The sequence below is a fragment of the Peromyscus californicus genome, unplaced genomic scaffold (genome assembly GCF_007827085.1).
Source record: "Peromyscus californicus insignis strain IS unplaced genomic scaffold, ASM782708v3 Scaffold_7__1_contigs__length_154581171, whole genome shotgun sequence".
In the NCBI taxonomy this organism is placed as follows: Eukaryota; Metazoa; Chordata; class Mammalia; order Rodentia; family Cricetidae; genus Peromyscus; species Peromyscus californicus.
The window spans coordinates 139,697,317-139,819,212 of NW_026294595.1; the positions used below are offsets into that span (position 1 = coordinate 139,697,317).

The window sequence follows — 121,896 nt, forward strand, 5'->3', positions numbered from 1 at the left end:
TTCCATGACCGCGATGCCAGAGAGCTGAAGCCAGGCAGGCAGCAGGTGGGTGCTTTGTAACTAGTCACTACCTTCTCTCCCTGCCACTGACATCTAGGGGTTTAGTTAAACCTGTTGTTAAAGACCTATTCATAGCCCCAAACTATATTCCCACTTGGGATAATGAGCCCCTAAAGTTGGCTCCCCATGGTGTGAGAGGAAGGCTTCCTTTTCTTTGCTCTGAATCTTTCAGCATTGTTGGCAGGTGGGGTTGTGCGGAAAAGGCCTTAGGATCAGAACACTTGGATTGAGGAAACAGGCTGAAGTTGAAGAGTTTTTGCATATGGTGGCAATTCCTGAAGGCGGCAGGTGACACACGCAAACATTTCACCTGATGGTAAGAAGATAGGCAAGAGGCAAGACCTGAATTTTTGTCTCTTTACTCTGTCTCCTCCATATGTATCCTCAATGTTTGGTGAAGTTTGTAGGCTCGGGAGACGCTAGACTTCTGTTTACATGAATGAACAAATAATTACTACTAAGAATATGTAACACACACATATTTAAGACACGGTCTCACTATGTAGCCCTGGCTTGCCTACAACTTTGTGTAGAACAGGCTAGCCTGGAACTGAGATCTCTGTAGTGGACTTACTATGTATAAATAAGTGGTCTCTATAGGTTCCCTTGGTGCCCTCTACTTGCCTCTGTCTGTCATAGTTTGTGTCATACTGTGACATTGCCAGTGACCCCGGTGTCTCCAGCAGACTGAGCTAGACCTGGGTCTGATTTGTTTCTCTGTTCAAAAACTTTTCTTCCTTTTTTTTTTTTTTTTTTTTTTTTTGAGACAGGGTCCATGTAGCAAAGACTGGCCCTTCACTTCTTATATAACCAAGGATGGCCTGTGCCTCCTGAGTTCTGGGATTTCGAGCCTGTGCCTTAACACCCGGCTTTATGAGCCAGAGATTGATTGGACCAGGGCTTCATGTGCACTAGGCCAGCGCTCTGAGCGACATCCTCAACCCAGAAACTGATTGTTGTATGAATCAGCTCCCAGTAAGATGACTTGGCACAAAGAACTCCAATAAAGTCACACCAAACCAAGGGCTGAAATAGCCCAGCAACTACATTTACACACAGCCTGACCTGGGACAGCCCTCACTCCCTGGGAGCCTGTGTGTCCTCGTCTCTGCCTGGGAACAGCACACACAACCCTGTGGAGTGGAAGGCAGGATGGCAGCTAAGAGCTGGCCACAGGCTCCGGGTCAGAGCCAGGCTCCACACTGCGGGTATGTGTGTGTGTGTGTGTGTGTGTGTGTGTGTGTGTGTGTGTGTGTGTGTGTGTCTCCTGACTGTCTCCTCTGCCCCTCACCTCCAACCGTGGGATGACAATGTGTCACATGGTATCTGTAAAGGTTAAATAATGCAACATATGGGGCCAGCATTCACTCAGTGAACACACTGAGTGGCGTTCTATAGCTGAACGGGGAAGTCTAGAGCATGTCTTTGCAGTAGCTGTATTACAAAGCACAGACACTAGCATGATGTACCCAACCCATTTTCACTGAGTCACCAACAAAGACTAAGTTAGTGACATGATGGCACTATTGCCTAGATGCCCAGGGCTTTGGGACCAGCCCCTCTGCCCCAGACTCCACAGAGGATAGGTTGTGTGTCCTACAACATCAGCCTAGTCAGGCAGCGTGACACAGTTCAGGAGACCACCTCGGAAGTGAAGGTGGGACTTCTAGACCTGTGGTGATGTGCACAGTGGGGTTTGGAGTGCACACTGCTGTAGAATGTTATTTTAACTATGTAAAGGTGTGTTACATTCATTTCTGCTGCCTTTGTTCATGATGTAAAAATGTGTTTCACCTTGCCTGCCTAAGGCACCTGATTGGTCTAATAAAAAGCTGAATAGCCAATAGCTAGGCAGGAGAGGGACAGGCGGGGCTGGCAGGCAGAGAGAATAAATAGGAGGAGGAATCTAGAGAAGGGGAAGAAGAGAATGAGGGGAAAAGAGAGGGACGCGCTTGGGGTTAGAGGGCATGCAGCCGCCAGGCAGATACTGGAGGAAGCAGGAAAGTAAGATATACAGAAAGGAAGGAAGGAACGAAGGGAGGGAGGGAGGGGGAGAGGGAGGGATGGAGGGAGGAAGGAAGGAAGGAAGGAAGGGAGGGAGGGAGAGAGGGAGGGAGGGAGAGAGGGAGGGAGGGATGAAGGAAGGAAGGAAGAGAGGGAGGGAGGGAGGGAGGGAGGAAGGAAGGAAGGAAGGAAGGAAGGAAGGAAGGAAGGAAAAGAAAGGTAAAAAGCCCAGAGGCAAAATGTAAAGAGAAACAGATTAAAATAAGAGCTAAGCTAAGGCCAAGCGTTCATAACTAATAAGAAGTCTCCATGTCATGATTTGGGAGCTGGTTGGTGGCCCAAAAGAAAAAGCTTGCTACAGCCCGCTGTGTGCCAGATGCTGAATATGCCATACTGCTTTTCATCCTTGAAGGAGCCTCTAAGGTACAGAGCATTGCCTGTTTTAAAAATGGAAGGAAGAGTTCTGGGAAGGGGTAAACCCACCCAAGGCTGTGCAGAAGTAAAGAGGCACATGTGGATTTGCACTCTGGACCCATACCTCCAACTCCTGGGTCCTCCTGTACCTGCTACCTCCAGAGGCCAGCTATGATGTAACATCAACTCGACACAATCTTGAATCACCCAGGGGACAAGCCACCTTGTATGGAACTATCTGACTAATAGCCTCTGGGCATGCCTGTGAGTGATTATCCTGGTTAGGTGGACCACACCATTCCCCAGGCAGCAGTTTTGAACTTCATACAAAGGAGGAAGCTGGCTGAACAAAAGCATCCATTGAGTTCTTCTTCTGGACTGTGGATGCAACGTGACCAGTTGCTCCAAGCTTCTGCCGGCTTCCCCGCTCCCTCCCTCTCCCCTGCTATGATTGACTGTATCTCAAACTGTGAGCCATAATAAAACTCTTAAGTTGCTTTTCTTGGAGTATTTTATCACGGCAACAGAAAAGCGAGTATGCCAGGGGGTGGAAGATAAGGCCAAGCTTGGGCTGAGCGGCAGCTTGGCATGGGGCTTTTGACAGCTTTGCTAAGGCTGGCTTGGGAACAAGTGGCATTACCTTGGAGCCTAGGAAATGATCACAAAGACGAGATAGGGCCAGGAGCTGCAGCAAGCCATCCAGAAAGTGCTGAGCCCCGACTCCAGCATCCTCGGGATCTGCCTCCAACAAAAAGCTCCCTCCTTGCTTGTTCCGTGACCTTGAGCGGGTGGGTCAACCGTCTCAGTTCTGTGTCCTCACTTGTCACACTCGGGGTCATCACTCCTCCTGGGTTGTCATGGTATCACACGAGACAATGTGGGGAGGCAGAAGTGGGTCAAGTCCAGGCCAGACTCCAGTGCTAATTAGTTCTATGACCTCAGACATGTCTCCTCACCGAGCCTTTGTTTCAGATATTGGGGCCAGTGCCTGTCTCACGAGCACTCTGAGGACACAGTGTCAAGATGTGGTTGACCCGGGTCAGGGCAGGTGCCTTGATTTGCCTAGTCTCCCTGTGCTGGTCTCCTGTAAAGTGGGGGTTAATATAAGTCCATTTGCACGGAGCTGTGACATTAGATAATATAATCAAGAGAAAAAATGTTGACTAGGGGCCGGAGAGGTGGCTGCTCTTCCAAAGGACCTGGGTTTGATTTCTAGCACCCACCTGGCCACTTTGTACCATCTCTAGCTCCAGTTCCAGGGGAGCCGATACCTTCTTCTGGCCTTAGTGGGCCCCAGGTGTACCCACATGGTGCACAGACATACATACAGGCAAAACTATTCATACATATAGGATTTCTTTAAGTTAAATAAATAAAAAAGAATGTAGTCTGTAGCCTGTAGCCCTCTTTGGCTGAGCACTCATTAGCTCCAGGTCTGGCATCTCACAGGAACTAATGCTGGCTGCACGCTGGGTACCACTTTCAACAGTTTACACTTTGACTCTCATCCTCAAAGCAGACCTCTGAGCTGGGTGATAGACTGTCTTTATTTTGTTCTCAAAATTGAGTCACCCAGAGGTCCAGCGCTTTGCCAGAGGTCATAGAGTGATTAGTGGACAGTCTGAGTCGAGCAGACTCCTAGCCACCCTAATAAGGGATCCAGAAATGGGAACCATTAGAATATCTGTGTTACGTTTTTGGAACCAGGAGAGAAGGCAATTATTCATGTCTCAGCGGAGTAGGGCTTAAATGAGCCCAAGAGGCAGTTCTCAGGGAGGGGTGCCAGGTCTCTCTGCTCATTTCCTGTGCCTTACAGCAGGGGGAGCCCGCTGACTCCGCCTGGGTCAGGTCCGCAGGGTGTAGGCTACCTCCAGCCTACAGTCATGTGGGCCTGTGGACGTACCAGCTGAAGAGTGGGTAGTCAGTGCCAAGCCCGGTGATACAGGCTTGGATCTGAGTCGCAAGGCACCTGCAAAGGTTTCTTGTGTCCCAGGGCAAAAGATTGGGCCGAGGATGCATGGTTAGGAACAGAAACAGAGACGTTTATTAAGAAAGGGAAAACTAGCCGGGCGGTGGTGGCGCACGCCTTTAATCCCAGCACTCGGGAGGCAGAGCCAGGCGGATCTCTGTGAGTTCGAGGCCAGCCTGGACTACCAAGTGAGTTCCAGGAAAGGCGCAAAGCTACACGGAGAAACCCTGTCTCGAAAAACAAAAAAAAAAAAAAAAAAAGAAAGGGAAAACTAACCAGGAGGTGGTGGCAGACACCTTTGATCTCGGCACTTGGGAGGCAGAGGCAGGAGGATCTCTGTGAGTTCAAGGCCAGCCTGGTCTACAAAGTGAATTCCAGGACAGCCAGACCCTGTCTCAAACAGACAAACAAATAAAAAAAAAAAAAAAAAAACCTGCTGGCAGATACATGTTCAAAGGCACTCCGGAGAATGGGAGCGGGTAAGCTAGTGAGCTGAAGTCTCATGTGCTCAGATATGCTGGGCTGAGTCTGTTCGTGGTGTGGAGCTCAGCCTGGGGAGGGCTTCCACTCTTCCTCTGTCAAATGGCTTCTTCAATGAGTTAATTTTTTAAAAAAATCATTACATTTTTGCTGGGCATGGTAGCACATGCCTTTAATCCCAGCACTCAGGAAGCTGTGGCGGTCACAGGGAAATTTCTGCTTCTCTCCTCCCACCAAGGATTAAACTCAGGTCACCATGCTTCCTGTCAGGGTCTCTATCAGTTGGGCCATCTCATTGGCCCTTTGTTAATCTTGATGTTTTTCTTCAGTCTCTACTCCCCACCACACAGAGAGGTACCCCGTGTTCCCCCTAGGACAGTGGTTCTTAACTTGCCTAATGCTGTGACCTTCTAATACAGTTGCTCATGTTGTGGTGATCCCCCAACCATAAAATTATTTTTGTTGCTACTTCACAGCTGTAATTTTGCTACTGTTATGAATTGTAGTGTAAATATCTGCGTTTTCTGATGGTCTTAGACGACCCCTGTGAAGGGGTCATATGACCCCCAAAGCGGTGGCAACCACAGGTTGAGAACGGCTGTCCTGTCAGGTTGCCTGAGAATGACTTTCTAGGCCTTCCCTGTGGTCATCAGAATCTTTTGAGTATGGACCAGTGTTTTGGAATAATCTTTTTGTACTCTGTGAAGATGTGTTACTCTGATTGGTTTAATAAAAAGCTAAGTGGCCAATAGCTAGGCAGGATTTTGGGGCAGAGAGACCACTGGGGAAAAGGAGGTGGAGATGCCAGAGACGCGGAGCAAACAGAATGGGCACTACAGAGATGAGGTAATAAAGCCACAAGGCAGAAAGTAAAGTAATAGAAATGAGTCAAAAAAATTTTTTTTTAAATTTTTGAGACAGGGTTTCTCTGTGTAACAGTCTTAGCTGTCCTGGAACTCGCTCTGTAGACCAGGCTGACCTTGAACTCACAGAGATTCACCTGCCTCTGCCTCCCAAATGGTGGGATTAAAGGCGTGTGCCACCACTGCCAGGTGAAATGTGTTAATTTAAGTTATAGGAGCTAGTTAGAAACAATGGCTGAGCTTTCATAACTAATAATAAGTCTCTATGGCATTATTGGGGAGCCAGCCAACAGACCTGATGGAAAATCCGCCTACAGACCAGGAATCTGAAACTTCAAAAATTTTAATGAAATACTGCAAGGGAATGAAAAAAGATATTAATACAGTGCTCAAAACAGTAATGTTAAAAATAATGCAATATCGAGCTTGGAACAACAAGTTGCCAAATACACTGACTTGATGTTACTATTGCTGTGGAGGAAAGGGTTTATTTCACTCACAGTTCCATATAACAGTTTATCAAGCCGGGCAGTGGTGGTGCATGCCTTAATCCCAGCACTTAATCCCAGGGAGGCAGAGGCAGGCAGATCTCTGTGAGTTTGAGGCCAGCCTGAGCTACAGAGCAAGTTCCAGGATAGGCTCCAAAGCTACACAGAGAAAGCCTGTCTCAAAACAAAACAAAACAAAACAAACAACAACAACAACAACAAAAAACCCCAAAACAAAAAATCAGAAGCAGTGAGGACAGGAACCTGGAGGCAGGAGCTGATGTAGAGGCCATAGAGGGTGTTGCTTACTGGCTTGCTCCCCATGGTTTGCTCTGCCTGCTTTCTTACAGAACCCAGGGCCACCAGCCCAGGGATGGCACCACCCACAATGGACTGGGCTCTCTCACTCCAAACACGAATTAAGAAAATGCTCTAGAGGCTTGCCTACTGCCCAATCTTATAGAGGCATTTTCTTTTTAAGACTTTTTTTAAAATTTATTTATTATGTATGCAGTGTTCTGTCTGCATGTGTGCCTGCAAGCCAGAAGAGGGCGCCAGATCTTATTACAGATGGTCGTGAGCCACCATGTGGCTACTGGGAATTGAACTCAGGACCTTTGGAAGAGCAGCCAGTGCTCTTAACCTCTGAGCCATCTCTCCAGTCCTGGAGTCATTTTCTTAATTGAGGCTCCCTCCTCTCTGATGACTCTAGCTTGTGTCAAGTTGACATAAAACTGGACAGCACGTGCACAGAATTTAAGAGAGGAAGAGGAGAAGAAAAAATTGTAACTAGAACACCTGGCCTCTGAAGTGTATGAAGTGTAGGGTTTCAGCTCCGTGTTCTGCAGCCTGCTCTGCTCCAACAGTAGCCACTGGTCACTCCTCCACACTCAAAGTGCATGGACCCTGGAAAGTGTCCTCTATGATGGTAGATGCCAACCTGAGACTGTTACGGCTGGGCCTTCTGGGGTTCCAAGTGCCCCGAGGGCGACATCCAGGAGCCTGAGACTCCAGCTGTGAACACTTCTTAGCCACCTGGACTTCTTGGCCATGGAGAGGGCAGAGATACCAGAGAGCTGGGGGGAGATCCCACTAAAGGTTGAGGTTCAAGGTTAAACCCGACGGAATCTAAGCTCCACTGTTTACACATGGCTAACATGTCCTGAACAGTATGCTGTTTGCTGCTGCATAGAGAAGCACGTCAATTCAAACACGCACATTTGAGAACGTTGGACGGGGTGAGGGAGCAACAGTCATCTTTCGTTTGTGTCCTCCAGACACAAATGTGTTACGGGTCTTTCTTTGGACGGCCAGCTCCCAAATAATGACACTTCTTATTAAGTATGAAAGCTTGGCCTTAGCTTCGGTTTGTTCCTAAATGGCTCTTAAAACTTAAATTAACCCGATTATATTAATCTACATTCTGCCACGTGGCTTGTTACTTCTCCTCCATACTGTAAGTTCAACTTCTTTGAGTCTCGCTGGTGAATCCCCACCTCTCAGATGCTTCCCCCAAGTTCCTCTCTCTCCCCAGAAGTCCCACCTATCCTCTCCTGCCTAGTTATTAGCCATTCAGCTCTTTATTAAACTGATCAGAAGGTCTCTTGGGCAGATGAGGAAGGACAGACATATCTTCAGAGTGTGATCAAATATCCTGAAACACTAAAAGATCTCTGGGGCTTTCTGGCTTCTAATCTAGAAAAGAAAACTCAAGATCCAGGTAAGTTTAGGGGAAACTGCCTCAAAGGAACGGGCAGAGAGTACCAGAGGAGGGTGGGCACCCAGTTCCCTCTGCACAGGAGTACATACCCAAGAGAAACACACCTAAAACAAAACAAATACCATAAAAGAAAAGCTCAAAGCCAGGCGGTGGTGGCGCACGCCTTTGATTCTGCCAACTGGGAGGCAGAGGCAGGTGGATCTCTGTGAGTTTGAGGCCAGCCTGGTCTACACAGTGAGTTCCAAGACAGCCAGGACTACACAGAGAAACCCTGTCTGGAAACTACACTCCCCACCCCCACCCCCCCCCAATAATAATAATAATAATAATAATAATAATAATAATAATAATAATACCTCATATTTATCAAGCAGTAGTCCTCTTCTTCCAGAACATTCTGTTTTGGTGGGGCAGGGGCTGTTGGTAGGGATCAGATCAGATGCAGGCACTAGACACTTTATGACCAAGCTACACTCAGCTCTTGTTTCTGTTGGTTGTTGTTGTTGTTTTGGGTTTGGGTTTTTTGGCTGGTTGGTTGTTTGGTTGGTTTTTGAGACAGGGTTTTACATGTAGCCCAGGCTGGCCTCTAACTCTTGATTCTATTGCCTCGACCTTCCAAGTGCAGGGTTACAGGTATGCAGCCCTAGACCACGGGCTGATGTTTTGTTTTGGGCTGTTCGTTGTTAGATAGTCGAATGTATTACTTTCTTTTAGTGGTTTTGAGGTTTTAGGTTGTACATTTGAGTGCTCAACCCATCCACAATGGTTAAAGAGCAAAGGATTTAAAAAAATTTTAATGGTGAAAGCATGGTTTTGAGACAGGGCCTTTTTCTGTAGCCCAGGCTCTTCCTGAAATCACAACAATCCTCTTTCCTCACTCTCCTGAGGGCTGGGAATGCTGGGAAATGCTGACACGAGCCATCAAACCTGGTTAGTCAATGCAATCTTAAAAATGGAAAGCCAGTATTCTAGGTCAGTGCCTCCAGAACATGAGTCCCCAGGGGCCAGGGGCTGCCACTGGCCCCCACTCACAGCCCCCCCCAACAAAGCAGGGAGACCATGAGGACGCAGTAAGTGGGGCTTAAGAGCAGTTCCTACCTCGAGATTAGAAAAGAAAAACAACTTATTCTTTTCTTTCTAGAGAGGATTTTCTCCCAAAATAATGCTTCTCATTGACGTAACTGGAACAAGGTAGATGTAGCTTCATTTCTTCCAAGTGACTGACCAGTTGCTTTACCGCCATAATCTGTAGTGCCTTCCCCCTTCAGCTTATCCCAGACTCCCAGGTGGAGTCAGCCCGTTTCTAGACTTGCCATCCTGTCCTGGGAACTCTGCCTGGAAGGTTGTATCTTTCACTGCTCTGCCTGGAGCTGCAGTCCCAAGATGGTGCCTCTCTGTGATGATACACTATTGTTGGCCCTTAGCAGTGAATGGGGAAAAGTAACAATGTTAAATTTCCTTTCCGGGACACACCTTCATTCTGCACTTAGGGACTTACTACACACTCTCTATGAAAAAAATTTAAATGCATTAGTGTTATGTGGTTGTTTGGATTAGAATGGCCCCCACAGGCTCATAGATCTTCGTTACCAGGGAGTGGCACTATTTGAAAGGATTGGGAGGTGTGGCCTTGTTGGAGGAAGTGTGATACTGGGAGTGGGATTTGAGGTTTGAGAAGCCCACGCCATGCCCAGGGGCTCTCTTCCCTCATTCTTTCTGCTGCCTGTGGGTCTGGATGTAAAACTCTCAGCTTCCGGGCGGTGGTGGCGCACGCCTTTAATCCCAGCACTCGGGAGGCAGAGACAGGCGGATCTCTGTGAGTTCGAGGCCAGTCTGGGCTACCAAGTGAGTTCCAGGAGAGGCGCAAAGCTACACAGAGAAACCCTGTCTCCAAAAACAAAAAAAAAAAAAAAAAAAAAAAAACAAAAACAACAACAATAAAACTCTCAGCTCCTTCTCCAGCACCATGGCCACCTGCATGCCGCCATGCCCCTCACCATGATGACAAGCTTCTGAAACTTAAGCAGGCCCAAGTAATGCTTTCTAAGAGCTGCCAGGGTTGTGGTGTCTCTTCACAGCACTAGAACACTGATGAAGACATGTTACTAGCACATGATCACTCTGGTTATTTGTAATGGTTTTTTGTTTTTGTTTGTTTGTTTGTTTAAGGATCATATATAGAGAAATGTGCACAAACCCTCTCTCTGTTGGTCCTGTGGTCAGTGAGCACTCACTAATTGAACACACCTGTGGTAACTTCCTGGCACTGCCTTAGTGAAGCACCATGAACTCAATGGCTTAAAGGGACAGACACTGGGGTTGGCAAGATGACTGCAGGTAAAGGCACTTACATAAACACCGTCAGGCCTTGGACTTAAGGTTCAGCCTAACCCAGAATAATCTCATCTTGAAGGATCTCTTTTGCCAAATAAAGTCACAGTCACAAATCCTAGTGGGCACCCCCCTGAACACAGAGGTGGGAATTGGGCAGGATAATGAGATCAATGATAGTCTATCAGCCCACAACCTCCCTCAGGTAACAAACATCCCACAGCAAGAAACAGGACCTACTGTTGGGGTGCTAACTCAGTAGCAGGGCACTTGATCAGCCATGCGTGAGGTTCTAGGTTCAATCTCCAGTAGTGGCAGAATAACAACAGCAACAGCAACAACAGACATCATACAGTCTCGGAAGACTTCCTCACATCCTGTGGGGCACACAGTGGAGTCGCCGTTTTCTTTTCTTTATTTTTTTAATTTCACTGGAGTCACCATTTTCATGACTTGATTTCCTTCCAAGTTTTTGTCTTGAAAACAACTCAGCACTTCAGAGAAGTAGCAGAAATAGCACAGTGGGCACTCACGACCTTCATGGGCACTCACGACCTTCACGGGCACTCACGACCTTCACGGCCACACAGCTGTGAACATACAGCCCTCGTGGTGCCCCCCCCTCTGTTTATATCTCTACACATCACACTTTTGTTGTTGTTATTCTTGATTTTGAGACAAGGCCTCACGATGGAGCCTTGGCTGTCCTGGAACTCACTCTGTAGACCAGGTTGGCCTTGAACTCACAGAAATCCGACTCCCTCTGCCTCCCTAGTGATGGGGTTAAAAGTGTGCACAAGCCAGGTAGTGGTGGTGGAGCATGTCTTTAATTTCAGCACTGGGAGGCAGAGGCAGGCAGATCTCTGTGAGTTAGAGGCCAGTCTGGTCTAGAGAGTGAGTTCCAGGGCGGCAAGGGCTACACAGAGAAACCCTGTCTCTAAAAACCAAAAACTAATAAAAGGTGTGTGTCACTACACCCAGCTCATACTTTTTCTTTTTTTCACACAGAGAGTTAGAGGCAGACATACCCACATTTTACTCGTAAATTCTCAACCCTAAGTTTCCAAACAGCAAGGACAGACCACTACAGAGTCACTGGATGACACGAAGTCTGTACTGACATCCCCTGATGGTTCCTTCCCCTCAGTTTCTTCAGTGGGAAGAACTTTTCTCAACCCCCACCTCTGGTTTTGTTTTATTTTGTTTTTTCTTTGAGACAGGGTTTCACTATGTATCCTTGGCCGTTCCAGAACTTGTTCTGTAGACCAGGCTGGACTCGAACTCAGAGATCCACCTGCCTCTGCCTCCAGTGCTGGGATTGAAGGAGTGCACCACAGCCTCCTGGCTTCACTCTCTCTTTTTCATTCAGTTCAGAGCCCAACACCCCCTCCCCTCCCCACAATGGTACAGTAGACTAACCACTGTTAGGCTGAGTCCACATTGATGAATGCAATCTGATATGCCCACAGGTCAACCTGATCTAGACCGTTTTATTCTAGAGCGTGTCAAGCTGACAATGTCAAATAACTATCACCAGGAATATGCCGCCCACTGTCTGTCCATTTCTCCCGGGCTTTTAGAAATACAGTATACTATTGATCCTGGATCCAACATCTGGGTGCTGCTGTGTGTACAGCTCAGCTGTACTGTCCAGATGCAAATATTCAGCCAGCTGTGATGTCTCTGGAGCATCACTAGCTGTGGGTGACTTCTGAACACTTGAAACGTGTCTGGTCACACTAAAGTGACTTCTAATTTTACTTCATTTCAATTTAAACTGAAATGACCCATGGATCTCATGGTCTCTGAGTCAGCACCCGCCCCACCCCAGCCATCTTGCTCATTCTGAAGGCCCAGCTGGAAGCACTGGCAGGGACAGGAACTGTGTCCTGATTCCCTGGGCTTCTTCCTAGAGGGGTGCTGCTTTGCTGCTTTGTACTGGGAGAAGGGGAGGGGAAGGGAGGGAACCCACAGAAGTGACTCCCCTACCTCTTCTGTATACCATCCCTCGTCACTTCTTCCTGGGTGCGCACACGTTTACTGAGCATCTGGCTGTGGCACTACCGTGATAAACAAAACGGATGTGGTCTCTGCCGTGGCTCTGACAGAGGGCCTTGTAAATGTCTGTGACTGTGTGTGTCGTACATCTGTTTATCATCCTCTGAGGTCAGGGCCTGGCTCTCTGCCTGATAGTCAGAAAGAGCTTGGTAAAGGTATTCTGAGGCCTGGCCTGTGGCCTGTGGTTGTCATCCCAGCTACTCAGCAGAGTGAGGCAGGAAGATTGCAAGTTCAAGGCCCATGTGTGTAACATAAGGAGTTCAAGGCCAACCAGGTAACTCAGAGAGAGCCTATCTCAAAAATAAAATTTGAAAAAGGGATCTGAGAAAGCCTGGTGTATTGGCAAATACCTGGAATTCTAGGACTTAGAAGATGGAGGTAGGAGGATCAGGAATCTGAGGTTATTCTCAGCTGTATAGTGAGTTGGAGGCCAGGTCATAACACCCCACCTCAACACACACACACTAAAGGGATGTGTGTGGACCAGCCTGTGCTACATGAGATGCCCCTCACACACACTAAAGGGGTGTGTGGACCAGCCTGTGCTACATGAGACCCCCCATACACACACTAAAGTGTGTGTGTGTGTGTGTGTGTGTGTGTGTGTGTGTGTGTGTGTGTGTGACAATACAGTTCATTGGCAGAAGCTTTGTCTAGTATGCCTGAGGCCCTGAGCTCAAACCTGACTAAGTATGATCAAAAATCAGGAAGTTTCCAGAATGAAAAGTGGAGGGGAGTGTATTGAGCCTTCTCAGACCACCGGCCTGCAAATCATGATATGCTATTGACTTATTACTAGCTACGAATGCTCGGCCTTAGCTTAGGCTTGTCCTACTAAGCGCTTTAAAAAAATAATTTATTTAAATTTATTTTATGTACATTGGTGTGGAGGTGTCAGATCCCCTGGAACTGAAGCTACAGACAGTTGTGAGCCGCCATGTGGGTGCTGGGAACTGAACCTGGGTCCTCTGGAAGAGCAGCCAACGCTCTTAACCGCTCTCCAGTCCCACTAAGCGCTTTTAACTTAAATTAACCTGTTTCTCTTCATCTACGTTTTGCCTTGGGGCCTTTTACCTTTCTTTCATTCTCTATGTCCTATTCTGTGTCTGTCTGTCTGGTGGTGCCTGGCCCCAGGCACCTCCCTCTCTCTGGCCCTCTTCTCGTTCTCTCCTCCTACTTATTCTCTCTGCCCGCCAACCCTGCCTGTCCCTCCTCTGCCTAGCTACTGGCTGTTCAGCTCTTTATTAGACCAATCAGGTGCCTTAGGCAGGCAAAGTGAAACAGCAACACATCTTTACATAGTTAAACAAATGCAGCACAAACACATGTAACTCACGTTTACATAGTTAAAGTAATATTCCACAACAGAGGAGGGAGAGTTTGGGATTGCCTTTCAGGTCCAAGACAGAGGAGACAGGAGAGCAGAGGGGCTGCTGGGGTCTCACTACGGGAGGACTGGGTCCACTTGAGACAGCCCAGCCTAGGTGCTGCCCAGGCTTGCAGGTTCTTGGCCATGCTGTTCTTCCTCAGAGCCTCGTCTTTCCCAGTAATAAGCCAGGGAGGTTGAGCTCTCTCAGTGTCAGGGCCCCGGGAGGGCACAGGAGGTGGGTGGACAGCCCTCTTCCCCATCTGATTTATACACAGCACAGGGGCTCCTGCAGATCCAGCTTCATGGGGGAGGGGGAGGCACTCCTTAAGTCCCAGGGTCAAGCTGACAAGGACAGCCTGATTGGGTTGTGACCACAGGACTTCACTGGCGCTCCTCGAAGCCACCTGGAGCCACACCTGCCTGATACCCTGGCAGAGGTATCAGTACCCTGGAGGAAAGAGGCTCACCTCTTAGAGAACCTGACCCTTAGGACAAGAAGAACGCCACACCTCTCACCCCAGGATGTGTACACTGCCCTGCCCTGCCCTGCTCATGGGTGACTCAGGCTGAAACTGGACCAGGTATTCAATTTGCCCTGAGACACTTGCCCTGTCAGAACCTGGGCTGCCAGTGTCTGGGGTGTGGCCAACTGCCTTTCATTTGCCCTGCAGGGAAGGCTATGACAATGATATGCTGTATATCAGGTGTGGGTGTTCTCACAGGTCTGTGGAATCGAGACAGAGGCACTTCAAGGATGATTCGAGCCTTTCCCAGTTGCAGGGGGGATCCATCTCTAGGGACTGCTCCACTGTAGCTTAGCAAAGGGCCCTTTTATTGTTCTCCAATTTACATCTTTTAGCAAGTTCATCTTCGTACCCCAACACCTCTCATCTAAGCTTCCCAAAGGGACATGCCAAATGCAAATTCTCTGCTGAAGAGTACCTGTGGAGTTCCAGGTTCTTCTTCAAGCAAATTTGCATAGGCTTTGCGCCTTCAGAAGACTTTCAGACAAGATTCACATAGGGGATACTGAGAAACAAAAGGTAGTAATCACAAAAGGCAGATTAAGGCTGTGGTGCTAACAGTCTGGATTCCAACCAGCTGCAGGTTTGCAGCAATTCTCCCAACAATGAGAGGTGGACTCAGATTGGAGACTGCCAAGGTTGTCCATCCCTGCTCCCCCTTTCCCATACAGCAAACTCCTATTCAATCCTCAAAACCTGCTGAAGGCATCGCTCCTGTGGAAGACTTCCCTAACCTCTGACTTCTCACAGAGTCCACCATTTCCTCTTCTAATGGGCACTTGGGTTTGAATCTTACCCTGCCATTATTAGCTGTTACCAAACTTTTCTGTGCCTCTGTTTCTACATCTGGGAAATGGGGGAAATAGCAGCACCCAGGTCACTGGGTAGCTATGAGGATTAAATGAGTTCTTAAATAAAAATTTTAGGATAGTGCCTGGCCTATCTCATGACCTAAAGAGAGAGGGTGCTGTTAAGACAGCTTGGCGGGCAAACGTACCTGCTGCAAAGCTTAACCTGATCAACCTGGAGCCACACAGTGGAGGGGAGCTAGCTGAACTCTGAGGGCTGTCTTCCGGCCTCCATGCTCGTAGAGTGGCATGCATGTACTGTGTCACACACCACACACCTATGCACCAACACACCCACATACTCACGTACCCACACATGCACACTCTAAACAGATACATATAATAAAACTAGACTGCTCTCTATTAGTATTATGTTTGTTTAAGAACTATCCGTAAATGCCACAGACACAGCAAAGGCAGCAAACAGCCTCTATCCTGTTGGAGAGAGAGAGAGAGAGAGAGAGAGAGAGAGAGAGAGAGAGAGAGAGAGAGAGAGAGAGAAACAGGAAATTCATTCTAAATTATGAAAAAAAAATGCCACAATAAGGGAAGTGGTGGGTTGAGGGGAGTCATGGGAGCAGGGAAGAGGTCCCCTTCCCAGGTTGGGGTGGTCAGCGGGATTTTCCTGGAAGAACGCTGACTCGGCCGAAATCTAAGACATGAATAAAACAGCTGGACAGAGTGGGAGGGTGAGGGAGGCGTGGGAAGGCACATAGCAAGGAGTAGAGTGCCAGCACCCAGCTGCTGGGGGCCTCAGTGTGTTCCGGGGTGGGGGGAGTAGAGTGCTGGTGGGTGGGTGCCCTTGGCTTGTAGTCTGGTGTATCAGTCCATCATCTTGCTTCGTCTCCCTTCCTGGTTTTCAAGCTCCTCTAGAGCAAAGCTCACAGCCCCTTCCATTCTCTACACCAGCACCCTGCCTGGCACTGGGTGGAGGCTCAGTGAGCGTTGCCGATGGGTGGCCACCTCAGTCAATCTTTTGTGTATGTATGTGTTGATGCCTGTAATGAGCTCTTAAGAGCCATGGGAAGTCAAGTTCATTAGTTTGTTCAGTGTTGGGTTTTGTTTGTTTTGTTTTCTTTCTTTCTTTCTTTTTTTTTTTTTTTTTTTGAGACAGGGTTTCTCTGTGTAGCCCTGGCTGTCCTGGACCTCACTCTGTAGACCAGGCTGGCCTTGAACTCACAGAGATCTGCCTACCTCTGCCTCCCAAGTGCTGAGATTAAAGGTGTGCGCCACCATGGCCTGGCCTTGGTGTTGTTTTTTTGCAGTGTATCTCAATTCCTGGAATTAGTGATTCCCTTCAGGAACTTGAACCCCAGGCCTCACACATGTTAGCCAAGCACTCTAACACTGAGCTACAACCCCAGTCCCTTGCAGCATCCCGGCTTCCACAACCTACCCATCACCTAGGGGGCTTGCGCAGGTGAAGCAGACTGGTTGAGGAGCTCCAGAAGTTAGCTTGGCTTCTACATTTCTGACAGACTCCTAAGCAACAGTGTTACTGTGGGTCCATAAACTGTACTTGGAGCAGAAAGGCCAATCTAGTGACAGCATTATCTTTTCCCCCTCGGCCCCTAACTGCCATCATGATTGCAAAAGCAGGCCAGATTCTGCCATGCCTTGGATGGCAGGCTAAGGAGTCCAGAGTTAATCTGGAGGCACTGGGGAGCTCTCAGGGTATGGCTAGGAATTACTGACCAAGGCTGTGGACCTGGGAATAAGGGTGCTGAGTGCTCAAGGGCTAAACCTCTGCATATTCAGAGAAGGAAGGGATGAAGGTCAGGGAGCAGCTGGGAGAACAGAGGAGGGAGAGTGCCATGGGTTAGCCCAAGTCCCCTCCAAATTTATATGTGAGGTACTTAACCCCCAGCACCTTCAAATGGATTGCATTTGGAGATAGGGTCTTTAAAGAGGTAATTAAGTTGAAATGAGGTCACTAGGCCAGTCACTAATCCACTGTGACGGATGTCCCCAAGAAGAGGAAATTAGGGCACAGACACAGGGGAAGAGCATGTAAAGACTCAGAACGGAAGCCACCAACCGAGGTCAGCACCTTGATCTTGGACATCCAGGGTTGGGAAAAATGACCTTTCTGCTGTTTAAGCCTCTCAGGCTGGCGGGTTTTGTTGCAGCAAGCCCAATGAATGTGTACATTCATAGTGGCTGGTTTAAGAGGACTGTTCAGGTTGTTGATTATTTGAGGAACAAGGACAGGGAGAAGATCTGCGGGATAAGACACAGGAGGTGTGAGAAGACCCACAATGAGAAAGTGCTGTGAATACAAGGCAGGAGGGAGCTGGAGGGATCAGGTCACATTGGAAAGGCCACTGAAATGTCAGGAGATGCTCTAGGGGGCAGGAGGAAGTGAGGCCTGTTGTACCTAAAGCCTGGCACTTGGGTTGAGCAGAAGGAAGAGAATGGTCCTTGTCTCAGCCGGGACCCTTGCTTGCACTCATCAAATCTGGTTCCAGTTATCTCCAGCCAAACAAGAATTCTTGTTAGTGAAATCCATGAGAGTGTTTAAGGGGTATCAGGGATTTATTAAGATATGAAACGGGCCGGGCAGTGGTGGTGCACGCCTTTAATCCCAGCACTCGGGAGGCAGAGGCAGGCAGATCTCTGTGAGTTTGAGGCCATCCTGGGCTACCGAGTGAGTTCCAGGAAAGGCGCAAAGCTACACAGAGAAAGTCTGTCTTGAAAAACCAAAAAAAAAAAAAAAAGATATGAAGCGGGGAAATACATTCACAAATACAGGACATGGTAAATCCAGTTGCAGAGTCCTTGGAAAGCTGGGGACTGATCACATGCTGCTTCACACCACCTGGCCTAGTCTTCACCACTCAAGAGACAGCCTGCCCCCCCTTTCTCTTCCCTTTTAAGAGGTCATGTAGGCAGACAAGAAACACCACCTCTCTGGGGCCGGGTAGCCCAAGGTCATTGGTGGAGGGAATACCCACTACACAAGAATGCAGTGGAAAGGTTTCCAGGGGCTCCTAGAAGTGATACGAAGGCTTGAGGGCCAGACCTGGCAAGTGAGCTGAGACCTGGGTAGACTGGTCATCACAGAGAGTGATTGGAACATGCGGCTAGACGACCCGGGAGGACTCTGCATGTGAGTCAATACAGTGGGGTTCCCGGATGGAGAGCGCTGGGGGAAAGCATCCTAAGGTGCTAGTCAAGTCACATGTCTGCGTCCCAGAAACACTTGGGAGGTGTCCAGTGGGATGCTTCCTCTCCGCCCTTGGAGGATCAAAGATGGCTAAAGGCTCTAGGATTCTCTTTCCGTGAAGAAATGGGCTATATGCTTCCTGTTCTTTGTGACTGCGCTAGTCAAGGACTAGAGTGCAGGTGGCATTGTGCCAGCTCCAGGCCCAGACTTTAAGAGGACCGGAAGCTTCTGTCTAGGACTGGGAGCCCACCTAAAGCCTGTGGAGAAGGCCCTCCCTCAAATACTAGGAACAGGAGCTGGTGGGTCCAAATGAGCCCAGCCTTCAGGTTGGCCCTGTCAAGAGCCAAGGGGCTTAAAATGAGCCCAGGATTTTGGTTTTGAGAGGACTAGTGAGACCAACTGAAAAGGGTTTATGTTGGCTGTGGTGGCAGGCACCTTTAATCCCAACGCTCGGGAACCAGAGGCAGGCAGATCACTTATGAATTCAAGGCCAGCCTGGTCTACATAGAGAGTTCCAGGCTAGCCAGCAGCAGCTCCTCCCCTGAAGTTGCCAGTGGCCCAAGACTCCGCTAAAAGGGTACCCAGCTTGTGGCGGACATGTCATCATCTGTCCCCCTATCCTCCCACCCCTCCCCACTGGGTATTTAAGCGCCCTACCTGACATCGGCCACGTGATTTTTCTTCCGCCACCTTCTCCCACCTTGATCTCTGGGGGCTGGAGGGTTGCCGGGGAGTTGCTTTGCCCAAATAATCCTGGTCTTTTACTTTTTACATTTGGCTTGATCTGGCTTACTGAGTCAGTGGACAAACATATTATTGGGCTACAGAAAACCTATTAATACCTTTAATCCCAACACTCAGGAGGCAGAAGCAGGCAGATCTCTGTGAGTTTGAGGCCAGCATGATCTACAGAATGCATTCCAGGACAGCCGAGGCTACCCAGAGAAACCCTGTCTTGAAAAACAAAAACAAAATAATAATATAATGATAAAAATAAATAAAATAAAAATTAAAGAATAAAGAAAGGTTAAGAGAGAGAGAGAGAGAGAGAGAGAGAGAGAGAGAGAGAGAGATTGCAGTGTTTAAAGTTCCCCAACAGGGCCACCCAGGGAACAATAAGAGTACCACTATCTAGCCAAAGCTGGCTTAACATTCTTGGCAATCCTCCTGCCTCAGCTTCCTGATTGCTGGGATTACAGGATTGAGATACCACAGTGGTTGTGGAGTCTGTATTGGGTGGGGTTTGGGGGTGTGTGGTGGAGGAGACAGTGTTGAGGCTTGAACCCAGGGCCTTGTGCATGCTAGGCAAGCACTCTAATCACTGAGCTACACTGCAGCCCAGGACTGACTAGAGAGGTCTGGTTTCCAGGAGTTAGCCTGTTGCCCAGTGTCTGGGCCTCAGCAAATGCTGAACTGCAGCAGTGAGAAGAATGGGTAGGCGGTTGAAGGGGTGTGCACTGTCTGGATTTACAGGTTTAAGGGGTGTGCATTGTCTGGATTTACAGGGTGCTTGCAGGCAAATTGTTCTCTCTGGGACCCAGCTAATCCTGGGAGGGGTAGTCCCACTATAGGCCTAGAAGGCCCAGATGTGGAGGCCTCATAAAATAGAGAAAATAAAAGGCATGATTAACATGTCCAGGAATGTAAACAAAACCTCACTGAGCTTCCCAGTCTGTTATCAGCCACCAGCTGGGGCGAAGGAGCGTGTCACTGAGCAAGCGAGCGAGCGAAAGGAGCAGGCCCTGGGCCTTCTGTCTAGACTCCTCAGCCTCAAACTAGTGAGATACAGTCAAAATAAAACGTGTTGTTTTCAGAGATATGAAACACACCTGTTTCTGTGTGTTTGGTTTTTGAGCAGGGGAGTCTCACTGTGCTACTCCAGCTGGTTTTGAAATCCTAGGGTCAGCCCATCCTTCCGGCTTCAGCTTCTCCACTGCTGGGACTTCCAGCCAAGTGCCCTCGCTCCAATCATTAGCTTTGAGGGCACTTTTCACACGACCATTAGCAGTTCCTTCCCAACCCCACAAAAGCCTGGTGAAGATATGATCCCGTGGACTTTCTTGGAGGAGGCAGGGTCTCATGTAGCCCAGGCTGGCCTTGAATTCTATGTGTAGCCAAGGATGACCTTGAATTCCTGATCCTCCTGCCTCCATTTCCCAAGTGCCGGATAATAGATGTGTGTCACCACGCCCAGCTCACCATTTATGTATGTATGTATGTATGTATGTATGTATTTAGTGTGTGTGTGTGTGTGTGTGTGTGTGTGTGTGTGTGTGTGGTATACATGGGGAGCTCACCACAACACACGGATGTGGAGGTCAGAATCAATGGGCAAGAAGTCAGTTCTCTGTCGGGAGGAGTGGAGGGGGTGGGGGTGGGGCGGGAGTGGCACATGCCTTTAATCCCAGCATTTGGAAAGAGGCTCTTCGCTGAGTTCCAGGACAGCCGGGGCTCCACAGAGAGACTCTGGGGGATGGATGTGGCTGAACTCAGATCATCAGGCTTGGAGCCAAGAGGCTTTTACTGGCAGACCCATCTAGTCAGCACCCCCCGACCCCATTTTTTTTCTGAAACTCAAATTTGAGGAGAGAAAGTTGTAATTAACTCAAGGTCACACAGTTCAAGTCCAGGTCTGCCAGATCTCACCCCTGTGCCCGCGCGGTTACCGAACGGGCCTCCACCTGTTGCCCAGGACTAGAGCTGGGAGAGCCTGGGCGGCCTCCAAGCCGGGACACTCACTCAGGCCCTTCAAACGGGCCAAGCCCCCACCGCTCCATGTTACTAGTGCTCCGGGGTGTTTTCCCACTAGAGGAATTCCGCGTGGTTCACCCTCACGAGCGGGATGGCCCCAGGCCCCTCTCACGGTCACAAGCCTTCCCGCACCATCCTACCGCTTCTTTCCGCCCCCGCAGCCCCTTCAGGTGCATCAGAGTCGCAGCGCCGCGTGAAGTTCAGGTTCGAACAGGTCTCAGCAGGCTTTGTGAATATATTAGTTTTATTTTTCCTGTACCACGCTACAGAGGGGGGGGGGGGGGGATGGGCGGCGCTGGAGCTCAGGATGCAAATGTATGCAGATATTTAAATGAGTGTGTCTCGGGATTCGGGAGCAGGAGCCGCTGAGAGCCGGCCCGGCCTGCCGCAGCCCCCGGGCTCTGCGGCACCGCGGTGGGGAGGGCGGCTTGGGCTCTTTGAGTCTGGGCTTTGAAGCAATGTCCCCGCAGCACAGGGGAGGAAGCTCTGCGGAAATTGGTTCTGGATACTTCCTGGCGGTGTTCTCAATTGCTTCAGCTATGTTGGGGGTGCGCGGGGGGGAGGGCGGGGAGTCTCTGAACCTCTCTGGGTTTCCTCAGCCTGGGGGCGGCGGCTGTTCCTGTTGTCATTTCTACATCCAGGGAGCTTGCTAATACCCATTTCCGGACCCCACTGATGACTGAATCAGAATCTTTTTTTTTTTTTTTTTTTTTTTTTTTTTTTTTTTTTGTATTTTTTAAAGTCCCCAGCCTAGGACAGAGTGCGGTGGTGGCCCACGCCTTTAATTCCAGCAAAATCAGGAGCTAAGGCAGGCAGGTGTGTCTCTCTGTGAGTCTGAGCGAGGCCAGCCTGGTCTACACTGGGAGCTCCAGACCAGCTGGGACTGCATAATGATCTTAAAAAAAAATGTCCCCAGCCTTGATAAATACTGATGCAAACCTGGAGCTGTTAATCTAGAATCTCTTGCAGGTGGGGGAAGGGAAGATGGGTTCTCAGCCGTGACTGTTAGAGTCACTGGAGCGTCACACTCAGGTTGTGCCCCAGACCAGCTAAGTCAGAGGGTTCGATGAAACATGGACACCACTCACCAAAAAGAAAGTCCCAGGTGGCTGTGTGTGGAGGGGTGGTACCTTATGGCAGAGCACTAGTCTGTCGGGTGTGTGGTCATGTGTTCTGTCCCCAGCAACGACTCAAAAAGAGACAAAAATACCAGGAAGACCGGTGTGCAGGCCGCTCTGCTGAACAGGTTTTCCCATGAGAGCTCTACCCGTGTTCTTCGTCTGTTCAGCTCAGGACCCATGCCTAGTGTGCCGGCCGTCAGGGGTCTCCTGGAGTGAAGACTGGTCCACACCGGCACAGTGCCAGCGCTATTAGCATACTGACAGATTGCTGTGTGTGACTGTGAACTTCTCTGGTGCCTTGTACCCGAGCACTGCACCCAAACTCCTGGACCCTCAAGAACCAGTTCTGAGTGGCCAGGGCTCCTGAAACACTGTCTCCTCCAACTATAACATAGCAAGGAGAACATCAGCTTTATGGTCAAAAAAGCCTAGATTGGCAGCCAATGTTAGTACTAGTTATGTAACTGGGCAATTGACTTTAATTCTCTGACCTCAGTTTCCCCATTCACTTCCCACTCACTGTAGGGGTGAAACTGTATTACAGCAGAGTTTTCGGGCACCGGAATCACTTGGCAAGCTTGTCAAGTCTAACATGTAGGAGTGGGGCAGACAGAGATGGGCTCACTGGTAGAAAGCTTGCCTAGACAGTACAAGGCCGTGGGTTTGAATCCCAGCACCACAAACATGAATGGATGAATGGCAAAGATTTCTGGCCTCCATTCGGACTGCTGCGGTAGGGACAGGTGAGGGTGTGCTTTTCTAAATGTCCCTCGGAGCAGCTGCTGCCGGGCACTGGGGACCCCCGAACAGGGAGAGAGCTCAACCTGGGCTTGGAACAGGAGCAGAATCCTCCCGCTGTGTGCGTCCCTCCCTCCTGAATCATTCCCCAGGGTCTCTTCCGCTGTCATTCATCAGCAGGAGCTAAGCCTCCCTGGATGTCTAGCCTTGGGTTTGGGGGGATTGCACTCCCTCAAACTGTCACCACTGCCAACAGCCGGGGCTAGGCTATGCTGGGACCACAGGTGCCACCCAGAGTCAAACAGCAACACTGAACCATGGAATGACCACAGAAGGAAGTCCAACTGAGGGGGGACTTTTTGCACACTGGCCATTTTAAGGGTTGCTTTTTTTCCCCTCTCAAATATCAAAAGCAACTTTTAAAACGTGTATTTTGAGACTGCACCTGCTTGGCTGAGACCCCAAGCATATTCTTAACTGTCAGCAGGCAATCTAATGCAGAAGGAATGGGTCTCTCCTCCCCCCTCCTCCCTCAGGCCCCAGACTTGACACTCAGCATCATCCCTTCCTGGGAACTAGACCCCCAGGCCTTAAGTCCTTGGGACTGTTCTGTGCCCCTTCCAGCTACCTGACTCTCCTTCCTTTTTGTTCCCTTCCCCTCCCCTCAGTTTTTGTTTTTTATGGAACCCAGCCACATATACCCACTGTTGGTTCCTAGACTTAACCCTCTCCAGCCTGGCTTCTGAGCACCCACCCCCAACCCAGATGGTTCCCCCCACCGACTTCCTTCTTGCCTGAACCAATGACCTGATCTTAGCATGGGATTTAGAGTCAGAAGGCTGAGGCAGGAGCCCTGTCACGCTGGGGGACAATGAGCAATTTAAACACTTCTCTGAGCCAGTGACACATGCCTGTAATCCCCCGAGCTCCGGAGGCAGAAGCAAGCGAACCAGAAGTTCAAGGCCACCTTGGGTTGTATAGCAAGTCCCTGTCTCAAAAAAACAAAACAAAACAAAAAAAAACCCAAAGAGCCGGGGATGTGGCTCCTCAGTAGATTGCTTTTCTGGCACGGATCAAGCCCCAGAGCTCTGGGTTCCATCGTTAGCGCTGCATAAATCCGGGTGTGTGGTGCACATCTGTAATCCCAGCATTCGGGAGCTCGAGGGAGGAGGATCAGAAATTCAAGGTGATTCTCAGTAATATAGTGAGTTTGAGGCCAGCTTGATTGCATGGGACTTTGTGCCAAAAAAGCAAGACAAAACCAAAAAAGCACTTCTCTAGGCTTTGAGTCTGTCACCTTGAAAACAGTTCACAATCTCTGCTTCCAGTGAGTGTCAAGGGTTCTGAAAGATCCAAATAGGACCTCACAAGGATCTACCTTACTGTGCAGATGTGGTGTACTGAGGCCTGTGATGGTGCTGGGAAAACTGTCTGGTGGCCACGTGCACAGATTTAGAATGACTTCAGACCGAGGCAGACTCTGGGGAGAAGTTCGGGGTACTGGTCAGGGCTGGCCCGAGTCCATCGCTGGGTGTGTGGACTTGAGTAAACTCCAGTTTTCTCATCTCTAAAATGGAGTTATGAATGAATGCTTATTTGTAGCAATGAAATGAGCGCGCTGGAGTGAAGGAATCATCACATCCCCCCCCCCCGCCCCCTTCTTCCATGCCTGTCATGTGTCAGTCACTGTGTGAAAAACTTGCAGCACGAATGCAAATCTCACAGAAGCCTCTCTATAACTCTTTGAAGTAGACCCTTGAGAAGCAGGCCCTTGAAGGGCCTTCAGCAAGTGCAGCACAGACCCCACAGCTGAGTTACACCCCAGTCTTGCCCCATTTTGCAGATGAAGAACTGGAGTTCAGACAGACAAAGTGACCTGCCTGAGGTCCCGCAGCCAAGAGGTCTCATTCTAAAGCTCTGACTTCTCTCTGCAAGATGCTAAGCACTGGCAAGGGGGAAGCGTGGCTTTTAGCATCAGGAGAGAATCCAGGAGTCAGCCTGGGGAATTGCCCCCAGCCTGGGGCTAGGGCCGGGAAGGATGCTTGTGGGAAGCTGAGGTCTAGTGATGCACTTCATGGGGACACCTGTTTCATCCCAGACAGGGAGTTTGTCTCCCTCACATCCTGCTGGAGCCTCTGAGGCCTACCTTTCCCTATCCTCTCCAGCAAATTTGGGAGAAGCAGGCTTGGAATTCCCCCATGCTAGACCGAGGGTGCCATTCCTCATCTCTGAGGTTGGCCCTGTCTGGGCTGTGTCACCTAGCCAGTGACTCAGGACTCCAGGTCTATCCCCATCCCCATCCTACTGTAAGGGGTTCAGAGTCCAAACAATGATTCCAGGTCAGGAGTTCAGAGGTTCAGGGGGTCAGGGTTGTGCCTGCTAGGGGGGCACTTCCTGCTCTCTGCTTCCTTTCTTGGGTCCTTAGATAAATTTTGATGTAGTGTTGGGGGAGCTGAGGAAGTGGGGAAGGGGATGTGGTAACCAGAACCACTTCCTGCTATGGCTGTGTTGAAAACCAAGCTTCCCCCAAGTTTCCTTTGATGGGGGTTGGTGAGCAGGGTGTGTGTGTGTGTGTGTGTGTGTGTGTGTGTGTGTGTGTGTGTGTGTTAGTAAAGGAGGAAGTTGGGGGTGGGGGGAGGAGGAGAGCTCTTGCTTGGGTGGACTCCAAGCCCTGGAGTTCCCAGTGGGTGCTCTCTTCTCCGTTGGTAAGAACTACCACAAACCCTGACGGCCAGCATCGCTGAGCAGTGGTAACCATCACTTACACAGTGTGACAGGCACCAGGACAACAGGCCCACACGGGAAGCACTGTTACCAGCGCCATTTAACAGATGAGGAAAATGGGGGCTTGTGTCAGTAGCTGGAGTCACACAATGAGCTGCAGCTTGAATTTAGGTAGTCCGATCCCAGAGTGAGCACTCCTATTGCCCAGAACACTCCCTCCGCCGTTTTCCCCATCCGCATGGTGAAGGGCATTGGAGTAGATAGGTACACCTCCATTTTTGGTGTTTGTATTTCTGTTAACTCTTTTTGTTTTGTTTTGTTTTTCAAAATAATTTTCTAACTAGTCACAGCAGTGTAAACCTTCAATCCCAGCACTCTGGAGGCAGAGGCAAGCAGGACCGTGAGTTTGAGGTTAGCCTGGGCTACATAGTGAGCTTCAGGCCAGCTAGAGCTCCCTGGTAAAACCCTGCCTCAAACCACAACAACACACACACACACACACACACACACACACACACACACACACACACACACACACACACACGCGCACGCACACACACACACACACACACACACACACACACACGCACGCAAATCATTATTACATTTTCTCTGTGTATGTCTATATGGGTGTGTATGTGCCGCAGTTTGAATGCAGAGGTCAGAGGACAACTTGTAGGAGCTGATTCTCTTCCACTATGGGAGTCCCTGGGATGAACTCAGGTCCTCATGTTTGGCGACAAGTGCCTTTAGGTAAAGGCCATTTCACGGAGCCATTTATTTCACTGGTAACTGACTATTTATTAATCCCTTTTCTACTGGACTGTCAGTCCAACAAGCAAGGGACAGAAGGGTAACTACTAGCCCGCCTTCTTTTCTCCTTTTCTTCCTCCTTTTCCTCTTTTGTTTCTTAGCTATGGTCTCATGTAGCCCAGGCTGGGTTAGAACTTGCTATGTATCAGGATTGGCTTTGAACTCTGATCCGCTTGCTTTCACTATCTAAGTGTTAGGGGTCAGCTAAATTGAGCAGGCATTCAAGATTTGAGGATCAAACTGGGCATAGTGGCACACATCCTTAATCCCAGCACTTGGGAGGCAGAGGCAGGTGGACTGCTGAGTTCATGCCTGGTTTACAGAGCGAGTTCCAGGATACTCAGGGCTAAACAGAGAAACCCTGTTTTGAAAAAACAAAAAGCAAAAAACTACCACAACACACACCAGATGTTCTTCCCTCCTTCCTTACCCAGGGAACTGGTATACCCATGTCATAACCCCCCCCCCACACACACACACAGAAATCATCAGGAGTCCAAGTTCATATGCAAAAGCAAAGAGCCTTTATTGCAAGCTCGAGCTTGGGCTTCCCATCCGTTCTGACACAGTGGTTGGATTAGGAGAGCCCTGAGCATGGTTTTTAAGGAGTAAAGGATGGAGGTATAAGGGAATTCCATATTCAGATGGGGGTTGAACTCCTGATTGGGCAGGAGTGAGGTAACAGAAGTTTTGTCAAACAGGGATTGGTACTGGCATTGCTACAAGGAAATTGGCAACCATATACAAGTGATGTAAGCTATTTTTAATGTTCTGGAGCATCTAGTACTTGTTTGTCTCAATTCTGATTGGTCTCCTGCAGGGTACAGTTTTTGGCTTTTCCTGGTTATGGTAATGGTGAGGCCTAGTCCCAGTCCCAGTACTGTTAGTCTGCAGCCTGCCATGGCTGCACTGATGTTAAGTTAGGCCTCTTCAGGAACATTTGACAACACTGCTGGTTGTCCCAACTGGCAGATGTGGTGCTACTGGCATCTAGTAGGAAGAGAGGCTGAGGACACCTCTAGACACACTGCAGTGGCCAGGGGAAGTACCCAAACAAGTCTCCAGCTTGGGGCTGGAGAGAGGGCTCAATGGTTAAGAGCAAGGGCTGTTCTTTCAGAGGTCCTGAGTTCAATTCCCAGCACCCACATGGTGGCTCACAACCATCTGTAATGAGATCTGGCACCCTCTTCTGGCCTGCAGGCATACATGTAGACAGAATACTGTATACATAATAAATAAATCTTTTTTTTTTTTTAAGCTTGCTAGGTGTGGTGGCACACACCTTTAATCTCATCACTCAGGAGGCAGAGGCAGGAGGAACTCTGTGAGTTTGAGGCCAGGCTGGTCCATATTAGCAAGTTCTAGGCTAGGCAGGGCTACATGGTGGGACCCTATCTCAAAAACAACAAGGACGCCAAGCTTGAGCAACAAGACAAACATACACATGACGTATGCATAAATGTGACATCCAACACAGACAGGACATATATGCATAGACATGACATCCAACACAGGCATGGTGTAATCTATAGACATGTCATCCACACATACAACATCCTGAGCCTTGGTCCTCATCATAGGAAGGTGGCAGGGGATCAGAGGAGCAGGGTGCAGGCTTTAAGACCTACCCATTTTGTTCATCTGTACCCTGATCTGCTCAGTCCCCTGCACAGGTAGAAGGCCCCAGAGTCAGGCTGTCCAAGGCCTGTGAGACCACCAGCAATTCCCCTGACAAAAGCCAGGGTTGCTCACCAAATCAGCCTCATAAGTTAGGTATGATGTGCACACCTGTAATACGACACTTGGGAGTAGGAGGCAGGAAATGGGAGCTCGACACAAACCTGAGCTACATGGTAGGATCTTGTCTCCACAAACCAAGGATGATCCGGGGAAATGACTCACTTCCAGGGTAACAGCATCTGTTGCAGAAGCATGAGGACCTGAGTTCGGATCCCCAGCATCCACGTAAAAAGCTGGGCATGGCCACCCACACCTCTCAGCACTAGGGGAACAGAGACTCAGAGACAGGAGTGTCACTAGGGCTTGATGGCTGCCAGCTTATCTGAAAAACATTGAGTTCCAGGTGTAGGGGGACTGTGTCTCGAAGGAGTAAGAGGGAAAGATGACAGAGGAGGAGGATGCCCAATGTCTCCTCCGGTCTTGGCAGGCATGGATGTGTGTCCCTGCACACACATGTATATATATACACATACCCCCCAAGACAAATAAACACAATCAAGGGCTAGGAACAGCTGAGCTGCAGAGTGCTTGCCTAGCATGTGTAAGACCCTAGTTGAGAGAGCATGTGCATACACACACACACACACACACACACACACACACACACACACACACAGACACACTCACACACAGACACAGAGAGACATAGAGAAAGAGACAGAGAGAGAAGGAGGAAGAGGAAATGAGAGGTTTGTAGATAGCATATCACAGTGTTCAACACAACAAATCACCAAAAGTGAATTATCACTGTGGCTTGGAGATGAAATGGCTTGCCCAAGGTGACAGAGTTGGGAAATGGTGAAGTTGGGAAACGGTGGACCCAGGACTGCAATCCAGGACTGAAGAGCATCAATTAGATGCACATAAGAGAAGCCGGGAAGCACACCGAGTCTCCCTTCTCCATCTCACAGGTTCGTCCATTGGGGAAGTGTATAAAGGTCTGGGCACATAGGGGGCTCCGTCAAAACACTCGCTGAAGGCAAATAAAGGCCTGCTTCACCACGATGGCAGGCTGGCTGGCTGGAAGGCGGGAGGCTGTTGGCTATTGGTGAGACTGCGCAGTTTTCATGGATGGAAGAGAGGAAGAGTCCGTGAAGAATTCATAGTCAGGGAAAGGAAGATGTGTGCTCCAGGTCACCCAGAGACTCAGAGCCAAGACCCCAGTCTCCTGGTTCCAATCCCAAACCCAGCCTCCAGATAGTTAAAGGGAATCTGTACCATCAATTGAGGTCTCATGGACACTGTGCTAAAATCACTTTTTGTGTTTCATACGTCTCATTTTATCCTCACATAGGGACAAAGGATTGAGGGACAAAGGGTCCGTTTTTTGATTCTTTAGACAGCAGAGGAAGGATGCTTGCCTGAGGCTCATGGGAAGGGTGAAACTTCTGCTTGTTCCCACATGCCCCTGAGGTTCATCTTTCCTTCCCCAAGGAGTCAGCCTACTGAAGCGAGGGGGCTGCCTGGTGGAATTCCCCAAATCCTGCCTTCAAGAGCCTGCTCCCAGCTGGCAGGAGAGGAAGCTGAGTCAAGGGCACTACCAGGGAGGGGGATGTGCAAATAGAACCTACAGTGTGTGGAGGGGCTCCAGGCTGAGCTCGGGCCAGGGAGGGGGTGTCTCAGAAGCCCAAAAAAGGGGGATCTCAGGCAGTTTTCCAGTCCTCTACTGGACTGACCACTTAGGGCCTTCAGACCTAGGGCTGGGTGAGCCCCCCATCCTGGACACCCTCCTTCCCTTTCCCACAAGTTCTGCAGTTTGCAAAACTCAACCGCTCCCCTGAGAGCTGTGGTTTCCTGTGGGTCTGGGGTCCTGCCTGACTCGGCAATGTGGACTGTGGGTAGGGCAGAAAGGAGGGGGTGGTGTAAGCCCTTTCTTTGGGCTGCCCACACACACACACACACACACACACACACACACACACACACACACACACACACACACACACACACTGAGTCAGCACCTGCCTGGAGGGGAGGGGCGGGACTACTGATTCAGTTTTACTGCCTCTTTAAAATCTCGGAAGAAAGGGCAGCATCAGCCAGACACTGCCATCCTCACCATGAGTCCCTGGCAGCCCCTGATCCTGGCACTCCTGGCTCTAGGCTGCAGCTCTGCTGCCCCTTACCAGCGCCAGCCTACTTTTGTGGTCTTCCCCAGAGACCTGAGGACCAACAACCTCACCGACACACAGCTGGCACAGGTAGACAAATGCCTCAGTGGAAAGTTGGGAAGGGCTGGCCTGGAAAATGTCCTGTGTTCCTGAGGAAGCATGGGGTTCGAATATGCTCTCTGGATTTGCGTGGAAATGGGCATGTCTGGAGAAACAGAGATGCCAGGGTTATGGAACTAGGGGTAGTGTGGAGGCTCTGGGCAGTGGTGAAAATAACCAACAGATTGGAGTTTGCTAGGGCAGTGGGATGGGGGTGGCTTTGGAGGGTTGTGGATTAGGCACAGGATGGACGTGAACCCTAGGGGAGCTGTGGGGTAGGCACGGTTCAGATCATCTTAGAAGGAACTGTGTTATCCACAGGACAGGGAAATTCTAGCTGTGTGAGAAGCCCTGGTGTCCTGGTTTTAGAGTCCCTAAGCATATGGTCCAGAGGGCGAGGAAAGGGTGCCAGAACTCCGCTATGTCTCTGCCCCTCCATCCACAGGAATACCTGTACCGCTATGGCTACAGCCGGGCAGCCGAGATGCAGGGAGACAAGCTGAGCCTGCGGCCTGCTTTGTTGCTGCTTCAGAAGCAGCTGTCCCTGCCCCAGACTGGTGAACTGGACAGCAAGACACTAGAGGCCATTCGTGCACCACGCTGTGGTGTCCCAGACTTGGGCAAATTCCAAACTTTCGAGGGTGACCTCAAGTGGCACCACCATAACATCACATACTGGTGAGATGCTGGGCTAGAAGCAGGTGGCTGGGGCAGGGTTGGAGGCCAGGCTGCACCTGCGCTTGACTGACAAGGTATCTTAGCAATACAAGTTCTGAAAGCCTGGAGCAGGGGGTGTGTAGCTGCTGCTCCGCCCCCTCTCATTGTGATCCCGGCACGTCCCCCACCCCCCTACGGACTCGGGCCTTTCACCTACAGGATTCAAAACTACTCGGAAGACTTGCCGCGAGACGTGATCGATGACGCCTTCGCGCGCGCCTTCGCCGTGTGGAGCGCGGTGACACCGCTCACGTTCACCCGCGTGTACGGCCTCGAGGCAGACATTGTCATTCAGTTTGGTGTCGCGGGTGAGAACCCTGGGGCTGGGCCGTGGGAGGGAGGACCACAGACAGAACCGAAGGGACAGCGGATCAGCTTTTCCGCCTGCCCCACAATCCCTAGTCGCCGCACGCACGAATTTGGTGCCCTGCGGGATTGGAGCCGCAGCCGCCTCCTTGCAATGCCTGGGGCGCTTGTTGGGGAGGGGGGGGGACACACACAGCCTTCAGTCTCCCGCCACTAAAGAGAGCAGAGTCTACGCAACTGTCCTTGGTTGACGGCCTTCCTCCCCGTCGGCCTCTGCAGAGCACGGAGACGGGTATCCCTTTGACGGCAAGGACGGTCTTCTGGCACACGCCTTTCCCCCTGGCCCGGGCATTCAGGGAGATGCCCACTTCGACGACGAAGAGTTGTGGTCGCTGGGCAAGGGCGTCGGTGAGATCTTGAGCCTTCCTGTATCCCGCCCCACCCCCCACTCTCTTTTCTTAGAGTGGGCCAGCCGTCCTGACTCTAGTCTCCTTACCGCAGTGGTTCCCACCTACTTTGGAAACGCAGATGGTGCCCCGTGTCACTTTCCCTTCACCTTCGAGGGACGCTCCTACTTGACCTGCACCACAGATGGCCGCACCGATGGCGCGCCTTGGTGTAGCACAACAGCCGACTATGACACCGACCGCAAGTTCGGTTTCTGCCCCAGTGAGAGTGAGTATGCACCGCGGGGTGGGGGGGAGGGGAGCCACCTTTAAGGCCCAGAATCTTAGTTTCCAATCCCCTTGCCACTAGTGGTGTGGCCAGGTGTCCCCCCCCCCACTCCCCGCTTCTCGGTCCAGTCTCCTCTGTGAAATGAGAGGAGGTCTTGGCCCTGGTGGTCGTCGGGGCCACCCTTGGAGGTAACAACGCGGGTCTCCTCAGGACTCTACACGGAACACGGCAATGGGGACGGCAAACCCTGCGTGTTTCCATTCATCTTTGAGGGCCGCTCCTACTCTGCCTGCACCACTGAAGGTCGCTCGGATGGTTACCGCTGGTGCGCCACCACAGCCAGCTACGACCAGGATAAGCTGTATGGCTTCTGCCCTACCCGAGGTACCTCTGCCCCGCCTACCAAGTGCAGCCCGGCTCTGCCCTCCAGTGTTGTTCTCCAAAAGGTGGCTTTTCCACCCATTCATCTCCTCTCTCCATTTACCACCCACCGTCTCCCTCCACATCTCCTCTCTGTGACTGCCAATTTGCCTTTTTTGTTTGGCCTTGGGCCTCTGCCTTGGTCTCCTGTGTTGGGCTCTGCCCATTCGTATTTCCAGGCTTCAGCGTGCTCCGTAGCGCCCCCTAGGCTTCAAAAAAAATTGGCCATCGGGAGTCTTTAGTGCCCTTAGTGTGGCCCGTCCCTGGCACCATATTACATCCACCCACCTGGCTCACTTTCGACCCTTGGTCTCTCCAGCCGACGCGACTGTGGTTGGGGGCAACTCGGCAGGCGAGCTGTGCGTCTTCCCCTTCGTCTTCCTGGGCAAGGAGTACTCCACCTGTACCAGCGAGGGCCGCAGCGACGGGCGCCTCTGGTGCGCTACCACCTCGAGCTTCGACACTGACAAGAAGTGGGGTTTCTGCCCAGACCAAGGTGGGCGGCGTTCCGAGGCTCCTAGCGTGGGTTCCGAGTCACCTCCGGGCAGTCGTGGGGGTGGAGCAGCCAGGGCTGCGGCCTTGGCCTGCTGTTTACACCTTAGGCTCCTCCTCCTTTCCAGGGTACAGCCTGTTCCTGGTGGCAGCGCATGAGTTCGGCCATGCGCTGGGCTTAGATCATTCTACAGTGCCAGAAGCGCTCATGTACCCCATGTACCGCTTCCTTGAGGGCTCCCCTCTGCATGAAGACGACGTGAAAGGCATCCAGCATCTGTATGGTGAGGCTGGGGGACAGAGATGGAGGAGCAGAGGGGAGGGTGAGGTTCAGCTGCAGGACCAGAGAAGAGGGGCGGGAAGGGATGGAACCTCAATATCGGTCTAGGACAGGGCCTGAGTGTCCAGTGGGTGCTTGGAGATGGCACTCTAGACCCGGGTTCAAAAGCCAGCCCAGGGCTGGGTGTGCCGCCTAGTGGTTAGAGTAGGTACTGAGTGCTGCAGAGCAGGCATGAGGCCCTGGGTTTGATCCTGAGCAGGATCAAACTGAGCTCTGTGAAGACACGGACTGGGTTGTCAGAACAGAACCACGGGAAGAGTCTCCCTCCCTCCCTCAAGTCAGGAGGGGCAAGAGTCTTTTGAGTGGCCACCGCGTCAAACAGTGCTGTGAGCATTATAAACTCGAAAGATTAGCTCTTCAATAGCCCCTATTTTTTTTTTTTTTTTAAAGATTTATTTATTATGTATACAGTGTTCTGTCTGCACGTATCCCTGCAGGCCAGAAGAGGGCACCAGATCTCATTACAGATGGTTGTGAGCCACCATGTGGTTGCTGGGAATTGAACTCAGGACCTTTGGAAGAACAAGCATTGCTCTTAACCTCTGAGCCATCTCTCCAGCCCCCTATTTTTTTTTTAAGATAGAGTCTCACTACATAAACCTGGCTATATAAAGTGGGTGTGTGATAATAGTATGCCTCTCATAAAGTGGGTGTGTGATAATAGTATGCCTCTCATAAGGCTTTGATAGGGTAACTGAAGTAGAATGATGCCTGGCCTTAGCAAGGGCCATTTGATTGTTTGTTTTGTGTTGTTTTGGTCATCATTTACTCTAAAAAATGAGAATACTTGCTGGGTGTGATGCTGCAAGCCTGTAATCCCAGCACTCAGGAGGTTGAGACAGGAGGGTTACCATGAGTTTGAGGCTAACCTGAGATACATAGTAAGCTCCAGGCCAACCTGGGCTACTCAAGGCACTGACCCAAAGGAACTTCCAAAGATTAACTTATTTGTCTTTGTGTGGGTGTTTTGCCTGCACATACGGTCTGTGTACCGTGTGTGCACAATACTAGCGGAGACCAGAGAGGGCTTTGGATCCCTTGGAACGGAAGTTACAGATTCTTAGCTACAATGTGGGTGCTGGGGAAGGATCCCAGGTCCTCCAGAAGAACAACCAGTGGTCTTAGCCACTCAGCCGTCTCTTCAGCCCCGAAAGGACCTTTAAAGGCATAGCAGGACAAGTGTGCTTGCACACACCTTTAATCCCAGCACTTTGGAGGCAGAGGCAGGCTGTTTTCTGTGTGTTGGAAGCCAGCCAGGTTTATGTAGTGAGACTCTATCTTAAAAAAAAATAGGGGCTATTGAAGAGCTAATCTTTCGAGTTTATAATGCTCACAGCACTGTTTGACGCGGTGGCCACTCAAAAGACTCTTGCCCCTCCTGACTTGGGGGAGGGAGGGAGATTCTGCCCGTGGTTCTGTTCTGACAACCCAGTCCGTGTCTTCACAGAGCTCAGTATGGACACTTAGGCTTGGTGTGTGGGAAGAGGCCTGCTTGTGGCCTCCAGCGTCAAGGGAAGACGGAGATATCAGTGCCGGGCTCAGGAGTAGGCTGGGGCTGCAGAGAAATGCTGACTCGCGTGTCTTACCCAGTGTCTTGTTTTAGGTCCTGGCCCTAAGCCTGACCCAAGGCCGCCAGCCACCACCACAGCTGAACCACAGCCGACAGCTCCCCCCACTCTGTGCCCCACAGTACCTCCTACTGCCTACCCTACACAGAGTCCCACGGTCGGCCCTACCGGCCCCCCTGCAGCTGGCCCTACAGGCCCCCCTACAGCTGGCCCTACAGACCCCCCTACTACTGGCCCTTCTGAGGCCGCGACAGTGTCTTTGAGCCCGGTAGACAATCCTTGCACTGTGGATATTTTCGACGCTATTGCTGAGATCCAGGGCTCTTTGTATTTCTTCAAGGACGGGTGAGCAGGAAGGGTGTGTGGGTGAGAGGGGGCTTGGAGAGGAACCTGCCTGCATCTCCCTCCCACCTTCCTCCCCAGGCCAAGGCTGAGGGCCCTGCTGTCTCCTTTCTTTCAGTCGGTACTGGAAGTTCCTGAATCGCAGAGGAAGTCCACTGCAGGGCCCCTTTCTTATTGCCCGCACGTGGCCAGCTCTGCCTGCGAAGCTGGACTCAGCCTTTGAGGATCCGCTGTCCAAGAAGATTTTCTTCTTTTCTGGTTAGTTTGTGCATCTCTAGCCCGCCTATTCCTCAGTACCCGTCAGCTCAGGACACAGAGACCCAGTGTAACCCCTGAAACTGCCATGCAAAGGGGGTGGGGTTCCCCTCCCAGCAGATGTGATTTGACATTTATGGGAAGGAGGCTACTGAATTTCGGTTGTTCTGACCCTTGAGTGGCATCTGGGACTAGGCCTCTCTGGCTTCTCCCTCCTGGCATTCAAAGAGATTGTGCTCCACCTTTGTGTCCCTTCTCTTCTGCAGGGCGCCAAGTGTGGGTGTACACAGGCGAGTCGGTGCTGGGCCCCAGGCGTCTGGATAAGCTGGGTCTAGGCTCAGGGGTAACCCAGGTCACCGGACTCCTCCCGCGTCGCGGCGGGAAGGCTCTGCTGTTCAGCAGGGAGCGTGTGTGGAGGTGAGAGCAACCGCAGCCGCCGGTAGGGGGAGCCCTGGCGCCACTCACCCGCAGCCCGTGGGGGCGGGAGGGGCTCAGAGCTTGTCTGATTTCCTGCAGGTTCGACTTGAAGACGCAGAGGGTGGATCCCCAGAGTGTCACTCGCCTGGATAAGATGTTCCCTGGGGTGCCCTGGAACTCACACGACATCTTCCAGTACCAAGGTGAGGTTTGCTGGTGCTGGCTGGGGAGGGTCCCTGCATGAGATGCCTCCCACACTGAGCTCCGTCCCTTAGCGACTGGCCAGTTTCTCAGTCCTTGAAGACTGAGGGAAACGCCCCGAGTTCACACAGTCAGATCTAGGTTCCAGACTGCTTGCATATCTTTCTCTTTCGGGAACTCCAGCACAGAACACAGTTCTCGGGAAGGCTCATTCCTTTATTACTTTATTACTAAAGGAATAATAATCAGTAACCAGGGGCCTATAATGTGCAGGGGTGCCACTGGGGATACACCGAGAGGCAAGAAAGTCTAGCTGTCTTTGGGCAAGTCACTGCCTCTCTTGGGGCCTCAGTTTCCCCATCTGTAAAATAGAGATATTATCTAGAGTTGCATTATCTACTCTTCAATTCTCATACTCCATTAGTTGGCAGTTTTAGACTGAGGCTAAAGCCCAAATCTATCATTTTCAGCCATCTCCTTTATACCCCCCCCCAACCATACTGATTATCCAATAACCTTTAATATATTCTGTAAGAGTGAGGAGGGATTAGGAGTGGAGGGCAGTGGTCCTGAGGGTGAGCTCAAACCAGTGCCAAGGTAGAAGAAACTAACATGGCCTGACGCTGCCCTGTCTGTACTTCCCAGTTCTCATCTCCTCCCCACAGTCTTGGACGTTCTCTGGGCTCCACCTAGGCTGCTGCTCGTCAGGGTCCTTCCTAGCTTAAGGCCTTTGGGCCGCTTGTTCCCCTCTTTGGAAGGCTCCCCACCCACACTGTCACCATGCTGCCCCCTCTCATCCTTCAGTACTCAGGTCACCATTTCAGAGTCTCCGCCTGACCCTCATTATGTATTCACTTCTTTTGATTTCTTGCTGTATCTTGAGATCATGTCTTTATTTTCCACTGTACTCCTCAGGCCTCTCACAGTACTTGGCACATAGCTGGTACTCAGTAAATATTTGTTGAATGAATAATGAATGAATGAAAGAATGAATGAATGAGTTTGTCCAGTGAATGGTTGTTGGATGAGTTGAACTGAGCATTAAAATACTACCCATTCATTAATCTGCTGATTCATTCATAACCTGTATGTGGAACACCTACTATGCACCGGGCATGCCACTACTTTGAGTATCAAGGTCTGTGCCCTCCAGCATCTCACGGGGAGGTAGAAGAACTGAAAGTGTCATGTAAAAAACACAGAAAGATACAGGAAGGCCAGGAGGGGTGTGTCTTAGTTAGGGTTCTATTGCTGTGAAGAGACACTATAGCCATGGCAACTCTTATAAAGGAAAACATTTAATTGGGGCTGGCTTACAGTTCAGAGGTTGTTTAGTCCATTATCATCATGGTGGGAAGCATGGCAGCACACAGGCAGACATGGTGCTGGAGAGGTAGCTGAGAGTCCTACATCTGGATCCACAGACAGCAGGAAGAGAGGGACACACGCTGGACCTGGCTTGAGCATCTGAAACCTCAAAGCCCACCCCCAGTGACACACTTCCTCCAACAAGGCCACCCCTACTACTAGTGCCACTCCCTGTGAGCATATGGGGGCCATTTTCATTCGAACCGCCACAGGGTGGTTGTAAAAATCTTGTTCTGTGTCTGTAAGGGAGTACAGGCCTCAGCTTTTCTGTGTCTCCTTGTTCCCCACAGACAAAGCCTACTTCTGCCACGACCAGTTCTTCTGGCGCGTGAGTTTCCGAGAGGAGGTGAACCAAGTGGACCAGGTGGGCTATGTGACCTACGACCTCCTGCATTGCCCCGAGAACTAGGGCTCCTCCTCCTCCTCCTCCTCGGCAGTGCAGTGCGCGAGAGACCACCCAGAGGGAAAGCAGCCAGTTTGCGGGATACAGACTGGTGATCTCCTCTAGAGAATGGGAAGGAGTGGAGGGGGGCTGGGCCCTCTCTTCACACCTTCCTTACGTGTTGGACTGTTTCTAATAAACATTGATTTCCTACCCTTGACCGGCTACTTTAATGAATGGGCTTCTCCTTAGCTGTGTGTGTGTCCATGCGTGTGTGTGTGTGTGGAGGTCAGAAGAGAACTTCTTAGAGTCGGTTCTGTCCTGCTTTTCTGTGGGATCTGGGGGTTGAACTCGGCTTCCCAGGCTTTCGTGGCACGGACCTCATCTGCTGAACTGCCTCGCTGACTCTAGCCACTTTTATTTATTATGTATGTGGTCACGTTCACAAGCATGTATTTAACTGATAGAATGCTTACTCTGTGTCAGGCAGTGCTCCAAGCTCGGCATAAATATTAAGGTATTCAGTTACCCCTCCTGGAAGGTATTATGTAACTATTTCTCGTTTACAGCTGAGGACACCACCAAGCTATTCATTCATCCATCAAACATTTATTGAGAGCATCCCTAGGGAGCCAGGTTCTGTACTGGGTGCTGGGCACAGAGGAATTCACTGGATATTGGTCCTTCCTTCAAGGATTGCTCAGTGACTCTCAGTGTCCTGGAAACCTGCTTGAACCAGACCCCAGACTCCACTCTTGAGCATCCAGCTCACTCACAGGGGAAACCCTGTGACTGGCAGTAACAGCATCATCGAACTTGAAGAGTGCAAAGCCTGTGTGCTAGAGAGGTGTGTGGGAGGGTCCTGGGTATTGTGGCTGAGAAAATGTCCTTCAGCCCAGATGACCCCTCAGCTGGAACTGACCCAGGAAGGATGGCCGAGTGTCTTCCTGGGGAAGTGGGACAGTTTTTTGTTAAATTAATTAATTACTTTCTTTTAATCTATGAGTGTATGTGTGTGTGTGTTCGTATGCATACATGTGTGCTGATGCCTCAGGAGGCCAGAGGAGGGCGTTGGATCCCCTAGAACTAAAAGGCAGTAGAGAGCTGCCCCAGGCCAGTGCCAGGAGGTGAACTCTGGTCCTTTGGGAGAGCAGCAAGTGCACTTAACTCTGATCCATCTCTCCAGCCAACCATCCTGCCAAGCCATCAACCTGAAAATGGAACAGCACACACAAGGATGGTGGTCACAGAGTTCAAATAGAGAGAAACTAGCAATGAGGCTGCGAGTCCCCCAAGGGGAGCCCAAGGGTGCGTGTGTGCTGTCAGTGAAAGGCCGGAAAGAGGGGGAAGGTTGGTCAGATGCAATCGTGTTCTGGGGAGTTTAAGGGAGAGGTCAGAGAACTGCCCCAAGCCACCCCTCTGGGAGTGCTCCTCTCCCAGCAGGTCTGTTTCTAGCCTAGGAATGAGCCACTCCCTTCTGAACACAAGCATTCCTTAACACGCCTTGTTCAAAACCTATCTCCACCCCGTCTCCCCTGGGTTACTATCCTGATTCTCCCCCTCCCCCAGGCCCACTCACAGTAAAACTTACCCATGGGTGGGTCCTACTCACATCTCCACTTCCTTGTTCCACTGCCCTCAACAACTATTCACCACAGGCTCCTCCCTCACAGTGCTACTGAGTCACCTGTGACCTCCCACGTCAGCACAGGGCACACTGCCTATCCTCCATCCACAGATGTGATGTGACAGTCCGTCTTCTCTCTCTCCAGAAGCATTTTTCTCACATTTAGTGTCAGGAATACCTCCCCTCCCGGCTCTTCTCTTCCCTCTCTGTAACCTCTCATGGTAGCATGCTCCAAGGCTCAGTTCTCAGATTCTCCACTATGGACACTTACTCCCTCTGATCTCACCAGCCGTCCAACTTTGAAGAGTACATCTGTCCAAACTGACATCCCCAGCTGAACCTCTCCCCTGAGACCTAGACTCAGGCTCGACTGCCCGTTCTTCGTGACCTAACAGGCTTTCCACCTAAACAGACCCGACTTCTCCTCCTCCAGGTGCCTCCACCTTTGTGTGATTGTGGATGGACACCTTCACACGCAGAGAACAACGTTCACTCCACTGTGGCTATGCAGCAAGCATTTTTACCACTGAGCCATCCCTTGGCCTCCCCAACTATTTAAACAGTTCTGTAAGGTGTGTCGTGTTGTACCCTTTGAGTCTCTTGAATCCTTTTGGTCGATGTCTGCGAGATTTGTCCATATTTTGTAAATAGTAGATGGTCTAATTTTAGCACTATGTCCAATTCCATTGTGTAAATGCCTGACAGTGATCTGTTTTGCTATTGGTAGACATTTGGGTAGATTCAGGTCTGGGATCATTGTGAATAATACTGCTATGACCATTTTTGGAAGAATCTTGGTGGGAGAATAGTTGGAAAGATAGCTCAGAGGTCAAAGCACTCGGTTGTCTTGCAGAGGACCCAAGTTCAATTCCCAATGCCAACATCTGGTGCCTCACAACTGCCTGTGACTCCAGTTCCAGGGGATCCAACATCCTCTTCTGGCTTCCATGGGCACTGTACACACACGCACGTGCATACTCACACACACACACACACACCACACATACACACACACACACACACACACACACACCATACACGCACACACACACACACATACACACTACATACACACACACACACACACACACACTCATAAATAAAAAATAAAAGGAAAACAAAAGTCTTTGGGAGCACATGGGTAGCCATTTTTTTCTGCTCACAAACTGGAGTAAAACTTCTGGGCCGAAGGGCATGTCTATGCCCAGCCTTAAGAGATGTGAGCAAACAGCGTTTCAGACTGTTTCTACTCCCCCACAGTGCGGTTGCTCTCTGATTCCATTGTTACATCCCATGTAGTTCCGCTGACTACACTTCCACAACGTATCTGATGTCTGTGCCTTCTCTAGACTGCCCACCACCAGCTCTTCATGAGGCTCCTGGTATCCACTCCTGACTTCTGCCCAAGTGTGTGTGTGTGTGTGTGTGTGTGTGTGTGTGTGTGTGTGTACATGCACATACATGTGTGTGGGTACAGGCAGAGGCCAGAGGTCAACTCTGGGTGTCAACTCAGGCACTCTTCATCTTGATTTAGAAACATATTACATGTATTTACTTTGTGTTATGTGTGTGTCTGCGGGCACCCACGTGCTAACAGCGCTTGTGTGAAAGTCAGATGAGCATTTACAGGAGTGGGTTCTTTCCCTAATCTACGTGCGTCGGGGATCAAACTCATGTAGTCCGACTTGCTGGCAAGCGCCTTTACCTGACGAGCTGTCTTGCTACCCTCAGTCCCATCTTGTTTTTTGAGACAGGGTCTCTCTCTCTCTGAGGCCTGGCTGGGCTGGCTGCCACTCAGCCCCAGGGACCCTCATGTTTCTGCCTCATCAGCCAGGTGATTACAGGCACTGTACTCCCCATGTACACTTAACTGACTGAGTAATCTTCCCATGCCTTTAGTCTGGCTGTCAGAGCCACTGATCTTGTTTAAATATACATTAGATCACACTATCCTGCTGCACCAAAACTTCCAGCAGCTTCCCTTTTGGATTAGAAAAGAATTCAGGCTCCTCCTCAAAAATTTTGTCTTCGGTTTCTATTGCTGTGATAGAACACTCTGACCAAAGTAAAGTAGGTTTTCGTTTTTTGAATTTCAGCCTACATGTCCATTACAATCCATCACTACGGAAAGTCAGGGCAGGAACCTGGAGGCAGGAGCTGAAGCAGAAGCCATGAGGAACACTGCTTACTGGCTCGCTCCCCGTGGCTTGCTCAGCCTGCTTTCTTACAGCACCCAGGACCACCAGCCCAGGGTGGCACCGCTCACAGCAACCTTTAGTCAAGGGAACGTGCCACGGGCTTGTCTACAGACCAGTCTGGTGGAGACATTTTCTCAGTCGAGGTCCCTCTTCTAAGATGACTAGCTTGTGCCAAGTTGATATAAAACTAGCCAGCACAGACTTGCTGCTTGCCCTCTTTCTCACCTCCTGTCAGTCATTCACTTTGATGCAGACAGAGTGTCTATCTTGCTCTTTCTTGAACAGTCCAGGCCCCTTCTTGCCCCAGGGCCTTTTCACTTGCTACTCAAGAAAGCCTAGTATTAAACCCAGGGCCCTGTGGGTGCTAGGCAGCATCCGCCCACTGAATCAGATCTCTAGACCTATGGCTTGCTGCTGCTTCTTTCTGCCGGAGAATTCTTCCCTGAGATCTCTGCATTGCTGGTTCTGCTTATCAGTGAGGTCTCACTCAGGTCTGATGCTTTCTGGGATTCGCCCTCAGATCACCCCGTTAGTTCTCCCCAACAATGGCCCCAATTTTCCTTCTTAAGGTATGGCACAGTCTCAGGTGATGATATCTCCCTATTTGCTCACACACTTTCTCTGATGTCCTCCTTAGAACGTAAGCCTTCAGGAAGTCAAGTAGACAGTTGATGGTCACTGCTCTATGGGCAGAGGTCCCATCGCCTAAAACAGGATCACCATCAACTTGTGCTGAGTGAACGAACCCCAGGTGTTCAGGAGACCCCAGCAGAGGTGGAGAAACCCTCCGTGAGAGATGACTCACCTCTGGGTGGGCTCCTCGGGTGCTTTTGGTGAAACTGAGAGCCCAGGGTCTTAAGAAGTGGCCAGACTGGGGAGGCTGGGCACAGCGGGCACTAGGACCCGGCGCGGCGCGCGGCGGGCGGGGAAGCTCTTGGCGCTTCAGCAGCCTGGCTGCGGCCACTTGTGCGATCCCGTCGCCCCGCGCGCCATGAGCCGCAGGTTCACGGTCACCTCGCTGCCCCCCGCGGCGCCAGCTGTCGCCGCCGACCCTGAGTCTCGCCGGCATTCGGTCGCCGACCCCCGCCGGCTCCCAAGGGAAGACGTCAAAGGTAGAGGCCGCAGGGGGGCGGGGCTGCCGGGGGGCGGGGCGAGAGGGCGGGGCCACTGCGGGGTGGGGCGGGGCCTGGGCTGGGCGAGGGGTGCTGCAGGGAGCGGGGAGGAGTGCGGACCAAGGACTTGGGGCGCCCCAGCGGGAAAGGCGAGGGGGCGGGGCCGGACCCTGGTGGGCGGGGCCACAGGGGAGCAAGTTGGGCCAGGAAGAGAGCTGGGGGTAGGGGCGAGAGGAAAAGGGGAGACCTGGAGGCCGAGGGGTTGGGTCTGGGTCTGAACGGGAGTAGGCCCAAGCACTGAGGAGGTGGGGGACATTGAGAAGAGGGAGTAGGAGGGAGAGAGAGAGCGGGGACTATGAGGTTGGGGGGCGGTCCAGAGCTGCGGGGAAGCGGGCCTATGTCGATTTGGGGGGCCAGCCAGAATGGGTTTTGCCCGGAGGATGAGAGTGGGGCCAGGTTGGGTGGGTGGGGTCGCTGAGGCAAGAGCCACGTCAGCGGGTCCTTGATGCTCAGCGGATTCTCCAGTCTTCTGCCTCTTTGTAGAGTCAGGAACGCCTGGGTATCCCCTAAAGGAGACCGCAGACAGGGAAGTTTGAGTCCTGGACAGCTAGGTCCAGGAAGGCTGCCAAAGGACCCAGTCTCGATGCCCCGGGACTCAGCTCTCTCTGAGGGAGAGCTCCTGAAGGGTTTGGAGGAGCTAGCTCAGCGGGAGTTGGGGGGCCCAGTGCAGTGATCTTGTAATGGAAGTCACGCGCAGCTACAGTGGAGAGGGCGGAAGGATGCTTCTGGCCTTCCGAAACGAAGTGACATCCTGGTTGCAGACAGAATCTCCTCTGCAAGGGATGCTTGCATGGTTCTCCCTCTCCCTAACACTGCGCCCCTCGTGTTTGGACGGAGAGGGGCGACTGGGCTTGGAGTGGCCCCAGGGCCGAGTGGAGAGAGCCTTCCCTGGACGCTAGGGGTCGCTCGTGAGCCGCGGGTGAGCTGGCCTTGCCTGGAGCTAACACAAGCGTGGTTCTTAGGGGGATCTTTCAGGAGGCTCCTCAAGGTATGGACAACTCCAGTCTGGACTTCCGCAGGTTCCATTCAGGTGACCCAGCCGCCTCGTGGATGTGGACACTCGGGTTTCTTCTCACTCTCCCTCTTTGCTGTAACTCCTCTCGTTTCTCACTTAAAAAATGGCTTATCAAGCCTCTCAGAACCAACAAACGCAGCCACGCTGAGTCTCGTCACCCTTTTCTCTTCTCATCAAATCCAATTGTTCCAGTTGGCCACTGACCTCCCAAACCGATCCTGAATCCTGTAGCATCTCTCCTCCGCCTGTCACCATCCCTCTGATTCCTGCAACGTCGCTGGCGTAGCCAGGAGCACATGCTCCTCTCTGGTCTCCCCACCGCCAGCCCCGTCTAACCGTCCCACTCCTGAGATGCCCACCACTGTAGGATATAGGCCAAACCCTTTCATCTGTCATCCCCCTTCTTTCCTCATTTGCATCTGGTTATGCTTCTTCCTTTCACCCCCCTCCACCCTCCACGAGCTAGGAAGACTCCCACTCTTTCTGTAAGCTTTAGCTCACTTCACCTCTTCTGAAACCCTTTTCACTTTCCCTTGCTCCCAGGAAGACGTCGTCACTCCTCTTCAGCCTGCCCACTGGAGCACATCCCCAGTGGATGCGGGTTGAAGCGTCAAAGACAGAGATCGTGTCTCTTTATCTTTGTGTTCTGAGTTCTAGACCCAGAGCCTGGCAGTGAGGGATCGGTGCTCATCAGATGAGGGTGTGTGGCCCTAGTCTCCTCCTTTTCCTCCCTCTTTACTCCTCCTGTTCTTCAGACCTTGGCCTGGGAATAAGATGTCGGGGACTCGTGTCCCAAGGTGATTGCTCAGTCTTTCCATTCACTCTCCCTAACACCAGCACCATTGAAGTAAAACGTAGACTCAGAATTTGACTGTCCAAATGTCCGTGGCAAATGAATGTGAGTATGGGCTGTTGTGTGCTTGTGGTTGAGGCTGTGTGTGCACATCTTGATGACCTGTCAGGTACTCAGTGAGTTAGTGCTTATGTGTGTCACTACACTGCCAGTGTGTGTGATGGACGTGTTGGTGTATATATTTCTGTTTTTGTCTTTGGGGTGGGCACTCGTATCCATGAATTCACTCACAGTTCCCTTTTGTCATGATTTGGGTGACTCTTTACCTCTCAAGCCCTCAGATGACCTCAAGTACCTCCTCCTTGAAGGTCACTGAGCGGGGAATTAGAGGAGTGCTCCCAGGGGGAACGTAACATCTGGTGTCTTTCCCACAGCTGCTCTTGTGTCAGTCTGCAGACAAGAGTCAGTCAGTGAGCCCCTCAGAGATGCTCTCCCCACCTCTTGTTCCCAGGCCCGAAGGGAGAGTGACAGCTTGTGTGAGGTGGGAGAGGCTGTGGGGAGACTTTGACAAGCCACATACGTGTGGGCATCGTGCTTTACTGTGGCCCAGGCTGTAGGGTTTGCCCTTGATGGGTTGCCTGCTCTATGATCTACGGGGATGGAAAGGGCAAGCGGGAAACTGAGCCTCGAATGTACCATTAACCCTGGACTGCAGCACACATGCCTCAGTTGCCTCTTATGGTCCAGAGGAAGGAAGGTTGATGGTATCTCCCTGAATAGAAGTAGACATATTCTTAAATCTCTGAGCCGAGCCCACATCCTTTCACCCACATCCCATGCCTCAGCTTTTCAGGGGGAGGCTGGACAGTGGAAAGGTACCCTGGGGTTGGCCAGGCTCACAGAAATTGAGGCTTGCCTTCATGGAGGGATAATAAGATAACTTTTGCTAGGGGATGAAGCAAGACCATAAGATGGGCTAAACAGTCTCTGGCCCAAACTCAGTGGTATCACCTTGAACACACTACTTTCCTTCCCTAGGCCTCAGTTTACCGAACTGTAGTATAAAGTAGGAAGGGTCCTTCCTGCCATAAAAAACTAAAGATGAGCTTGTGGCAATAGTCTCACCTGTAATTCCAGGAGGCTGAGGCAGTCTAGTCTGGACCATGAAGAAAGATCCTTCTTCCAAAACAAAACAAAATACTTCAAACAGCAAAAAATAAGACAAGAGTTTTTTGATGATCTATAAGGGTGGGGTCTCCCCCAGACTCAGATCTCATGTTTCAGTCTCTCTCTCTGTAAATTGGGAAGAATGATGCTGGTGTGTGTGTGTGTGTGTGTGTGTGTGTATGTGTGTGTGAGTGTGTGTATGTGTGTGTGTGTATGTGCATGTGTGTATGTGTGTGTGTGTATATGTGTGTATGTGTGTGTATGGTGTATGTGTATGTGTGTATGTTTGTGTGTGTATGGTGTATTGTATGTGTGTGTGTATGTGTGTGTGTGTGTGTCCATGTGTGCATGAGCTGTCCATTGGTTTCTCCACCTTCAATCAAGACTCAGAACCTTACTGCCCACCTCAGCCCAAGGTGAGCCCTAGGAATCTCCATGACAACAAACTGGTTATGAACAGGGCTGCAGTTGCCATGGTGACAGCTCTCTCTCTCTCTCTCTCTCTCTCTCTCTCTCTCTCCCTCTCCCTCCCTCCCTCCCCCTCCTTCCCTCTCCCTTTCTCACCCCCCTCTCTCCCCTCCCCTCTTCTCAATGAACCAGAGCTATCTACAGGCCCCAGCTTTCCCGGCGGGGTGAGGCTAGGGTTGAGTTACATGAGAAGAGGTCCAGATTGGGAAATAGGGAAGACAGGCTGAGTCTGCAGGGGAATAGGGGGCTGTTGGGGTGCTGTTGCCTTGGTGACGGGGCTGCAGCCTGTTAATTAAGCCCCCAGTTGCCATGGAGACAGTGGTGGTTGACGTGCTCTGCAGCGAGCCCTGTATGTGTGGGGTGTGCTATGCCCTGGACTCATCAACTCAAAGCTAGGATTGGGGTCTGGAGGATAGGGCATGCAGGTGGCAGGAGAGGGGAGGAGAGTCCTCGGGGTCTTAGCTCCATGACAGCAGGTGGGTAGGTCATGGGGGTGATACTGTGGTAATCAGGATGGGTAGGGGCTGAGCCAAATGGGGGAAATACTGTGGGAAAAAGGTACAGTTGGGTCTTCCAGCTTCTGCTGGGCAGCCCCTATCCTGGTTTAGTGGAGAAGGCCTACCTAGAGTTTGAGATGCTGGATTCTAGTCTCCACTTGTAAATTCAGCCCACGAGGAAAATGCCTCCCATTCCATTTCCATTTCTAGACTCCAATTTCATCATAAGTGGTAAGTGGAAAAATAATTTATAAAGTCCTTTCTTGCACCTCAGTCCTCACGTGGTGGGAGGCAGCTTCACTGAGCTTCTCTCTGAGAAACACAAGGTTGGGGGGTATGAATTTTAGAGACTCTGAGTTCAGAAATAGGACCCTGCTCACTGTCTCTTAAGCAGCTCTGACAGGGGCTTTTCTCTACTGTCTCATCTTCCCAGGGCTCTGGGGAGGGTATGCTGAGTGGGCATTCTGGTTCCTGGGCTTCAGAGCTGAAGGCCACCTTTTATTGGCCAAGACAAGGCTGACCATGTAGGAGGTGCTTGCAAAGAGTTTTCTGAAAACCTCACCAGGAAGTTGAGGAAGAGGGCCCAGCCTTCTGGAGCAGGTATCAGTTGAAGGGCTTGGGGTCTCCCTTTGGGACTCCACCCTTGCTTGGTCTGAACTTCCCAGGAAGAATGTTTTTTCCCCTCCCTCACTTTGCAGTGCCTTGTCTGGTTTGACGCTCATATGTAAACTAGGCTAGCCTCAAACTTGTCATGAGAACCCTGCCTCTGTCTCCTGATTGGTGTGCACCACTACCACCAGCCAGGCCACTTCCCCCCACCCCAAGATACTTTGTGGCATTGGGGACTGAACTCGGGGCCTTATGCATGCTAGGCAAGGTCTCTGGAGCAGAGCAATATCCCAAGACCTCCTCAGGAAGAGCTCCATGGCCTTAATCTAAGACCCACAGAAGACAGGGAGGAATCATTCTTCCACTACGTGGATGCAGATGCTGAAGTCCGGGAATAATATCCTATTCTGCAGCAGAGGATAGGACAGATCAGTATTTCCCACATCCCAGGTGGCTCTCCAGGTTAGCTCTAGTGAGGATTGAGAGTGGGGCAGTCGGAAAGAGCAGTTACCCTGGCCTTCACCTGTTTTCTGTGGTGATCTACATGTCCCTATAGACAGGTTACTCCCTCGATGATCAGAGCTACAATGGCTCTAGGCCATGGATGAAGAAATATGCCCCTAGGGGGACATCCCAGACTGGAGATCACTGGAAAACACCTCTGACAAACACACTTCATGTTTTACCCTTTTACACATCTCTACAGAGTAATATAGTATAGACTGTAGTGTGCTGGTGTGTGTGTGTGTGTGTGTGTGTGTGTGTGTGTGTGTGTGTGTGTGTGTGTGTAACTGACTCTGGGACAGCCAAGGGTACCAAATACTCACACCTTCTTAAAAATATTATATTGTTATTGTATATGTGTGCAAAATGTGTGGGCAGAGAGCAACTTGCAAGGGTCAGTTCTCTACTTCAACCATTTGGGTTCCAAGCATTGAACTTAGGTTGTCAGACTCGGTTTTACGTACCCTTTATCACTGAGCTATCACACCAACTCCCAAATGCTCACAACTTGTCTGAATAGTTAACTCTCCACCCTAACGTATTATCTGGGTGTCTACAAAACCAAGCTGTGGAAGCACCATATTGGTGAGTCCCTCAGAAACATCTGAGTCCACTGTGGAAGACTCCACGGTTGACCTAGTCTGAAACCATTGACAAATGCCACAGAGCCAGCATGGCAGTCAGCTCTATCCAAGGTCCTGAAAATGCCTGCGTTGTAAGGTATCTGCAGATACTGGAGGCTTCCTGCTTCAGCCAAGAGGCCTCTCTAGCCCTGCATCTTTGAAACCTGGGCATAAAAGGGGGTTGGGGGGACACACTCATGCCAGACTCAACCCCTGTTAATTTTTCTTTTCTTTCTTTCCTTCTTTTTTTTTTTGAGCAGAAAATCAGAGACAGCTGAGCAGTGTAGATATGATTGTATTCTTGTCTCTTTCATTGGAGGCAAGATCAATTTGAAAAGAGGTTCTATTGAAGAGTGACCTAAGTTGTAGTAAATGGAAATGGGTTCTAGACTGAATTCTGCCATTCATTGGCTTTGTGTTCATGGGCAGTCATTTTCTGTCTTGGGTGCTTAGTTTTTTCATCTATGAAATGAAAACTGTGCATTAGATAAGATGAACAGTTCTTCTGCCCTGGGATTTTGAGGACTCGAGTCAGGAGCCAGGGTGACTGTGAAGCTATTTACTTCACACTGATAGTTTTAGACCTCCCAAGTTCAAAGGGTCCAAACCTCAGATGTTACTTTCTGCAGGGTCTCCATGATTGGCTCAAGCCTGGACTCTAGGGTTGCTGAGGGGTCCCAGGGTAATCAAGCTTCTGGGGGCAGGGCTGGATGGGAGGAGGAGAACAGGAGAGCATGTCAGATCTGGAAAGCCTCAGAAAGCAATCCTGGATTAGGGGATTAGACACTCCCGCCCCAGGAGAAAATCTGGTCCCTAACCGGCAGGCGGCCTCATTCTCCCCTTCCCCCACTCCATTCCTGGCCAGCCTGGGGCCAGCATACCCTCCCTAGAGGCTGCACCATCTCGGGTGGAAAGGTGGTGTTCCAGGACCTCACTGCTGTCTGCTCTTCACTGCGGTTCATCCATAGATCATTCCACGTCAGAAAGCCCCTGTCTGTGGTGTGAACTCCAGGGACTTGTCTTGGGGTAGGATGCTGAGACTCCAACCAGCCTGAGCACCACGAGAGAGTTCTCTACAACTCCTCTAGTGGCAGCCACTGGTTTAAAAACAGGATGGGCCAGACAGACCCATTGACCTGAGGCCCCTGGGGCAGCATAGTGCCTCACTGATAGGGGCCTAGGCTCCATCTTCTTCAGCTCCAACATCTAGGACAGAGATCTGGGAACGGGTCTGGTTTTCCTTCCAGGTCTTGCATCACCAGTTTTGTAGACAGGTTCCCTGGGGCCCTTATATTTCACAGCGCCCGCCCCTGCCGCCTCAGTTCCCCACATCTTCCCTCCAGGGGTCACCTCGGACCCCCAGTCAGGCAGTCGCTGCGGGGCCGCCTCCCCGCGGCCGCGACCTAGTTCCCTGCCGTTATTTTTAGGGCGCGGGATGGCACCTGCCCACGTGCCGGGCCCCGCCTGCGCCGGAGAGTGGGGGGGGGGATTGCTTCTGCTCTAGGAAGCTAGGGCCGCGTCCCCCGCAGCACCCCCTCCATCCTACCCGTGCAAGCCCCCAGTTTTCCTGCGAGGGGGCCATTGGAGCTCTCTGTCCTCCCCTCATCCCCTCTTCTCCCTCCCTCCGACTCCCCCCCCAAAAAAACCCGCCAGTGGCTCACGCCTCCTGCATACGGGATGAGGTGAGCAGCGCCGCTGCTGAGAGGGGGCGCGCGCGGGTGTGAGCGTGTGTCCGTGTGCGAGTGTGTGTGCGCCGGGCGGGCGGGCGGGCACTGCAGCTTCTTCCTCCGTGGAGCGGAGAGCGAGCGAGAGAGCTCGAGCAAGCGATCGGCAAAGGCGGGCAGAGGGGCGCGGGTGAAGCGGCGCAGCCATCCCGGGGCCGGCGCCGCGCAGCCACCATGCTCAACAACCTGACGGACTGCGAGGACGGCGATGGGGGAGCCAACCCGGGTAAGCAGTGGTCCGGGGGCGGCGGGGGAGGGGGCGGCGAGGAGGAGGGCAGCTTCGGGGTGAGAGGCGGAGCGGGGGCCGCCTCCTATAGAGAAGAGCCAGGGACTGACCCAGGCTGCGGATGCGGGAGGCCGCTGGGAGGCTTGCTCCATTGGAATGCGCTAGGCGCTGTCCGAGGTTCTGGAATGCGCCGCGCTCCGAGGCAGATTGGGGACCCCGGGTTGGGATGATCCGCGGCCTGGGGCCAGACTTGGATTAGTTAAACATGAGAGACGTTGGAAGGGGATGGAATAGCTGGAACAGGGCTGACGTGCCGTTCGACGGGCAGGAGGGAGGCTCCTTTCCCCGAGAGGGGACCCGGGCGTCCTGGCGCAGAGCAGGGACCAGTGGCTTCTGGGGGCGCAGTCTGCTGCAGTCCCTCGCTCTGAGCTTCCAGCTGGAAGGTGGGGGGAGTGATGGCTCTAATGTTTGGAGGCATATGATAGCTTCCGTCTGGGCTGCGGTGACCCCTTAAGGGGTACTTGGTGCAACCAGGACCCCCTCCCCCAAGGAAGAAGTCCTTATCTCAACCTGAAGCTGCCTCCTCTGTGGATTTTCAGGTCTACTTTGCTGAATTTCCTCTCCCTCTCAGTTCTCAATGGGTTCCTATTCAGGACAGGAAGCAAGATCCCGTCTTCACCCTTTTCCCCTTCTCTTGGTACCCTGGGGCAGCAGTATGGTTTTTAGGGCGGGGCGGGGGGAAGTCTTTATAGTTAGCTCTCTTAGCTATCCTGGTGAGGCCTCAGAAACGGGGTCCCGGTGGCTGTATCCCCAGCGCCGTGGCGACACTGCGGACTCGCTGCGGTGGGTGCAGAGACTTGCCAGGAGCTGAGGGGCTCTGGAGCAAATCCTTGTGCTGTTCCGGTTCTCCGTCATCCTTCACTGCCGTTTTTCTGCTCCGAGGTCTCGAGGCCAGCCACCCCCTCGGGCTCCCAGGCCCCTCGCCGCCCCCAAGCGGTCTCAGCCATCCATCACTGCTGTCAGCCGCCCCCAGCCCCCACCCTTTAGCGGCGCTGCGTCCCCTGCGCACTAGCGCATCTCCAGTGCCTGCTGTCTGCACTCAGAGCTTTCAAACGCTCCTCTAGGCATTGCTTGACCCTCTGGGCTGAGACTCCCACAGACCTCCCCAGGAGATGGCCCAAGGCCCCAAGAGCTGAAAGCATGATCTCGCAGACACTAGCAGGTTTGACTCCGAGGTCCTTGATTTTGGATCACAGTCAGGGCCAAGTGGAGGCGTGGGAAGGCTGGGGGCATCAGCATCCCTGGTCCTTTGTCCGAGACACCCCCTTCCCATTCTCCCACGAGGCCGAGTCCTATACAGGGGACAGAACTACTGCTGGCCAGCTCATTCATCTCTCCAGTGACCCTGAGGTCACCTCATCAGGCACTGCTTCCTTGGCTGCAGGGGGAGGGGGTTGTAAAAGTCTAGTCTGCGGCAGCTCTAGGCATCGTGAAGCAGTGCTCGCGGAGCAAAGGAAAGGGATGTTACTTCCTCCCAGGATCCTCCTTAGATGCCTCCACTATGAGACATCCCTGCTCCCAGAATGGGTTCTGTCGATTCCTCAGCACCTGCTTCTTCCACCGACCTTCACTGGACCTCTGTGTTTCTTTGGGGTCGCCAAAGGCCTAGTAAAGAGGCATATGTGTGCTGGAAGCAGAATTTTAACTAATAGTTCTTTCCAGTTCTCAGGACTCCCTGTTAATAGCAGGCCCATCTGGAGACTTTCTTTCTATATATAGAGTCCAGCGCTTGGAATTAAGAGTGGCCAGAACCTGGGTCAAGCAGTCTGCATCCCAGAATGGGAAGGTCTCCCCTGGACTCTTGGTGAAGGTGGTAGGAGGCACTAAAGACTTCCTGGGTTCGAGCAAAGAAGGACCAAGAGCCCCTGACTCTGAGTGTAGATTTCCTGGAACTAGATGGAAGGATCTGGGTGTGTTGACCTCAGGGAGAGTATGAAGACTCCTCTGGGCCAAAGAAGATCCCAAGGATATTGTCCCTGGCATCCAGATCTCCTTTCCCTTTGGGGTCTGACGCCCCCTTTCCTTCCCCAAGCTGCCCTGGGGATTCCCTCCAGGTCCAGTCTCTGGCCCCGGGGGAGGCTCCTTTGCCTGCGCCTGTTTCCTCAGGGCGAGATCTGGCCTCCGCAGCTTAATTGAAAGCCGATTCAGGCTGAGAGCTCCCAGGGGGCGGGGACGGGGGGCGGGGGCGGGGGCGGGGAGGGCTCAGCCTGGGTCTGGTCTGCCTCTTGCGTGCCTCTAGGCGCTCCCCCATCACCTAAACTCCTGACTCTAGGGAATCAGGACGAGTTTCCCCTCTGCTGTCCTGCTCCCTTGAGAATACAGACGCTCACTCCCCATCCCCCTTAACTAGTGAGCCCAGCGTTCCAGGCAGGGGACAAAATCAGCCCTTGGCTGATGAGGCTGGGAGCCTGGCGTCTGGCCCAGGCAGCGGATGGAAAGGCGGGACCCAGGACAAGCCGACCAAGCTGCCCCCTGCCCTGTGCTCCTTGCCTGGCCGGGATCCGGCCTGTAGTCTGTAGTCTGGCTCTGCGCTGTGCGCGGCGTTACATAAGCGGGTGCGGGCGCGTGGCCGGCTCCGCGCGCTGTGCTGTAGGTCCGCGCTGTCGCCATGGAGACCGGTGCCCGGCCTCCTAGTTCCGGGGTCTCTGGCCAGGATGTCCCCCTTCCAGCTGGTTAAGCGCCACTCACTGGGGCAAAGAAGGAAGGCTTGAGAGGGGGTGCGAAAGACAGAGGGGAGGGGCTCCTCTGATGGTGTGGTTCGGGACCTAAAAGAAGGTGCTTCTAAGAAAAAAACCCCCAGCTGTACAGACTGAGAAGCCCTTAAATCTTGCAGCTAAGGGAAGGACGTGGGATAAAGAGCCCAGGCTGGATGGGTACCAGGTGTGCTAAGAACGGTAGTTGCAATCGTAGCAGTAGGTACACTACCTCGAGTCGTCTTCTTCCAAGCCACTGTTCATGGTGGCCACCATGGTGTGTGTTATTTCACTTGACCCCCTAGCCATCCTATGAGTTAGGCCAAATTAGCATCCCTTTGCAACAGGAGAGTGACTTGCCCAGGCTGGCGACAGAGCTGGGGAAGCTGGTACCCAAGCTTAGCTTTCCCCAGCTCAGCCCTTCCCTGAAACACTAGAGATTTTTCTCTTACACCCCATTAGCTTCTCTAGTCCTGACTCTCCTGTGGCAAGAGCAGAAGGCGTCTGGTCAACATTTTAAAAGGAGACAAGATCCACCTTACTCTCATCTCTCCTGGTTTCTGGTCCCAAACAGATCTTTTCAGATTCTGGGGTCTTGCAGAGTTTTCCTCCAAATACTGTTTCCTGAACATCTATTACGTGCTGGCTCTCATAGGGAGGATGGGCCTGTTATTCCCAGAAACTCACCCCAGTGAGAGGAGAGAATGGCTGGTGGTCTGGTTAGGCAACCAGGCCTTTCTGCCTCGGTGGGCAAGGTGGAGGTGGGTATTTTTTGGGGATAGCAGGTGCTATCCCCACTCCCCAACTTTCAGACAAGTTGGGATACATCATGCTCTTGAGAGGGGTCCCTGGCTGGGTAACTGAAGAAGGGTTCCAAGAGGCAGGGAGAAGGATGCAGATGTTAGATGGATGAGGACACCAAGAGAGGACAGCTTGGAGATTCAGGGTCCACAGAGCCTCAGCTTTATTTGGAACTTGGACAACGGTGATTCTCCCAAGCGTCCATGGAGGTGTCTGCTGCTGGGGCTTCAGCCCTGGTGCTGAAGGAGGTTGACGGCTGGAACTGCCGAATTATGGTCATGGAAACCATACATCTTTTGGGGAAGGACCCTTCGCACCAACAGAGTCTCCTTGGCATTGCGTGATGACCCTTGGCCCCTCTGGTGTGCAGCTTCTTTCATGGGCATTGCTCCCTCCTTGTGCCCAGGCAGCTTCTGGATCCTCTGGTGGATCACCCTCAGCGAAATCCAGCCTCTTCCCCACCCCAAATTCCTCTCTTCCACACTTCCAGTTCATGAAGATATAGCATCATTCCACCCATTGACCCATGCTAGAAACGCCAGGCATTATCCTGGATTCTTCCCTCCCCCTCCCCAGACATCTGGCACAGCAATGCCTCCATAATGCCCGATGCTTGAGCCTTTCCATTGCCCCATATTGCTGTGACCTAAGTCATTGTCAGCCCTCGCCTGATTGTGGAAATGCTCTACTGCTGCATTTCTCACCTGAAGCCAGAAGGCTTGCTGCAATACTCAAGTCAGGTCATGACACTCTTGGGCCTGGAATTCAATGACTGCCCATTGTCCTCTGGATGGGGTCCAAGTGCTTCAGGATGGCCTGCCACTTCTTTAAGGCTCACACTACCTCGAGTCGTCTTCTCCCAAGCCACTGCTCATTCCTAAGCCCCCATGTGGCCCTTCCTAAGACCCTACCTAGATCACGCTTTGTTCAGCAGTAACTTGTTCTGTTGGCTGCCACATCTGGGACATCAAGCACACTGTTCTGGGTTCTCTCTGCCTGGAACACCCTCCTGTCACCCCCCCAGTCTAGCCCTTACTCATCCTTCAGTTCTCAGCTGACGCGTCACTTCCTCTGGAAAGCCTTCTGTGACCTCTCAGGCTGGGCTGCGTGCCCTCCTGCATCCCTCATGTTTCTTTCACAGACTTTAGCAGTCCTGTCTACAGCTTCCCTCTTGGCTTTGGTTTGGGTCCCTAAGGGCAGGGACAGTGTCTTAGGCTGTTTGATTCCTCCTCTGGCCCCTCTGTCAGCACATGGTAGGAGGACAGCCAAGGGAGAATATAGGGTGTCAGAAGGGTATCCTTGGGAGTCCAGAGTTCTCTGCTGTCCTCCCTAGGGGGAAAAAATCACACACCACCCACATACTAAGATGGGCTCATTTATATCCAAGGAAAGAACTCTGGAGATTCATGGTTGATGAACTAGGACCCTCCCTCAAGAGCAAAGAAGGACACATATGTTCATCAGGCACTCAGAACAGCCCGCGGTAAATTGGGTTCTTTAATCCATGCTGCCAACTAAAATCATGCAAGAAGACAGCGCCAGCCCAATTTCTCCAGCATGTGACCCAAGGCTCCGGGCGTTGAAGTGGCCACATAGCTCTATGCAGGATGGATAGGGGACAAGTGATCAGTGTCACACCCGACTCCTCTTCTTCTCAGGTGATGGCAACCCCAAGGAAAGCAGTCCCTTCATCAACAGCACCGACACAGAGAAGGGAAAAGAGTACGATGGCAAGAACATGGCCCTGTTTGAGGTGGGCTGCTTAGGCTACAGTTAGTCACGCTGGCTCATCAGTGCTCCCTCCCTCCCTCGGGAAGAGTAGACGCCTCTCCATTCCTCCCTCAGGTCCACCATCTTCCCCAGCCTCCCCTGTCCCTCCTTGGCCTTTCCTGGCTTTACCTCGTGGTTCCCTGTCCTCCTCTCCTATCTCACCGCTTCCTTCTCCTGTCCCCCTGCTTCCTCCTCCTCTGTTCCCATTGCATCCCAAACTCAGTGGCTTGACCTTTGTCCCCATCTCCTACATCCAGCTCACTCCAATTGCTGCCCCGAACTTCCGGCTCCCTAACATGGACCCCTTTCCTCCATAGGAGGAGATGGACACCAGTCCCATGGTGTCCTCCCTGCTCAGTGGGCTGGCCAACTACACCAACCTGCCCCAGGGAAGCAGAGAACATGAAGAGGCAGAGAACAATGAGGGGGGGAAAAAGAAGCCGGTGCAGGTGGGGCATGGCGGGGGGAGAAGGGGGGAGAGGGAGTGTGGGAGAGGAAAATGGACCTTATGGAGGAGTGAAGAAAGGAGGGCAGTGGCTATGTGGGGGAGGGGAAGGAATGGGAGATGAAGGATGGAGATGGAGGATGCATGAGGGAGGCAAAGGGAAGGGACCTGGAGGAGGCGTGGGCTAGGCTGTTGGTAATGAGTAGGGCATGTAGAGACTGATGCTGGCCTCTCCGGCAGGCCCCACGCATGGGCACCTTCATGGGCGTGTACCTCCCGTGCCTGCAGAACATCTTTGGCGTCATCCTCTTCCTGCGGCTCACTTGGGTGGTGGGCATCGCAGGAATCATGGAGTCCTTCTGTATGGTCTTCATCTGCTGCTCCTGTGTGAGTGACCCCTCCTCTGCTCAGTGAAGACAGCTGGGGTTTGGTTGAGGCCTAGGGGAGGAAGCGTGAGACCTGAGCTTTTTATAGGGATCTCTACCTATGATCTTTGAGGGTAAATTAGGTCTGACCAGTCCTTCCTGAATCTCATAGGCTTCTCTCTGATGACTGTCAACCAGGCTTCACCTGGATCTATGTGTGTATGTTCGTGCACTTACACAAGTACTGCAGATTCATTGATGAAAATGATAAATGCAGAGAAGAAAACAAAATTCAGCATAATTGCACGAGAGTTAACGTTTTTGGAAGGTCCCTCCTCACACAAAATGAGATTATGTCTCACAGATAACTTTGCAACTAGATTCTTGCCATCCACATTAAAAAAAAAATCCAATATCTATTGACCACCAAACTCATGTTCTTGTGTCTTCACACACAACCTTGAGACCACTCTGCACGTGAGGATGCCAGTGCTGAAGCCATGCCTCCCATTTTACATATGCAAATACTGAGGCTGGAAAAGTGAATTGTCTTTAGTTATAAGTTACCTCGGGGCCAAACGGGGGTGACCGGAGTTCTCTGGCATGGTAGCCCCTCCTATTTTCATGGTGAATAAGAGGTTATTTTTTGAGAAGGACTTGGCATGAGTAGAAGTTGGAACAGACCCAGAGAGAAGCTTCAGGAGAGGAGAGCCTGTGGGTTTGGCTGGTAGCTGTGGGGTATATTGGCTTGGCCGTCAGCCAGACCACTGCAGCCCCCAGCGGCCACCATTCTGATGATCTCTTTCCTACAGACGATGCTCACAGCCATTTCCATGAGCGCGATTGCAACCAATGGTGTGGTGCCTGGTATGTGCCTGGGGCCTTTGCAGAGTGAGGGAGGGCCAGGGGCCTGATGATTGACAGGAGAAACAGAGGGTCAGGCTTTGTGGGCCATCAGGACCCACAACCCAAGACAGTATTGCAAACCAAGAGTTGGGCTATGATTGTTCATGGGTTAGGTAGGGGCGAGCCTGCTGGGTTTAGGGAAGGAGGCAGATGTTGGTGTTGAACAGGGCAATGGTCACCTTCTCCCCGCCTGAGACCCTCTTCTCTACCATCCTATTTTCTGAGCCATGACCTCCTTACAGGGGTAATTAGCAACATGGTAATAATTACTGCTGCAAGCTCCATGCAGAGTGGTTGGCTAGATCTCCTTTCTGGGGCTGCAGCCCGAGGTCTAGAGAAACCTTCTTCTGCCCTCTGTCCCTAAGCTCTGCTCCCCACAGAGCTTCACAGGGCCCTATGACCCTCTCGCTGATACTAGATTTTTTTCTGCAGCTGGTGGATCCTACTACATGATTTCCAGGTCCCTGGGCCCAGAGTTTGGGGGTGCCGTGGGCCTCTGCTTCTACCTGGGCACTACCTTTGCTGGGGCTATGTACATCCTGGGAACCATCGAGATCCTGCTGGTGAGAGGGGGAGAGGAGGAGGTGTGGGGTCTCAGGCTGTCAGCCACGTAACCAGTATTCCCTGAACACCTGCTATAGGTCAGGCCACTGCTTAAGGCCAAAGAGAAGTCGGATGTGGTCTGTCTCGAAAGAGTTCCCAGTCTGGCTGGGGAGACAAGATACAATAATTATGTAACACAAACAGCTGTGGTTTATCAGGTACCCACTGAGTTCTCAGCATAGCTCCAAGTGCTTTACAGTCATTATCTGGAATCCTTAGAGGTTTAAGTATTATGATGGCATTTTACAAATGAGAAGTTCCCAAAGGCAGATAGATCACTAGCTCAAGGTCACTCAGCTACGGGTGAGGTGGCAGGTGGGTTGGTAAGAGTTAAAATAACAGCTGGAATAATGAGAGCCCACCACATTCCAGGGAGCACGCAAAACACTCTTTCGATGCTAGTTGCAGAGACCCGATAGATGCTCCTTAGATTGTAAAAGAGATCCATGAGGACCCGTGCGAGAGAGCTGTTAGGAGTAGTGATTGATGGGGAGACGCTAGGTGTCTGGGCTGTGTTTGAAGGACAGGGCAGCTGCCTTAGGCCTCCTGTTCTTTCTGTTTGGGTGGGTGCAGATGAGGGATCCTTGGTTTAAGGAAAGAGGTGCAGCTTAGTTGCCTAGAATGCTCCAAACCCTGGCTTTGCTTTTCAGCACCGTATAGACTCTCTACACCCGAGAGGCTGGAGGATAATAAGTATGAGATCGCCCTCAGCTACATAGTGAGTTTGAAGTCTGTCAGGGCTGCAAGAGGTCCTGTCACAAATGAAAAGAAAAAACGGAGCTAACGTTTCCCAGCCCCCTGTCCTCTGCAAGCCCTAAGACTTTCAGAGTAGTAGTTTCCCCCCTCCCCACGAATCTCTCATGTTTTAGAAGATGGCTGTTTTACAGATGAGAAGTGCAAGGTCAGAGAGTCTCAGGAACATGTTGAGGGACGTGAGCCTGCCTTCCTCTGGCTTCCAGGGTCTGTGCTTGTCCACTGTCTCCCATGGCCTTCGGGAACCAAAACCAACAGAGCCAGAGCTTCTGGTTTGGGGGCAGAAGAGAAGAAATCAGGGATTGGGGGTTTGAGGAGGCACATTGGTGTGAGCACTGTGGGCCTCTGTGACTAAGGACATTTCTAGATGCATTATCAAACGGTTCTGCCCGCTGCCCGACACTGAACAATAGCAACGTAAGGGAGAAAATGATCCAGTGAAATCACAAGCATTTTAGTGTGTGTCTCTCACGTTTCTATTCTTCTGTATGATATTTTGTTCTGTTTTTGTAAAGCACAACTCCACCTATAAATATTTCCTTAAGAACCTGAAAACTCTCTTTATTTATAAATAAAAAGTAACATAAATATAAGCATCTTAAGCTTAATGTAGACATTTTAGAAAATATGAATGTGCAAGGTGTCACATTTTAGTTATTCAATAAAAGCTTCCATTGTCCTTTTTTGTTGTGTTTTCTTCTCTTTCATTTTTTTTTTTTTGAGACAAGGTTTCTCTGTGTAGCTCTGGCTGTCCTGGAACTCTCTCTGTAGACCAGGCTGGTCTTGAACTCAGAGATCCGCCTGTCTCTGTCTCCTGAGTGCTGGGATTAAAGGCATGCGCCACCACACCCAGCTTGTTTTTTGTAAAACAGGGTCTCCTTGTGGTCCAGGCTGGTTTGTTACTGGTGATCCTCCTTCCTCAGTCTCCTGAGTGCTTGGATTACAGACATGCCTGGTACCACTGGTAGATGGATATCCCTACAAACACATCTACAGTTGTATAAACACACATGAGTAAATATTTTCACATATAAATTTATAAAAATGAGGTCATAAGATACATTTTTTTTTTAAAACTTGACCTTATTCACCCAATACACTGCACATAGTTTTTAAACTCTTGAAATGAGTGAGGTCTTGCTATGTAGCTCAGGCTGGTTTCAAATTCTCTTGCCCTAGCTTCCCATAGTTTGGGATTATAAGCCCTGTACCACTGTGCTCACCGTGGGTAGTTTTTGAGTCAGTCCATATAAATTCATGCCTTTCCCACCTTTACTGCTGGGGATTGAACCCATGGCTTATATTCATACTGAATGTGCTTTCCATCACTGAAACATGTTACAGTCCCATGCCATCTTTTTAAATAGCTTTGTAGTTTAAGTAGAAATATCAGATTTATTTACCTACCCTCTAGGGATAAACATCTATTTTTTTCAACCTTTATATCATAAATAATAAAAGTAATAGCTATAATTAATAGTTATAATAAATAATAGCAGCGGAGGACCTTTCCCAGCCCCTTTGAGTGCCATTTTCATTGGCTGCTTCATAGACTTTGCAGGAGAGCCCACACCATCTTTAGCCAGCGTGTTGTTAATGGATGCCATTTCCCTTCTTGGAGGTCGTTTCCCTGGGGTGAGTCTCAGCTGGCTGTCCTGGGTCATCTGTCTGACTTCCTTTGCTCCCTTTCCTGCAGGCTTATCTCTTCCCAGCCATGGCCATCTTCAAGGCAGAAGATGCCAGTGGGGAGGCAGCAGCCATGCTGAACAATATGCGGGTGTATGGTACCTGTGTGCTTACCTGCATGGCCACCGTTGTCTTTGTGGGTGTCAAGTACGTCAACAAGTTTGCCCTGGTCTTCCTGGGTTGTGTCATCCTCTCCATCCTGGCCATCTATGCAGGGGTCATCAAGTCTGCCTTCGACCCACCCAATTTCCCGTGAGTGCTGTCTTTCTGAGTCTACAGTAATGTGGTCCTCACTGGCCTAGCTCAGGTCTGCACAGTCAGAGTCTCTTACCAGGTCCCCTCTCTTTTCACCTCTCGGAACTGGAGTGTGTGGGTTGGGAGCAACATCTCCTGGCAGGGTAAATGTTTCCTATTTAGGGAAGCTTATTCAGAATGGGATAACATTTCTGGAGGTGGGGAGTTCTCTTGAGTGTCTCAACTGCTTGCTGGTGGGGACTTAGGAAAGTAAACTATAAATCGCTTCTGAAGGAATACACTCTGTGTGATGGGGAAACTTCTGGATGGGTCAACATCCTGGAATGGACAGTCTTAGTTTTTGACACCTTCTCCAGGATGGGAAAGAACCCAGAAGAGAGAACCCAGGGTTCAGGTCCCCTTTGATTCTCTTGCTTCTCAGATACAGAGTCTGCTGTATCTCAGTGGCAGAGGATAGGGCTCAAACGGTGCTGTCCACGGTGCTGAACAGAACAGCGCCAGCAGGCTAGTTCTTCACTTTGTCTGCATGCTGGTTTCACTTGGGAAACTTTATAGAAACTCCAATGGGCATGCTCCAGACAGAACCGGAATCTCTGGATGTGGGACCCTGAAATCTGCGTCTTTAAAACTCCTAGTGGCTCTACTGTGAAGCCAGGGAGAGATCTTGTTCCTCCCACCTCCCTGGCTCGCTTCTCTCCCTAGGATCTGCCTCCTGGGGAACCGCACGCTGTCTCGTCATGGCTTTGATGTCTGTGCCAAGCTGGCTTGGGAAGGAAATGAGACAGTGACCACACAGCTCTGGGGCCTTTTCTGTTCCTCTCGCTTCCTCAACGCCACCTGTGATGAGTACTTCACCCGAAACAATGTCACAGAGATCCAAGGCATTCCTGGTGCCGCCAGTGGCCTCATCAAAGGTAGGGGGAAGGGAGGGGCTTGTGTCTATGGAGTGCTTCAGGGATTGTAGGTTAAGTTGTCAGGACTAGGGGTATTCCTTGGGTTTCAGTTCAATCCAGTCAGCTTTAATTGAGCATCTTGTGTAGGCCATGTTCTGTCCTAAGCATTCTGGAGAGGTAGAGGCGAAAGAGTGGAATGCACTTCACTGTTATTAAGAAAGAAAGCCAGTGTTCTCTCCCTACTAAGTACTTAACACTGGGCTAAAGCACTGGGACCACCACATACATGAGTCTCAGTACTTGGCCTTAGGGATTTTAGTGACAGATAGATGTATTAATAGATTATGATCCACAGAGATGTGTATTCAGTGAGCAGAGAACCACGAGGAGGCACAGCATCCATATGTATCAGTTGTCAAGAACAAGGCTTCCTGCACTTGCCAAGGGAGGCTTTGGAGGACAAGTAAGAGATTGTCAGCTATATAGGGGAATACGGAATTACGAAACAGCCTGCTTAATGTGTGTGGCCATGAGAGTCACAGCCTGTCCTTCTGACCACAGGTCATTCGGCGTGACTGGGGGGGAACATACAAAGAAAGGATGAGAAGGGATGATGCTAGATAGGGTGGTATAAGCCAGACTGTGGCTGGCCCTGGAAGCTTTGCTGAGGAGTTTGGGGTCACATCCTGAAGGCAGTGGGGGTGAAGAAGGAGACAGATGCTGGGAGGCCAGGAGAAAGATGACTCTTCTGAGAAACAGTGATGGTTTCAGTAGTAATGAAGTAGGGTTCTCAGCTGGATCTGCTCTCCGGCCCTGAGGCGTCTGACAGTGTCTGTGCACACACGCACGCACACTCTCTCTCTCACACACACTTTATTTTAGCTTGCATGTTTATATGTGTGTGTACATGGCATGCAGAGGACATCTTGCTGGAGTCCCTTCTCTCCTTTCACCGTGTGGGTCTCTGGGATTGAACCCAGACTATCAGTTTTGGCAGCAGGTGCCTTTACTCACTGAGCCATCTTGCTGGTCCCTGGAGATATTTTTTTTGATCATGAAAACTAGAGGGTTTGGGACTAGATAGATGACTCAGAGGTTAAGAGAACTTGCTGCTCTTCCAGAGGACCCGGGTTTGATTCCTGCACCCACATGGTGGTTCACAACCATCTGTAACTCCAGTTCCAAGGGATCTGATGCCTTCTAGTCTCTGCAGGCACCAGGCACACGTGAGGTCCACAGACATGCATGCACATAAAACATGAGAAAAACTAGAGGGATGCTACTAACATTTAATGTGTAGTCGACAGGCTTCTGCTAACACCCTATAGTGCAGTTTGAGAGACCCCCGGAGCAGAGTCATTGACCTCACCTGCCACTGGTGTGAGGTGGGGGAGCCCCTGGAGTGGGAAGAAAAGGCTTGTTTGAGAAATATTCATGAGTGGTGATGGACTAAAGTTGAGATGCCTTGAAGCAGAGGAAGGAAACAGGAGCAGTTGAGAGCAATGCCAAGGTGTTTGAGTTGATTGATGATGGTGCCATTACCAAGATGAGAGATGTGGGCATGAGTTGGGACTTGGAGGTTGATGAGGTCAACCGGGGACGTGTGGAGTCAGTCTCAGAGAGGATTTTCTGTGTCTGTCCCACTAGACTGGGCTATTGAAGGGCAGAAACTCAGTCCGATTCAGCTTTGAAATCCGTGCCCACACCCTGGCACAAAGCAGGAGCTTGGGAAATGGTGGGAATGAGATTTGGTTGGTCTTAACTTTTTGCTCCCCGCCCCCTGCTGGTCTAAGCTCTGGCCCCCAACTTCTGCCCGTCTCCCTGAGTGCCTCGTCTTCCTACAGAGAACCTGTGGAGTTCCTACCTGACCAAGGGGGTGATTGTGGAGAGGCGTGGGATGCCCTCCGTGGGCCTGACAGATGGCACTCCTGTTGACATGGACCACCCCTATGTCTTCAGTGACATGACCTCTTACTTCACTCTGCTTGTCGGCATCTACTTCCCCTCAGTCACAGGTGAGCAGGAGCTGGGGAGGGGGCATCTGCCTGGGAGTGGGTGGACGGGAGGTTCAGGGACAAGATGAACGGCTGTGAGTTTGATAACTCTGCCACTAAACAGTAGCTAATTGTTAGGCCCTATGGGAGAGGAAGGAATCAGGCTCAAAAAAGGTAGCTCAGGAGCCAATATGGCAAGGCGAGGTACCAGGCTCCAAACTCCAATATGTGTCCTTTCCTCAATAGCCCTGGCTTCTATCTAAACTGCTCTTCTGCCAACAGGGATCATGGCTGGCTCAAACCGGTCTGGAGACCTGCGGGATGCCCAGAAGTCCATCCCTACTGGAACCATCCTGGCCATTGCCACCACCTCTGCTGTCTGTATCCTGCACAGCTGGGTTATGTCCACCCTGGGTGTATGTGTGGGGGTACTGTGGGAGGCATGGAGGTTGCTACCTTCTCTGGTGGCTCAGGACGGGTGGTGGTGGAGCATCACCATGCTAGGGATTCTCCTTCATTCTCTGCCATAGACATCAGCTCGGTTGTTCTGTTCGGGGCCTGCATTGAGGGGGTCGTCCTGCGGGACAAGTAAGTGGAGGAATGGGGGTGGGTCTTGTCCTCGGGGAGGGGCAGGCTCAGGAAGAAATTGACCTGGCAGAGTGGTGGGGACCTGAGCAAGGGGCCAGTGGGTGGGAGACCATGATAGTTGCGGATCTACTCATTTTCCTTTTTATTGAGTATTTTATCTTTCTTGTCACTGAAGCCTAAGAAGCTCAAAATATGTCTCCTTTGGTTTGGGATAATGATATATCTATTTAAGATCTATTCATTCATTCATTCTTTCATTCATTCACCTAACACTCCTGTGTATTGTTCACTGCCTTGAAGGTTCTGAAGGAAGCAAAGAGTAACACAGGTTATTTATTTATTTATTTATTTATTTACTTTTTACAGAACTACAGAGAGCACACAGGGGGTTCAGTGTGACCTGGTCAAGTGAACACATTAATGAATACATTAATGAACACATTACTACTAGTTTTAGGCTCCCATTTATCTCCTTTAGTCATAGACTGCCCACGAGATTGCCAGGGTCCGGCAGTTCCTTCTCCTCAGCTCTTCATGTAGCATTTGAAAGGCTTCTGTAGACATCCCTCTAAGGAAAAGCTAGAAGGTTTTTTTTTTTTTAATGATTTGTTTATTTTTATTTTATGTGCATTGGTGTTTTGCCTACACGTATGTCTGTGTGAGGGTGTTTGATCCCTTAGTACTGGAGTTACAGATAGTTGTGAGCTGCCATGTGGGTGCTGGGAATTGAACCTGGGTCTTCTGGAAGAGCAGTCAGTGCCCTTAACCACTGAGCCATCTCTCCAGCCCCTAGAAGGGTTTTTTAATACATTATAATTTGTCCTGCACTAACCTCAGATCAAAGCATTTGACTAAAACTCAGCTCAGTAGACTATTATTATTATTATTATTATTATTATTATTATTATTATTAATGTGCATTGGTGTTTTGCCTGCATGAGAGTGTCAGGTACCCTGGAATTCGAGTTACAGACAGTTGTGAGCTGCCATGTGCGTACAAGGAATTGAACCTGGGTCCTCTAGAAGAACAACCAGTGTAGACTTTTCCTGGTCATTGTTCCCTAAACAATACAATGTGACAACCAGGTGCACAGCACTTCTAGTGTGTTGGGGTTGTCAGTCACCAGACATGATTCTGAGTCTCCAGGAAAGTATGTGCCTGCTGGTGGGTACTGTACCACCTAGAGAAGATCGGAGCACCACAGAATGGGGCATCTTGGGAGCAGCGGCCCCTCCCTGCCACAGATTCTGAGTGATGTCTGCCTCAGTCTTTCTTCCCACTTTCTTTAAAAATTTATTTGTTGCCAGCTGTGGTGGCACACTCCTTTAATCCTAGCATTTGGGAGGCAGAGGCAGGCAGACCTCTATGAGTTCAAGGCCAACCTAGACTACATAGTGAATCCCAGGCTAGCCAGGGTTGTGTAAAGAGACCATATCTTAATGTCTTAAAAAGCAAAAAAAAAAAAATTATTATCAGTGTGGTTGGGGGGGAGGGGGTATGCATATGTGTGCAGGTATGTGTGTGTCCCATGGCATATGTGTGGAGGTCAGATAATGACCTTCAAGGTTGGTTCTCTCTCTCCACCATAGAGTCTAGGGATCAAACTCAGATCTGAAAATTTTGCATCTATGACTGCTAGTTTAGGGTGGTTTGATCTCCATGCATCTTGTTTAATCATAGACCTCTCATAAGACTGCCAAGGGTCCCTTTCTGAAGGACAGGCACCTTTAGCCACCAGGTCATCTCACTGGCCCCCTTTTAAAACTTTATTTTCCTTTCCACTTTCAGTATTGAATAGAGATTAGGCAACTAGAAAGGAGAAGGGCACTACAGGTGGTACGGACATTTACAAGGGTGAAGAGGAGAAATGACTATGTTATGTATTTCATGTGCATGTACTTGTGCATACTTACAGCTGTATTGGGGTTAGTGCCTTGGTCCCTCACTTCTGGAGAGCATGTGTACACACAAGGGATGGGGAAGGGACTCACATTAGCACTTTGGTCTCTTTGTGTCAATATAATGGGGTTGTGAGGCTGGGCTGGAGTCAGGATGGGGCCCTGGTTTTTCTACAAGGAAATTAAAGCTTGATTTTGTTTTAAGAAATGGAGCCAACTGAAAGGTCTTTAGGTGGGGGGTGTGATCAGGTCAAATGAACATTTGCATATATGATGTTATTTTAGAGTAGTTTGACCTCCATGCATCTCATTTAATCATAGACCTCTCAGGAGACTGCCAAGGCTCCAGCAGTCCCTCCATCCACAGCTCTTTGCCTGGTGTTTGAAGTATCTCAGCAATGCCCCGTGAGCACATCTCCAGGGACAGGATCCCCCAGCTGCGAAGGCAGCATCTCCCATCTTCCCCTTCTTCTCCATCTCTTGCCTCTCTTCCCCTTCCTTTCCTTCCATTCTTTCCCCTTTTAAAAAGTATTTGTTTGTATTTTATGTGTATGAGTGTTTACCTGCATGTATGTCTGTGTATCATACATGCTTGGTGTCCATGGAGGCCAGAAGTGAGTGTTGGATCCTCTGAGACTGGAGTCACAGGCAGTTTGTGAACTGTCGTGTGGGTGCTGGGAACTGAACCCAGGTCCTCTGGAAGAGTAACCAGTGCTCTTAGCAGCTGATCCATCTATTCCACCTCATCCCCCTTTCGGAGGTAGGGTCTTGTTACACTGCTCAGGCTGCTCTGGAATTCCTGGACTCAAGGAGTTCTCCTGTCTCAGCCTCACAAGTGGCTGGGACTGTGGGCACATGCCACCACACTCCTTCTACTTTAGGACAGTTGCACTGATACAAAATTATTTTGATTTTTTTTTTCTTGAGACTGGGTTTCTCTGTGTAATAGCCCTGGCTATACTAGAACTCACTCTGTAGACCAGGCTAGCCTCAAACTCACAGAGATCTGCCTGCCTCTGCCTCCCGAGTGCTGGGATGAAAGGTGTATGCCACCATGCCCGGCCTGATTTTTTCTAGTTTTTAAACATTAGCTTATTGTATGAATGTGTGTGTGTGTGTGTGTGTGTGTGTGTGTGTGTGTGTGTGTGTGTGTGTGCGCGCGCGCGCACATGGGCATATCTGTACCATTAGTGCAATATGATGTCAGAAGACAACTTGTGGGAGTCAGTTCTCTCCTCCTACCGTGTGGGTCATGGGATGTGACAAGCGCCCTTCCCTGAGAAGCCGTCTTGCAGGCCTTTTCCCTTTCTTTCTCACACCCTCAGCACACAATGCAGCCAGAGCCCCCAATTTTTGCATGGAGACGCCGCAGTCCCATCGAGCCGATTGATTTTCTTAGGATCACCACGTTAACAATGGACTGTGTATTAAAATCATATTCATACCCTGTTCTGGGCAGTTTCCACATTGTGTGTCCTACTCCCTCACCGTTTGTGTGAGGTAGGCTCGTGGAGGTTCTCAGCTTACAGCAGAGGAGGGGCAGTGACGTGCTCAAGGTCACACGGACAGGAAGTACCAAGGATATCTGTTTGTGTATCTCCTTTGACCACTGTGAAGCCTAACCCTGTAGTCAGCATCCTGCTGGGTAATGCCCTCGGTCTGGGGCAAGCTTCTCTGGAATCCAGGTGGCATTGCTCACCCAGTGTCTCTGTCCCCTTCTGTGACTTTCCAGGTTTGGGGAAGCTGTGAATGGCAACCTGGTGGTGGGAACCCTGGCCTGGCCATCTCCATGGGTCATTGTCATCGGCTCTTTCTTCTCTACCTGTGGGGCTGGACTACAGAGCCTCACAGGGGCCCCACGCCTGCTCCAGGCCATCTCCCGGGATGGCATAGTGCCCTTCTTGCAGGTCAGTATGGCAGAGCTGCCCCACACAATAGACCAGTCATCTGGGCCCCTGCCCAGCAGACACTGAACCAGGGCCACCACCAGCCTTGAGTTTCCTCCTAGGTAATGCCCACAGGTGCACTAAAAAAGAAGGGACCTTATTTGGGATTTGGTCTGTGACCTGTGCCATCTCTGAACACTATCTGCTCTTAGAGGAAAAACAGATGGCTCTTCTCCAGCCTAGGGGGCAGTTGGGGACTCAGAGAGCCAGCGACAGGGCTAGAAAAGGCTGTCTTTTTCTGTGGTTCTTAAGAATAAATCCGTAGAGCACACAGACACATCTCACCTGTCCCTCAGGAGCCTCTTTCCCTATGGGAGTCATTTCAGTGTTACTGCATGAGGATGGCAGTGAGGGTGAGTGAGACAGAGAGAGCCTGCTGTTCCCCTGGGTTCCCTAGAGGGTACAGAATAGAGCCAGACATCTCTCCACCCCCGCTCCCTGGTTATAAGAGTCCTGCCTCTATTCCCCTGCTTCCCAAGACTGAAGGCGTCAGTCCCCCATGATGGCCGCTCTGTTCTTAGGTCTTTGGCCATGGCAAAGCCAATGGAGAGCCAACCTGGGCGCTGCTGCTGACTGCCTGCATCTGTGAGATTGGCATCCTCATCGCCTCCCTGGACGAGGTCGCCCCCATCCTTTCCATGTGCGTGCTAGGCCTGGGGCCCACCCATTGGCCCCATGAGCCTCTCTTCCTGGGTCCCTCTACCACCACCTTAACAACCCCAGGACGTTCCCCAGCGGCCGCAGAAGCCCCTCCCCTGTTGTGTAGATCTCACCCTCACACACTTGAGGGTGTCTATGAGGTTTGGCTTTTCATCATGACTTGGCCCTCTCCTCTCCTGCTCACCTCTCTTTCCTCTGTGTCCTGTTTTGCTTCAAGTCTCGGTCTCTCTTTCTGCGTGTCTCCCTGCCTCCGCCTCACCCGGAGTCTTGCATTCTAGGTTCTTCCTGATGTGTTACATGTTTGTGAACTTGGCCTGTGCGGTGCAGACATTGCTGAGGACGCCCAACTGGAGGCCACGCTTCCGATATTACCACTGGTGGGTGCCCATTTCCCCATCCCTTCCCGCAGAGCCCTCTCCTTAGCCCCACTCCGGATCTGAGGTCCTCAAACAGGGTGTCTCCTCCTCTCCAGCTTTTGTATCCAGACGGCTCAAGGAAGGTCGAAGAAAGGGGTCGTATGGTTACAAGCAGTAATGTGAGAGAGTCAGAAACAGCCTCAGTGACCATCTCTCCTTTGTCCACAATGCCCAACCTCTTACAGTATAGCAGGAAGGTCAGAGTCAGCAGGACTCAAAGCCATAGCCCGACTCTCCACTTCCTGCCTGGGAGAGCTTGGGCTGATGATGGGGCCTCTTTGAACCTCAGCTGCCTCAGCTGGGAAGTGGGCACAGTAGCCACACCCCCTCCTGGGTTTCTGATGAGCATGTTGGCCGGCAACACAGGGAGAATTCTCTTTTTGAAGGAGCTAAGGTCTCCTTACCATGTTCCTCTGTGGCTTTTCTTCTGTGATGGGAAGGACCATGCTCACTCCACAAAGAGAAAGTTGAGTTCACAGCAGGTGACTGGCCCATGGCCACCCATAAGACTATGAGATAATAGGCTTTCTTTTTAAAGACAGGGTTTCTCTGCGTCGCCCTGGTTGTCTCGGAACTAGCTCTATAGACCAGGCCTCAATCAAACTCAGAGAGATCCGCCTGCCTCTGCCTCCTGAGTGCTGGGATTAAAGGTGTGCGCCACCACTGCCCAGCAGGATAATGGACTTTCGTGGAAGCCACCTGATTTGGGTCTTAGGGCTCATTGCTGCTAACCTCTTTCTGGAAAGTCTGCTTCCAGTGTGTCCATGGACGGACCACTGTCTCAGAAACCATATGAGCCCATCTACTTGGAGCTGTCCAGCAGGGTCTAGGGACAGAGACTAGATGGGGTCGTGACTCTGGAGCCGGGTGGGGCATGGAGCAGTGTCCTGTCTATAGCTATTGTTTGTTTAGAAAGCCCCTGCCTGCATGGTGCTCAGGGCGACAATGGTGTGGCCTTTAGATCTAGATGGCCATGTCTTGCCCAGGCCTTGCCTGCCACCCTGCTCTTGCTGCCCAAGCCCAGGCATCACCACCAGCCCTGCAAAGGGTTCAGGGACTGGGTTCTCTTCATTTTCCAGGACCCTCTCCTTCCTGGGTATGAGCCTCTGCCTGGCTCTCATGTTCATCTGCTCCTGGTACTACGCACTGGTAGCCATGCTCATCGCCGGCCTCATCTATAAGTACATCGAGTACCGGGGGTAAGTGCCAAGAGGAGGCTAGGAAGGCCGAGGGAAGGGTGAGGGACACAAAAGGGTGAGGGCTGATTGGGTGATGGTCCAGGGCTGGAGTACAGGGAAGGGGTGATATGGGGTAGGTTTGGAGATGAGGCTGATGATGCCTTGAGAAACAGGCAAGAGAAGATCTAGATTTAGGAGTGATTTCAAAGGGACCGGTTTCAGCTTAACTAAGTCAGGACGGTGAGAGGGACATGGGAGATATGGCTGTGCCTGCGGGATGCTTCCCCCTGCCACTCCTGGATTTCCTGGGCTCATGTGACCCCCTTCCTGGTCCCCAGGGCAGAGAAGGAGTGGGGTGATGGGATCCGAGGCCTGTCTCTCAGTGCTGCTCGGTACGCTCTCTTGCGCCTGGAGGAAGGGCCTCCGCACACCAAGAACTGGAGGTGAGTGGTGAGAGCACCTGGGGGGGTTCAGGGTAAAGATGGCAAGGGAGCAGGCACCCCATTTGTCCCTCTGACTTTGTTTGGCTGAGTGGTACCTCTCTCCAACCCCACCGGACCTCTTCTCCACTAGGATGAACTGAGTCCCAGACATTTGTTCTCCAGATCTATTCACCATGTGTTTGTCTATTTGATCATTCCATTACTTGTGAAAAAAAATCTCAAACTCATGTTGTGTGGCCAGCTCCCCTCCTAGCTCTGGGGGTGCTGCCAGCTCACAGATCTGTGGAGGTGTACAGAGAGAGGGAGGCAGAAAGACAGTACTTCTGCAGAGTCTGCTCCCTTGCTTTGAGAGTGATAGGGTCTCACACAAACCCCCAGACTAGTGAGATCATTTCTACTGAAGATGAGGGGCCTAGGGCCTCTGGAATCGTCTTCTTCTTCTGCCCTTAGGTACAATAGCCCTTCCTAAGTGGCTATTGTGCACACCCAGCTTGACATCTGTCCCCTTGGTTCCACTGAGGGTTGGGTTGGAAGTCTGAATTATGGACATATTACTAACCTGGGGCTCCCAAGATACTGGGCTTGGTGTGTCTGTAAATTCTCATGTGGCCAGCATAGGGTCCAGCCCAGGACAGGTACTTGGTGAATACTATGCAAGTGATAGAGAGTTGGAGGAACGTGATGCTGAATGTATAAAGAAGTGTTGGGGAAATGGCTGGAGGGATGGATGGATAAGCTTATACACATATGGGAGTCTATCTGGGTGAATAGATGGATGTGTGAATGGATAGCGGGTGGGTGGATGTGTGGGTGAGCCAGTGAATAATGCCTGGTAGGTAAATTCATCTGGATATTGCTGGATGACTGAAAGATGAAATGGATGAGTGGGTGGTTGAATGGATAGATGAATGGGGTAGATGGAGAGATGGGTGGGTGGGTGGATGGATGGAGAGGTGTGGGAGATGGCTAGAGGGCTTACCGCTCAAGGAAATGGTTGCTGCGGCCCAGCAGGTTATGGTTGATGGGGCCCAGGTGTGGGGGCCTAGAGGACAAATGGGTTATGTTAGTTATATGGTGGAAGGGTGGGGTGGTTGGGAGGTGGGAGGTGGGTCACGTGAACCTGCACCCTCTTCAGGCCCCAGCTACTGGTGCTGGTGCGTGTGGACCAGGATCAGAACGTGGTACACCCCCAGCTGCTCTCCTTGACCTCCCAGCTCAAGGCAGGGAAGGGCCTGACCATTGTGGGCTCGGTCCTGGAGGGCACCTTTCTGGACAACCACCCTCAGGCTCAGCGGGCAGAGGAGGTGAGCAGAGGCCGGGTAGGGTGGGAAGCCAGGGTCTGAGGGGTCTGAAGTCAGTCTTTGCTCTGCTAGACTTGCCTTCAGTCCACCTTCGGGATCTCAAGGCACTTGGGAGTCTGTCTTCTCCTTAGAAGAGGAGCCTGAGGGTCAGAGGGTGAGCGAGTGCCTGAGAATTCCACTCACAGGAGCTGGGGAGATGACTCCGTGGATGAAGTCCTTGCTGTAATAAGCACAAGGACCCATGTAAAAGCCGGGCGCTGGGATGCACATCTGTAACTCAAGCGCTAAGGGTCAGGGGTGGAGACAAGAGGATCCCTGGAGCTCATTGGCCAGCATGGCTAGCCAATCAGTGAGCTCCATGCTTAATGAGTGACCCCCAAAAGTAAGGTGGGGAGTGGTTAAAGGGGGACAGCTGATGTTAACCCCTGACCTCCATCCCTGTGTGTGCACACACACAATTCAGCCTACAGAACCTAGAAGGGCCCATTTTATGGATAGGGAAACTGAGGCTTAGGGATCAGGTTACCTCTTGTCAGAAACTACTCTTTCTTCTGGAGGGGTAAATCTTTTCAAATCTTTCAAGGTGTTTTAAAATTCAAGCAAAGCAAAACCAAAACCAAAACCAACCAATCAAAAAATTAAACAAAACAAAAACAAATTCAAAGCTCTTCTAGGAGGAAGCCAAGGCCCAGAGAGGGCTGGCAGCTTTCTGAAGTCACAAGGCTGGCTGAAGTCTAGCCAGGATTTGCACATGCCCCTGGCTCTGGGTCACCTGCTTTTGTCACATCCACAAAGGAGCATACGCAGCCACTGTGAATGGGGCAGCTGAGTGGGCATGGACAGCATGACAAGTGTCTAGAACCCAGTGGGTTGAGGAGGAAGCAGGCTCTACCTCAGACTCAGGCCTATCTTCCCTCAGGGCTGTAGCTGGGAGAGAGAACAGGGGGCCTAGGGAGGCAAGGTGAGACAGGGAGGGGCACCTCTAATGGCTTGTGACAGTTTCTGTTTCTGCCTCACTGGGCCGTTCACACCAATCCATCAAGACTCAGAGCTGGAGGCCCCAACTGGTCAGGACAACTCAACGTGGACTGGCCGAGAGCATGCTGGGTACCAGGCACAAGGCTGGGCACAGGGCAGAGCAAGAGACCAAGTGCTAGCCACAGGCCACAGGCCACACACGGAGGCTCCAACCCCATTCGGCGCTGTTGAGCGCTTTGCTGGGTTAATAAGGACAGTACAACAGGACCCATTAGGGCTCTGGTACAGGGCAGTGTCCTGAGCCCTTTCATGAATCAAGCTGTGTAATTCTCCTGATTCCTAAGTGGAACTGCACCCCATGGGACGATATGAGTAGAGGTTAGGTGACTTGCTCGAGGCCACAGCCGGGAGGTGGCGGAGATGGGAATTAGCCTCTATTTGTTAGACATCAGGTCAGTGGTTGAGGGCAGAGTGGTTAAAATGAGCCTCCTGGCTCTTGAATTGCCACTCACGTTAGCAGCTTGTCCTTAAGCGAGTCTTAATTTCTCTTAGCCTCGATTTCCTCATTGATAAAATGGGAGTAATGAGAACCCTTCCCCCAGCGCAGATTAAATGTGCACAGAAAATGCCTATCGTTTTTGTTAAGAATAAATCATTACATTGTGTGGCCACGCAGGACAGCCTGGCTTAACTGTGGTCTAGGTGGAGGGTGGTCTCTGGAGAGGGTGGCATCTGAGTCGAGGGAGGCAGGCTTTAATGGATGATGGGTCAGGAGCACGTGGGATGGAGGTGGAGAGTGTGCAGAGCAAAGGACGCGTTAGAGCAACAGCAGGGTGTGAGGGGGGGTGGGTGGGTCATCGTGATGAGCAGGAATAGGGACCCAAAGGTGATGGGGTGCCGGTTTGGGTCCTAGAGTGAGTCAGATAAGATCATAGCTGAGGTTTGGGAAGATAGATGCAGAAAGGGCCAGAGACAGGGAGGGAGAGGTGAAAAGATGGGAGGGAGGCTGTGAGCCCCAGCCCAGAGTGTCCGCGAGGCTGGCCCTTATCAACATGCTCCCCCACCCCCACCCCACAGTCTATCAGGCGCCTGATGGAGGCTGAGAAGGTGAAGGGCTTCTGCCAGGTCGTCATCTCCTCTAACCTGCGTGATGGCGTGTCCCACCTGATCCAGTCTGGGGGCCTCGGCGGCCTGCAACACAACACTGTGCTAGTGGGATGGCCTCGAAACTGGCGGCAAAAGGAGGATCACCAGACATGGCGGAACTTCATCGGTACTGATGCGGTGGGCTCAGAGATGAAGGGCTGGCCCGGGGTTGCATTGCTTCTGAGCGTGGGCGTGGGTTCAACACATGCATTGATATCACATGTTGGCTTCTATGTCAGGCTCTGGGATGAAGACAGGGCAGGGCAGGGCAGGGTGAGAGCTGCAGTTTGAGAGCCACTGTGGTCAAGGGTCTGTGTCTCGGCTCTGGCCTTTCCTACATGTGTCTGACCAACATTTATAGAATACATTTTGTGTGCCAGGCAAGGCGAGACTTTCTCTAGTGCTCTCATGTCCCTGAGCACTGGGCACTGTCATCTGCATGTTGGTGTGAGACTGAGACATAGAGACAGTGAGGATTTTGCCTGGGTCACACAGCTGGGAAGTAAGTCATGTTTGAAACAGCCAGAGGCCACCCATGGTGCGTTTTGTTGTTGTTGTTTTTGTTTTGTTTTGTTTTTTGAGACAGGGTTCCTCTGTATAACCCTAGCCGTTCTGGAACTCCTTTTGTACACCAGGCCTCACAGAGATCCACCTGTCTCTGCCTCCCAAGTGCTGAGATTAAAGGCATGCACCACCACTGCCCAGCTCCCTGATGGGTTCTTAATCAATCAAGGCATAAGCTGGGGAGAAGTCTCAGTGTGTAAAGTGCTGATCGTGAAAGCGTGAGCCCAGGGTTTGATCCTGGAATCCAGAGGTCTCCGGTGTTGAGGAGGCAGAGACAGGAGACCCCCTGAGATTCAGCTGCCCGCCAGTCTAGCCTACTCTGTGAGCTCTAGCCCAGTCAGGTCAGGCCGAGAGTCCCATCTCCAGCAGGCAAGCAGACAGAGAGCTGCAAAAACCAATGAAAAACTCCAAAAAGGCAGACGGCTCTTGAGGGACGGGGAAGGAGGCCTGAGGCTGATGTCTGCCTTCCAGAAACATCTACACATGTGGCCCACATGAACCTCATATACACACACAACAGGTTGGGAAACTGAGACCAGGAGAGACTGAAGTACTACAGTCAAATAGTCAGTAGATGATGAGGCCCAGTAGATGCTGGTGTCCTGATTACCAGAGTCCAAACCAAGGCCAGATAGAGCGTGGTGGGTGCTGGGTACCAGGAGATCTTGTGGCTTTATCTGGGCACAGGAAGATTGGTCACTGTTGCCCTCTGGTCCTTTTTTTTTTGGCCTTTCCAAGAACTGGTCCGGGAAACCACAGCTGGCCACCTGGCCCTGCTGGTCACCAAGAATGTTTCCATGTTTCCTGGGAACCCTGAGCGCTTCTCCGAGGGCAGCATTGATGTGTGGTGGATCGTGCATGATGGGGGCATGCTCATGCTCCTGCCCTTCCTGCTGCGTCATCACAAGGTTCGTGTGCAAGTATGTCTGTGGTGTGGGGAGGGTGTGTGTGCATGCAGGCACATACGTGGGGAAGCTCGGGCTCTGGCCCGCCTCCACACTTGCCCTTCCTGGGGGCTCTGATCATCTCCCTTATCAGGGGTGTGAGGAACTGATGTCTCACCCTGGCAAGTATACTGCTACAAAGAAGGGTGTTTATACAGGGAAGTGGTACCTTAGCGGAGGCGCTCAGACCTGAGCAGGAGAGTCTGCAGATAGAGACTTGGTGGGAAGAGCCCGTGGGAAGGGTGAGGGGGTGGGCACTTTGGCCACGGGTCTTCTCACAGCCTCTGGATGGACCTTTCTGGATTGCCTTTGATCCTTGCAGGTCTGGAGAAAATGTAAGATGCGGATCTTCACTGTGGCCCAGATGGACGACAACAGCATCCAGATGAAGAAAGACCTGACCACATTTCTGTACCACTTACGCATTACGGCAGAGGTGGAGGTGGTGGAGATGGTGAGTCCCCAGAAGCCCCTGAAGTTCTGGAGGTCCCACCAGCGGCTCTTTCCTATTGGCCCCAGCACCAATTAGGGCTCCTCTGATACCCATCAGCAGATGATGCAGGTTGCCTTCCCCTGTGACCACCCCTTAGCTTCTTACATGTCATCCAAGAGTTCATCCAGCTAGCCTTCTCTTACAGAGTAGCTGCATGTTAAAGAGCGCTCACTCTATGGCAGACCGCTGTGTGCACTTGGCAAGTAGGCACTCTCATGGCCTCCAGTGAGATACACACATTAGACATTTTCATGCCCAACTAGAATGTTGAGACACAGAACGGTTCAGTGTTTGACTGCACAGTACAGTGAGTAGCAGAGTCAGGATTCAAACCCATGCAGGCTGCTGCCTGGCCTGCTCCTGGTGGGTATTCGGTCCCACATCTCTCTCTCCACCTCCCCAGTGTATCCATGTGTCCTGTTGTGTTCACGAACCTACCCAGGTAGTCATTCACTGGTCACTCCATTCACCTAGGTATGTGTTCATTCATCTCTGTTCTTTCCACAAACTTCTTCCCCTTCTTCCTTCACTCAGGTAATTAATTAATCGGCTCATTCATCACTTCACCATTTACATCCTTGGTTCTGTGTTGGGTGCACAGGGAACCAGCTGCCTGCTTTCCCAGGCCAGGGCCCTGTGTGCACAGTTCCTTGCCTCCCGCAACCTTGGTGCTAGGACATGTGATAGGAAGGTGCAGGCTGGTGCCAGGGGGAGCTCCTGTCTCCCACCTTGGCCTTCCTGAGTTCGAAGCTCCGGCTTTCCTCCCTGTCCACAGCACGAGAGTGACATCTCAGCGTATACCTATGAGAAGACATTGGTAATGGAACAACGCTCTCAGATTCTCAAACAGATGCACCTAACCAAGAATGAGCGGGAGCGGGAGGTAAGGGCCCCTTGGTGGGGCTCTCAGAGCCACAAACTGCTTCAGACCATGAGGTTGCACAGGTGTGAGAAGTTCTGGTCTGTCATCCCTGGCCATCAGCTCCTCTAACTTCACCTTAGTAACCCTTGTCTGCCATCACCTCCCGACACCCTGCTCCCCTGCAGTGGGACTACATGCGACTGCTGCATCTTCCCAGCCCCCCTCACAGGGACTTTGGCATTGAGACAGACTTTCTTCTCTGTAGGAGACTTCTAGGCCCGAGGGAGAATAGTGGATGCTAAATATGTATGGATGACGAGCTCTCAGGGGGTGTGGGCTGCCAGTGTGGGAGACAAGGGTTCATGTAACAGACTCTCAGGGTGGGTAACTGATGTGTATTTAAAGACATGGATGTTGGGTAGGAGGCAGGGGCAAGCCTCCTAGGGTATGAGTGAAGGGCTTTCAGGAGTAGTGGTGCTGAGCACCGCATGGGGTAAGATCTTTTAGGTTTCAGTCACTGGTCTTCTGGAGCATGGATAAAAGACCCACCCCAGGGAGTGGAGTCCCTGGGGGAAGTGAGGGATGATACCCAGGGCTGTGAACAGAGGAGCTCCTAGAAGTGGGTGTTAGGTTGTTTGGGCAATGAGTGGCAGATCACGTAGGCAAGGGTGAAGAACCATGATTATGGGTCTTCCAGGTGAGGAGAATCTGTTTTTCAGAATGTGGTTGATAGGTGCTCAGGGAAGTGAGCGATGGCCCTTGAAGGATGGGGGTGCCACCCAGGCTGATAGTGGAAGTGATAAAAAATGGCATCCTCTGGGCAGCCAGAGTGATGTGGGAGCATCGTGCTAGGCTCAAGCCTTGCTGTGCCAGGTGTTAGCCTGCTGGTTGTTGATGGCAGGAAGGTCTGAGCTCTGGAGAGCAGAAGCCAGGTCGGCAATGCATAGGTGTTTGGTCCTGAGAAACCGTACTGTTTTCAGTGTGTGCACCTCGGGAATGTGTGTAACCTGGATGAGCACCAGCTGTAGTAATGGCTCTTGGCAGGGCGTGGGCGGTGACCCCCAGCAGAGCTGGCATCAACCTATGTCACTCCCTAGATCCAGAGCATCACAGATGAGTCTCGGGGCTCCATTCGGAGGAAGAATCCAGCCAACACTCGGCTCCGCCTCAATGTTCCCGAAGAGACAGGCGGCGACAGTGAGGAGAAGCCAGAAGAGGAGGTGAGTGACTGGGGTGGCTTGGCTCTGTCACGTGGGAGCAGAACCTCTGGCCACCAGAAGAGTCACCTGCTGAACAATCACCCCTCCTTCAGGTGCAGCTGATCCATGACCAGAGTGCTCCCAGCTGCCCCAGCAGCTCACCATCTCCAGGGGAGGAGCCTGAGGGGGAGGGGGAGACAGACCCAGAGAAGGTGCATCTTACCTGGACCAAGGACAAGTCAGTGGCGGAGAAGAATAAAGGCCCCAGTCCCGTCTCCACCGAGGGCATCAAGGACTTCTTCAGCATGAAGCCGTACGGGCCTAGGGGCTGAAACTTGGGGTGGGGTGGGCCTGAAGGTCTTGTTGACTACGGCAGAGCAAAGGAGCAGGAGGGCATTCTTCTGGCAGTCTGATGATCCAGGGCAGGACTTGCCTTGGTTTCCCCAGTTCGAGACTTACAGGACTGGGCTAGATTGTTAAGCACCAGGACCAACTCCCAAGGGCAGGTGTGGAAAAGGAGAAGGTGGTGGGGGCTGTGAGAGCAGGCCACGCTCAGCCAGGGCGGACGATGGTGGGCTCAGGGGCAGCCGCCTTTTCCTGACCCCTCTCTTTTTCTTTCTCTCTTTGCTTCTCTTTGTGTTTCCTGAAGTGAGTGGGAAAGCCTGTAAGTGCGCCACCATTTTTCCATCTTCTCTCCTAGGTCTCTAGGGTCCCTACTCCACGGAACCCTCAAGGGGTGTCCCTGGCCTCTGGGGCCTCTAAATGGCCCAGCTTGGAGAGATCTGGGGTTGGGGGAGGTCCCAGGCTGGCAAGCACCAGGCTGGGCAGTCCGACTCAGGCTGGGAGGGTGAGCAGACTTAGCTCTCCCTGGCCTGGGCTAACGCCCTTGCCTCTCTCCTTTCTTCTGCAGGAACCAGTCCAACGTGCGGCGCATGCACACGGCTGTGCGGCTGAACGAGGTCATCGTGAATAAATCCCGGGATGCCAAGCTGGTTTTGCTCAACATGCCCGGGCCTCCCCGCAACCGCAATGGTGATGAAAACTGTATCCTGGACTTAAGTTAGGGGGAAGAGGGAGGTTGTTGGCCAAGTACGTGTGTCCTCTCGCCTGGAATGAAAACAGCAGAGCAGGGTCAGCACTGGAAAGGCACGGGGGCTCTGGGAAGGCGCAGGCTCTGTCTCCTTGACCAGCTCTCAGACATGGAGTTCCTGGAGGTCCTCACTGAGCAACTGGACCGGGTGATGCTGGTCCGCGGTGGCGGCCGCGAGGTCATCACCATCTACTCCTGAGGGCCAGGACCTGTCACGCCGGCCCGAGCGCGCCCGGCCCCGCGGCCCCGGAGCCCTCGCCGCGCCAACCCGCCGCTGTCACCGTTTACATAAGACCCTGTGCCCGTGCCCTGGCCCCTTTTCCCGCTGCCTGCAGCCCGGAGGCCGTGCCCATCGGGGCTGACTCGAGGGCGGCCCGTGGGCCCCTTTTCTGAGCCCGGCCTCGCCCCGTCGGAGCAGACGCTGCAATAAAGGTGGCGAGGTGGCGTGGAGAAGAGCGGAACCGCGGTCCTGGGCCGGGCAGCCCCGGGCCCGTCCCTCCCCACGCCCCGCCGCGTCCCCCCCCGGGACCCTGGTCGCCGAGCCTGGGCACCGGCCGGCCGCGCTATACATAGTGTACAGGAGACATCGCGTGTATTTTTAATGTCCCCATATTTCTTTTAACTAGAAGCGCAACGGACTCCTCGCCACGGCCGCGCTCTCGCTGCTGCGGGCGCCCAGGGAGGCGGAAGCCGGGGGAGCCAGGTTTCCCTGCGCGCTGGAGCGGAGAGCCAAGTGCTTTGAGGCCTGCGCTCTCCTCTCCCTTCCCTGTCCACGCCCTGGGCTTCCCTCTCTTCCCTCCAGTTCTTGGCAAATACAGGTGAGACGGCGGCCGGCTTCGGTGGATGCGAGCTTTCTGGCGGCCAGGAGAGCGAGGGGTCGCCCCTCCAAGGGGAGAAACCGAGGCCCGCGCCCACCGAGGAAGCCCCGCCCGGTGCCTTCGCGGAGGAGCAGGCGTCTCTCCTCTGTTGGCTTGCTGCCTGCTCCCCATGTCCCGTGGCTCCTCGCCAAAGACTGAATTCGTGGAGCTGGAAGGCACCCCCTGCCCAGTTTCCTCCCTGGGACAGGCGAGGGCCGAGGGGCCAATGCCAGTCTAGACCGACTCACCAGGAGGCCCGGGCAACCTCTGATGTTCCCTCCCTTGGTCCCCATCTGCAGGTCCTGCCTGGGGACCCGGCTGCCTACTGAGTGCTCTGGAGCTGGGCCTTGCTGCCTAGCAGCAGGTCCTTAGCTACGTCTCCCAGACACCAGGTCCTGGAGTAGGGCTCGAGTCACGTGGGCTCCGTTGTTCCTCGCGCTTCTCTGCCCTCTTCTGACTTGGACCCAAGGCCTTTGGCTTCCCTAACTCGTCCTTGGCGCTTCCGCTCCACCAGCCCCACCTGTGGGGAGGTGCCCTCAGCCCTTAGAAAGGCGTTTGGCCGTTCCCTTCCCCTAGGGCACGTTACTAAGGGGACAAGGCACTGCATGCTCCTTTAAGCGCCCTCTGGGACTGGGTACAGTGCCTCCAGCCCCAGGGCCCTGGCCTGCGCACCTAGTTAGACATCCTGCCCTCCAGGGCTGGGGCCACTAGCTGACCTCACCACCTCCTTTCCCTTGAGCCCAAAGCAGAGAGCTGCAGCTGGTACCATCTAGACAAGATCAGGTGTGGCCAGTGGCAGGGCTGGAGGTCCGCTCTGGCTGCTGGGCCCAAGGGCCCTCTGAGATTTGATGGGGACTGGATATTCATTCTTCCAGGCAGTAGCCATTAAGTTGCAAGTGTAGAACCCAGGGCCCGTCATCCTTCAAGACTACCCTCCCTTGCCATGGTCTTGCCTTTTGGGGCCAGAGAGGGGCTGCGCCAAAAGGGAGGAGGCTGTACCAACACCAATTAGGGAACCAAAGTTGCACTACCTGGGCCCAGACTCTCTGGTTGGCAAGAGCAAAGTTTCCGTTGATGAAAACAAACACCCCACAACAAAACCCCAAGTTTTCTGTGCTCCATGTGCAATATTTGTTATGAACCTTGTGTCGTTCAAGTCACCTTTATAATCACTGTAGCTAGATGTTCCATGTCCACCCAGGTGACTTTTACTGAGTGCAATATTTCAATAGCCTGGTAGTGAGAGCGAGCGTTGCTTTTGTTTCAGCCGACCTATGTGCAGGGCAATGCAATGCAGTCCAAAACCCTTGTAAATAGGAGAGGTTGCAAGCCAAATCAAGAGTATTTATCGTTATTACTATTATTATTAGGCCTGCCTTTAATTTTAGTGTTTTGGTATTTCGCATCCTGCCTCGGTATTGATCTTGTGTTCTTTGTGCCAATATGCAAAGGAGAGGGTCGGTTCTTTCCTTTACTGTTGAATGCTCCCATTTAATGCTTTAAGGCTTTTACTGTGTTAATTTTTTTAGATACCTGTCTGCACACAATGCAATAAAAATAATTTTATTACACCCTTGATAGCCTAAGGGGTACGGTTTGGACACTTCAGGATGAAGTCAAATCCACTGTCAAGAGAGATTTTTTTTTCTTTTTTTTTTTTTGAGTGGTCATGGAGCCCAGGCTGCCTTGGGACTTGGCTATGTAGCCAAGGCTGATCTGGAACTGCCAATCCTCTCGCCTCTACCTTTTAAATGCTAGGGGTTTTATATGTGGGCCCCCATATCCAGTTAGAACAGGACTCAGGTGGGAAACTGTCCTCTCTGCTCACAGAAGTGAATACACCAGCTTTGGGGCCCTGTGCCTGAGCCAGGAGGTGCTTCCTAGAGGTCAGGTCATATGGTATTCTCCGGGAGGCAGTGAGTCTCTAGGGGAAGCTTGGGACACTGATGCCAAGTGTATTAAAGGCTCTTCAAGGCTTTCAGGTTCTGACTACAGAACTGCCAAACTCCTGCACCATGGGCAGCAACAGAGATGAAAGCAAAAGAGGAATGCCCCTGCCTCAACCACCATCCATAAAGGCTCCTCACCATGGCTTCCTTCCCTATAGTAAGTTTTGAACACACTTGCTGATATGCTGTCTCTACTAGAAGCAGATGCAGAGGAGGACAGGCCTTGACACCAGGCTTCTGCTCTGTGCCATTCCTAACGCTTCTCACTAGGTGGGCAGCACACTGAGCTTCAAGCTGGTGCAGAGATATGACGGCCTCTCTTGGGGGAAGTGCTCTGCAAAGTGCTGCAGATACACCCAAGAAAGATAAGCACAGGTCTGACTTTCTTATTTTAATTAAAAAGTAATTATTTCATTTTATCAACAACACAAGAGTTCCAAAGGGGGGGGGAACCCACCATTTAACACGAACAGATCAGAACATAAACTGCTGCCATTTGGGGACCTTGGATTTTGAAACTGGTTTGCTCAGGCCCTGGCAAGGGACCCAGCTGGAGCTACCACTTGCTTGCCTTGCCAGGCCCTCCTCTCCCCCAGATTTGATCCACAGGGTTCTAATGAGCAGTCTTTCCCAAAGGAAAAGGTGCACTCCTTTGGCTCCATTCAAGGTGGCAGCCAGAGCCCTCCAAGTGTCCAAGTGCCCTCTGTCTCAGAAGTTATGAATGCTGTCTGAGGACATCTCCAGCTCCCACAGTCCCACATCAAATGGTCCCTACCTATTGCTCATCAGAAAGGGAACAGGGGTCTGGAGGAACACAAAAGCCTGGGGCTCAGAATAAACCACTGGAAACATGGTGTCCAGTGCCAGAGTCTGGAGCTGCCCTCTCAGTGCTTACCGACCAGGTGCTGCTGGACAGAAAGGTGTTGACTAACGCTGTGGGGAGCGGTGGGTCCCAGTCACAGTTCATGTCAAAGTGCTGAGTGAGCCGCTCATTCATCTGGAGACCCTCCAAGAAAATGGAAAACTACAAAACCAAACCAACCCCCAAGGGACCATTCTGACGCAGGCACAGGAGTCCTCTCTTCTGTGACTGCCATGCCACTCTTCCCAGTTCCGAGTAGCCAATCTGAGTCCTTGAGTGGAGTTCCGTTCTCTGATGGGACAGTGATGACATTGCCTGCCGAGGCCAACCTGATCCTCTGTGAGCCAGGCAGCTCAGTTCTAGCTCATGTGTGGAGGTGGAAACAAAGGCTGTGACCACTGACTCCACAAATGGTGCTCCAAACTGGGGCAGCCAGGGTTTGGCTTCTTCCTGCTTTCCTTCAAATCCACCAAGCAGGGACCAGAGCAACCCCATCAGACAAAAGCTGAGCCTAGACTCCAGGGACACTTATTTTCTCCCCAAACAAAAGATACAGCTCCGAGAGCAGTCTAAGTTCTGATTCTGTTAAGTGGTAAGCAACAGCCGCAGGAAGGAGCGGAGCGAGAAACTTAGGATATCTGATGTCGACCCCTCCGGAGAGTGTGAACACCACTTCCAAACATCTCTACTTAGGATGAAGTGGGAGGGAAAGGGACTAAGGACAGTGGACCGCTGGCGCCTCAGTAATGCCTCTGGTAAGAGCCCATGGGGGCCTGGGGCCGCCCCACCTGTGCTGCAGTCTGGCTAACCAGGTGGGAGAGGGCAGGGCCACTCTGGATCAGGGTGTCCAGAGCCTTCTGTACACTTGGATTGTCAAAGTTAATACCTGTGGAAGATACAGACCTCTGGCTAGCCATGTTGCTGGCAGGTGCCAGGCGACTGGAAGGCTGACCAAAGAGCCCTTGGGAAGGAGCCCCAGGCCTGGGGCCCATGTTCCGAGCAGACCCTGCCTGTCCCACAATGTTTGGAGGCTGATTTCCTGAGGCCTGTGGTCTTTGCTGAGGCTGGCTGTTTGCTGCTGTGGAAAAATTCTGGTTCTGGGAGGTTCCGGCAGCAACTGAGGGGGATGCAGAGCTGCTGGTGGCCGCAACCGTGCCACTATTGAAGAGGCTGAGGATTTTGGCCTGAAGCTCTTGCTGGGAGGTGGGGGGTGCGGCTGGAGTGGGTGTAGCAGAGGGGAGCACTTGGCCGCTCTGAAGCGGTTGGGAACTTGCTTGTGTCTTCAGCGAGGTACCCGAGGCCGCCCCGAGTGGCTGGCGGGAAATCGGGCCTGGAAGACAGAAGAGGGAGGCATCTGGTTGAGAGTGCCCCCTAAGGGCAGGAGGCTGGGCAGCCAAAGGAAGAATAGCAATCATACATCACAACAATCATACAGTACAGACAATAACATCAAATTCCAAAAGGGCCATCTCAGGATATGGACTGTTTCACAGAAAGCAGCCCAGTGCCCCAGAAAATTGCTTGAAAAAAGGGATAAATAAATAAACAAGGGCCATCCATCATGGCTTCCAGGGTGCCAACAATACTAGTTTACCCCCCACCAGCCCAACTCCAGGGAGCAGAGCTCAGCAGTGAATCTAGAGCATCATTAACAGCATCATCAGCGTGCACGGCCTGTGGGAGAAGCCAATGGATGGCTCATTTCCCTTACCCACCCGAGAACCCTGGGCATGCCACCCTCCCACCAGAGCACAGGATGAGAGAAATGCAGAGTGAGAACTTCACCTCGGCCCTGCCACGTAGCTCACCAGGCAGAGAGTCGGCGCTGCTCCTCAGGAGCCGCTCCTTCCGCTCCCGCAGGTAGTTGATGATCTTGTCTGTTTCCTCGGCAGTGAGGTATCTGTTGTCTGCCAGGAGGTTGATGAGGCTCTGGATGGCTGGAGGGTGCCCCCCACGACCTCCCTCCTCAGGGCCTCCACGATCTCTTTCCTGGAGAATGGCTTCATTAGCCATCTTGGCTGCCTGTCGGGCAATCTCCTCCCGTTCCTTCTCCCGACGGTTATTCTTGTAGCGCTCATAATTTCTGGCCACCAGCACCATGGCATCTGCCTGGGGCATGTTGCGATGCTCTGTGGGAGGGAACGACACAAGTTATTTTCTCCCATGACAGATCCAAGTGCCCACTGCTGCACTGTGCCAAGCCTTCCTTGTTCTCGAAGCAGAGAAACACTTCAATGGCAAGAAGCCTTGAGCCTACAGTGAGGTGGGCCAGGGGACAGAGCAGGGCTCTTCAGTGTGGGACATCCCCTCTACAGAGCTATTTCTTCAGGGAGATTCCTGGATCACAGGCCTGTGGTAAAAACCAAAGGAGCACAAGAGCCTCCCACAGAGTCACACAGACCACATGGGGAGCGGCCCTGCAGTCTCTAGACAGCAGCAGGAGGCCAAAGAAGCCCGTCAAGCCTGGTTCCTCGCTGTGCTCCTCAGGGCAGCCACCACTGCTTTCAAGTTCATCAGTTCAAAAGTCATGGACTAAGATCCAATTGTAACCCAAATAACCACCTCTTCTCAATGGTGCAAGAGTCTGGCAGAGTGGTGAGGACACTTCTTGGAACCTTACATAAACACCCTCACACAAACTAAGGATTGCTCCTCAGAGATTCTAACAGACCCTGTGACTAGGGGTGTGACAGCCAGGCCAACAGAGACCCTGGGCAGGGTGGAAAGGGGAACTAGGCTTTAAGAGCATGGGTGGCTGAGCCTCAATGCTTGGGCACTCCAAGTTACTTTGAAGGACGATTTGAAGGATCCTGTCTGTCCTCTCTGGAGGACCAGAGCCGCCTCCATCCTCATAACCCCTTTACTTGCTTCTCCAGCACACTGACTGACAGTCTGTCGCCAGGAGCTGCATTTCAGGTAGCAGACGCCTAAGCCAGACTTCACTGGGAACCAGGTGTGCACATCTTTTCCAACAGTCCCTTCAGTGATGTCACACTGGTGGCTGGAGATGGGACACAGTGAGAACACTGACACCATGGAAATCAGTGAATGCTACAAATCACCTGCCTCTACATCAGAACTGGCTGTTGAACAGCTTGCAGGCAGGTCCAGAACAGTATCAGAGAGCATCAAGGAAAATATGATGACCAAAGTCTCCTGGGCAGCACAAGAAGGGTTTGCCACACTGGAGCTGAAACACCTCAGCCGTTCCCCCAAACCCACTTCTCACAAGCAGGGCACAGAATCACTGGGGTGGGGACTATCTCTGGGAATGTGGACCACTTGGGCCTCCGTACCTTGTGGAGTTCCAAACATGATGTTGACTGTGCACGAGCGGTGAATCTGGTGCTGCTGGGTGATGACAATGGCAAAGGGAGACCCTCCTCGGCTGACGTCCTCCAGTGCTTGTGAGAGCGACACCTCGGTGTTGAGGAAGATCAGGTCCACAACCATGCCGAGGTCTCGTACCTTCCGCCCCACAGACTCAGCATAATCTCTGTAAGAACAAACAGGATCCCTGTGAGCACTCCCTAGTCACATCTCAATCTGCACCCTGCTGGACCTCAGCCATCGGTGTCTCCTTCTCAGAACTCAGACTCTAGCCCAGCTGGTGTTAGGCTTCTAGAATGTTTTGGGTTTTTTTGTTTGTTTGTTTTTTGAGACAGAGTTTCTCTGTGAAGCAATCCTGGAACTCGCTCTGTAGACCAGGCTGGCCTCGAACTCACAGATATACGTCTGCCTCTCGAAGTCCTGGGATTAAAGGCGTGCGCGACACCAATTCTAGAATGGTTTTAAGTTGCCTATGGGCACACAAGGAGATTGCCAGTTAGTATTTCACACACATCCCTCCATCTCATTTACCTGCTAAAGCTGACTACTACTGGACACTCTGTTTCTGTTCACAAGTTTTGCTATTAGTCCCAACCAGCCTGTTCAGACCTTGGGAATTCCGTTTCCGGCACTTTATTTTGGAAAACAAGCCTCATGGAGAATAACTCTCACTGAGTTTACCTCAACAAACTGTTTCCAGAGGACTAGTCCACAAATTAACCACAGGGAATTGTAAAAAAAGGCGTATTAGAAGAAATGTGAGCCATTTCACATGAGTCTTTAAACCTCAAGACATAGCGCAAACACTTCCATCAGCAAAGATCTGGTCTGCTAAGGACCTCAGCTTCATAGCTAACTACTCTGGACCATAAAGTTAATGGCTTCAGTATGAAGTGACACTAGAAAAAGCATCACCAGCTTCACTTCGATGCCCGAGTCATCAGTCTCACTTAAAGAAATCCATCTTCACCTTCGTTCTCATGCCATTCAGATGTTAATCATGGAAAAGATCTCATCAGAAAGAATGAAGGGGCACTGAGCACGGGCAGACCTTCTTCTTCTGGTGAAGGCTGTCGTTCCTTCCATGTATGATGTGTTGTCAGCAGTGGGACCACACCCCCAACACTGGGGACTCTGAGCACTCTGTAGGGCCTACTAGGTAAGAGTGCATCCTGGGAGCTTCCCAACAGAAGCCACAGGACAGGGGCATGGTTCCAGACAGCAAAATGCCCAGGTCCTCCAGACTTGCCACTTCTGCCTTCAGGTCTCAGTAATGGAGCGGTCAGGGTGGCTCTCCAGTGGGTCTTTGGCTGTCTTTTAATCCCCAAGGCTGGGCTGTTTCTCAGGGGTCAAACCTCCATGATTTTTCCATTATTTGCTGTCTACCCGTAAGTGCTCATGACAACAACAGCATGAGGATGTCGCCAAGAGATGTGACACAACCACCTTTTCGACCTTTTGCTAAGATAGCTTTCATAATTTTGCTAAGTTTTCAAACTTTATCTTCTCTTCCTATTTATCTATCTACTGAAGTTCCAAGCCGTCTCTGGTAATTGACACATCTTCCCCTCAAAACCCTTCAGCTATTGAACACAGCACCCACTAATGAGCTTATTCACACAGATGACTTCTGAGCCACTCCTTAGAGATGGTCCACTGAGGGCTCCCCTGGGAGAAAACACATGTGTTTCTGTTTTTTTCCATCTGGTCTTTAGAAGAAACCACCTTATCTCAAGCAGCAGCCATGTTGTATCATAAAAAACTGTGAAAGCATCTAACTTGGAGGGGCTTCCTAAAACTTTTTGTAGTTTATCTTCTACCAGTTTACTTATTACACTTCAAACACTTTTATTTTATGTGTTTAAGTGTCTTGTCTGCATGTATGTCTGTGCACCATGTACCTGGTGGTGTCCTGGAAGGCCAGAAGAGGACACTGGATTCTCTGGGACTGTAATTAAAGAGGGCTGTCGGCTGCCATGTGCATGCTGGGAATTGAACCCCGGTCCTCTGGAAGGGCAGCCAGAGTGTACTGAACCACTGAGCCACCTCTCCAGCCCTTCTCCTACCACTTTAATGAATAAACAGTTCTAACCAAAATTTTTTTAACCAAATTCTTTCTGATCGCTTTCTAAATTTGGCTTTGCTACAGTTCACAGGAACTACTTGGGGGAGATCCTTGGAACCCATGAAGCTCTAGTGAAACAGATCCTCAGGGGCTAACTTGTGGTTATGCAGACCAGTGTCCCTCCCCACTGCTGCCGGAGTACTTAGGGCACTCTTCATTCTGACGTCCCCAGGATCTCTTGCAAACAGGCTTTGCTCTGTCAAGCTCTTGAGTGGTGACTCTCATCACCATCCTCCTTTTGTTCTGCCTCTTCAGTGGAACGCAGCATGGACCACAGGTTCTGGACCAGACTCCTTTCCTTTTTCTGTCTCTTCTTGGTCTTCAGCCTCATCACTGCGGACTGTCACACACAAGAAACCGGGACCCTTTCTTCACAGCCTTCTTTACTCATCTCCCCTCTAAGCGCCATGTTCAGCCCTCTTTCTGATGCAGCAGAACCTTTGTCCTCTGACCCACAGGTTCCCCATCAGTCCACCATGCCAACAGTCCAGGCTTAGCAGCCACAGCGTTCATCAATATCATGTTTGGTGACTAAAAAGTCTGCCAGAGACTCTAGGCCTGTAGGCTGAAGATGGATGCCCCAACGTTGCACAGGCACTTCGGATGACTGTCCAGGCAGCCTGATGTCTCTGTCATTGCCAGAATTTTGGAATTTGCTTACAATGCACTTCCTGTTTACTTAGGTAATATTATATCCTTCTGGGGTCTTTGATACAGTTGAAGACTAGATAGTTACAGTTTTCCTTAGTTATGATAAAAGGTAAATTAGATATGAAGCTTTAGACTCAAAAAAATATAGGATAGATAATTTTCTTTAATTTTGTCAAATACAAACAGACTAGATATTGTAACTAAATTCTTACTTGATAACTGTTTTGTTGTATGTAATTTTACTATGTTAAAATGAAAACCTTCCTTTTGATTAGCTAGAAAGGGAAGTGCTGTGGTATGGTCTTTCTATACACTGTGAGTATGTGTTGCTACCACTGGTTAATAAAGAAGCTGTCCTGGCCTATGGCAAGACAGGAAGACAGCCAGGTGGGAAAATCCAAGAGAGATACAGGAAGAAGAAAGGCAGGGTCAGAGCAGATACGCTCCAGTTGCCCAAGAAACAAGACGTGTAAGTATTGGTAAGCCACTGGCCATGTGGCGATACACAGATTCATAAAATGGGCTGACTTAAGATGCACGAGCTAGCAATAAGCCTGAGCCATAGGCCAAACAGGTTGTAATTAATATTAAGCCTCTGACTGGTTATTTGGGTGCCCGCAGGCAGGGAGAAAAACTTCTGTCTACAGTGACTGAAGTCATTTCTCAGCAACCAGATATGGAGAAGAGAAACCAACACCAAACTGGGCAATCATGAAGTACCTTACACTAGCAGGCAGAGCCTGCATGGAAATTCGGATCCTAGACTTGGTAATAAAGCCAAGGTTCCTGATGAAGCTGGCCTTGGGTCAGATCTTGTTCATTGAGATGAAATTTGTGTGCAGCTCCTTTCCAGGTTCTAGTTCACCAAGACCTGTCAAGCTTTCCTATCTCCTTTTGTCCAGAGCATCTGATGAACTTGCTTGAATAGACAGTATTAATGATCAATGATATTTACTGGTCAGTTTCTGCCTGGAAGGCAGAAATCTCAACTTCTTTCTCTTCCACCAGTAGGGTCTCCTTATATATATTGGCTGCACATGCTGTATATACTACACAGGTCCTGCAGTGCGGCAGTCCCGGGATTCTGAAGTATGTGTATGCATCTCAAAACAGGATCTTACCATATAGCCCAGGCTAGCCCTGAACTTGAAGCAATTCTACCTCTACTCTGAAATGCTGAGACTATAGGCATGCCTCACTATGACCAGCTGATACCTTTCTTCTGATTCTCTAGTCTAAAACCAACTGCTTCCTAAGACCTGCTGTACTTCTCATCCCTTGGGGAGGCTGCATGGGAACACAATGGAAAGAGAGCCTGGGTTCTGATGCTAGAAATGTGTTTGCATTTCAGTTACAGCATTTATTTGTGAAGTTGTGAAGCCACGAGCAAGTCCTTTATCTCTTAAGCAAACTCAGCTTTTTTCTTCTGAAGCTGGTGGATCAGGAACATGACTCCAACTTAAACCCCTGACCTTTTCCTGGCCCAAGACTCATTTATATATATACTTTTTTTTGTTACCTTCCTCACTAGGTTGTGAGAGCTATAGGCAGATGGGACTAACTGATTGCTTATTACTACCGTAACCCAATACCTAGCCCTCTCCTCACTCACTCCTCACCTACCTACCCCTTGCTGAATGACATACATACAATTACAGTGATGATAAAAACTATTTATGAAAATCACCCAGGGGGTCGTATGGGTAAAGCACTCAGGGGGTCATATAGGGTAGGTGCTCAGAAAATGGTGGCTATTTATCTGGCATCTAGACAAAGCAAGACAACCCAAAGCCTGTGAACTTTTGTCTGATGGCTGGTGTCTTAACACAGACTTTCCTAGCCACTACACCTTTGAAATGAGCTTTTGTAACTGCAAACGGCTAGAAAATACACAGATTTACAAACTACATGGGGACACAGAACTCAGCTATGGCAAATGTGGTCACCTAACACTTGAGGAAGGCCAAGCTTCATTCTATGCAAGACTGTCCCTTGCATAAGTGGGGGAGATGTATTACTTTTCTTGACTAGACTATATTCCCATTCTCACTCTTAGTTCATGCGGTTCTAAGGGCTGATCTCATCTCTAAATCTATGGCATATAACCCAGCCCTAGTACATGACAATATTCTGGGCCCCTGTCCAAAGTGACCAAGTCAGAGACAGGAGCTAGAGTAAGCCAGCCTAGTCTCACAGGAACACCTAGGACCTCTGAAGACTCCTTGGCGAGAAGGCTGGGGAAATGGCTTAGCAGTTGAAGATAGCAGTAGTTCTAGGTTCAGTAAGAGGCCCTTTCTCCATTTCTCTCTCTTTCTTTTTAGTTTTTATGAGACAGGGTTTCTCTGGGTAGTCTGGCTGTCCTGGAATTCATTCTGTAGACCAGGTAAGCCTTGAACTCACAAAGATCCACCTGCCTCTGCCCCTTGGGTGCTGGGATTAAAGGCGTGCTAAGAGGCCCCTTCTCAAAGGAACAAGGCTGTCCTCTGGCTTCTGCAGCACCCAAACACATACATATACATATACACTGAGAGAAAGAAAGACAAAGACAGAGAGACAGACAGACACAGATAGACACAGACACACAAACCAGGAAAACAAAGCTTTGTCTTCAGCAGGTTTGCTAAGCTAAGAAGACACCTGTCTAGTGGAGTGCTAAGCAACCCCTCCATTTTTCTGACCCTTTTCCACACCAAGGAGAACCAAGCACTGGTTCTTACTTAGTCTGTTTGTTGACCACAATAACAGAGCAGTCCACAGGCCTCTCAGCATCAAAGCGTCGCTGGATCTCCTCAAAATACTGACGATAAAGCTCCTCTCTACGTCGTTCCTCACGTTTCAAACGCTCTGCAAGATACCAGCAGGGAAAATGGAAGTAAGGTCTGTCCTTCCATAATGTAACTAAGACATTCTGAATGAATCCTCATGTATATCTCTCAAAATTAACCATTTTTACTATTTTCTACTATCTTATTTTTTAAAGATTTATTTATTATGTATACAGTGTTCTGCCTGCAGGCCAGAAGAGGGCGCCAGATCTCGTTACAGATGGTTGTGAGTCACCATGTGGTTGCTGGGAATTGAACTCAGGACCTCTGAGCCATCTCTCCAGCCCCCTACTATTTTATTATATCCATCAAGATGAAACCATGGGTGACAGACCACAGTCACTGTAATGCTTTATATGATTCTACTACTAAACCAATCCCAAGAAAGGCTGTTAACTATGTAAAAAAAGGTGGATTAGCCAATGTGGTGACTCATGCCTGTAGAATCCCAGCACTTGGAAGATTGAGGTAGGAGGACTGTTGAGTTCAAAGTCTGCATGGCTTACACACTGAGCTGCAGGCCAGCAAAGACTACTTTGTTTAAAAAAAAAAAAAATTAAAAATAGAAAGAAAGAAAGAAAGAAAAAAGTTGGACAAAATAGTATATGACAGGGAGGTGAAGGCAGGTTTGGGCTATAACAGACTGTCTCAAAACCAAAACGTAAATCAGCCATTGTCTATTTCTCTGAATACCTTCCCCATACTGGTTGGGTTATTCTTTTAACTTCTGCCCACTTGGCAGGTATATTTCATTACTATTCCAATGTGAATTTTTGTGGACTTTCTTTGAACAAACAAACCAACCGGAGCGCATTTTTAAAATGCCCAGTGCTGGTCAAATGGGCAAGAGTGCGTACACTCCAGAATACCTCTTAACTGACCAGTACGGAAACAAAGAGAAAAATTTGAAGACAGAGCTGAGAAACCTAGGTTCTAAAAAATAACACACACGCTTGTCTTTACCTAAAAGAGAAGCTGTTAGGTAAGAACGACAGAGACACACAAAACCCCACACCATACGTGTGGTCAGTTACCTGCAAAACAAGCAAAAGGGCAGTAAGTCTCAGAGTCCTCACCTGGCATCCTCTGCTCCTTCTCATTGCTGGACTTTCTCATTTCCTGTGGGATGGCTAACCTACAGGATGGTGCTAATTTGCATTTCAATATCAACATTAACATTTGTGGGTTGCCTGGCTGGGTCACTAAGCCCTGAGTGTGGAGGTGCTGGTGTCCATGAATGACTCTCCCCCAGTAATGGGAACACACACTGCTGCGACTTCACCTTTTGCCCGAGGGCCTCTTCCATCAAAGCTGTCTCTGTACCGGTCCAAGTAAGAGTCATCCTTTCTCCGGTAATAGTCATCCATCCTCAGATAGCGGTCGTAAGAGCCTTCTCTCCTGAAAAGTTAAGGACAATTTCTCAAGTTACAACTCTGTCCTATCTTGCAAAAATCAGATGCAAAGAATACTTCAAAACCAAAGTCCCTCCAAGGCAGTCACAGGATTTTGGGATACAGGTTTGTATGTAGGACCTGTTTATTGTCTCTGGGGCTGTGACTAAGTTAACTCATCTCACAAAATAATGGGGACTTAGGATGAAAAGAGATGGTATAAAGACAGCTCTTGAGCAAATGAAAAACGGCTGTTGGAGGAACCTTCATGCCTTCTTCACCTCTCTTCCCTGCACTTTTCTTTTTTTTGGTTTTTTGAGACAGAGTTTCTCCATGTAGTTTTGGTGTCTGTCCTGGATCTCGCTCTGCAGACCAGGCTGGCCTAGAATTCACAGAGATCCCCCTGGCTCTGCCTCCCGAGTGCTGGGATTAAAGGCGTGCACCACCACTGCCCAGCTCTTCTCTGCACTTTTAAAAAACTGTACTAAGGGGGCTGCAGAGATGGCTCAGTAGTTAAAGAGCACTGGTTGGTCTTTCAGAGGTCCTGAGTTCAATTCCCAGCAACCACATGGTGGCTCACAACCATCTATAGGGGATCTGATGCCTTCTTCTGGCATGAAGTCATACAAGCAGATACAGCACTCATTCTCTCTCTCTCTCTCTCTCTCTCTCTCTCTCTCTCTCTCTCTCTCTATATATATATATATATATATATATATATATATATAAAATAAATCTTAAAAAAACTATACTAAAGTATCAACAATTTGCCATTTTTTTAACTTTTTTTCAGCAGGATCTCATGTGGCCTTGAACTTGCTCTACAGCCAAAGCTGGCTTTGAACGTCCCTGCCTCATTTTTCTGTGCTGGTATCACAGGTGTGCATCACCATAATGGGCATTAAACCATCTAAGTGCACACTTCATCGGCACTACAATCCCAATGCCATATAGCTGTTACCTTTATCCATTGTGAATTGTTAGACAACCTCAAAGAGAATTCTTCATCAATTGTCTGCTTTCCCTAGCCCCGGAAATCTCTATTTCATGTCTTTATGGATCTGCCCATTCCAAGGATTTCAAGTAAGTGGACTCAACACAGTATCTGCTTTTCTGTGTCTGGCTTACTTTACTTAGTATAATGTTCTCAGTGTCTCTCTGTGTCTTAACATTACCAGCACTTCATTCAGTTCTAAGACTGAACGTAATTCCATTGTATGATATGGGTAGTATCTAACACTTCTAATCCAATCATCTGCTGATGAATATTTAGGCTGTTTTTGCCTGTGATTTATATTGATAGTGCTCCTACGCACACTCATACATGATTATCTGAATCCTTCTCAGTTCTTTAACTCAGTGAGTGTGGTGTCTGCACTGAGTGTTTGGAGGCCAAAGGTTGCTGTCCTGTGCCTTCCATGATTGCGCTTCACATTATTTTTTGAAAAAGAGACTCTCGTTGAACCTGGAAGCTTATCTATTTGTCAAAGATGGCTGGCCAAGAACTCCAGGGATCCACTTGTCTCTACCACCTCAGTGCTGTGGCTACAGATGCAGATTTCATGCTTGGCTGTTGGTGGGGGCTGGGGATCGGAACTTAGGTCCTCATGCTTGTGCAGCAGATCCTTCACTGTCCAAGCCATTTCCCTAGACCATGCTCTTGAATAAAGAACTCCTGAGTCATTTTTCAGTGGTTTGAACTGTCTTCCTGCTTCATCTCCCTATGCTGGATCTCAGGTATACGCTACCACACCTGGCCATTAAACCATGTAACTATATACAACTGTACATATCTTGCTAATAATTATTTTCTGCATCTTTCCCAAAAATCATTAAAGGTATCCAAGCAGGTGTAAAGTGGGTTCTCACTGTGGCTTTCATCTGCACTTCCTGATGACTCCCGATGTGGAACGCCTTTCATGTATCCGCTGGCTACCTAGGTATCCCCTGTGTTCTTGTATGGCCGACCTAACTCACCCTACTTCTGTTTCCATTGTACAACACTGTCTTTCACAACAGATCCAGATGCTTGTTTGTTTGTTTGTTGGAGACAAGGTGTCTCTGTGTAGCCCTGGCTGTCCTTGAACTAATGAGATCTGCCTGCCTCTCCCTCCTGAATGCTGGGACTAAACGAGTATGTTACCACCACTTGGCTCCAGGTGCATTTAATAAGCACAATTCATCAATCGTTTACATATTCAGCAAACTTACTGAATGCTACTTGATAGGATATAAGGAAATTTAAGGTTACTTATATAGAGTTTTTGGTAAATGCCCCCAAACAAAAAGGCAGAAGGGCAAGCTCTGGACATACCTGTACAGAGGGTCTCGGGAGTCTCTTATGTCTCTGTATCTGTCATACACAGGGTCTCGATGATCTCGAAAATCTCTAGAGTCTCTTAGATCACGGAAGTCCCGAAAATCTCTCAGGTCCCGAGCATCACGTATATTTCTGCTGTCTCTGTGATCCCGAATGTCCCGGCTGTCTCTGTGGTCCCGCAACTCCCGAGGGTCTCGAATGTCTCTGCTATCCCGGGCATCCCGTCCATTTCTGCCATCCCTGGATTCTCGCCTTGGACTTCCTCGAATTGGAGAGCGATCACGCCTTGTATCTCGACTATCTCCAAAACCATATTGATCCCTGTGGGAGTTAGCAAAAACATGCTAAGACAAAGAAACTTTGGGTGTCCAACCCTTCAGCTCTTTATAAGAGATGCCACCTCCCTCCAAGTATTTTTCTCTGAAATACAGCAAGAACATAACTAAAAATTTTAGGACAGTCACCCATCTTGTTAGCAATAAGTCCTAGAAGGTTGCAGAACCTCAAAAGATTACAGTATCAGAGAAAGTATGCATAACAAAAAGCCAAAAGCTGTGGCTGTAGTAGTAGTCATCTGGCTTCAGGCGTTACTCAGTGCTTCTTACACATGCCAAATTATCTCTTCAGTCACAACAGGTCTTCAAAGTGACAGCGCTTTCCCCTAAAAGTCTATTTTCCTCCATGACCATTATCTAAAAAAGACTTTACGGGTCAGAACTATGGGGCACAGTAAGGGCCAAGGCTCATAAAGGAAAAACCAATCTTCCAGCTCTTTATGGGAGAAAGTGCCACCCTTCAAGTCTTTCAAACACAGCACTTCAACAGTGAGAGCAGGACTGGAATTTTAAGGACAGTTACCCCATTTCTGTCACTCTGCTCAGACACAATCTCATACAAAGTCACCAGAGGAATCATTTTAAAGTTTAGAAAACCAGTTGCAGTATCTAGCAGACATTCAAATCACAAGGAAAGAGCGAGCAGCTTGGTATGTCAAATTAAATAGTTCTGAAATTCAGCTCTGGTACTGCTACTGGTAGCAGCTCTTGCAATCTAAGGGTTCACATGGAATCTAGCCAGGTCCCTTTTCACTATTTCCTCCCTTTTTACTGGCTCAAGCTGAGTTGCTTTTATGACTTAATTCACAAACATACCTGTCTACATACTTCTGTTCACATGGTTTCTCTATTTCTTAGATGAATCCAAGTGCCCCCCAACCCTCACAGGTAAGCCCACGTGCCATCTTCCAGCCACTTCCTCAGACCTTCCTCGAAAGTGCTTTCTGCTTGCTAAAGCCTCCAGGTCTGTGATTCACCTCCATCTGGCACGCATCTTTGTACAACGTCTTATGTCTGACCCACAAACAGGATTACCTCTTCCATAAAGCCTGCCCTAAACTTTTGATCTTCCACAACAAACAGGCTCTCCCCCAGCTTCCCACCTCAGTAAATGACACAGCTAACAGTCACTCCAGCCAGAAAGCTGGATGTCATCATGCTCCGAGGTGTACGTCTAAATCATATTAATTTCCTTCTCTAAAAACTCGCGTCAGCTCTGCCCACTTTACCTTCATGGCACCACCGAATGCTACCTCTTCACTTAGCCCCTAAACCAGACTAAGAACCTTCTAGAGCTCTCCTTTCTGCTGTTGAGGGAACATTTACGTAGTAAAACCTTTTGTTCATTTCCCACGGTATTTAAATTCAACAAAAAAAATCTCCACCAAGGTTAGGAAGGGCCTGAATGATCTTAGACTCTAACGTCTCCAACCCCGCTGCACTTTCTGCATAGGTCACCACTTTCTTGCCATAGGGGCCTTTCATTACAACCAGCCTAGATCTTTCCTGATCCTCTGGTGCAGCAGAAATGGACCCATATTTCTTTTCTAGGTTTCAATAGAGACATATCCTCTGCTTCTCCTAAGTTCCTCTTGTCTCCCACAGAGTGCTGGGATTACAGGTGTGTGTGCCACCATGCCTGGCTGATTTTGTTAGCCTGGCAACTGCTGCCCGCTGCGGCAGCGCGTCTGAAGCTCCAGAACTCAGGAGGCTACATTGGAAGGGCTGCATGGCTTTGTGGCGTGTCTAGTACACACAGTGAGTACAAACCAAGCACACAGCGAGACCGTGACTCAGAAGGAGGAAAAAATTACTTTCTGCCCCTAAAACTTCCAGGTTACAGTTTTTGGGGTTGGTACTAGGGGTTAAACTCAATGTATGCATGTTAAAAGTGGGTACTCCACCACTGAGCTGCACCCATCCCAACTAGTCTGTACTTTCTCCTATCATTCAGTACGAATTTACACTCTATATCTTTCTAGTGTATCTTTCCTAGTAGACTGCAAAATCTACAGAGATAAAGATGTCATCTGATTCTGCCCTAAAAACATACCACACAGAACTATGTTGGGAGGAACGTGTTCCTACACATACTATTACTGCACTTAGCAAACTGTCCTGAGGTAACAACGGTCACGCAGTGCACAGTTTAATCAACAATGGACCACATACACAACAGGATTCCTTTAAGACTGTATCACAGAGCAGCTGTCTGTATGCAAATACACTTTATATTATTTACAAAACAACAACAAAATTGCCCAGTGGCAAGATCTGGGAACACAGCCTTTTCTTAGGCAGTGAATGGCGATACCTGTTCACATGGATTCCCTACCAACAAACGCTGTTTTGAAGGCTGTGCCTCTAGGATAGAGCAAGGAGTTCAGGAAATGTTTAATAAATTCAACAATTTTACTGAACTCTAAGCCTCTCAAGAGCATGTTCTGTTGAGATTCTGGCATTCATCACCACTACATATACGAGGCATTTATCATAATGCCATTGGTTTTGTGAAAGCCTTGGTTTCCCTTCATCTTACAGCCACAGCAAAAACAACTTAAATGCAATTTTGTTTTCTATTTTTTTTTTTTTTTTTTTTTGAAATGAGGGACTTGTTGAGTTGTTTAGGCTGGTCTTAAACTCCAGGTTCAAGACAACTTTCTGCCTGAGCTTCCAGAACAGCTATGACAATTCTGGTCCTCTATTGTAAGGCTCATCAGTACTCTTTCGTTTGTGGGCACTGTCAAATGGTAGTCAGGTGTTTTAAATAGGTGCCAAACATTCTTTACCAGAATCATGTGCAGACTAGCCAAGACTGCCCAAGCTCCCCTGCTGTATCACAGAATCCCCCCTGCTACGTGGAACATCTGCTGCAGGGTAAAATGTGGGCAAACAGTCAGGATAGGACAGGAAGTGACAAATACAAAGTATTTTTAGATTATTAATGATTGGCAGATAAACCTGCCTTGGGGAGTGATTAGAAGTAGTTATTAGAGGTGGAATCAGATTTCAAGTGTTCTTGGCAATCAGGGCTGAAATATCATGAGCCTGACTGACCAGAGACCACACAGGCCGTGGGCTGGGAGAATGTGGATAAGAACCCCATGTCACAGCATGTTATCTGCAGCCTTACAACAATTATGAATGCCATATCTGGTTCTTGTTATTACTGTTTTGACTTCCGTGGTGCTCCTACATGCTACCACCAATCTACATCTCCAACTCAGTCCTTCTCAATCTTTCCATTCCACTGAAACATCTTACCTGGTAGATTACCTTTGCAGATTAACCATAACAACCCAGTCCTCACGGCCTGGGTCCATGCTTCTTGTAATGGCACAACATTCCTTGCCCTCCCTTCAAGATTCTGAAGTCCATGTACAACAAAGCTAATAATTCTCTTGGGCAATATTCCCAAAGGGGACTGGATGGAAGCAAAGGAGTGGTGGTGGTGAGGGCAGTGAAGGCACTAATTCTCCAAAACAAAAAAGCAAAACATTTCCTTCCTCTAGATGAACAACATGGCAGACCACTGTTGTTGTGGAGACAAAAATAAAATAAGAAAACCCTGTTAGGGCCAGTCTACGACCCACACAACAACATTCTCAGAGCAATGGCACTCCTGTTTCTGATCTCACCATCTTCCTCGAAACAAAAACACAGTTAACAAAAGGGTAGTACTGTGTCCAGCATCCAGAGCTAGGAGAGGACAAAACTCCTGCACGAGGAGCTTGACCTCAGGCGGTAAGTAGGTTACAAGCCAGTTTCTGGAGCACAGAACGTTCACAGGATCACTGCAGGGCACCAGCGGTATTTTACAAAGGGAAGCCACAACAGCACATTGTCAAGTACTACACCACTCGAGACCACGGAGGAACAGAACACAGCAGTTAGGCAGCACCAGAGGCCACAGAGGGAGGCACATGGTCAACGCACAATTTTGCTCCATGTTTTTGATCTATTCAGGGGAGAGGGAAGGAGAGGCAAATACTTTGTTTTAAGAGACAATCAAATCACCAGGGAACATTCTAGAGTAAGGCAGGGATGGGTGAGGAGAAAAACCATGGCTCAACAGCAAGTGACATGCTTCTGGTTGACAGGCTTCCCTTGCTAGGGACTAAAAGATCTTGGAGGACACTAGACATTTGAAAGCAGAGAACTGACAGACAGTTGGCTTAAAAGGCTGAGTCAGATTTGAGCTGTTTTTCAGTAAGCTTGAAATGTCAGATCCAGGACAGTGTTCCTTGGCTTTGGCTGTATGGGAGGTTCAAGAGGAAGACCCCATCTTCTTCCTTTTCTTTTCTTTTCTGTCAGTGACTCCTGTCTTGTGTCCACTGCAGTATTGGGAGGGTCAGCCTTCATTTGACCCTGAGAAAAATCCTTTATCAGCTCTTCAAATTTCTGTCATAGATCCTGCCATAAATACCATTATCAGAAAGGTTAGATGTGGTGTGGCGTTGATCCTCCACCATGATGGCCCCAGGCAGTGACAAATAAGGGACTTGTAGAACTCAATCACCAAATACATGTAGAAAACGGGGTACAGTGAGATGCACACTTCAGAGATCCAAGTTCTTTAGGTGCTCAAGCTTCTCCCCAGGAAGCACACTGGTTTCTCTGTTGATAGAAGTGGCACTTCTTGAGAGCTGATGACTTTTCTTGAAGAGGTTAAACCACAGCTGGGAGTCTTCCACAGTGACGCCATTGAAGCTGGAGCAATCTCATACCAAAGGAACAGGCAATTACGGAAGAAGTTAAGGCCACACGGACAAGTGAAAATACCCAGGTCATATAGGAAATTTGTCCAGAGCCAGGTTACTTCCTATGAGCTAATCCCCAGTGGTTTTACCAGAGCGGTGTATGGTCAATATCCTTCACAAATGAAAGGGGAAATCCCCTGAAGAGCTTCTGGTGTGGAGGAAGTCATTCTATTTACTGTTCCTTAGGTCAAAGGGGAAGGGTTAGCAGAAGTATCTGAGGTCAAATTGGCACAGGGGTGTGCTGCAAAACTGGGTTTTCAAAATGGACTGAAAATAGCAACTTCAAAAATCTGGGTCATGGGAATCGTAACTTAGTCACCGAAAGCAGACCAATGCCTATTTACCTGCTATAGACACCTTGGATAAGTATGTAGTACACTAAAGTGGTCTAAGGAAGTAGCCCAAGGGTTGTACAATAAAGATCCAGGCTGAAATGTGATCCTGACTAGGGATCCCTCATGCAGATTCTATGCTTGGCCAGGCCAACAGTGTCAGAATTATACCTTGACAGCTGGAGTCATTAGGGAGGCACATTACTAAACACAGAGCAAGCCCTGCAGAATTGTGTTTACAGAGACATCTAAATAGGTGATAATCCTGTGAAAACTCCCCAAGATACACAGGTGTTTTGACACTCGAGGTTAAAGTCCAGCAAACAAGTGTTAAGGCCTTGCCAGCATTTTGTTTTAAAGTAGACAGAATGAAGACATAATGGTGTGACTTAAAGGAAATACTGGTCATCAGTTCAGTGTCAAGCCTTATTCCCGGGAACAGTGCAACCCTGTGCTAAGGCACACAGAAGGATTGGGGATAGTCAACGAAGGCACTTCAACTGCTGACACTGGAATTACCTCACGCTTTGCCTGGATGTATGCGCCCAGGGGATTGACAGTTTAAAAGCCACCGTCTTTCTGGATTAATCTGCCTGCCCTACCTATTCTTATATTCCACTGTTGTCCTACTGGTTTGTCCAGAGAATGAAGCACAGGTAGGACAGTGACCAGAACAGCATTGCTTTACTTCAGTACGTTTACTTTGTCTTCATCTGTTTGTTTTTAATAACTTATTTATTCTTACTTATGTGCATTGGTGTTTTGCCTGCATATATTTCTGTGTGAGGGTGTCGGATCTTGGGAGTTACAGACAGTTGTGAGCCACGTGGGTGCTGGGAACTGAACCCAGGTCCTCTGGAAGAGCAGTCAGTGCCCTTAACCATTGTGCCACCTCTCCAGCCCCTCATTTTGTTTTTTTAAAAGTGGGCTTTTTTAAAATTGGGGCTTCTTTTGTTCAGGTTTTAAGTGGTGCCCAGAACAAATTTTACCAAATGTGAGCATTCTGTTTTCCCCTGAAAACAAGTTAAGCATAACCATATAGAACATTATTGTGCTAAATAACACGCCAAGGAACCCAGTCACATATCACAAGAACTGTTGTTAAATGACACTAGCCTAGCAATCCCTCTTGCTGACTGTGAGCATGGCAAGAATCCACACCCTAGCTATATTCAATCTGTTTGGAGCTTAGTTCTGCATATTTGTTTATCTGGCAGGGAAGCCATTGGAAAGGGTTCTCCAATGCTGTTTATATGTTTGCTTGCTTGTGGGAAGCTATTATTAAAAAAAGAAAAAATATTCCTTCCTGTGGTGTCTGAATAAGAATGGCCCCTTACTTGAATAAGAATGAATATCTAGGCACATATATCTGAGTGCTTAGTCACCAAGGAGTGGTGACACATATCTGAAAAGATTCCAATTAGGACATGGGGCCTTGTTGGAGGAAGGGTGTCACTGGGGGTGGGCTTTGAGGTTTCAAAAGCCCATGCCACGCCCAGAGTCTCTCAGCCTATGGACCAGGATGTAGCTTCAGTGTCATGTGGGCTGCCATGCTCCCTGCCCTGATGATAATGGACTACGCCTCTAAAACTGTAAGCCAGTCCCCAGTTAAATGCTTTCTTTATAAGAGTTGCCTTGGTCATAGGGTCTCTTCACAGTAACAGAAGAAAGACTAAGACACTTCCCTCAGAGATGACATTATGGAGCCGAATTTTAGGATGGGATGAAGTTAATCTCTTTAATTTAGTGCCCTGGCAATGGCTACACTGGATTCCAAAACTGCCATGTTGAATATTTATGATCAACTAGAAATGTGAGAAGCACCTGGCTAAACATCATTAGGATGATATAAAGTGCCCTTTTAATTCATAACAAACGAGAATGACATTCTATAAAGTGTGTGTGTGTGTGTGTGTGTGTGTGTGTGTGTGTGTGTGTGTACTTTCTTTTGTTTCCAGTCTGTAAAACCATAGCTGATTCTATCCGGAGATCACAAGCATCACAGGGGGAGAATTTTTCTAGTAGAGTCAATGTCTTCATAGTTATAAATTCTATACTCATTTAAGCCACTTAGTTGAGAAAAATACACACACCATGTCTCCTCTTTCAAGTCATTGGCAATTATAACTTCCACCCCAAACCTAATTCTGACCATTAGACGCAAACTCTTGGCTATCCCACTGCGTGTTTCTTGAGGCAATGGGTAACAATAGAGATGGGACTGTGACTGCCCTAAATCTATACCACAGTTAGATGCAGCCTGATTGAAGGAGACGTTACATGGAAATTTTTTAAGTTTTAAGGATTTGTGTCCTATAGGCTGGCTACTCACACATACCTGTAAGTCAACCAACGCAGTATTTACCTGCAAGTCACAATCATTCTTTTTTTTTTTTTCTTTTTTGAAACAAGCTCTCGTGTATCCCAGGCCAGTCTTGAACTCAGTATGAACTCACTATGTAGCCAATGATGACCTTGAGCTCCTTTTGCCTCTACTTCTCAGGTGCTGGGATTAAGGCATGTACCACCACACAGAGTTTATGCGGTGCTAAGGATTGAAAAAAAGCTTAGTATACACTAGGCAAGCCTCCTACCAACTGAGCTATACTTGCAGCCTGTCACAAGTATTAAAGGGTTGGAAAAAAACAATATGATGTGCCTTCATGAACAGTGGAAACAACAGACAGCTTGGACATCCACGTGACAGCTGTGGCATAGCCTCAGTTACGGTGTTGAATTCAACTCCTCTGTATATTAGGGTTCTGTCTGAACAACTAAGCTTAGTTCACATAAGAAATGTAGTTTTGTTCAAAAATTACATTAACAGCTGGGGGGCGGTGGCGGTGGTGGTACACACTTCAATCCCAGCACTCAGGAGGTAGAGGCAGGTGGATCTCTGAGTCTGAGGCCAGCCTGGTCTACATAGCTAATTCCAGGACAGCCAGGGCTACACAGAGACAATCCTGTCTCAAAAAACAAAAAGAAAACAAAATTTACACTTACTCTCTCTGTGTAGGGGGTACCACAGCGCACACATGTGGAGGTTAGAGGAGACTTAATGGGAGTCAGCTCTCTCCTTCCACTGTGTCGGTCCTGGGGATCCAACTCAAGCTGCTGGGTTGGTGTCAAGTACCTGTTCCCTCTGAGCCATTTCATGGTGCTCTATTGTGGGCTTTAGTTTCTGTGGAAATCTGGCATTTTACCTAGGAGCAAAGGTCCAGAGTACCCCTGAGTCTTCAAGAGACAGCAGATATGAATCACATCACGTTGGTCTGCATTCCACATGAAAGTGCATACACTGCATCCCACTTGTGAGCTGCTATGGGACCACCAAGTGTGTATACAATCTCAATGGAACACCAGCAAAGTTCTTCCTTTGTATCTTTAGAGTACACACCAAGGATATGACCTTTTTGTCTATACTGGAACATCATACTGGGAAAATGCCCTCTATGGTCAGGAAAGCTCAGAAAAAGGAAGACTTTGGAGAAGTGGAATGTTTTGCCCTTTTTATTTCCCCTCAAACAAGTAACCCAAACATTCGAGCACACGGAATCTGCAGCACAGGCACAGCAGCAATCTCTCAAGCAGCTCTTTCTGCAAACCTGCGTTAACGTCTGGACCGGCAGCAGTTTGCAACGAAGAGTCAACCTCTGCTGCCCGCTGTAGGGCAGCAGGCAGGCACACACCAACACGCCCCTGGGGCCCTCGTCCTGCTCTGAAGGCTCCCAGTGATACGTGAACTGGGGAAGACAGACAGAGGTTTATCCTCTTCCAATGCCTGCAGCTCATGCTGCAAGCTCAACTTGCTGGTTTTGTCACCGGAAACCCAAAGCTTCCTCTGTATCTCCCGATGTATGATTTTAAAAAGTAGAAAGGCCCTTCACACAAGCTTCTTGTTTGCTTGAGCGTTTCTATTTGTTGGGGGGGAAGAAAAGACCCTTGATGTGTGAAGTTGGGCTTAACTCCCCAAAGCCCAACTCTCCCAAGGTAACTCACTGCTTCAGGGTACTTTACCTTCGTGTGGGGCTGGGTCTTGATGGAGCCGTATTCATATTTCTTCTTTCCGCTGCCTTATTAATATCTGAAAAGAATAATCAACCCATCTGTTCAATGCTACGGAATAAAAACAAGATCATCAGCACATTTTAAATGAAAGCAACAACCAAAAAAAAAAAAAAAAGAAAGAAAAGAAAAGAAAAAAGAAAGAAAGAAAAGAAAAAGGAAAGGAAAGAAAAGAAAAAAAAACTACAATGGCAACCAGCTGGTACAAGGAAATCCATTCAGAGACATACTGCGCTTGTGTAGTTTTTATTACTAAGTTAAGGGTGTACAGTGTCATGACTTATAGCAAAAGATGACCCTCTATTTTGTATCTAAAACATAATTTGTGTAAATTTAATTATGTCAATATTTCAATAACCTGTCAAACCCTAAACTTAACATTGCCCTGTCCAAAGGGAGGCAAAGGTGGTTGTCAGTTGGATATTTTTGTGGGTGGGGGGTAGGGAAAGAAAAGGTAAATAATTCTATGTTATAAAGAAGCTAGAATTAACGGTCTTAAAACATCACTATTCAGTGAATCATGGCCTTTTAATGTATTTTGGTTGCTTTCCATTGGATGGAAATCTTCCAGAATAAGATGTAGGTAAGAAACTAATTTTTAAAGTCAAAGAATATGATCCATTCACAGCTATAAGCTAAGGTAAGCATGAACATTTTGTACATGGGTGTGAGAAACCATTCCTGGTCACCTTTTATTTAGAGAGGAAGGCATGTGCCATGGGATGAATAGGGGAGGGCATCAGTGTTTAAGAGCGTAGAGAAAGGCCGATGAACACATGCAGCTAAAGCCTGTTTTGCTAAAAACAAAATACCATGTTCTAAGAGGTAATCGAGTACTTAAGAAACACACCAATCTATGTCTCAAAATCTCAGAAAGCCAATTACTGGATTAGAACCTCCAAACTCGACAACTGAAACACACCGCCTCCTACTGCAGTGCAGCTTCCCTCCTCTTGTCCCATTTAAGCAGTCAACAAATCACAGCTACTGACTGAAATGGTATTAAACACTCAGACAACAGAATGCTTTAGAAAGTAATTATGCATTAAAAAAAAATCCCAAGCAGATTCCAATCATGTGCAAGACCACAGCAATATGAAAAACTTAAAATAGTCTCATATAGGCCTCACTCACCCTGTAAGCTGCCAGTTTTTTAGTTCTTATTCAAGTGAGGAAGATCTGTAATTCCACTTAAATCAGAAGTCTCTACATTATGACCTGGAGGATGATTTTGACAAAACTGAAGAAAGCATGAATCTATATAGCCAGAGAGACTTATTCTGCCCAAATCATTCCTTACCTTCTGAATTACGAAGACATAGAATATAATCTCTACTTAAAGTCAAGATATATTTTCTACGTAAGACTTAACTAGAAATAGCTGCCAGAGCTTTGATACTGTGGAAGGACCTTCTGTAATTTACAGTTAAGTTCACAAACATCCAAATCACACATTATATAATGACAGGCATCACAGTAAATAATTACATAAAAAAAATTGTGCATGCATGTGTGAGGGCTGGACAACTTTTGGGACCTAATTCTTTCCTTCCACTACATGGGTTCCAGAGAGCAAGCTCAGGTTCTCAGACTTGGCAAGCAGGAATCTTTACCCACAGAGCATCTCTGTTTTCTAATTTTCTTTTTTAAATGTATAATTGCGAAGAGCAAGTTCAGCTTTGCAAGGGTTTGCTGACCTGGCCTGCTCACTACACCCTTTAAGTACAGAGCAGATAGGATTTGGAGGAAATAATACCTCTATTTACATAGTTCTCATAATATCACTGGGTACACCTAGTATGTGCATATAAATGGTGTTGTTTGTTTGTAGCACAAGTTGCTTTGAAGTCCAGATCTTCTTTTGCATACCCCGGAGTGCTGGGTTTTTTTTTTTTTTAGGTGACATACTACTCCCTGTGGTACTATATTAACTGGTAAGTTTGTCAAATCTATCCTTTCCCTCTGCATATGAAAGGGTATTACATTGTATCCAGTCTGTGAGTGCTCTACCATAGAGGAATTTTCAGATCAAAGTAGTTATATTGTGAAAATTTGAGGCAAAACTGGTTCAAGATAGGAAGGGGATATTTTATGTTCAAGTTGCTAAAAACAATTTTACAATCGAAAGATTATTTAAAGAACACTTAAGATAATATATTTGCCAGGCGGTGGTGGTGCATGCCTTTAATCCCAGAGGCAGAGGCAGGCAGATCTCTGTGAGTTCCAGGACAGCCTGGTCTACAGAGTAAGTTCCAGGACAGGCTCCTAAGGTACACAGAGAAACCTTGTCTCGGAAAGTCATCCCCCCCAAAAAACCCCAAAAACCACTTAAGCCATTTTTTTTTTTGTTTTGTTTTGTTTGTTTTTCGAGACAGGGTTTCTCTGTGTAGCTTTGCGCCTTTCCTGGAACTCACTTGGTAGCCCAGGCTGGCCTCGAACTCACAGAGATCCGCCGGCCTCTGCCTCCCGAGTGCTGGGATTAAAGGCGTGCGCCACCACCGCCCGGCTCACTTAAGCCATTTTTATCGTAATTGCTTTGTAGTATCTCTTCTCCTTTAGCAATACAAAGCAATGATATATATGGATGTTGTGGCTTATGTTTCCTCTACAAAAAACCAAAGAGGACTCCCCACCCACTTCCCCTCCTTTCTTCCCTCTTTGAGACAGGCTCGTCCCAAATTCAAGACACCCCTCCTGTGTCAGTCTTCCAAGTGCTGGGATTACAGGTGTGAGCCGCCATAACTACTTTTGTTTTGTGGAGCTAGCTAGGCAAGTTCTCTGCCCCTGAGCTGCAGCCTCAACGCAAACTACTTTTTTACGTTAGAGGCCAACACACTTTCAATGTGGTGTGCCAAGTGTTTGCCTTTTCACCAATCTTTCAGCTTGGTTGACAGACAGAGACAATGAAATGGGATTTTCTAGCTAAGAATCTCATTCAGGAGAACTGCCCATGTTAGGGCAGGTGGAGAGTTTGCAGACAGTAGTGAAGACACCATCACCAACACTGCTGTCAAGCCCTTCACAATCCCAGCACACACACAACTTCTGAGCTCCCGTCCCTGGAGGCAAAGTTTTAGGGAGCCTCTCTGAAAGTGCACATGCCATTACTGCTAAAAGAGCTTTTGTATTAATCACACCATTTTCTTCTTGACTCCTCAGAGAGCTAGACAGTCAGCATCACGGAAATAAAAATGGCATTAATCTAAAGGAGAAGGAAAAAAAGCATCAAGAGTCAGAGCTTTTTGGACATGAAATGGGGGATTACGGTTGGATAGAAGTTAGTCAATAGGAGGGTGGCAGCAATTTGAGTCTTTCCAAAGACAGGGAGAAGGCCTCTTTTGATTAGAAAAGGGAAAGGTGTGGCTTTTTCTGTTTCTATGACACCTTATTCTGGTCAAACACCTTTATAAAACCCAAAGTCAAGTCTCTCAGTGTTTTCTCCACTTTTGCTCGAATGCTACTTGTATAGTTAAATAATTTTATCAGCAAGATGAGTGCCATTCAATATTACCATAATCAATTGCCAGGAGGTATTAACCTTGGCCCAAACATCTGTGATTTCCAAGCAGTCTTCTGAAAGCTTCACGTTAAAAGCAATTCTTAAAGATTTTAAGTCAAGAAAACCAACACCAACTATGGGATTTACAGAAAAAGGAAAAACTGGAAAAATAATCAAGAAAACATGTTACACTGAAGCAGCAGAGCCACTTTAAAACACGAAAGAATAGGGTGAAGAATTCCCAAAAAGTGTGTAGTTTCCAATCTACAGTTTTTTGTTTTTTTCCGAGACAGGGTTTCTCTGTGTAGTTTTGGAGGCTGTCCTGGAACTCACTCTGTAGCCCAGGCTGGCCTCGAACTCACAGAGATCCGCCTGGCTCTGCCTCCCGAGTGCTGGGATTAAAGGCGTGCGCCACCACCGCCCGGCCCAATCTACAGTTTTATTTCAAACCAATATGCCAGGCAGGGCTCAACAGCTGCTCTTGAGTGTTATAAACACATGAGTTGCACTCATAGCACCATGAACTGTTTTGCTCTACATACATACATACATACATACATACATACATACATACATACATACATACAGAGAGAGAGAGAGAGAGAGAGAGAGAGAGGGAGAGAGAGAGATGGAGAGGGAGAGGGAGAAGGGTTTTGTTGTTTCTGCAGTACTGGGCCTCATGCTTGTGAACCAAGCTCTCTACTATGGAGCCACAGACATGCCCTTCAAAACAACCTTAAAACTAATTTTTCTACTTAGCAGGCTACAGCAACAGAAAACAATGAGCCTAAGACATAACAGCAGTGTGAACCATGAGACTTGAATGGTCCACAGCTCCATTATTACTGTTGAAAGATTCCATATAATTCCAATAACTGCCACCAAATGAAATAAAACTTCCCTCAAAGTTTAGCTGAGAACTGACTAACAATAAGGAGTGACTGAACTGGCATTATATGAAGATGACATCATTTGGAAAACAATACCCACAAAGACAGTAAATATCACCTACTGCATTTCCCAGTTGGGAGGAAAAATGACAGGGTTTCTAAAGGAAGATAGCTTTGGTAAAACATGTAAATCAGGGACACTGTAATGAGTTTTACTGTCACAGGCCAGAGATTAAAAAAAAATGCCATGCTTGTTGCATTTCTTCTAATCAGCGCTTTAAGCTAAATTCACTCTGAATACTACACATTCCCTCATATTTATCCCCTTCATTCTGTGTTTATTTTATCTTTAACTGTATCAGCATAACAGTCCTGGAAAGAGGAATTTAGGAAGTGTTCACTCTGTCCCCAAGCCTGTACAGAACACCATGTGCACGATTTGATCCAATCCTTTCATACTCTTCAGCTGGAACTACACAGTGAGACCGTGTCTCAAAAAAAGGAGATTTCCAATTTGCAGATGAGGAAATCTGAGGGTCACAAAAAACCATGTGGTTTATATTAGGCCACAATATTATCAAGACGAAAATCTGGAAGGCTGGGAATTTGGGACTCTCACATTAAGAGCTAAGCACTGTGTCAGGCTGTAATCCCAGGTCTGTGAGGTGGAGACAGCAGATCCTGAGGGCAGCCAGCCAGTCTAGTTCAGTGAGAGACCCTGTCTCAAGGCACTAAGGTGGAGGGCAATAGGGGAAACCACCCTATGTCCTACTCTGACATCCCTACACGTGTACATTCACACTTATGTGCATATCATGTACACACATTCTCACCCCCACACAAAAAAGCAAATCTGGAACTCAGATCCAAGACCAACCAACACAAAGTCCTTAAATATCATGCTAAGCCTTCCCTAACAGAGACATGGTTTCCATTTAGAACACTCTTACTAGGACTAGGACTGATCATAGCCCAGGGGAACCTGGAAAAGGCCAGTTTATGCTGAATACAATGTTTAAATGCCTCACAGATACTCAATGGAGTAGGATTTACTTATTTAATTACTGCTTCTATCAATTTCCATTACCTCAAACTATAATATTTCTGGGGTTTGCTACTGATATTTTATTTCAATTCTTCAGACAAAAATTATTTTTGTTGTTTCGGCCTCTAGTTCCAAATTCTATTCAGCCAGGCGGTGGTGGTGCATGCCTTTAATCTCAGCACTCGGGAGGCAGAGCCAGCTGGATCTCTGAGTTTGAGGCCAGCCTGATCTACAAAGCAAGTTCCAGAACAGGCTCCAAAGCTACAGAGAAACCCTGTCTCGAAAAACAAAACAAAACAAAACAAAACAAAACAAAACAAAACAAAACAACACAAATTCTTCTGCCCCCCCGATTCCTAAATATTGGGATCAAAGGGTTCCAAAAAAACCATTAACTCTAATTTGTTGTTCTTTTAATTGTGAAATTGTGTGTGTATAGAGAGAGAGAGAGAGAGAGAGAGAGAGAGAGAGAGAGAGAGAGGGAGAGCAAGCGAGCATGAGAGCTTGGGCACTCTGGGGATTTAACCCATGATCTTGTTGTGAAGGGTGGGCAACACTCTACCACTGAGCTAACCCTAGTGTCACCCCCACCCCACAAGCTGAACTTTTTATTCTATATTCTGAAGCTCAAATCAAAAAAATTAAAAAACCCACAAGTAAGTATAGCTCTCACCCCTCTCTAAAGCTTCTTTTTGCAGCAAATGACTATTACAAAATCCACAAGCTGGTCAAAATGCAGAAAATAAAGGACCATGGGATGGCTAACCCCAAGTGATACATTTAAAACACAACCCCTATACCTAAGGCTCAGGAAACATCCTGGAAGAAGAGACAGAAAAATAATGTTAACAGCCAGAGATCCAAGACACCTTCTGTGAAGCAGTGTCTTGTAGACATGGCAAGGAAAAGCACCCATGAAATCTCAACAATACCATTGTCTAAACAGTATTTGTATAATGACAACACCAGTTCACATGCCAATATAGATGGGACATTCCACACAAGGCCCTACCCCCTAGATGAAGAGTTACATATTAGGCAATCAATGGCTGCTGAGAGAAAGGCAGAATCACTTTTCTCCAGGGACAAGCCTAATAGGCTATACAATTCTAAGTGGTTAGCCCTAAACACATGTACACAGTAGCAACATTAAAGAGACTCAGTAGTTATATACATGTACATGCGCACGTGTACACAGATCTGTGCACATGTATATATAATGCATATAAAATATATAATATAATACATATAATAGTATATAATATGTAACAATAAAAACAAAAAAAGAGGAGGCCATGAATTTGAAAGGGAGTTGGGGATGGGGACATAGGAATTGGAGGAGAGAGAAAGAGAGGGAGTGGAAATGTAAATACAGCACTCATGGATGAAATTCCCAAGCAAGAAATTTAAATGAAAAAATCTCACAAGTTATATTCATATGTAATCATGGGATACACTGTGATATTATAAGGTATGAATGTATGCATATTCATAATATGTCATGTGTACATACATGCATGTACAGTGTGGAATATCTGAGTCAAGTTACCATTCATCACTGCAATTTTTTCCCCTTGCCCATCATTTCCCCAACCCATAGCCTGCAGTAACCATCATTCTCTGCTGTTGTGAGATGGCTTCAGATTCCACAAAATAAGGTCACTGAGCTTTTGCCTATCTGTGCCTGGCGATACCCCTTTCCTTCTTTTGGCTAGGATCAGCAGATCTGAGCAAAGCCCTACTTAAGGAATTCAGTCAAATCACTTGATTTCTCTGAGCCCTGTCTTCTTGATAAAATGAATACTCTACTGTGTTCACTACGTTGATTCAATGAGACAAATCAACAAAAAGATTCACTAACTGAGAGTCAAAAAGATAAGCTAATCTAAAGTAAACCACGGACTACAAAAATTTAAAATACGGCTTTAAAACCAAAACAGAAAAGCTTAGTTCTTAATGAACTTGAAAAGGATAGTTCATAATTAACATACAGAATATTTATTTTATGTTGCCATTTGTCAAATTCATATTGTATAAGCTGGGCGGTGTTGGCACATGCCTTTAATCCCAGCATTCAGGAGGCAGAGGCAGGCGGATCTCTGAGTTTGAGGCCAGCCTGGTCTACAGAGCGAGATCCAGGACAGCTAGGGCTACACAGAGAAACCCTGTCTTGAAAAACAAACAAACAATTCCTACTGTACTAGGCTGTTGGATATGTGGAAATGATAAGGCTCACATCCCTACTTACAGGAGTTCACTGTTTAATAAAGGAGAAAGGTACTTACAGGGAAAAGACAGGTTATGGAAGAGGAAAGGAAGCACTGAGACAAACAGGGGAACTTGAAGGAAGAGAGGCTTGGGAAGAGGGAAGAACTAACTACCCGGCACATGTGAGTGCAAACGATACAACATCAGGAAACCACAGGATGTTTAGCACTTAGAAGAGCAGGACAGATGAAGCCAGTCTAAGACTAAATCTAGATACAAAACACTCTGCTATGAAAAAGGAAAAAAAATGATGGTAAAAGGACCCGCTAGATACAAGACATGAACTAAACTACCAAAACGAAGCTAAATTAACAATGCTTCATTACCTAAAATCATGGCAGGAGCGTTTAAACTTAAGGCAGTCTTTGCCAGGGAGGTGGCTCTGTGGATAAATGCAACCGCCATGAAAGCCTAGTGACCCGAGTTCAAACTCCAGTACCCATGTAAAGGAAGGAGAAAACTGACTCCACAGAGTTGTCTACTCTCCACCATATGAATGCTGAGACATGTGTGCACCCCCACATATCATACACATACTAATAATAAAGTTTTCAAAAATTTAAAGGACAGAATGTTGCCCATTACAGTAGCATTCTTTAGGGACCATTGGTTTGACAGTGGAAAAAAAAAAAAAGAGGTGGAGAAATTTCAAAAGATCATGATTTTACTTTTAATAATGGAATATAAAATGAACTGATAAAATAATAATAGCCAACAAGCTTCTCTTTAGCCAGTTTCCTAACATCTTAATAGTCACAGTCTATTAGTTCAGTGCACTATTCAGAGAGAAAACAGACAACCATTCTTCATTTTCTTAGCATCACTTAAAAACCCATCACCTCAGCTTTAAGTCCAGTGCTGGGGTAGGACAAAGGGTCTTGAGCACGCTGGGCAAATGCTCCAGCACCAGCTTCACCCAAGCCATCTTCCTTCCTTTTAAGTGGCACTTGAGCAGGGGTGAGTACATTCAGTCAGGCAGGAGAGTCTCAAAGCCTTTTCATCTTACAAAACTGAAACTCTATGTCCATGAAACAAAACCTTCCCATCCCTTCTCTCACATATATAGGTATGTTCCTACATATCACACACATACATTCATTCCCTATGTCACACTGCTTTAATGATGATGTGTCAGTACCTCCTGAAAAGATCATTTACTGCTCCCCCCTCCACCCCCTGTGCCCAGCTGAGGACGGAACCCAGGGTCACTGAGCTGAATCCCCAGCTGAAAGCTCATTTAAAACTCAAATTCCTAGGCCCTGTCCTAAGTTTACAGAATCTGAATATTAAGACCATGATTCAGTAATCAAACTAAAATCTAGGGCACTCAATAAATATTTGGGAAGTACTAGTCTGTTGTTACCTATTTATTCCTCCAGCTTACACAATATAACATACAGTTAGTTAGGCCTTCCATTCACAAGTCTCCCTAAACCTGTTCAAATAGAAATAACAAACATCAACTGTCAGAAAATCTAGTCACAGTCAGGATTATTACCTGATAGTGACGACTTCTGGTTTATGCTTGCACTTGTTTACAAAAGCTCTTAACTCTAAAAATGGTTCAGCTTCATAGTGTGAACTAGATTGCTTCTTACTTTTTTTTGCTAAGTTGTAGTGTAGTCTGAAAACTAGAAACAATAGTAATATTCAGAATGTCTGTGGACCTTTCCATAGCTACTACCTTATATTCAGAAGAATGCCTTTTCCTAACAGGGAATGTCTCCCAAGATCCAAATGTCTGCTTTTTAACTTCAGATCTGACACACATTTAGTAGTGTGAATGTGAAAGTATGTATGTGACCATCTTAATTTTCCCCCCAAATTTGCATTTAGGTAGTAAAACAAAACACTTCAAAGAGAACCCCAGGAGCAAAACAGTTCTGGCCTGCAGAATTAGAGTTTGCTCTTCATTAGCCAGAGAATGGGCTAATGAACTTAACATGCTTTCAAAAACAACAACTCAGTCAATTAAAGCATTAGATTGCACTCCCCTCATGACAGGGCCAGTGAGCCCCGAAACTGTGTGTTACTAACTTAAGCCTCTGGAACCTGTGTGGATGGTCCTGTTTCCTTTGGAGGTCACAGTGTGATTATACTTTTTAGACTGTTTTCAGGGACTGTGTGTTTCCATGTTTTAGTCATTGTCATAGCTTTTCTTTCTAACACTATGTTTCAGGGTTATTTCTCTTTCAGTAGGGTTTAGGAAGACTTCTAAATAGACAGCCTAACTGTATGTTATACTGTGTAAGCTGGAGGAATAAATAGGTAATTGACACCCTGGTATTGCTTTAGACAGCCTTACCCTTACCTTTCATCATTAAAGCTTCTATCAATGAGAGTAATAAGAGGGTCATTTTCTGTTGGGCACTGCTCTTTTAACTATCTGATAGTTTAACTCTAACCAGAATTGTCTACACACCGTGTATGCTGTTCATAGGACAAATCTTTTAGCACACACAAAAAGCTGACAGTGAGCTTTAAAGTATTAGTCTCAAAGACACATGGTAATCATTCATAAATCACAAGGTATACAGGAAGCAATGCAGTAGAAAGAACAATTCTTTGGGGAACACTTAACTGGAGGAGTTCATGGGAAGACAGAAGGAAAGTCATAATGAAACTATCATCATCATCTCTGGGACATTATATATATTACACACACACACACCCACACACACAAACAGTTAACATACAGAGAGGCCTCAGAACTCCTAGACTATGGATGCCACACAACATTGCTTAGTTTTGCCTATGAGATCTTTTATCTCTGACAATACTTTTCTCTCTCACAATTCTTTTTTTTTTTAAGATTTATTTATTCACTATGTATACAGAAGAGGGCGCCAGATCTCATTACAGATGGTTGTGAGCCACCATGTGGTTGCTGGGAACTGAACAGCCAGTGCTCTTAACCTCTGAGCCATCTCTCCAGTCCTCACAATTCTTAATATGTGATCTTGGGCAAGAAATCTTACACCTCTGAGCTCTCATTCCTGCATATGCACAAAACTCCCGAACACATACAACACCAATGCACCCACCTCACAAAGAACTTGCAGGAGCAGATGAGTGATATTTACCACATGCACTGCTAGCTGTGGATTCGCTCTGCAACAGAGTGCCAATGGTGAGTTTAGGAGTAGAGACAATATTTTTCACGTGGGGAGTCAAACACAGAAAACTGAAGGGCGTATTCCAAAGGCAACCTTTTTGTAAAAGGTTTTTTCAATCTTAAAAGCACAGATGAATTCCAGTTCTTACTGAAGCAACAAACTTATAAAGGCACTGCCATCTGCAGGCCACAAACATGGAATGCCTGTAATGGTTATTTAAAATGAAGTTTCATAGCAAACCTTTGCTCATGGGACTTCTAAAGCCTTTCCAAAGGCTGTTTATTTTTAGCTTGGAGCACTAGTAGATGATGCTCTATTTGCCTAAGTTCTGAAATGGACTCCTGAGTACAATAAAATTCCCCTTTCTTCTTTGCACAGGATTGCTGCTTAGAAATTTGAGGACAATGAATGACCTTATGTTTAATTTTACTCTGTTCATACCAAGGTCAGCCCTGAAGAACACAGACTTCTTGTCTTGCACAGCCCTTGGTCCAGTGGGGTATCTGGAATGGCCCAAGTAGGCTTTTCTGAGTTTCCTTTTAGGAACTAAAGTAAATCTGCTCTCACATTTTATAAATAACACATTTATGAAGAGATAACTAATGGGACATGGACCAGCTGATGTCTAGAAAAATGCCTGCCATTTAATCTTTGCAATGTGCCGGGCTGGTCCGGACATCATACAAGGAAAAGCGGTCTCTATGTTTAGGTTAAGAGTATGCATGTCAGGGGTCCCAAAGAATGTATGAAAGGTGAAAGATGAGCTAAAGGGAAGAGACAAAGAAACCGAAAGGAAGACATCCATGTTAACCACTGGTCAAGTGATCTCCAATCTCCACAAGGCAAAACTAGGGCCTTGTTTGAAATGGTTGATACAAAGTTACTTTTTCACACTCAGACTGACACACAAAAGAGTAAATGTACAATTGTCAAAAGCCCCATCAGGGTTTGCAGAAACATCCTTCAATGAACTGTCAAGGTGGCTACCACACCACATCGCTATAGGAAAACTGAGAAGGCACACCCAGTGTATCTGAGGGATGGTTCTTGCAGCTCCTGGGGATCTGCTTCTAAGTCAGTAATGGCAGCCTTTTACAGCGAGAATTATCATCCCGAAGATCCCAGGGCATTTCAATGGGATCTGGAATGCCGCGGGGGGGGGGGGGGGGGGGGAGGAGAATCTATATACAGTGAAAGCCACAACACCACAATTAACCCGGTACTTCTAGGGCAGCGGTTCCCAAAGCCTGGAGCGCACAACTTCAGGAGGAACAAGGACACAATGTTTATTTTAATAGACAGGTATTTATTTTTTTATGAGCGTTAGAAAAATAACTAGCTTTCCATTATACGGTTTGAGGTTGAAGTTTCCGCCTTAAACAAATGTATTTGGGGGGGGGGGTGTCAGAATCAGTTTTAAGAAAAACATTTAACATTTGGTAAATAGTACAGATAGATGGTAGGCGGCCTGTAAAGGTGCAGCGCGAGGGACGGAAGCGGGGAGATCTGGTCCTAAGCACAGCCCCTGGCCCGCTACGGTGGAGCGGGAAGGGCCCAGTGCTAGGGCCCTGGAAAGCCAGTAGGTTCCGGCGCCGTGTCCATGCAAACCTCGGGCATGGTTTCTCTCGCCCGGTTCTCCGGGCCCAGGGCGCGCTTCCAAAAGGCGGGCGAGATATCCCCCAAGTTGACATCTCGAGAACGCGCCCAGGGCGACAGCGCACCCAGGTTGCTCGGCGTGGGGGACACCGCCGCCGAGACCGGTATCCACGGCCCCGGTTCGAATCCCGCCTGCGCCACTGACTCGCTGAGCCCCTCCCGCCGTCCTCCCTCCCCGGGCGAGCGACTTCCCCAGACTGGTGCTCAGGGCGTACTCGGTCCTACAAAGAAGACTCAGCGGCTGCGACCGACGCGGGCCGCGCTGCCCACCTCAGCCCACAGTCGCTCGCCAACTGGGCTCGGCCAGACCCGGGTCTGGGCCGGGCCGGGCCGGGCCGGAGCCGGAGCCGGAGGCAGCCGCGCCCCGCACCGGGCATGCGCAGCCGCACGCGCGCGCCCGGAGACGAGGCCACGGCCGCGCGTCGAACGGACCCTCCCGCCACAGCGGCCCCGCCACCCCCAACTGCCGGCCCATCAGTCCTACGCGTCGGCGGACGGCCACCGCTTCCCGGCACTCACCGCTACCAGCGCGGCCGCCTCCCCGCCGCTCCTCGGCCTCAGGCCCGCCGCTACCGCCTCGGCCTCAGCCCACCTGCCCGCCGTAGGACAAAGGCGCCACCAACCGACCAGCGCGGGCACGAGGCAATGGCGGCCGGGGCGGAGTGTGGAGGTGGGGGCAGAGGGCGCGCACGCAGCGGCGGCCGCGGCAGTGACGTGAAGAGCGTGCGGGTTTACGGCAGGGCTGAGTTGAAGCGTCCATCTCCTTGGCGACGAGGGCGCGCAAGTGGCGTTGGGACGGCGGTTGGGAACGCCAGCGGTTGCCTAGTAACGGGGTCTCTGTTGAGGACCAGCTTTTCCCCCCCGTTTCCAGGGCCCTTCCTCACCTCGGTAACTGGGCAAATAGGACATTTAAGTCCCTCAATACTTTCAGCCCTGTACACCCAAACACCTGTTAGATCTGCATATTGGAGAATATGCGGTCTCCAAACCTGATCGCAAGGAACAAAGAGAGCAGAGAGGCGAAGAAAAAGCTGTATTTAAATTTACATTTAAATAGGTTGTGTATCCTATTAGTTTCGCTGACAAGATGCAAAAGTTGCGGTTCTTCTTGAGTTATTTCTTTGAGGAATATTCAAGATTAAAAACGAATTTCCTACAATGTTAAGTGTCAACCATAAAACATGTAAAAATGTTGCGCTTCCCCCTCCCCCCCCCCCCCGCCCCCCCCGAGTTTGTCACAGGGAATGGAATTTGCTCACAGAGTTGTAAACGCTCTCCATTAAAGCTATGGCTTCATGAATCGCCTCAGGGAACTCCTCAGATGCCATAGGGTCTCAGTCTAGTTCTTTACTCATTGGGAACAAGTACAGATCAAGTAAAATGGTGGCTGTGGAATTTGAACATATGTTCCTGTGTTCACTGTTTACCGACTCGCTGTGGAATATCTGCTACAAAGCCCTCAAAACTTGACTGGTGAGGTAGTTCTGAGGGTAAAGTCACATGCTACCAAGATCTGAGTTCAATCCCGAGATTGTGTACACACACACACACACACACACACACACACACACACACACACACTTAAATAAAGCCGGGCGGTGGTTCACGCCTTTAATCCCAGCACTCCGGAGGCAGAGGCAGGCGGATCTCCGTGAGTTCAAGGCCAGCCTGGTCTATAGAGTGAGTTCCAGGGCAGCCAGGGCTACACAGAGAAACCCTGTCTCAGAAAACAAACAAAAAACAAAAAAGAAGCAGGCAGATCACTATGCATTTAAGGCCAGCTTATACATAAGGAGCTTCAGACCAGCAAGGGAGACCCTGTTTCAAAAAAAATTTTTTTAATTATAAAATAATTCTTTAAAAGACTCTGTGACTTGTTATGTACTTACTTGCTAGGCACCATTCTTAGCAAATAGAGACCCTTCTCTGTTTTCTTGGAGAGTAGAGACTAGTAGAAAGAACAGGTTAAAAAAAAAATCACACTAGGGTGTGTAGCTGCACAATGAGGTATGTACTGGGGGGGAAGTAGGCATTCTCAGCTAGAACCTAACCTTACACACAGGTGAAATAGTTGTAAAATGATAAGAATCAAAACAGAAGTCTGTTCAAATAGGTAGTCAACAGGCACTCATCCTTTCTTCTCTAAAATAGTTCCTAAGGTATGGGGCTGGAGAGATGGCTCAGCACTTGAGAACGTTTGCTTCTCTTGCAGAGGACCAAGTTGGGTTCCTAGCGACTATATGTTAGCTCACAACTGTCTGTAACTCCATTTCCAGGAGATCCAATACCAGATTCTTGCCTATGCGGGCACCAGGCACGCATGTGGTGCATAGACATACATTTAGGCAATGCACTCATGCACATAAAATAAAAATAAATATTTAAAGTACATCCTAAATTACAAAAATTTAGTTAGAATCATACCAATCGGGTTATTAAGCTAAAGCATGGGCTGGGATGTGGCGCAGTTGGCAGAATGCTTGCTTACCATGCAGGCAGCACCGGAGTGCACCCCAGCACTGCATAAACGGGTGTGGTTTTGCAAGCCTCTACTCCTAGCTCTCAGGAGGTGAAGGAAGGAGGATCAGAAGCCCATGGCCATCCTCTACTACACAGTGAGTTGGAGGCCAGCCTGGGCTACATAAGCCAAGGGCAAAAACACTTGATTTTAGAGGTGTAGGAAGGAAAAACAGACACAATCTTTGTCCTTGGGGAGCTCACAACCCATTAGGGAGCACAAGTGCATACATCACCACTGCTCGGCTTAAATGGTTTCTTTTTTTAAAGGTTTATTATGTATACAGTGTTTTGCCTACATGTCAGAAGAGGGCACCAGATCTCATTACAGATGGTTGGGAGCCACCATGTGATTGCTGGGAATTGAACTCAGGGAGAAAAAGCAGCCACTGCTCTTAACCTCTGAGCCATCTCTCCAGCCCTAAATGATTTCTTTTATGTATTGCTTTGGTGCTTTGGTCATGGTGTTTTATTATAGCGAAAGGAAATAATTAAAACATTGCTGCCCAGAATGAAGTCTTTGTAACCTTGTGCTCAAATGTGTTCTTTTGACCATAAGCAACATTGTTCTTTGAGATAAAGAATTCTAAGTCAAGGAGTACCAGACTGGTGTATACCTTCTAACTCATCACTGATGGACTCCAAAGTATGGCTGGTGAGTAAAATGAAAGTTGGTGATGATGCCAAATGCATCTTTTATTTCAGTATTGTGATGGTTTAGTAAGAGTGGCCCCCACAGGCTCATGTATCTCAGTGCTTGGTTAGCAGGGAGTGGTACTTTTTGAAAGGATTAGGAGGTGTGGCCCTGCTGGAAGAAGTGTGTCTCTGGGGGTGAGCTCCAAGGTCTCGAAGGCCAATGCCAAGCCCAGTGTGTCTCCTCTACTGTTGCCTGTGGATCAAAATGTAGAACTCTCAGCTCCTTCTTCAGCACCATGTCTGCCTGCACACCCCCATGTCCCACCGTGATGATAAAGGACTAAACCTCTGAAACTGTAAGCCAGCCCCTGATTAAATGCTTTCCTTTCTAAGAGTGGCTGTGGGAACACTGACTGAGACAGACGTAGGGATGGCTGTCTGCACTTTGCCCCTGAAACACCACCCCTAGCAGGCAGCTGGTAACTGCTAGGTACCTGCCTCCCCCGGGGTGTGGCCAAGGGGGGACCCCTTAAGACCTGGAATGCATACATGCTCTTTCTCTCTCTCTTGGCTATCTCGTGGTCTTGGATGCTGGATGCTGGTGCTGTGGAAGGCAGAGTTCTCCAGAGAACCGCGCTGGACCGCGCCACACCCCTCCTGGATCCTGCGACCAACTCCCTTATGTTTATTGTAAGTTAACACAGAATAAATCCCTTTTGACTATCAGACAGACTCCGTGGAATTGCCACTTTAGACAAGTACCATTAGATAAATGTCTATTAGTGGTATTGCTGGACCCAGGCTAATTCCCTTAATTTCCTGAGGAGCCTCTAGCTAGCTTTCTATAACATCTGTACTGATGCACGTCCCCATCAGCACGGCCTGCCTCTTTGCATCCTCACCAACATTTGTCAGTTTCTGTCTCTGTTTGCTTGCTTCTAAAGTCTTGCTTCTGTGGCCCATGCTGGCCTCCAACTTGTGGTGATCTTTGTGTATCAGCCACCAAAATGTTGACGATCACTAGTGTTTTCTTCTAAAT

The 121,896-nt window shown here is 49.4% G+C and overlaps 3 protein-coding genes across 10 annotated transcripts; 2 read left to right on the plus strand and 1 right to left on the minus strand.

Annotated features, from left to right (window-relative positions):
• Positions 1 to 21,000: 21,000 nt before the first annotated feature.
• Positions 21,001 to 38,094, plus strand: Mmp9 (matrix metallopeptidase 9). 4 transcript variants are annotated; one of them, XM_052724773.1, is made up of 13 exons: positions 26,230 to 30,382; positions 30,837 to 31,069; positions 31,268 to 31,416; positions 31,694 to 31,822; positions 31,916 to 32,089; positions 32,300 to 32,473; positions 32,829 to 33,005; positions 33,130 to 33,285; positions 34,945 to 35,254; positions 35,370 to 35,509; positions 35,773 to 35,923; positions 36,023 to 36,126; positions 37,783 to 38,094. In XM_052724773.1, exons 1-13 carry the CDS (start codon positions 30,242 to 30,244, stop codon positions 37,899 to 37,901), a joined length of 2,157 nt encoding a protein of 718 aa, XP_052580733.1. In that variant the 5' UTR covers positions 26,230 to 30,241; the 3' UTR covers positions 37,902 to 38,094. The 4 variants fall into 4 exon arrangements, with proteins under 4 accessions (XP_052580732.1, XP_052580733.1, XP_052580730.1 ...); XM_052724771.1 differs by having other exon boundaries at positions 26,232 to 31,069; XM_052724772.1 differs by lacking the exons at positions 26,230 to 30,382; positions 30,837 to 31,069 and adding an exon at positions 21,001 to 21,249 and having other exon boundaries at positions 31,694 to 32,089.
• A 4,579-nt stretch (positions 38,095 to 42,673) lies between these two features.
• Positions 42,674 to 81,861, plus strand: Slc12a5 (solute carrier family 12 member 5). 4 transcript variants are annotated; one of them, XM_052724766.1, is made up of 26 exons: positions 42,674 to 42,811; positions 55,710 to 55,804; positions 56,139 to 56,270; positions 56,507 to 56,653; positions 57,444 to 57,498; positions 57,970 to 58,100; positions 60,590 to 60,831; positions 61,537 to 61,748; positions 63,572 to 63,742; positions 64,004 to 64,102; positions 64,252 to 64,309; positions 67,941 to 68,115; positions 68,676 to 68,794; positions 69,093 to 69,191; positions 70,310 to 70,429; positions 70,747 to 70,851; positions 71,987 to 72,155; positions 74,208 to 74,403; positions 75,579 to 75,748; positions 76,107 to 76,238; positions 77,053 to 77,160; positions 78,237 to 78,359; positions 78,452 to 78,651; positions 78,988 to 79,002; positions 79,249 to 79,382; positions 79,536 to 81,861. In XM_052724766.1, exons 1-26 carry the CDS (start codon positions 42,691 to 42,693, stop codon positions 79,625 to 79,627), a joined length of 3,420 nt encoding a protein of 1,139 aa, XP_052580726.1. In that variant the 5' UTR covers positions 42,674 to 42,690; the 3' UTR covers positions 79,628 to 81,861. The 4 variants fall into 4 exon arrangements, with proteins under 4 accessions (XP_052580726.1, XP_052580727.1, XP_052580728.1 ...); XM_052724768.1 differs by lacking the exon at positions 42,674 to 42,811 and adding an exon at positions 50,305 to 50,497; XM_052724767.1 differs by lacking the exon at positions 78,988 to 79,002.
• Positions 81,862 to 82,610: 749 nt separating this feature from the next.
• Ncoa5 (nuclear receptor coactivator 5) lies at positions 82,611 to 118,696 on the minus strand. 2 transcript variants are annotated; one of them, XM_052724774.1, is made up of 8 exons: positions 118,224 to 118,696; positions 105,183 to 105,249; positions 95,733 to 96,059; positions 93,310 to 93,425; positions 91,920 to 92,046; positions 86,393 to 86,592; positions 84,905 to 85,225; positions 82,611 to 84,426 (listed from the first exon to the last, which is right to left on the minus strand). In XM_052724774.1, the coding sequence occupies exons 2-8, from the start codon at positions 105,218 to 105,220 to the stop codon at positions 83,837 to 83,839; spliced, it is 1,719 nt and encodes a 572-aa protein (XP_052580734.1). In that variant the 5' UTR covers positions 105,221 to 105,249; positions 118,224 to 118,696; the 3' UTR covers positions 82,611 to 83,836. The 2 variants fall into 2 exon arrangements, with proteins under 2 accessions (XP_052580734.1, XP_052580735.1); XM_052724775.1 differs by having other exon boundaries at positions 84,264 to 84,426; positions 84,882 to 85,225; positions 118,224 to 118,415.
• Between the last annotated feature and the right edge of the window lie 3,200 nt (positions 118,697 to 121,896).

What these genes read in the sequence shown, in the direction of transcription:
- Mmp9 (XM_052724770.1), top strand. Translation starts at nt 30,774, where the DNA reads ATGGTCCAGAGGGCGAGGAAAGGGTGCCAGAACTCCGCTATGTCTCTG. An exon ending in CACCATAACATCACATACTG is followed by an intron (nt 31,070 to 31,267) that starts GTGAGATGCTGG and finishes TTTCACCTACAG; the next exon opens with GATTCAAAACTACTCGGAAG. An exon ending in CATTCAGTTTGGTGTCGCGG is followed by an intron (nt 31,417 to 31,693) that starts GTGAGAACCCTG and finishes CGGCCTCTGCAG; the next exon opens with AGCACGGAGACGGGTATCCC.
- Slc12a5 (XM_052724766.1), top strand. Translation starts at nt 42,691, where the DNA reads ATGAGCCGCAGGTTCACGGTCACCTCGCTGCCCCCCGCGGCGCCAGCT. An exon ending in GGGGTCGTCCTGCGGGACAA is followed by an intron (nt 64,310 to 67,940) that starts GTAAGTGGAGGA and finishes GTGACTTTCCAG; the next exon opens with GTTTGGGGAAGCTGTGAATG. An exon ending in GCATAGTGCCCTTCTTGCAG is followed by an intron (nt 68,116 to 68,675) that starts GTCAGTATGGCA and finishes CTCTGTTCTTAG; the next exon opens with GTCTTTGGCCATGGCAAAGC.
- Ncoa5 (XM_052724774.1), bottom strand. Translation starts at nt 105,220, where the DNA reads ATGAATACGGCTCCATCAAGACCCAGCCCCACACGAAG. An exon ending in GTGGTCAACAAACAGACTAA is followed by an intron (nt 86,593 to 91,919) that starts GTAAGAACCAGT and finishes TTGTTCTTACAG; the next exon opens with AGATTATGCTGAGTCTGTGG. An exon ending in CAGCGCCGACTCTCTGCCTG is followed by an intron (nt 84,427 to 84,904) that starts GTGAGCTACGTG and finishes TCTGTCTTCCAG; the next exon opens with GCCCGATTTCCCGCCAGCCA.